Source organism: Bos mutus, chromosome 9 (assembly GCF_027580195.1).
Source record: "Bos mutus isolate GX-2022 chromosome 9, NWIPB_WYAK_1.1, whole genome shotgun sequence".
Taxonomy (NCBI): Eukaryota; Metazoa; Chordata; class Mammalia; order Artiodactyla; family Bovidae; genus Bos; species Bos mutus.
Genome location: NC_091625.1, coordinates 25,300,089 through 25,421,984, shown reverse-complemented (window position 1 = coordinate 25,421,984; position 121,896 = coordinate 25,300,089). Strand labels below are relative to the sequence as shown.

Below are 121,896 nucleotides of genomic sequence, written 5' to 3'. Positions count from 1 at the left end.
CAACCCTCAGCGACCCAATGGATTGCAGCCTACCAGGCTCCTCCATCCATGGGATTTTCCAGGCAGGAGTACTGGAGTGGGGTGCCATTGCCTTCTCCGCTTGTTTTCCTCTGAAGACACCCAAAACATCATGTTATGGAGTTATGCCAGGCCATGCCCTTTTCCAAGGCCTTCATACTATGGCCTGTAAATGCACTGATGATGTCCACTTTGTGTGAGAGTGTCCTGTATGGTTTATAGGGATAAGAGGGATATTATCTATAATAGGACCAGGCTGGCTCACTCCTGAATCTGGAGAGCAAAAGGAATGATCTTAGCACAGGGCAGGGCTAGCCATAGGACAGGCAGCTCTACATGGAGGTTTAACTTATCATGAAGTAACACTGAGAAATTTCACCTGACTGTGGTTATGTGATGGAACTGATAGAACAAGCCTTAATGGGACCTAAGACCTTTCTTGTCTCTTCTTGTCTCTTTGGCTAATATAGTTCTTCATAATTGCCTGGCTTTTTGTTACTTTCTGGCAGAACAAGGCAGAGTGTGTTTGGTAACTAATACTTCCTGCTGTGCCCAGATCAATGCAACAGGACAGGTGGATGTTAATATTAAAGAAATACTCACCTGCAGAAAGGCTTCACAATTTTGGCAAGAGCAACACAATCTGTCTGGTCAACAGTTACAGGAGCCCTACTCCCAAAGTTAACTTGGTTCCTTCCATTTCTAGGCTCCTTAGTGGCCATTATTGCTCTTTTTGGCCCTTGTCTGGTTAATCTTTTGGTTAACTTTGTATCTTATAGGCTCCAGCAGTTTCAAGTAAGGCTCATTATGGCTCAAGGGTTTCAATCCATTCCAGCAGAGGGTGGCCCAGGTCCCTACATGTCCTTGAAACAGTCAGCAAGGGACTTCTACACAATGGCACCCCGCTCCAGTACTTTTGCCTAGAAAATCCCATGGATGGAGGAGCCTGGTAGGCTGCAGTCCATGGGGTGGCTAGAGTCGGACACGACTGAGTGACTTCACTTTCACTTTTCACTTTCATGCATTGGAGAAGGAAATGGCAACCCACTCCAGTGGTCTTGCCTGGAGAATCCCAGGGACGGGAAGCCTGGTGGGCTGCCGTCTATGGGGTCGCACAGAGTCAGACACTACTGAAGCGACTTAGCAGCAGCAGCAGCAGTGTAAGCTAGGGTCTGAGACCCCTGTCCAGCAGGAAGATGCTTCAGAAGAGGAAAACTTCAGCCCCTTAACCCTTAAAAACAAGGGGTGTGAAAGCTCACAGGGCGGGAATGAGAGAGACTGAGGACTTGGGACCCTTTGCTACAGTGTTTGCATGTGGACAAATGTCTCCTTGAGCAACAGAATATAAAGAAACTAAAGGACTAAAAATAACTGCTTGCAAGTTTTGAGCAAGCTCCAGGGAGTTGGTGATGGACTGGGAAGCCTGGCATGCTGCAGTCCATGGGGTCACAAAGAGTTGGACAGGACTGAGGGACTGAATTGAACTGAAGTAAAGCCTGAACAAATTATAAACAAGGTACAAAAAGACCAAAAACCCAACTGCTACTTCTGTGATGTCCTGAGCAGAAAGAGGGTATTACTCATGATCCCTGCACACAGCACCAAGGGGGTGGGGGGTGGGTGGGCATACCTCCTAAGCCACCCCTGCCAAAAGACCCCCAGATCTGCCCCCGCCCTCATCCCATTTAAGGGACCAACTCATGCGCCCCTCCCAACCCAGGGAACCAGCAAGGAATGTGTTACTCATTTTTCGCTCTTTCCCGAAGCACAACTCCCAAGAAAGCCTGAATTTCTTGTCAGTTTCTTAAAGTTTCTAGGTCAATTCCTCGTCAATTTCTATGAAGTTCTGGAATATGTCAGACTATAAACTACAGGATTCCGCATTTATCTGTGTATGAAGAATGAGATAAAGCCCACTATTTTGATCTAGCTGGTGCTGTCAATAATAACAACAAAAGGTAAAAACAGGTGTGAAGTTCTGTTTGATATTTTGAGCGTTATCACCTAAGATTATCATTATAGAAAATGGATACCCAAAGCATCAAAGCTCTAGAAATGTTCATTCTCGTAAAACCTACCAATTTTTTAAAACTTTTTTTTTTTTTTAAAGACATCATTATACACTCGAGGCACTTTATGTTGCTGGCTTCCGGGAGATGACGTTCAGAACGGTCAATAAGTGCCATTCGGCTCCCGGGTAGAGCGCAAACGTGATGTCATCGCGGCGTGGGGCGCGAGCCGGCGTTGTGGCGGAAGTCCTGAGTCGTTACCACCGAGACGCACGGGGATGGGCGACTGCCGCCGGTGGCGGCGGCTCTTCCGTGTCGCGTCCTTGCGCGCCCCCGCGTGGCAGTCAGCGTGAAGGCCAGCCTCTGGATTTTGCGGCTCCGCGGCGAGTCACCTTGCGGCTCCGGTCGCCCTGGATCCGCGCTGTGCCCAGCTCCCGGCCCGGCCCAGCGCCAGACGAGGGGCGACGCCTCGAGGTAAAATCTAGGAGGTGCAGGAGGCTAACTGCAAGAGGCCCTGTTGTCCCGGAGAGGTCTCTCAGCGGCGCAGAAGAGCGGGTGCGATGATGGAGGAGGAGGAATGCGGTTTAGGGAAGTCGTGTGCCCGCTCTGAGCCAGTGGCGGCTGCCCAACCCGCGGGGTCCCCAGGGGAGACCCCCGCGGTCGCCGCAGAGTCCCCGGAGCTCGCGAACTACAGTAGCAAGTGCGTGTTCTGCCGGATCGCGGCGCACCAGGATCCCGGCACCGAACTCCTGCACTGTGAGGTGGGCTGCGACGCGCGACCCGGCGCGGGTGGGATCCGGAACGCCCTAGGGGAGCTCCGCTTAGGGCGCCTCAGCTCAGGGGGGCCTCGCCGGCGTGGATCGGGTGGGGACGGTCCTGGGTAAATGGAGCTGGGGGAGGCTGGGTGTCCTAGTGATACAGACAGGCTTGTTTCTCTAGGCGCCGGGAGTGTCGCCAGCCTCGTTTACTGTTCTAATGGGAGAAAATGTAGATATAAAACCTCTCTCCGCAGCTGCCGAGGTGGTCGGTGGACAATAGTGACCTCTGATTTTATTAAAGGAACCTCCCCCTACCCCACCTCCCCCCACTTTTCTAGACACTGCCTTTACGTTCTGCAAATATACTAAAAACAAACTAGTAGATAATAGATGATGGTCACTGTGAAAAGCATCACAGTGACCCATTTGTTAGATTGAAAATAGGTTGGCAGAAGTGGTCCGTGGTCACACAATTAGTTAATGCATTCTGATTTCCACTAAAGAGTCCAGTTCCTTAGAAGTGTTATTATCAGTTGGGATATGTGGAAATTTTCAGAGCATTTAGACTTTGCTCAGATATTTAAAAACAGATATCGGGTAGGCACTTTCGTCTACCAGCTTGACTGGCCTTTAAAGAAATAGTCTTTTGAAAGAATCAGCTCCAAAGATTCTGGGCTTTGTTTTTGTTTTGTAGTAATCATTCATTGGTTAAAAGTAAATTGAATTCCTTCTAAGCACTGTTGGAGATTCAGTGGGGAGCAAGGTAAATAAAGGCTAGTAGTCCCTGTCTACATTTTATAATCTAAAGGGTGGAGTCAGTACCCACAGAAGAGGCAGCTGATAGTGCTCCGTGCTATGGTGAGATGGTTTTACTACCTGCAGTATTTTGCAAGGCCCGTGGGAGGGGCACCTGACCAGACTTGAAGGGTTAGGGAAGAGCTTCCAGAGGAAGTGAGACATGAAAAAATAAGTATGGTCAGGTGAGGAGGAGGAGAAAAGAATGTCTTCGGTAAAGAGAACCTTCCGCGGTTTGATCTCTGCCACAGGCGAATAGAAATTCAATCTAACTGGAGCACAGATAGAGTTTGAAAGGGTGAGTGGTAAAAGATGAGGGTGGAGAGGTAGGCGAGGGCCAAGTTATTAAGGCTGTTGTACTTCATGTTAAGCAGTTTGGGCTTTATTTAAAGAGTGAAAGGAAGGAAGCTCCACAGTTTATTGCTACTGTTGATGCTGGGTTGGAAGAAAATGGTTGAGGTCCATGAAAACGTTTGATCTTTGAAAGATCATCTGGTACCCTGGGGGAGAATGATTGGGAGAGGACCAGGCTGGAGGCATAGAGATTGGTTATGAAGCTGTTGAGGTAATCCAGCCTGATATAAAATGTAATAATGGGGATGAAGAAAAGCAGATCAATTTAGGAATAATTAGGGGTCTGACAATGCAGAGGTCTGCATTTCTAGCCCAGATGATAGGAACTGCCAGCTTATAGGTGGAAATTGAAAAGAGGGAAATTATCACCGCACGGATGAAGGAGCCTGGTAGGCTGCAGTCCATGGGGTCGCTGGGAGTCCTACAGGACTGAGCGACTTCACTTTCACTTTTCACTTTAATGCATTGGAGGGGGAAATGGCAGCCCACTCCAGTGTTCTTGCCTGGAGAATCCCAGGGACTGGGGAGCCTGGTGGGCTGCCGTCTATGGGGTCGCACAGAGTCGGACACGACTGAAGCGACTTAGCAGCAGCAGCAGCAGCAGCAGGACATATTTGTAGGGTAGTGAAGGGATCCCTGCACAGAACTCTAAAGAACCCTAACATCGTAAGAGACAGGTAGAGGATGAAGACCTGTAAAGGGGACAGAGAAACAAAGGGGAAAGTAGGAAAGCGAAGAGAAAGGAATATGTTGAGGAGATAGGAATTGGCAGCAGTATCTACCTTCCCTCATCCTCATATCTGGGTTGGATGACTCTCCAGTATGCATGCAGAGAGGCCAACTTAGATTAGAACTGGTTTTGTCCCCAGGGTGATGACCGCTGACCTTCAGGAGAACAACTGCAGTGCAGTGATGGGCCAGAGGGCAGATCGCTGATGAAAACCTCAAGATTCAACCTAAAACATTGAAGACAGCAAAGACAGACAACTTCTGAAGGAAGTTTGGCAGTCTTGGGGAGTAGGGAGAGATAGTGGTAACTACAGGAGGAGGTGGAGTTAAGAGAAAGTTTTATAAAACAGGGAAGTCTTTGGTGTGCTTAAATCCCAATGGGGAGGTGCCAATGGAGAAAGGTTTAAACTGGCCCCAAGAGGTAGAGCTTTGTCCCTGGGAAAGAGGAAATTCAGTCACCCGTCCATTACTCAGTATTTACATGAGTGCCTTCTGTGTGCCAGACACTGCTGGAGGCATTGGGATACAGCAACAAATAAAATGAGCAAAAATCCCCATCCTCGAGGCGCTTACATTCTACTCACAGGAAATAGACAATAAGCAACATAATAAATAAAATGCATAGTTTCTTAGATGGGGAACAACAAAAGAGAAAAGGGATGCAGTTTTAAAATTTTAGTAAGGAAATGCTTCACTAAGAAGGTGGCATTTGAGGACTTCCCTGGTAGTCCAGTGGTTCAGAATCCGCCTGCTAATGCAGGGGACACGGGTTTGATCCCTGGTCAGGGAACTAAGATCTCATGTGCCCTGGAACAACTGGGCCCGTGCACCACAACTGCTGAGCTGGAGCCCATGCCTGCATGCCTCAACGCAAGAGTCCGTATAACACAACAGAGATCCTGTGTGCCACAGCTAAGATCTGATGTAGCCAAAGAAATTTTAAAAAATTAAGAAAAGAGGGTGGCATTTGAATAAAGCTCTGAAGAAGGAGAAGGAGCAAAGTATATCATTTATAAAGTACAGCTATGTCATATAGAATATGACAGATATACAGTATATTTGTGATATTAAAATATCATGTGGTGTCATTGGAGATCAGCTTGTCAGTCACCTAAAGTTTAGATGAGCAGTATGGATACTGATCATTTCATGGCAAATAGATGGGGAAACAGTGGCAACAGTGTCAGACTTTATTTTTTGGGCTCCAAAATCACTGCAGATGGTGATTGCAGCCATGAAATTAAAAGATGATTGCTCCTTGGAAGAAAAGCTATGACCAACCTAGACAGCATATTAAAAAGCAGAGACATTACTTTGCCAACAAAGGTCCGTCTAGTCAAGGCTATGGTTTTCCAGTAGTCATGTATGGATGTGAGAGTTTGTGTAGAAAGCTGAGCACCAAAGAATTTATGCTTTTAAACGGTGGTATTGGAGAAAACTCTTGAGAGTCCCTTGGACTGCAAGGAGATCCAACCAGTCCATCCTAAAGGAGATCAGTCCTGAATATTCATTGGAAGGTCTGAGGCTGAAGCTGAAACTCCAGTACTTTGGCCACCTGATGTGAGGAACTGACTCATTTGAAAAGACCCTGATGCTGGAAAAGATTGAAGGCGGGAGGAGAAGGGGACTACAGAGGATGAGATGGTTGGATGGCATCACCGACTCAATGGACATGAGTTTGTGTAAACTTCAGGAGTTGCTAATGGACAGGGAGGCCTGGTGTGCTGCAGTCCATGGGGTCGCAAAGAGTCTGACACGACTGAGCAACCGAACTGAACTGATGGATACTGATAAGGAAGTTCATGATACATGTACAATTGCCTTTCGTCATTATTCTTGTTGAAATCAAGATTATTGGTATGCATATGAGGTCCTTGTCCCAGTTGAATTTTAGTTCTTGGAATGGAGAACTAATGAGCAACAGTGCATTCTGTCAGTGTTTTTGAGGGAAACTATGCTTAAGGCAATGGCACCCCACTCCAGTACTCTTGCCTGGAAAATCCCATGGACGGAGGAGCCTGGTGAGCTCAGGCCATGGGGTCGCTAAGAGTCGGACACAACTCAGGGACTTCCCTTTCACTTTTCACTTTCATGCGTTGGAGAAGGAAATGGCAACCCACTCCAGTGTTCTTGCCTGGAGAATCCCAGGGACCGGGGAGCCTGGTGGGCTGCCGTCTATGGGGTCGCACAGAGTCGGACACGACTGAAGCGACTTAGCAGCAGCAGCAGCATGCTTATTGATACTGATTTTAGTTTTTACTTAATTTTTAAGTAGGAGAAATTGAATAAGCTTATTTAGGGAATATAGATTTTTCTCTTGGAAAAGCTTGAAACTCAAATGTTAATAGATTGAAAGATTCACTGTTTTGTTTCCTTTTCTTTTTTCCTTACATTACTATGTAGAGTTTATAAAACAGAAAACTGATGCCATACAAAGCTTAGCACAATATACTGGAGTTTGTTTTCAATATTTTGAGTCTTTTTTAATGCTGTAAAGTGGCAAATAAAAAAAATTTTTGGAAAAAGTTTTAAAATGTAATCCCATGTAGATGCTAGATGATGCTATAATTGAAGAAAATGTGACTTTGGAAAAAAACTAAATTTAAAAAAGAATTTATCAAACTTGCTATGATTCTGTTGTCACACCTTTAAAAGTAGGCTCTTCCCCTCCGTGGGATTTTCTAGGCAAGAGTACTGGAGTGGGGTGCCATTGCCTTCTCCGAAAAGTACATATTAGGAGGAGAAAAACCTTAGGGTAGAGATGGAGAAATATATAATGAAAATTTTTTAAAATTTGGGATTATAGTAATGAATTTAATAGCTTCATTCATAATTTTTTCCTTGAAATTGACTTTAAAAAAGTCTTTTTCTTCTCTGGGATAAATGAGTGTCTCATGAAGGAAGCTAAAGCTTGTGTTTATGGACATAATGCATAATCACAAAATTGCCCAATGGAGATTAGTTGTAACGTAAGTACCATTTCCGTATCAGACTGAGATTTATGATGTCTGACACATGCCTCAACTGCATTAGGAAATTCTTTTTAAAAATTTAGTAACAAATGACACATTTTTTTTTTTTCCTTTAGAATGAAGACCTAGTTTGCTTCAAAGATATCAAGCCAGCAGCACCTCATCATTATCTTGTGGTACCAAAGAAGCATTTTGAAAACTGCAAATATCTAAAGAAAGATCAAATAGAACTCAGTAAGTGGATGGTGGTATTCTTCACGGTCATATCATCTTGAACTGGCATCAGTGATGGCAGTGACAATTGAAATAGTTGAGACAGGTATTGTGATAAAGGAGCATGTGGCTTTTTAAACTGTCACTATGAAAAATTTCCAATATATACAAAAGTAAAGAAAATATTTAGTATAACCTTTATGTCCTTATCATCAAACCTCAACATTTATTAACTCGTGGCCAGGCTCCATAGTTGTGGCACACAGGCCTAGCTCCTCTGTGGCACGTGGAATCTTCCTAGATCATGGATCGAACTTATTTCTCCTGCACTGGCAGGCAGACACTCTACCACTGAGCCATCAGGGAAGCCCTTTAAGTATTTACTTTTTTTTTTTTAAGAGGAAGAAATGTGTTTATGCTTGCTTTTCTTTTTCTAATATTTCTTCATGAAAGCTTTTATAACTGTTGCAAATCAAATGTTCCTAATTTTGAAGCAGCATAGTAGATGTTTTGGATTTCATTATATAATACTGTTTTTACTGATTTTGTGTATATTTGAATCTCTTCATAATAAACCTTTAAAAGTCAATGCAATTAATTTTTTTATGGTCTTTAAAGTTAGGAAAATAATAACCATATAGAAGAGCTTAGTAACAGTGTCAAGCCCTGTGACTATAATTAACATTAATAGAACTTCACCTAACTATAGAATACATATTTTGTTATGAGCACATGTTTACCAAGATATACTCTGGACAATAAAGTAAGTCTCAGTACATTTTCAAATGATCAAAATCTTATATGTTGTCTGATGACAATGGAATTACATTGAAGAAATAATAAAATCTAGAATAGTACTGAATATTTTTAAATTAACCCACTTTTAAGTAACTTCTAAATAGTTCAAAAAAGACAATATTTTGAATTGATTGGTAATAAAAATATATATCAAAGGATTATAGAATGTAGCTAAAGTATATAGAGTAAAATTTATAGCTTTAAGTGCTTATGTTAGACAGGGAGGTATAAAACCAATGATCTGTTTTCAGTTTAGGACACTAGAAAGAGGCAAGCAAAATCAGATAAAAATAAGAATAAAGAAGGAAATAATAGAGTAGATACCAATCAATGAAATAGGAATGAGACAATTGGTTTTGCTTAATGTAGTTTGGAGTTGATTTTAAGTGAATGCATAACATAATTGTCATGTCTTCTCAATGATCTATTTTTATCATTATAAAACATTCCTTAATCTCTGGAAATACTTCTTGTGTCTATTTTGTATGATATTAATTTAGATACCCCAACTTTCTTATTACTTGCTGTTTGCCTTGGGTATCTTTTTCTATCCTTGTGTTGTTGTTGTCATTAAGTTGTATCCAACTCTTTTGAGACCCCGTGGACTGTAGCTTGTCAGGCTTCTCTGTCCGTTGGATTTCCTAGGCAAGAATACTGGAGTGGGTTGCCATTTTCTTTTCCACGGGAGCTTTCCGACCCAGGGATGGAAGCTGTGTCCCCTGCACTGGCAGGAGGATTCTTTACCACTGAGCTGCCAGGGAAGCCCCTTCTATCCTTTACTTATAATAAATTGAATATGTATATTTAAAGACGTGAAGATAGCAATGTAATTGCATCTGGCATTTTAAAAAAACAATATAATGTGGAAATCTCCGTCTTTTAACCGGAGCATGTAGTTCAGAAACATTTAGTATAACTATTGGCATAGTTGGGTTTAGGTCCGCCGTCTTGCCATTTGTTTTCTATTTGTCCCACTTGCTTTTTGTTGTCCTGTTTCTTCTTTCCTGCCTTTCTGTGGTTGATCAAACATACTTTTTTTTTTTCAAACATACTTTTAATATTCCACTTTAATTTATCTCCTGTCATTTTAGCCAATTTTCTTTGTATTTTTTTAAACTAGTTGCTATAGCGAAATTAAAATACACATCCTACAATTATAACAGCCTACTTAGAATTAGCATTGTATCAATTCAAAATATGAGAAACTTTGCAACACTTTGTTACTGTTGTCATTTATATTTCATCTATATACTTTATAATGCCATGTTACTGTTAAAATGATTAAATAGTCATATGTCCTTTAAAGAAATTAAAAGAAAAAACAGTCTTTTTTATTTATTCAAATGTTTGGCATCTTGGGGGTATTTTTTTTTCTCATTTTATACTTTCGAGAATGGTTTTATGTTGAAAGCAAAAGCAAGTTGAATAATCACACAGGTCTCCATATTGAACCAGAAACCAGGCAACATTCATCTGAATATTTTCAGTTTAATTTGTCATCCAGTTAAGATCTCTGGACTAGATTTATGGTGCTGAAAGTCCTTCTCCATCTTGTTACATGGGCAGTAGCATGCTTCTACCATCTCTCTCTTAGTTTAAAATTTTTTCATTGAAGTATAGTTGATTTTCAATATCGTGTTAGTATCAGGTATACAGCATAGTGATTCAGTTATACATGTATGTATATATATTCTTTTTCAAATTCTTTTTCCTTACAGGTTATAACAAAATACTGAGTATAGTTCCCTGTGTTTTACAGTAGGTACCTGTTGGTTATCTGTTTTACATATAGCGGTGTATATATGATAATCCCAGCCTCCTAATTTAACCTTACCCCACCCCCTCAAATCTTGGGAGACTTTTGAAAGAAAGCAAGATACAGTTTGGCTTGAGCTTTTTTTTTTTTGACTGAGTGGTACTGACCTTGTCATGGAAGCCTTCCCACTCAAGCCTGACTTAAGAGAAGCAAACTGATAGCAATGATTTTAAACCTCTTATAAAACTATCCTCTGCAGATTCTCTCACTTCTTCTCTTTTTAAATGCTTGATTACACCATTCAGAAACAGAAGGGATCTGAAGTTTGGCACTGTGCTTGAAGATACCAGGTTGCCAAAAATGTTTTAATGGGGAAGCATATCCCATCTGAAGACCGTGAAACACTGAGACTAAGATGCTAAGGCAGATGAGAGTTTGGAAAACAAAACAAACATTTAGTCACAGCAGGGCTAGTGTATAGGGGGTGTCATATTCCTAATTTAAGTTCAAAGGCAAATTCAAAGTTTTCTTGTCTTCTTAACTCAGACAAGTTTTGTGTAGATACTTGGTTTCCTTATGATTAGAATTAGACCACAGCGGATCAGATGTCCTAAGTAGTATCACTTGATAATATCCCTCAAGAGCTGTTTAGAGTCAGCTCATGTGTGATAGTTTGTGATAGGTTGAACCTTCATTTCAGGTATTGATCAGCAAACGTCTCAGTAACAGAGCTGTTGAAGAAGTCTTTAAATGTGTATCTATTTGATATGACTTTTTACTAGGATCTAAAAGTTTGGGTTAATAACTTGGTAATGAACTTAATGTCTCCTAGAGCATAATGTAGTTCTTTCCTGTTTTACAGTTGAGAACATGGTAACTGTTGGAAAAGCCATTCTAGAAAGGAATAATTTCACTGACTTTGAAAATACAAGGTATGTCTACTTCCAGATAGAAACCAATACATACAGTTGGTTTTTCTCAAATGTTATTTCCTCGGGAAAATGAAAGGAGAGATGCAGAGTTCATGGTTTAAATGAAGTTTTCCTGAAAGTGAACATATTGTTCATTAGTAAATTTAATAAACAAAACTTTTCACATCTCAACATCTTCTAATAAGCACCACTTAGAGTTTAGACAGACAGGAATATTCAAGCAGTGGGCAGGTAAAACTAGTTACTTAGTCTTCTTTGTTCAGTATGTGCATTCCTATAAAATTGTGTATAAACTGAATTTCCTTAGGGAAAAAAATCTAACTTACTTTTAGTATTCAAGAAACTTAAAGTGATGAAAGTTTTTTTAGTGATGCTAAGGAAATGACCACTTTATTTAGGAGAAAGCATGCCATCTACTGGTCATGTCTTAGAAGTAAGGACTCCCTACTTCTACTCCCTGTCCAGTGACTCAGCATTTTTTAGGAAAATTAAAGATAATATGATAAGAACTGAAAGTGAAAGTGAAGTCGCTCAGTCGTGGCTGACTCTTTGCGATCCCATGGACTATAGCCTACCAGGCTCCTCTGTCCGTGGGATTTTCCAGGCAATAGCCCTGGAGTCGATCTTTGCGACCCCATGGACTATATAGCCTACCAGGCTCCTCTGTCCATGGGATTTTCCAGGCAATAGTCCTGGAGTGGATTGCCATTTCCTTCTCCAGGGGATCTTCCCAACCCAGGGATCGATCCCGGGTCTCCCACATTGTAGACAGATGCTTTACCGTCTGAGCCACCAGGGATAAGAACTGAAGTAAGATATAATGCCAGCTCAGAATTAATAAGAGTTATACAGTGCCATAATATTCTGTGAAAGCTTTTCTTGATGAGGACTTTATCTTACTGTGAACCTCAACATGAGAAAGAATGGTGTGAATACTCTGAAGTTCATGCAGAAAACCAGTGGAAGAGTTGTTTGAGTGGTCATCTGTCTACCTTAGGTAACCTGTTCTGGGTATCTTTAATACTTATGTGTTTTAACCTGAAAATATAGTTGTAAACTATTGTAGAACTAATCTGTCAGTTATCTCGTACTTTTCTGTTTCAGAATGGGTTTCCATGTGTCACCATTCTGTTCCATTGCCCACTTGCACCTTCATGTTCTGGCACCAGCTGATCAGCTGAGCTTCATGTCAAGATTGGTTTATAGAGTGAATTCCTATTGGTTTATCACAGTGAGTATTACTGTTATGCTAGCAGCATACAAAAATATTTGCCCTTTTGGTTGTAGTTTTTCTTTTCTTGGCAACAGTAGATACTTACTAGATTTGGTCATCTGTTTTAACATACTATTTGCACATATCCAAAATAATCTTTGTAATTTGGGGGACTTTCCAGGTCATCAGATCTGTAGGAAGAGACACCGTGGTCAAGTCTCTGAATTGTAAGCAGAGGATATGATATAGAAGTTCGTGGCATTAATAGTTCTGAATTCTGGCTCCATTAGTTATTCAAGTGACCATGTGCAAGTTACTTAAACTTTTTAAGGCCCAAGTTTTTTGTCTACTACTGACTTATAGGTAATAGTGCCTGCCTCTAGGGTTCAGAAGAGGATTGATGATTTAATTAACATGGTGCAGTGGTAAGGAGTCTGCCTGCCAATGCAGGAGGTGCAGGAGCCGAAGGTTCGATCCCTGGGTCAGGAAGATCCCATGGAGGAGGAAGTGGCAACCCGCTCCAGTATTCTCGCCTGGAAAATTCGGTTGAAAGAGGAGCTAGGTGGGCTATAGTCCATGGGGTTGCAAAGAGTTGGACACAACTGAGCGACTAAGCACAGACACACACAAACACACACATGTGCACAAAGTGCTTAAAACTGTACCTTGCAGATAGTAAGGGCTCAGTAAATGCAGCCTGTATCATCATTAGCCTCTTCGTAAAAACAGAGAGGCAAGTAGCATCAGCCACTAAACCTGAAGTTGAAGCTGTGAGTCTAAAAAATTGAAGAATTCTGCTTTGCTAGAGCAACAGTAGAATAGAATTCTACTGATTATAAGCTTGTAACCCGACAGTCAAGCTTTTAAATTATTAAATTTATTCAGTTTAAATTTAGTCAAGTTATTAAATGACTCTGTCTTTCCAGGGCCACTTGACTAGTAATTTACCAGTTTCTTATATGTCCGTGATGATAAGGTGACCTGTAGCAGCTATATCTGAAAAACCATCAAATTATAAATTAAGTAATTACCATTAGTTAATATGTATTGTTATTATAGTCATATTACAGAAGAAATGAAAAAACATTTCATTTTTAGAAACTTCATATTTCAGACTTATTATCTCTTTCTTCAACTTGTCCAGATTATTTTATTTAATTAAAAATATATTTAAGATGTACATGTGTGCATGCTTAGTTGCTTCAGTCATGTATGACTCTGTGTGACCCCATGGACTGTAACCTGCCAGGCTCCTCTGTCCATGGAATTTTCCAGGCAGGAATACTGGAGTGGATAGCCATGCCCTTCTCCAGTGGATCTTCCTAACCTAGGAATGAACCCCTGTCTGTTACATTCCTGCATTGGCAGATGAATTCCTTACCACTAGTGCCACCTGGGAAGCCAAGATGTATGTGTACTTCACATTAAAAAATGGGACATTTTGTAGGAAGCTGGTGTGGTCTGTTTAAAAGATTGGTATGATAAAAAAGAGGTATTTTTTTTATCTGTATTTCTCATTTTCTATACTATGTTTTATAATAAAAAATAATTTAAATACATTTTTATAACTTCTAAACTGTATTCCTTAAAAGATTTTTTAGTTGGGAAAAAAATGAATGAACAAAGTTATGATATCTGTTAATGGTTCATCCTGGGAATCTGAACTCTTCTTAAATATAGATATTAAATATGTATTATGAGACTTTGAAAAAATCAAAATAAAGATATTAACATTTATTCTGAAATCTTATATAGTATTCCAGATATATAAGATGATTGAGTAAAAATATCTGAAATAATACAACTAGAAGACCTTAGTTTTTATTCTTTTTAAATAGATTTTTTTTTTTTTTAAAGAATTTTAGGTTCACAGCAAAATTGAATGGAAAGTTCAGAGAGTTCCCATATATCCTGTGTCCCCACGTACTCACAATCTCTCCCACTATCAACATCCTACACCACAGTGATACGTTTGTTATAATCCGTGAAACTACATTGATATATCCTTATCACTCAAAGTCCATAGTTTTTATTAGGGTTCATTCTTTGTGTAGTATATATACTGTGGCTTTGGACAAATGTATCATGACATATATCCAACACTGTAGTACCATGCAGAGTAGTTAAAGTGCCCTAAAAATCCTCTGTGCTCTGATACTCGTTTCTCCCTGCCCCTTAACCTCTGGTAACCACTGATTTTTTTTTTTTTTTTCAAGTCTCCAGTTTTGCCTTTTCCAGAACATCACATAGTTAGAATCATATTGTATGTAGCCTTTTCACTTCTTTCACTTGGTAAAATGCATTTCAAGTTCCTCCATATATAGTTTACTTCTTGATTTTTAAAAAATAATTCTTACTGAGCTTTGGCTGTGCTGGGTCTTGGTTGCTGCACGGGCTTTTCTCTAGTCTTGGCGAGTGGGAGCCACTCTCTGCTCATTGCGGTGGCCTCTCTTTGTGGAGCACAGCCTCTAGGGTGCACGGGCTTCAGCAGTTGTGGCACATGGGCCCGGGAATTGCAGCTCCTGGGTTCTGGAGAGCAGGCTCAGTGGTTGTGGTACACAGGCTCAGTTGCCCCACAGCCTGTGGGATCCTCCCTGGCCAGGGATTGAACCCTTGTCTCCTGCATGTGCAGGCGGGTTCTTTTACTGCTGAGCCACTAGGGAAGCCCCCCTAGTTTACTTTATAAAACTTTAGTGTTATATATTTCTTTTTCTTTTTGAAACTTTCTGACAAATAGGCAATGTGGATAAAAATCTGCCTATTTATATACAAAATATTAAATAAACACCTTTCAGTTCAGTTCAGTTCAGTTCAGTTCCTCGGTCATGTCCGACTCTTTGTGATCCCGTGAATTGCAGCACTCCAGGCCTCCCTGTCCATCACCAACTCCTGGAGTTCACTCAAACTCACGTCCATCAAGTCGGTGATGCCATCCAGCCATCTCATGCTCTGTCATCCCCTTCTCCTCCTGCCCCCAATCCCTCCCAGCATCAGAATCTTTTCCAGTGAGTCAACTCTTCACATGAGGTGGACAAAGTACTGGAGTCTCAGCTTCAGCATCATTCCTTCCAGAGAATACCCAGGACTGATCACCTTTAGAATGGACTGGTTGGATCTCCTTGCAGTCCAAGGGACTCTCAAGAGTCTTCTCCAACACCACAGTTCAAAAACATCAATTCTTCTGCACTCAGCTTTCTTCACAGTCCAACTCTCACATCCATACATGACCACTGGAAAAACCATACCCTTGACTAGACGGACCTTTGTTGGCAAAGTAATGTCTCTGCTTTTGAATATGCTATCTAGGTTGGTCATAACTTTCCTTCCAAGGAGTAAGCATCTTTTAATTTCATGGCTGCAGTCACCATCTGTAGTGATTTTAGACCCTCAAAAAATAAAGTCTGACACTGTTTCCACTGTTTCCCCATCTATTTCCCATGAAGTGATGGGACCAGATGCCATGATCTTAGTTTTCTGAATGTTGAACTTTAAGCCAACTTTTTCGCTCTCCTCTTTCACTTTCATCAAGAGGCTTTTTAGTTCCTCTTCACTTTCTGCCATAAGGGTGGTGTCATCTGCATATCTGAGGTTATTGATATTTCTCCCGGCAGTCTTGATTCCAGCTTGTGCTTCTTCCAGCCCAGAGTTTCTCATGATGTACTCTGCATAGAAGTTAAATAAGCAGGGTGACAATATACAGCCTTGACGTACTCCTTTTCCTATCTGGAACCAGTCTGTTGTTCCATGTCCAGTTCTAACTGTTGCTTCCTGACCTGCAGACAAATTTCTCAAGAGGCAGATCAGGTGGTCTGGTATTCCCATCTCTTTCAGAATTTTCCACAGTTTATTGTGATCCACACAGTCAAAGGCTTTGGCATAGTCAATAAAGCAGAAATAGATGTTTTTCTGGAACTCTCTTGCTTTTTCCATGATCCAGCGGATGTTGGCAATTTGATCTCTGGTTCCTCTGCCTTTTCTAAAACCAGCTTGAACATCTGGAAGTTCACAGTTCACGTATTGCTGAAGCCTGGCTTGGAGAATTTTGAGCATTACTTTACTAGCGTGTGAGATGAGTATAGTTTAAAAACAATTGAGAGTTTTTCGTAAGATTTTTAGGAAAAGAATATGTAGTATCCAGCTCTTCTGTTGTGGCTTATTATAATAGGAGTGCCAGTAAAATTATTTCATATAGGCTATGGTAATTAGAATAAAGATATGTTATTTTTTTAATTGCAGGCTGATTATTTGATTGAAAAACTAAGAACATGAAAATGTCAACAGTGGAAGATTTCCTAATCTTGGCTCAACATAGACTAATATTTTCATCTCTTTGAAGTCTAATTACAATTGTAAGGTTCACTGGGTTTTATGAGAAGCTATTACTGGGTAGCCTTAAATTGTTTCTTCATGTTTGTTTCCTGAAATGTGTGATATAATCATATAAATTCTTTGTCATTGACTTTGTTTTAATGGCTCCTGTCTAAGGTATAAGATACTCTAGATAAAATCCCATTAAAACAAATTCTGTTAATCAAGAAGGGCTCTGTATTTTTTTAAGAAATTAAAATATTTTTATTTCTCTGTAAGTAGTCAGTTATAATAGTGATTTATTTATGAAGAATAAACTGGTATAAAAGTACTTTGTTGGAACGTTTGTTATAGGAAGGAGAGAAAGAAATTACTTATTGATTGTTCTGTAATTTTACACGTAAAATTTCAAAATAAAGAGTACCATACTACACAGTGATCTCTGATCTTGATGGAAAGAATTGTATATGTGTCACTTTTTACTCAGACTTCAGATGCTGGTTTTCACTTCCTGAAACCTAGCATCTTTGTAATAAATTGATACTGAAAGCTATATAGTATATATATAAAATTAACTTTTCTCTAACAGTGAATTTGCTACAACAAATCAATTTGGTTATCCAAGAGAATTCATTGTAATGGAATTTTACCTGTAAGAATATAAATGGGGAAGACACATGAAGTGGTTTTATTAATATATTAAAAACTGGAGGAAGCTGCTGCTTGATAATTTGTTTACTATACCAAATGAAAATTAGAATTAAAAAGTGATTAGACCTGTGTTTTATCATGAACAAGCCCTGACTTGAAAGTAGAGATGGATAGGCGTGGATGAGAAAATGTACTTTCATAATACATTAATATTACTGATAAATCATTTCATGAGACATATTTGTTTAGGAATTTGGTGCTAATCTACACTAATAGTAGCGAATGTGAATGAAAAATAAGCACTGAAAGCTGATCTTACGTTGTGCCAGTGTATAATTGTACCATGCACATGAATATAAATGAACATAAGGATTAAAGTATTGATCGTGGAAATAATCTGAGAAGACTAGTTTTTTTTTTCTTCCTTTTTGGGGGGCATTATATTAAACATAGTTTTAAGTAATGAAATACTTATTACAATTACAATGTTTAGTTACAACCTCTAGAGTCAATATTGTCTAGTTCATTTATTCACTCAACAAACATTTGCTGAGCATTTAAGTTGTACCAGGCACTGCCAGGATCAGGAAATATAGAAGTGAGAAAGGACCATCTGCCTTTAATTGCCAATACAATGATCAGACAAACGCAGTGAGTACAAGTTGGTGTGTTAAGTATCAAAGTGTCCATAGCCGTGTCTATAGAGAGGGAAACACTGGAGACAGGTGGCAGAACTAAGTGCTCATGACTCAGTGTTAGGCAGGTGGATCGTGGACGTTAAGGCCGAGAGACGAACGTGCACTTTCCTTGGGTTTTGCCTCCATTATTATTTACTTTACAATTGAATATCCGGATTCCATTGTATTCACTGGAGGTGGAGAGAGGGGTTGCTACTGCTACTGCTAAGTCGCTTCGGTCGTGTCTGACTCTGTGCGACCCCATAGACGGCAGCCCACCAGGCTCCCCCGTCCCTGGGATTCTCCAGGCAGGAACACTGGAGTGGGTTTTCATTTCCTTCTCCAATGCATGAACGTGAAAAGTGAAAGTGAAGTCGCTCAGTCGTGTCCAACTCTTAGCGACCCCATGGACTGCAGCCCACCAGGCTCCTCCATCCATGGGATTTTCCAGGCAAGAGTACTGGAGTGGGGTGCCGTTGCCTTCTCCGGAGAGAGGGGTTATGGGCTCTCAAAATCATATTTACGAGTTTGTCAGCACTACTGTATTAAGTAGCTTGCTGAGCACCTACGCAGATTCGCAGTCACACGTTCCTATAAATCAGTTCAGCCGTGACCAGCTTCTTCAGGAAAGGAGTTTTCAACATGTGCAACGTGTCGTGCTTTGTGACCTTGTGGTGACATAATGGACAGTATATGATAGTAACATGTAAGCTTTTTAAGGAATTCTCAGAATTCTCAGATGCCCTATGGGCTTCACAAAAAATGTTGATTAGCCATTTGATTTAATCTGTATGGGGTTGTACCCTCTCATAGTAAGCTTTTTTCCTTTGCTGGAAAACCCTTGGAGCCTTAAATTTTTAGTGGCACTTCTCCTGTCAAGGTTAATAATTGAATTATGACAACTGAAATTCACTCAGCTTTTGCAGTAATTTAATTATTAGGTTTATTTAAGTATACAGTTTAATTATTAGTTTATTTATTTAATTATTAATATCTGGTAACGCTTAGCTGCTACAGTTATAACATTAGCTCAGTAAAAATGCTAATTCATAACCTGTCTTAAAAATGTTTAAAGTAGTATCAAGAGCGTTATTAATGCATGTTGTGATACTATTTTTGGTAACTGCAGAATTTTAAAATTCTTAATAATGAACTGTTTCAAATTGTTTACTTAGCTAAATTTCTGCTAAATAAATATGGAAAAATATTGTGTGAAATTTTGTCTCTCTGGACTTTAAAAAATTTTTTTGTTTTTAAAAGATTGTGCTTTTTTAGAGTAGTTTTAGCTTCATGGCGGAATTAGGAGAAAGGTACGTAGATTTCTTATACTTCCTGTCCCTACACATGCAAGGCCTCTCCCATTATCAAGGTTCCCCACCAGAGTGGTGCATTTGTTATTAATACAACTGATTAACTTACATTGACACATCAAAATCACCCCAGAGTTGATAGTTTATCTTCAAGTTTACCCTTGGTGTGGTACATTCTGTGGGTTTGGACAAATAGATAATGAATGACATGTAGGGGTTTCCCAGGTGCCCAGCGGGTAAAGAATCCACCTGCAATACAAGAGATCCGTTTAATCCCTGGGTCAGGAAGATCCCCTGGACGGCACAGCGACCCAGACCAGTATTCTCGCCTGGAGAATCTCATGGACAGAAGAGTCTGGTGGGCTACAGTCCATTAGGGTTGCAGAGTCAGACACAACTGACACGACCGAGCACACGCGGATGCTCCCTAACGACCTGTATCATTATGGTATCATAAGACTGTGTATTGAAGGAAGCTAAAACAAAAATCAGTTCATTCCTGTAAGTGCCCAAAGTCGCTGCCTTTCCAGACACTCATCCTCTCTTGCCTTGAATGTTACTAGAATCTGTCGACTGGGCTTTCTGCTTCCGTTATTGGTTCCGTTCTAACACAGCCTCCATCAGAGTCCATTCTAAATTACTGACCCGATTATGCAATTTTCTTTCTTATGAAAACGTCCATTTACCATCAAGATTATTCAGCAACCTTTTCAGCTTTATCTCCTGTTCTCATAGTCCACATGCCAGATGTTTTTTACTATTTCAACTAAACTGAGCACACCTCTGAAAATCTGTTCACTTTTAAAGGCCAGGTTAAAACGTTGCCTCCTTAGGGAAGTCATGTCTGATACTTCCCATCCCCAACCACAGCATTATTAAATGTACCATCAGCTGTGGTCCATGACATTTTATTTTCCTAGCATAGACCTTACACAGTCTAGCCAGGAAATATGGTGTATTTCTTGCCATTGGATTTAAAACTCTTAGTTGGATGATTTTTTTATCCTTGTATTCCCACTGCCTTAACCCGGTGACTGATGCATAATACCACTCAGGAAATATTGTATTTTAATTTCTGCGTCTCTTAAAACATTACCATAACAAACCAAAATCTGGTCAAGCACCATGATTTAACGATTTCAGGCAGCTTTCAATCCCAAAATCAAGAGTACAACCTAGATGTTAGGACCTTCCTGGCATTACAGCAGTGTCCATGACCAAGATAACTCAGGTTTGAAACCTCAGAGATTCCAAAGAATCCACCCACATGAAGCATTTCCTGCAGCTAACAACCGTACCTTTGCAGGGCAAGAGGAAAGCGTTATCTAGCTCCTGCCATCTTGTTGACTCACTTTTCCTCTACTTCTTCTCTCCTTGCCTTGGGGACACATTTATCTCACTTTCACTCTGGAATTTAAAAACTTGCTCTGAAGCCTCAGTTCTAATCACCATGCCTGGGCCACAAGAACTCACCTACCTTAGGAGGTTATACTGGAAAATCACCATGGACGGGGGAGCCTGGTGGGCTACAGTCTGTAGGGTCACAAAGAGCTGGACACAACTGAAGTGACCTAGCACAGGAGGCTATATTAGGTATTTTCTCAGCTAAGGAGATTTATCTTTGATTCTCATTCTGGCTAGTAAGAGAGGAATATTTTCTTGTTATATTTTCTGAGAAAATATTTGCAGTGTTTTGCAAATTTATCACATAAATTCTCCTCCCAAAGGTGGGTGCGAAGAAGGCAAAACATGCTATTATCTCTGGTACCTGGGACTCAAAGCCCATCCATCATCCATGCCCCTGTCTCCTCGGCAGTGATTCTCAAACCTCATTGTGCATTCAAATCACCTTGTGGGCTCACTGAAAACAGACTACTGGGCCCTACACTGGAGTGTCTGATGTAGGGTGGGACAGGATTTTGCATTTCTGAGTGGTTCCCAGGTGATATGCTGGTGGCTGCACAGTAAATAAAAACTGAGGAGTTTTTAAAAAATAACTGTGTTCAGGCCACATACCAGGCAAATTATAGAGTCTCTGGAGATAGATTCCAGGCTTTGTAGTTTTAAAAAGTCTTCAGGTAATTCCAGTGTGCAGTTAAACTGGAGAACCTGTGTCCTATGGGATTGAATAAACTTCTCTGGGCCCTATTACAGTAGATGTTCAAGAAAATCTTTCTCTGGGACCTGAAGCTAACTATATATGATTATTTTCCTACTCGTGGGAAGCAGCTAGGATCAAGAGATGGTGATTATTGGGAATTGTACCTAAATAAAAATCTGTGTGTGTTTTTTTTCCCCTAGGAAAGCTGCACACCTACTTAATATCTGCAAACAAATGGTGGCCCTAGTGGTAAAGAACCTGCCTTCTACTGCAGGAGATACAAGAGACAAGAGTTTGATCCCTGAGTTGGGAAGATCCTCTGGAGCAGGGCATGGCAACCCACTCCAGTATTCTTGCCTGGAGAATCCCACGGACAAAGGAGCCTGGTGGGCTACATTCCACAGGGTTGCAAAGGGTCAGACACAACTGAAGCAATTCAGCATGTACACTTGTCAAAAGCCTTTATTTAGATATCATATTTTGCTTCTTATATTTTAGGAAGGAAAGAAGGAAGCAAGAGAAGGAAAACGAGGAGGAAGAAAAAGACGAAAGATCTGGCTCAGATAAAACACATGCACTGTGAACTTACGCCTAGTACACAAGTTCTGCCCAAGAGAAGTAGTAAATGGCATTATATGGCAATAAATGGCATAATAAATGTACATAAATGTACAAAGATGTGCAGAGCCACCTGAGCTACAAAGCTGAAGCCTGGAGCAGTGCAGATGATACCCAGGTCTTGCATGGCCTTGTATTTGAAGTGGAGTAAAAGACTGAAACCATTTTTTCATATCTTGCAATCGATCTCATTGCAAACAAAAGAAATTAAGGACAGGCCCTAAGACGAAAGGCATCCCTAATTTTGGCAGCAGCCCCTAGGTCAGGCTCCTTTTGGAAAAATTGTTTTGATTTCATGCAGTTGCTCAGTTGGGGAGAGTTGGCTTCCAGCCTAACTCAATCACATCTGCCTGGAAGTATATGGCCCTTGATTATTTGAAAGTGGCAGGATGACCAAGAGAGAAGGCTGAATCTCCAGCCTGTTTCCCTTCACACTTTTTTCTATGCACAGATTGTGCTTCACAGGAAGCAAATTAGTTGGTCTAGTTTGCAACTGGGACTTCAGGTTTGTTCTGGGGAGTCTTTCGACCAGAAGATGGAATCTACTTTTATCCTCATCTAGAGATCTTGCTTGTTGGAAATTTAGCCTCCAGGAGCTGAGTTTGAACTCAGAGTCCCACTTTGTTCCGTTTTGTTTCCTGAAAGCAGCCAGTTTTTTTTTTCTCTTTTCTTCCTGAATTATCTTCATTAAGACTGACAATGCCGAGTATTCTTTTGAAATCCTGTGAAACAGAACTCCCTCAGGAATGCTTCATATAGTGAAGTTTTCACTTCTTATATGACTTGTTACAACAAATACGTACTTTTTGAACTGCTCAGAATCCCCTTGCTTTTAATTTGTTGCAAAAATCTAGCCTTAATACATACTTTTCTCCCTCTAATTGATTCACAATCCCTGTGGTTCTTTGCGACACCTAAACACTTTTCAAGTGTTAGATGTTCAGTTAGATGTATGGTCCCACTTCTGCTGCTGGGCCTGTTAACTCTCCTTTCCTAGCTTCACTATGTCCTACTAGTCTCAACACTGTAGTGACCTATTATAACCTGAACTCAAAATTCTCCTCTCCTGACTTCCCGGGAATACCTCTGGGTTTTTAATATGAGCAGCCTATCCCAGAAGCTCCAATCTCACAAGAGGAGCCGGGTCTCTAAGAGATCTGTCTGGATAGATGAAACAAAAATGGAGCTTTGGATCAGCTCCCAGAAGACAGAATTTGAACCTCTTAACTCCTTCCAGTACTTTTTTTTTTTTAGTTGGAGATGCAAACTATGATATATAGAATGAATAAACAGCAAGGTCCTACTGAATAACACAGGGAACTACATTCAATATCTGATAATAAACCATGGAAAAGGATATGAAAAAGAATATATATATGTAGAACTGAATCACTTTGCTGTACACAAGAAACTAACACAATACTGTAAATGAACTATACTTCAACAAAATGATTTTTTTTTTAAATTGTAAGTCTCTAGATGCTAGTTTGAACACCAAATTCCCAAATCCATACCTTCCTGCTGCTCCTTAACTACTCTAGAAAGCCCCAAAATGTTGAACAGTTCTAGCTGTGATTCCTCCAAAGGCAGTTTAATTGATCTCAGAGTAGTTTCACACTAACCTTAATGGCCTATGCAGGGTTAATTTCTATCTCCCCGGACCATGTAGCCAACGCTTTGAGATTCATGATGCAGATGCTCTCCTGCTCATTTCTGGAGTGAAGAATTAGTGGTGATTTAGTTATGAACCTTAGCTTAAAGGATCTCAACGTGAAAAATCTGTGAAACTTGAATTCATCTGGGTTCTCCTAGGGCCAGTATTCTCACTTGGTATTTCATCACAGCACCAAATCAACCCAGCCATGAAAACCAGCATTTCTTTAAAACTTAAAAAGCTGTTCCATCAAAATCTCATGTATAGTATTTAATCATTCTGAGAAGCTCGGGGGATAGGGGTTTATCAAGCACTGCACATCCTTGCCCTAACATTTCATTGGGTCTGTGCCTACCTTGGCCTCTTTTCTTAAAGGAGTCAACATCTCCCTTTTCACATCTAGTAGTTTTATTCCTCTCTGAAGCCTTGGCCAAGAGACGTTCAGAAGCTCACTTACTTCAAGTGGGCTTATCAAGACATTTTACCTAAAAAAAAAAGTAGATGGCTTGTTAAGAGGAATTCTCATACAGTTTTTTTTACGAGAAGAAAAATATCCTTTTTTTTTTTTTTTGCCCTACATGTACTAAGTTGCTTCAGTCATGTCCAACTCTTTGCAACTCTATGGACAGTAGCTCGTCAGGCTTCTCTGTCCGTGAGATTCTTCAGGCAAGAATACTGGAGTGGGTTGCTATGCCCTTTCCCCAACCCAGAGATCGAACCCACTTCTCTTACGTCTCCTGTATTGGCAGGTGGGTTCTTTACCACTAGCACCACCTGGAAAGCCCCTTTGCCCCATACAATTTATTAAACTCTTTATGTAAATTATCTCAATCAGAACAATCCCTTAAGCGAGGCAGTATTATTCCATTTCTGATAAAACAGCGTAAAAGAGGCAAAGAAATTTGCTTAAGAGCATATAGATGGTAAACAGTGGAACTGAAGTTTGAACCTAAGACTGACAACAGCCTATGCTCTTAATCAATTCCACTAAGCATCAGCTATGATCTTGGCACTTGATGGTGGGGATATGCAGAATACCAACCCTTCTGTACTTTGCACGATATTATGTACAATGTAAAACAGGTCTCAAAAGCACAAAAGACTCAGTACCCTCAAAAGCAACAACATACACATAGAATATGTAAATTATTAGAACTTATGAACTATCTGCTATCAAATCTGTGCCAGTGTGAATAGTTAGAAGCAACTTACATCATTGTTTTAATATACAATTGGCTGTGGACTTGTCACGTGAGCCTAACACCACAACTCAGGTACAGTTGATCCTTCAACAAAACCGTGTGGGTGGGGTCTTGGGGAAGGATTAGGGGTATTCAGCCCCTGCAAAATTGAAAATCTGTGTAAAAATTTATAGTTGGCCCTTCAACCTCTAATCTTGTAGTACTTTAGTACTCAGTGGAAAAACAACCACCACCACATATAACTGGACCCCAAGCAGTACAAATCCATCTTGTTCAACGATCAGCCGTACTTACTTTGAGGAGGGCTTTCCTGGTGGCTCAGACAGTAAAGCGTCTGCCTACAATGCGAGAGACCCAGGTTCTAATCCCTGGGTCGGGAAGATCTCCTGGAGAAGGAAATGGTAACCTACTCCAGTATTCTTACCTGGAAAATCCCATGGACGAAGAAGCCTGGTAGGCTACAGTCCATGAGGTCCCAAAGACTCAGACAGGAGTGAGCTACTTCACTTTCACTTTGTTTTCTGTGAGGTACAGAATGGATTGTTGAGATGACCTCCGTCCTCAAGAGCTGAGTCTAATTGGCTTACAAGGCAAGTATCTTTGAAAGTTACCGAAAATATAAAAAGGATACTAAATCTTGAGTGGGCCAGCTAAGTCAGTCCCCAAGCCTAAAGTGGTTGGAGAAGTCTGCACTGAAGTAAGTGAAATTTCAGTTCAGTTAGAACTCGGATTTGAAGAGTTGTAGGAGAAGGCAATGGCACCCCACTCCAGTACTTTTGCCTAGAAAATCCCGTGGATGGAGGAGCCTGAGTGGGCTGCAGTCCATGGGGTCGCTAAGAGTCGGACATGACTGAGCGACTTCACTTTCACTTTCCACTTTCATGCACTGGAGAAGGAAATGAAAACCCACTCCAGTGTTCTTGCCTGGAGAATCCCATGGACGGAGAAGCCTGGTAGGCTGCAGTCTATGGGGTCGCACAGAGTCGGACACGACTGAGCGACTTCACTTTCACTTTTTACTTTCATGCATTGGAGAAGGAAATGGCAACACACTCCAGTGTTCTTGCCTGGAGAATCCCAGGGACGGGGGAGCCTGGTGGGCTGCCGTCTATGGGGTCACACAGAGTCGGACACGACTTAAGTGACTTAGCAGTAGCAGCAGGGAAAGTTAAAAGTACATTTCAGGTGGAGGATCACTGGGAACTACACTGTCTCATCGCAACCTGCTCTGGAACACAACGCAGCATCCCACACAAGCTCCTAGTACAAGGTGGCCTCAACCAGCGCGCACCTAGTACCAGAGGAAGCCTCCCCTGGAGCCGCAGGGTTCAAATTCCAACAGCTGGGAAACACGGGACAGTGCCCCGCTCGCCTTACTCCCGCTTCCGGCTCAGACTCCGCCCCCAGCGGAAGTGGTGTGTGGGGGAAGAAAGCGATGAGACACTCTGGACCGCGCAGGCGTGTTGTGGGTTGCTGCGATGGCGCCGCCGGGTATCTTGAACAGGTATCTTCTGCTCATGGCACAGGAGCACCTGGAGTTCCGCCTTCCGGTGAGCCCGCAGTACCGTCCACTGCTTCTGGCTGGAGACGACGGCGCGGTGGGGATTGATGTGCGGGTGGAGGCGACCCGCGCACTCTGAGCCCGCGGGGATTGGGGGTCTGTGCTTGTCGGGGAGATGACTCGTCCCCTCCAATCCTTCGGCCCCTGGGACAGGTCTGAGCTCCGCGGAGGATGTGAGAGAGAAGTCCGAAACAGCTTCACATCCTCGCTAAGCATATTTATTTATTCTTCTGTCCTTGTGCCAGTTAACCGGAGTTAGGTGAAATGGCAACCTACCCCAGTATTCTTGCCTAGAGAATCCCGTGGACAGAGGAGCCTGGTGGGCTGCTGTCCATAGGGTCGCACAGAGTCGGACACGACTGAAGCGACTTAGCATGTATGCATGCACTGGAGAAGGAAATGGCACCCCACTCCAGTACTCTTGCCTGGAAAATCCCATGGACGGAGGAACCTGGTAGGCTGCAGTCCATGAGGTCGCGAAGAGTCGGATACGACTGAATGACTTCACTTTGACTTTTCACTTTCATGCATTGGAGAAGGAAATGGCAACCCACTCCAGTGTTTTTGCCTGGAGAATCCCAGGGACGGGGGAGCCTGGTGGGCTGCCGTCCAAGGGGTCGCACAGAGTCGGACACGACTGAAGCGACTTAGCAGCAGCAGCAGCAGGTAGGTGAATACGACCGGTCCTCTTCCTGCTGGAGCTTTTCGTCTATGGGAAAATAGAGACAGCGGACAGAAATGCTTCGGGTAGTATTCTAAGTATCGAATATGCGGCTCAAATTTCATGGGGGTTGGAGTAGTGGTGGTGAATTTGGGTGCTAGGGTTGAATGATGAAAAGTTGGGGAAATTTTTTATTCATTCAAGAAAGATTTTCAGAATACATGTAATAGAATGTGCTGGACGCTGGGGATATAATGACGACAAGAGTTTCTGTCTTCACGGAGTTTACCGTTTAGGATAAAGGGTGACCAGATGCGTAAACAGAGCATTATGAAATAACTTTGGTAAGTGCAGTGATAGACACGCAGTGAAATACCAGCATATGGAAGGGAAATCTGAGGGGTGGGGGATGTTGGCCATTGAGATGGCTTTCAGGAGGGTATAACACTTGAGCTGTAACTTAAAAGATGAGTAGAAGTTAGCCAGGCCAGGGAGAGACACAAGTAAATTAGAATTACAAGCTATTCATTATTACTGAATTACCAAATATGTAGCAAAGAATGACAAGAGAGTGGGAGAGAAGGATTGTTGTTGTAGTGTCTTAAGTTGTGTCCAAGTGTTTAGCGACCCCATGGACTCTAGCCCACCAGGCTCCTCTGTCCTGGGATTTCCCAGGCTAGAATACTGGAGTGCGTAGCCATTTCCTTCTCCATGGGATCTTCCCAACCCAGGGGTTGAACCCGTGTCTCCTGCATTGGCAGGCGAATTCTTTACCTCTGCCTGGGAGAGAAGGGTCAGTTCAGTTCCCTCAGTAGTGTCCCAACTCTTTGCGATCCCATGGATTACAGCATACCAGGCGTCCCTCTCCATCACAAACTCCTGGAGCTTGCTCAGACTCACGTCCATCGCATCAGTGATGCCATCCAACCATCTCATCCTCTGTCATCCCCTTCTCCTGCCTTCAGTCTTTACCAGCATCAGGGTCTTTTCCAATGAGTCAGTTCTTCACATCAGGTGGCCAATATATTGGAGAGAAGGGTAGGGTTCATAAAATGCAAAGCCTTAAATACTCTGGAACTTGGAGATTTTATTGAAGAATTTTAAGTAAGGAAGTGACAAAATCAGATTTTTTAAAAATCACTTTGGAAGCAGTACGGAGGATGGATTTGAGGGTAATCAGGAGCTAGGAGTTGAGTCTGTTGGAATAGTCTTGTTAATAAATTAAGAAAGCCTTAATTAGGGCAAGGAATAAGATGACTGTATACATTGGGACAACATTTAGGTGATAAAATCATCAGGGCTTGATGATGAGGGTTGACGGTTAGATGATTGGTTGAAGGTGGGGGGAAGAGGGATCAATCAAGGATGAGTCCTGGGATGGATATCAAGGTGTTTCTGTTTAAAATAGCACGGGCAGAAGTAAGATTTAAATTTTGGTTATGCTGAATTTGATATGCTTGTGTAACACCAAACAGACATGACGAGGCAGTGAATATGAGTATGCATGGATCTTAATATAGCTGCATGAGCTGGTAACTAACATTTAGAAGTCTTTTGCATATGAACTCTAGGAGAGAGAACGAAATTATTCAGAGAAAGCATAGCATCAAAAAAAGCAGTAGGCCAAATACAGCACTGGAAGCATTGATGTTAAGGGGAAGTGGGAAAAGAAGGTCATGAGGAAAATAGGCAAGCGTCAGAATAGGAAGAGAGTTGTTCTTCTTGTTGTTCAGTCTCCAAGTTGTGTCCGACTCTTTGCGACCCCATTAACTGCAGCACGCTAGGCTTCTCTGTCCTTCACTCTTTCCTGGAATTTGCTCAGACTCATATCCATTAAGCCAGTGATGCCCTCCAACCATCTCATCCTCTGTCACCTCCTCCTCTTCTTGCCTTCAACTTTTGCAGTCTCAGGGTCTTTTCCAGTGAGTCGACTCTTCATATCAGGTGGCCAAAGTATTGGAGCTTCAGCATCAGTCCTTCTAGTGAATATTTAGGGTTGATTTCCTTTAGGATTGACTGGATTGCTCTTCTTGCAGTCCAGGGCACTCTCAAGAGTCTTCTCCAGCACCGAAGTTCAAAAGCATCAATTCTTCAGCACTTAGCCTTTGTGGTCCAACTCTTACATCCATAAATGACTACTGGAAAAACCATAGCTCTGACTGTATGGACATCTGTCGGCGAATTGATGTCTCTGTTTTTTAATGTGAGACCAAAGAAATCAAGAGGATAAAGCTTTAGGGTTTTTCTAGAGTGGTTGTATAGTTTTAGGAAGAAATAGATTACTTGGTTTAGTGATCACTAGAAAATGAGAAAGCAGAGATAGACTGCTCTTAACACAAGAATGGAAAGTAAGAGATTGGTTAACAGTTTGAGGGAGACCTAGAGTTGAGGGAGAATCCCTTTCCCTGTTGGAGAAATTGCTGTGTTTGACGGCTGGAGGGAAGGGGAAAGTGGGTATAAGGACACAGCTGGAGGTGTTGGCCTTTCCACAGGAGGGAGCTTGGGCAGAGGAGACTTAGAGCAGGTGAGGGTAGTTGCCTGAAGGGCTATTTTCTAGGTAATGAATGAGTCAAGGTACTTTCTTGAAAGATAGAGGACCAAGCAGTTGAATGGAGAAATTGAGAAAACTTTGAAACAATCTTGAGAGCAAAGAGGGAACTGATGAGCTAAACTATTGGGTAGAGAGGGACTCGCGTGTTAGAGTGATGTGGAAAACTCAGCTGGGGTGAAGAGCACATATTTGTAATTGTGCCAGGATTCTGTGATTCTCTTCAGTTGTGTTCAGTCCACTGGCCTTACGAGTTTCCAAGGAAGACTGCTGCATTCATTCAGGACTAATGTGTGGCTGAGCAGGTGCACCGGCGAGATGAGGTGCAAGGGCATAGAGTCTCATGGAGGAAGTAATATTTTAGTTAGATCTTAATTGATGAGGAAGATACTCTGGGGATGAAGAGGACTCAAGAGCCCACTTCACTGAGAAAAGAAAGCAAGTGTAGAGGCCCGGAGGGGTGGTTGTTTATGGTGGTTTGGGTGTGGGTTGTATGGGGAAGGAGGATGAAGTAATGGACAGTGAGGCTAGAGAGGTGGCAAGGATCCAGATTCTGAAGTGTTTTGAAACTGTTGGAAGTAATTTGGATTTTATTTTAGATCATGGAGAACCACTGGCTTTTTTTTTTTAATTTCCTTTTTAAGCCAAGAAGTAACAAACTTTTTTCCTTTTTAAATCATGAAGTGACTAGCAGTCATTTGTGTTTTAAAAAGTAACTCTGGAGTCCCAGAGAAGGGATACCACTTAGAATCCTCTAGGATTCTAATCCACCAGGGTGGAAACTAGAGAGCAGCCAAGGAGGGTGAGTGCCTGTAGTCAGGTAATGCAGGGAGAATGGCGTGGTTAGGCTGCAGTCTTAAAAACAGCATCCCTAGTAGTTGCTGATTGTTTACCTGTTTCTTCTTTCTTAAGTTCTTCTTAGTATCTTTCCTTTGTGCCAGTTCCATCTCCCCAGAACTCAATCTTTTTTCTGTCTCCATTGTCCTAAGGCTGAAACTCTAGTCTGGTGTTTAAAGCCTGCCATTGCATGATTTTCTTCTCTGCGTCCTCCCACGACCTCTGCCACAAACAGCGCAGCCAGATACCCTTCCCTGTCATTCCCACCATCTTGTTTGGGTCTTTCCTGTACCACTCTTCAGTCTATTGATTTTATATAGTCAGTGTTCATTTAGATTTGCCCACATACTTGTTTATTTTAGATTTCATGATTTTTTTTTACTTGATTCTTTTTCAGATATGCAGTTTCTTTTTTTTTAATCCTCTGCCCAAATTCTTAATTTTGTCTTTTATCTTCTTCAATATAGAAAGCACTGCTGTGTTAAAATATGTAATTGATAAAAGGGGTCCTATGGATCAGTTTCTTTCATGTATTGTTTCTCTTGCTGCTTTTTCATATGTGTGCTGGGTGTTTTTAAAATACATGCCAGATATATTTGAAAATTTATTTAAAAAAAGAAATGAATACTGGGATGATGCAAATGCTCTGGAAGATAGGAGCATTAAAACTCCATTAAACACTCCATTAAAGCGATCCATCAAGGATCGCTTGAACTCGTTTTCAGGCCTCGAGTTCTGTCTCTGCTCTGATTTGCACGCACTTGATAATATGCATAGGTTTGGGGGATTCCAGTCTGAACTGAGTGGTTTTATCAAACTTTCTTTCCTTCCCATTGTTGGCCCTGTGCTCTTTTTTGTTCTTCTGGCTCCATTAAGCTGTCCACCTTCACCGCTACTCTTGGATTTGATTTATTTCCCAGGGAAAGAGTGACTGTACCTTGAGATATCTGTCCTGTCCTGGATCTTGATTTGGTAATTCTTGTAATCTCTCATGCCTTCAAGTAGAGGTCATTTTTTTTTTTTTAATTCTTCTCAACGGGAGGCTTAATCTGAGTTACCTGAATTAGATTTGAATTGAATTGCCATCACTCAAAGTTCTCTTTCTGTATAGATTCTCCCTGTGTTTCAGGGCTTAAAGTGAGTTTCCATTGAAAGTTTTCTTCTAAAACTGAAGCAATCTTTTCTTCCTTTGTACTCTAGTATATTATTATTGTGTTTTGTCTTTTTTTTTTTTTGCTTCTTTAAGGGCCTTTACTGTTGTACACCTCACATTTCAGTTACTATTAAATATTAGTTCTACTAGACCCTAGCTCCCTCAGGGTCTTTACACAGCTCAGTGAATCTTTACACAGCTCAATGCCTTGCATATATTAGTCATTTAATAAATATTGAATTGAGTGAAATAGGATCTCTTTGGGGAAGGCAATCAAGCACGCTTTTGGACCCATCTCCTATGTTAGAGGGCTTCCCAGATGGCATCGTGGTAAAGAACCTGCCCGCAATGCAGGAGGCACAAGAGATGTGAGTTTGATCCCTGGATGGCAAAGATCCCCTGGAGAAGGCAGTGGCTACCCACTCAAGTATTCTTGTCTGAAGAATTCTATGGACAGAGGAGCCTGGCGGGCTACAGTCCATGGGGTGGCAAAGAGTTGGGTTTGACTGAGTGTGCATGCGTGCGTGCACACACACACATTATTAGAACTGCTAGACAGGAAAGCTGTAATGAGTAGCAGCCTATGTGATTTAAAGTGAAAGATTAAGAGTGCAAATATGGTTCTGGTTTTACCTCTGTGCAGTTAATCAGGGCTAGTTTTAGTTGGCAGCTGCCTTATTGTACTAAAAGTAAAGTTTAGGCACCTGGATTTTACTGCTGGTTCTGAAGCAAACTAAATGGATGAAAAAGTGAGTGGCTACAAGAACTGCAAAGCTCGTGTGAATTAATGCATCAGGTATGCCCCAGATCATGCCATATTTTTGTTCCTGATGTAAAAAGATTAACTGAAAAGTAAATTTGCCATGTGATGAATAAAAATTTTGTTTTGCTTTTTCCAAGTAGATTGATGTGGTAGTTTTAATACGTGTTTTGCTTTTCAGTTCGAAACATGGATTATCACGTTTACTCTGACTTTTAAATCATTTCTTAGATTTTGGGTAATGGTGCTAATCCTATGCCATAAAATTTTGAATGATCCTCACTTTTTTTTTATGCTTAGAACCTTTGTGCTTTAACCTGTTGTTCATTTCTAACTGTATTCCAAGAGCAGCAAACTTTCATGTTTTGAAAGTATGTTATGAATGTGTGAATTCATATTCATAATATGCTTCAATAAGGAGTGAACAATTATCATTCTTGCCAAGAAACAGTCTATAACTTCATTTTTCTTTTAAGTAGTATAATTGTCAGTCTTGCTTGCTTTCTTGACCCACTGAACTTCAAGGACAGTGTTGTGGTGATCACTATCTTGATTCATTCAGTTACAGCCTAGGTTCTTTGCTCTTTTCATTACAGATCTCCTTAACCTTTTGAGGTAGCTGATTCCTGTTTCATTGATGAGGGAACTGGGAGTCGAGGGAGTTAAGATTCTTGTATAAAATCACATAGCTGCCATTTGGAAGAACTGGAAACCAAATTGTGGCTGGCCTCCAAGGTCGAATGATGCCTCCTGTTTACATTTGTGTCACCTATGTTGCAAAATAACTGTTGGACTACCTTGAGTGATTTCCTGATAGTCTGTGCTAGTTCTTGGTCTGTCCATATGATTCCGGTGAATGCAGCACCTTCTAGTACCTGGGATTAAAAAAAAAGATTCGTTGCACAGACAAAAGGAAAAACAGATAAGGCGCTAGCTGTGCAAACCTCCCATTCTTCTTGGTCTGGAGGTGGAGGGCTTTCACAATCTGGGTGTACTTTCTCCCAGGGTGACCAGGGCTCGTGGACTCGGTGTTAATTCTTCCTTCCCGTGCCTGAGAGGAAAGGGGATTGTAGGCACCCTCTCATTGGGTTTCATCCTGTGTAAGACCTCCCCAGCGGAGTGGGAGTCTGCCTGCTTTATGTTATTTGAGGAAGGTAAAATTTGTTAGCAGCACGAATTAGAAAGTTTGTATTCTCATCTTGTGTTTACCAGTACAAAGTATTTGCTTCATAGGCCATATGAACTATCTGAACAGATTTCAACTTTGCATACTTGATGTTTTTAAAGTACCTGTTGTATTCTCTTTCTAGTTCTGTAATTTTATCCAGAAAGGATAAAAAGTACCATAACTTGTACTTATTCAATTAATCTATAGTTATGCTCCCTAATAATCACTTTTCTTTTTTTTTTAATTCAACATATATTTATTCATCTAATTAACTGGACAAGACAGTGAACTTAGTCTGTAAAGTATTCTCTTCTGACATTTGGTAAAATTCTATTATTGGTCTTCATTAATCATAAATTAATACATAACTAATGATTTTATTTTCTAGAGAAAGAATGGTTCCAAATACAGCTTGTAAACATACATTAAAAATAATTTTCTATCCAAGTAGTCAAAAAATTAAAACTTTAACAAAAGTGCTATTTTTCATATATTTAATGAATTAAAAGCAGTACAGCATCCAGTTGAACAGTAGTGAAGGCAAATTGATACTCTCACTTTATAACTTAGAACAATTCTTTAAGAAAGTATTATGACCATACGTACTTTAAGAAGCCATACAACTTTCCACATCTCTGGGTGTAATATCGTTGTTTATTGCATCTCTATCTTAAAGAAACAATCTAAAATTTGGAAAAAGCCAGATATTTATGAAAATGAGTATTTAGCCTTTTAAACTGATAAAATTTAGAAAACACCTAAGTGTTCAACATATAGTATATTGTTTCCTACTGAAAAACTTGTAATCCTAATGCCAAGGAGAAAAATGTTTATGAAATTAATATTTAAAGGGAAGAAGAGTCCTAAACCTCATTACAAACATGTTATTTCCTTTCTGAACATCCTCAAATCATCTAATGGTTTTATTTTTATTGATCCATTGTCAGATACCATTTTTTGCAATCTGCTTTTTCCTTTTCAGAAATCAGGGCATTTTCTCAGAATCTTTTGACAACTTTTTTTTTTCCTGAAATTTCTCAGAAATTGCTTCCCATGGTTGTGACTGTAAAATATTTTCAGAACCCAGAGTTATAATTTGTCTGGTATTGACATTTTAGCCCTTTAGGTAGATAATCAACCCCCTCTCTCTTTTTTCTTAATTGTGTTAATAAATGTGTTTTATTATACTTCTAAGTTCCATGTGTTCAAATGTATTCTCTAATATTTTCAATATAGGAGATAAAGTCTTTGCTTTCACTTTTTGGAGGTCAATTCATCAGTAGTCAGGAAACTTATGGAAAGGTAAGTTGAATTTATATTTTTTATTAGACCTATATATATAGTATCCTTAGAAATCTTAAATTTATATAGTTACTTGTGTCTGTTTTTAAGGGCAGTTGAATAAAAAGGATATTTTGGGGAAATTTTTGTTTTGGAAAGTTAGATTTATCTCCAATTTTCACTTTATTAGTTTTTAAATTTTACTTTGGTAGTCTACCATAATTTTTATCTGTCCCTTTATTGAAAAGAGGTCTGTCCTCTGTTGATGAGGTATAATTAGAATTTAGCTGCTTTCAGACTTATTTTTGGTACTCATTTTATAATTTTAAATTAATTATGCATATGTGAAATTGTGAGTTTATGAGCCATATGTTTGGGTTTGACAGTTTATCAGTGTATTGGGGAAGTTTAAAAAACAAAAAAAATCATTTACAGTTCTTCTTTGACGTGACTTATAATTTGGCGAGACTGCCTTCTAGTCTTTTGATATATGTTTTCCCCCTTCGTTGTAATACTAGCAATGAACTTCTGGATCTCTTTTTCATTTGATAGCATTAATATAGTCACATATAATATAATCACATATATAATATAGTCACATATAATATAGTCACTCTGCTTAGCATTGATTACTAACAGGACTGTGTATTTTTCCATCAGTTAACTCAACCATAATTTATCTAATGATTTCACTTAATTCAGCTTGCTTTAAAATTTTTCCTAATAAAAATAATACTAAGGTTACTGTCTTTTCCCTGTTTGAGTTATTTTGAATTTTTTTGTAGGATAGTATAAAAATTGGAATCAAGACTGGGTCTGGCAGGGAGGTCTTCTCATAAAAAGTGAGAGAACTTAAATTGAAAGTTCTCTGGTATTGGACTTTTACACCTGAAGTGAAGTAAAGTCGCTCAGTCGTGTCCGACTCTTTGCAACCCCATGGACTGTAGCCTACCAGGGTCCTCCCATGGGATTTTCCAGGCAAGAGTACTGGAGTGGGTTGCCATTTCCTTCTCCAGAGGATCTTCCCCACCCAGGGATCGAACCCGGGTCTCCTGCATTGTAGGCAGACGCTTTACCGTCCGAGCCACCAGGGAAGTGAACTTCAATTATTGATGGAGGAGGAAAGGAGAGAGCGTGTGGATATAATTGGGTGAGGGGGATGAACTGAGGTTGGGGTCCTGCTACATATTGCTGCATTCTGGCAAGTGGTTATCTGGGGGGAGCACAAAGATGCCTATAATCTTGGGTATTAAAACCCCTGATGCACTTGGAACTTTTTTCCTTGGATAAAATAATAAATGATAATTGAATAATATACTCTATATAATTTTTCATCATAGTTATTGCAGAGACCCCACCCTCTTAGGTGGCCAAAGCTAGCTAGAAAAAAAAAAAAAGATGATTCAGACATATATTACTTAGTAATTCAAAACAAAATAGCTGTATTATAAGAAAATTTTAGCAACAATAAAAAATATTCTGAGATTATACTTAAGGGTAAAATGTGCATTAATTCTTGGTCATAATACATATGAGCAAACATGAAATTAACCTTAAGTTTAAATAACCTTAAATTTCCGGTAAAAAATGTTTTCATTTATATGATCATTTTAAAAAGAATTCTGATTTTGTACTGTATTATCCTAACAGGTTACCTATTAATTAATTTTTTTTCCACTATTGGAGCAGTTTTTATTTTGGTTAGTGTCAGATTAGATATTGTCACATAAAAGTAGCAAATAGGAATTTCTTCTTACTGACTTCTTAAATAAGGTCATAAAACCACTTAGAAGTAAGTTGTATATTATTATTTCTTTCAGTCTCCTTTTTGGATTCTTAGCATTCCCTCTGAGGATATTGCCAGAAACTTAATGAAACGGACAGTGTGTGCCAAGTAAGAAAAACTTATTATGTTCTCCTGCATGAGTGTAAGCTGGACTTCTCGTAACTACTCTGTTCTTTCACTATATTGGCAGAAAGTAGAAGGGGTTGATTGTTGTGAGCCCAGTTTAGCTTGTAGTTATGTGTATTTGCCACTGGATGGTGGTAAGAGAACAGAGGAGAGTTACCTACTGAAACTGTGGATGAGAGAATCTCAGATGATGAAATGCAGAAACACGTGCTTTAGAATAATTTTTTTAAACTTCTATATTAAGCAAGCATATGGTTTAAGATGTAAATGCTATGTTATTACATAGGAAAAATGCCACATTTAATTATAACCAAAGTATTGAAAGCCTAAAAATCTTTTTCTTATATATGCTTTTTAATTAGATGAACAGATCGGTGAAGTGTAAGATGACAAAAAATGAAGCCTACCATAAAATATGTTTTACTGTTTTATTTGTTAGTGTAGTTCTGATTATAATATCTTGATGTGAATTAATATAATGATGTCATTCTTGTTTATCCTGCCTGAGTGTTTTCTGGCTTTCATCATTAGTATCTATTCTTCCTTCCTTCTTGTTTCGTTGTTGGAAAAATCTGTCTTTGGGTTTGGAAATTAAACTGCATTTTCAATTAGCATTTTAAAATTGAAAAACTTATGCTATCCTTGCTTTTTTTTTTTTAACACTCCTCTTCAACTCCCTGAAGATTTTGACAGATTTCTGAGAAATTCCTTCTTTTTGCTTGGAAATTATACTTAATAATGCAGTGCAAATAAGAATTTACATATATCTAGTTTTGTTAATATGGTTGGCAATGCTTTATTATTGAGTAGATTACAACCCCCATATAATTGAGGGCAGGAGGAGAAGGGGGCAACAGAGGATGAGGTGGTTGGATGGCATCACCAAGTCAATGGACACGAGTTTGAGCAAACTCCAGGAGATGGACAGGAAAGCCTGGCATGCTGCAGTCCATGGGGTCCCAAAGAGTAGGACATGACTTGGTGACTTAACAACAATTGAAAACTAGCTGCATTGCTCAGTCTAATCTCATAAATTGAAGCTTGTTAATGAGTTTTACTTAGTCAATAAAAATGACCAGAAAATGGAAACAGAACTAAAAAACATGTCATTTGAGTAATTATCACTGTATGTTAGCATATTAAAATTTATGGCTCTGAGAGATGTTTGAATTCCAAAGATAAATCTTATAGGCTTAAAATAGCTTACTGAGAACCAGATTTATATGCTTCCTTCATAGCTCATATCTTTGATGAATGCATTTGAGTAATGGTACAGTAAATAGTTGTGTAATACTTGTGTAACTTTATGAAATAATATCCCTGGCCGCTTTTTCAGTTCAGTTCAGTTGCTCAGTCGTGTCTGACTGTGACCCCATGGACTATAGCACGCTGGGCTTCCCTGTCCATCACCAACTCTCGGAGGTTGCTCAGACTCATGTGCATTGAGTCAGTGATGCCGTCCAACCATCTCATCCTCTGTCATCTCCTTCTCCTCCTGCCTTCAGTCTTTCCCAGCATCAGGGTCTTTTTTAGAGAGTCGGTTCTTCGCATCAGGTGGCCGAAATATCAGAGCTTCAGCTTCAGCATCAGTCCTTCCAATAAATATTCAGGACTGATATAGGATGGACTGGTTGAATTTCCTTGCAGTCCAAGGGACTCTCAAGTCTTCTCCACCACAGTTCAAAAGCATCAGTTCTTTGGTGCTTAGCTTTCTTTATGGTCCAACTCTCACATCCATACTTGATTACTGGAAAAACCATAGCTTTAACTATATGGACCTTTGTTGGCAAAGTAATGTCTTTGCTTTTCAGTATGCTGTCTAGGCTGGTCATAGCTTTTCTTCCATGGAGTAAGCGTCTTTTAATTTCATGGCTGCAGTCACCATCTACAGTGATAATGAAGCCCAAGAAAAGAAAGTCTCTCACTGTTTCCATTGTTTCACCATCTATTTGCCATGAAGTGATGGGACTGGATACCATGATCTTAGTTTTTTGAGTTTTAAGCCAGCTTTTTCACTTTCCTCTTTCACTTCATTAAGAGGCTTTTTAGTTCCTCTTCACTTTTCTGCCATAAGGGTGGTATCATCAGCATATCTGAGGTTATTGATATTTCTCCCAGCAATCTTGATTCCAGCTTCAGCTTCATCCAACCTGGCATTTCTCATGATGTACTCTGCATATAAGTTAAATAAGCAGGGTGACAGTATACAGCCTTGACATACTCCTTTCCCAATTTTGAACCAGTATTGTTGCATGTCTGGTTCTAACTGTTCCTTCTTCACCTGCAAACAGATTTCTCAGGAGGCAGGTAAGGTGGTCCCGTATTCCTGTCTCTTGAAGAATTTTCCACAGTTGTTATCCACACGGTCAAAGGCTTTAGCATAGTCAGTGAAGCAGAAGTAGATGTTTTTCTGGTATTCTCTTGCTTTTTTGTTGCTCCAACAGATGTTGACAGTTTGATCTTTGGTTCCTCTGACTTTTCTAAATCCAGCTTAAACATCTGGAAGTTCTCAGTTCACATAGTGTTGAAGCCTAGCTTGGAGAATTTTGAGCATTACTTTGCTAGCGTGTGAGATGAGTGCAATTGTGCAGTACTTTGAACATTCTTTGGCATTGCCTTTCTTTGGGATTAGAATGAAAACTGACCTTTTTCAGTCCTTTGGTCAGTGTTGAGTTTTCCAAATTTTCTGGCATATTGGGTGCAGCACTTTCACAGCATCATCTTTTAGGATTTGAAATAGCTCAGCTGGAATTCTATCATCCCCACTAGCTTTGTTCATCATAGTGATACTTCGTAAGGCCCACTTGACTTCCCTTTTTAGTCTTTGTATATTTTTCATGGTTGAGGTTATACCTTAAGTGATAACTAAGTAAAAGTAGTATCACTGTGGAGGCCTTCTCCCTATAATTAATAGGTAAAGGGGAAGTCATTTTCAGAGGATAAAATTGACAATCCTAATTGTAGCATTAATTATTCTTGAATAACAGACATTAGAAGTGTGTATTCAAAACTCACTTAGATTCAGATTTTTTTGTGGTAGAATAGGGATTGAAAGTTGATTTTATTTGACTTATTTTTAACATGCACTGTTTTTTTTTTTAGCATATTACAGAGTGAAAAATATAACAAATGCCTAGGTACCTATCTTGTTAAATCTCAACATTTTGGGGTAATTTGCCACAATTTTTTAAAAAAATAAACCATTACAGAAATGATTGGTGCTCCCTGTGTACACTTCCCAGTTCTAACCCTCCTTCCTTCAAAGGATAGTTTCTTAAAGCATTATTTGTGAGAAAGGTTTCATTATTATTGCTATAATCAGTGAAATATTTTTGATCATACGGATATTAATAAGTTGACGCCATGCTTATTTATATAGCAGCCATGGGAAATGTAGCAATCCATTTAAGTTTTCTAATGTCTAAAATAGGAATCATAATAGTGCAGTCATATATATGGAAACAGTTTACTATGAAAATCTAAATCATAAAAGGTGTTACTCCAGTGTGCCAGTTATAATGGAAGCTTATGATGTTATATATTGAATATTTTTATTTTTCCATTTACATATAAATTTATTATATGTATATAAATTATATGTTATATAAATTCTTTCTGAAAGAGGATATGGAGTATTATTTTTACTGAATCTGGGTTGTCACTCCAAGCATTAGTTCCTTTATTATTACTGTATAATAGTTCATTAGGGATAATTATGAATTGTGGCATTGTCTGTGCCTTTCCTGAATGGCCTGGAGTTCTTGTCTTTTTGCATAGAGAAGTGATGTATGGATTCTGGAGTCAGATGGATTGGGGTTTGAATCCTACCTTACAAATTGCTATATGACTTGAGAGAGTCATTTAATCTTTTTGTACCTCAGTTTCCTCACTGGTTAAATGGATGATGATACTGAGGAATCCTGAGCTACCTCAGGATTCCTATTAGGAATACCTGAATTAATATTAAATGGCCTTAAAACAGTCCCTGGTACTTTGCGTTATATTAAGTGTTAGCTCTTACTTAGCTGAGTAAGAATAGTATAATTGTAGAGGCCCTGTTTCTATAAATTCAGTACAAGGGAAAGGAGGAATTCATTTTCAAAGGATAATATTTGCAGTCCTGAGAGCAGCATTTTTTCTAATCATAAAGTAGTTGATTTTAGATGCACAAAACTGTAATATATAGATCAAGTTTCATTACAACTGATTCTAAAAGTGGTTTCGTTGATTGCAATAAAATTTTGCTTAATTTTTTTTATTCCCTAAAATAGATATAAACTTGAGATTTTTTTCATAATAAGAATTTTTTATTTAAAAGTAACAATTACTAAGTGTTATCAAATATGGCTAGATATTAATGGTAACATTTTTATCCATTTTTCCTTTTATGTAGAAGACATTGGGAAAGATTGAATTTTCTGCACTTTATAACTGTTTCATTAAAAGAAGTGATTTTTATGGCATCATTTGTGTTCTAGTTTTAAAAAAAATGAAATGATAATGGTGAAGACTTCGAAAAAGATCTTGACTTACAAATTCTTCTTCTGTGTAAAGTTCAACTTGTGTTTGTAATTTAGACTTAAGCTATATTTGTTTTCAGGATACGTATTTCTCATTTAATAGCTTAGAAACATAGGCAGTGATTGTTTTGGTGGAGCTAGCATAAAGAACCAATGAAATAACTGTTACATATTACTGTATGAACTAACTTTTTTTACTGAGGTTAGTGCCAATCATTTATTTCCTAGGTCTATATTTGAACTGTGGGGTCATGGGAAGTGTCCAGAGGAGCTGTACAGTTCTCTTAAAAACTACCCTGCAGAGAAGATGGTACGTAGCAAATGTGGCTTTATATAAGTAGATCTGTAGATACTGTACTATCTACATGTGTACTATGTACAAAACTTAAAGGATTTATCTGCTCTTATTTTAGGTTCCATTTCTGCATTCAGATTCTACATATAAAATAAAGATTCACACATTTAATAAAACACTGACACAAGAAGAAAAAGTCAAACGGATAGATGTAAGTGAATTTAGCAAAAACCAAAACCTATGGTCGCAAAGAGTTGGACACAACTGAGCATGCAGGCAAAAGCAAAGCTAAAAGGACCTATGAGATTAATGTAAAATAGCCACCGTTGATGGATAAGAATCCCCAGTGTCTACTGAGTGCTTTTGTACCACATTGCTAAGCACTTTTCATGTTTTGTCTTATTTAATAGCTGATAACCAGACTTACAATATAGGAATTATTATATAAGCACTATTTTTCCTTTTAGATATTTATATTATTTAGAGTTACTTTTATTTTTTAGGCACTTGAATTTCTGCCATTTGAAGGGAAAGTAAATTTAAAGAAGCCACAACATGTATTCTCTATTTTGGAGGATTATGGTTTGGACCCAAACCACATCCCTGAAAATCCACATAATATTTATTTTGGTAGATGGGTAAGCAAGTGTTCTTTTTACCTATTTTAGTTTTCTTTAAAACCTAAATGTTAGTCCTTTGAATTGGACTCTATATGTAAAACTTGAAAGGAGCCGAAGAGTCAGAACTACTGTGTGAAGTAAAATCAGTGGAAAATATGTGGTTGTGTGTTTTTTTTTTCCCCCCCGAGATTCTGATGAAATGCAAGAGGATTATTATAAGGTGTTATAAGGTGTGGGGCCTAGGTAGGAGGTTGCGTACCTGGAAACCTTAACCCAAAACTTGCTGGAAAGCGTGAACTGCTTTTTAAATAAAAGTAGAGAAAAGGCAGAGTGCTGTGACAGCAGGAACCTCATTTGTGAAGCTCTGTGATTGAGGTTTCCATTCTTAAAGGAAATTACTGCAAAGCAGTTCTGCCCACTTCCCTGAGGCACTGAGAGGGCAAGTGGAATCTGTGGCTTATGCTACAAGATATTGCTATTTAGGAGAATAAAAGAGGTGGTTAGAGCTCCCTACCAGCTCCTGGAATAGTTGCATTCAAATTCAATTCATATTTGCTTTGAAAAGCAGAAGTAAATGGGAACACACTAAGAAATAACAAGTGTATGTCTGTAACTGCCTCAGTCACATTTTTATATGAAGCAGTGATTAAGTGGAAAGAAGTTATTGTCATCAAGATACTGTGGATTTAATGTGAATAATTATATTAAATCTGTTTTGTAGATTTATACTTATTGAAAAATATCTCTGATCTAGATTGCAGATGGGCAGAGAGAGCTTATTGAGTCATACAGTGTCAAAAAGAGACACTTTATTGGAAATACAAGCATGGATGCTGGCTTATCATTCATCATGGCCAACCATGGAAAAGTGAAAAAAAATGATATTGTATTTGATCCATTTGTTGGAACAGGTATTTTTATTTAATTGTTTTAAACTAATGTAGAAATGTTACTTGTTTATATTAATCAAGGTCATAGTATTATTTTTGCTAAAAGATTAAGTAGAATAATTTTTTATTTATCACTAAATAAGAGACAACCACATATTTGTATAATAGTATTTGACATTTTTGCTACTTCCAGAGATAACGCTGAAAGAAATTTTGTGGGCTCTGTTTTTATTTTTATTATGTTTTTAAGAATTTTGTGGGTTTTTTCCCCATAAGTAACGACTCAGGGGATCATACCATTCATTATAGAAATGTTGTAAAGCTTTACAGTTTCTTTATATAGGAAATTTCTTACTGTACTTGAATTAAAAAAACGGGAAAACACTTGAGGAAGAAAGACTTGAGTGACACAATTTTAAAAAGTATTCATCTTTTAAAATTGGCAGTTATATACTTACGTAAAAAATGATTAATGTGCCTTATCTTTGGGTTGTGGAGGTTCATGTGTGAAGTTTGAAAATAAGAAAAGTGACTAAGGATCAGTGGCCTAGAGCATGACTGCTGAGGCCGTTACCTGGGTTTTGTACGCCCTTGATTGGATGTCCTCGTAGTTAACTTTGTGTGAAAGCCCAAGGTTATTTCACCTGAGTGAAGACATTTTCCTGCTTCAACCCATTTTTCTTCCATCTTGCCTATGCATATGGAGTATTCACAATTAGATTCGCCTAAATTCACTATGTTCAGACTGTAAGAATAAATTATGTGCAGTTGGAATTTCTCACTGTAGTGGTCTTTCCCTGTCAGAAACTCCTCTGAAACTCCGTAAGCAGTGATGATGCGGGAGCTCCCATTTGTTGAATAGAAAACATGTCACGTACTAGCTGTGCATTCCAAGGTTACTGTCTGATTTAACTCTCTACAGCTACTGAGATTGAGATACTTTACAAAATCTTCCTGAGATTATGGCACAGAGATTAAGGGACTTGTGCAAACTTATGCATGGTAGACGTCTCATGGGTTTCACACTCAACCAGACTAACTCCAGGGCTCAGTGCCTGTTACTGTCATAGCACTGCCTCTCTCAGCATTAGGATTTGCCAGCCAGCTGCTGTTGCTAAGTCGCTTCAGTCGTGTCCAACTCTGTGGGATCCCATAGACGGCAGCCCACCAGGCTCCCCTGTCCCTGGGATTCTCCAAGCAAGAACACTGGAGTGGGCTGCCATTTCCTTCTCCAATGCATGAGAGTGAAAAGTGAAAGGGAAGTCGCTCAGTCGTGTCCGACTCTTAGAGACCCCATGGACTGCAGCCCACCAGGCTCCTCCATCCATGGGATTTTCCAGGCAAGAGTGCTGGAGTAGGTTGCCACAGCCAGCTACTGTACCATAAACTAACGTGAGGAAAACAGCACATTAGGAGCAAATAGAATCAAGGTCAAGAGATTTCTAAATGGTGGAATAATTTCCTGAGTTGTTAAATCAATCTTGGTGCGTCTCTCTGCTCCATTCCTCCATTGTCTCTGTATATCCTACCCCTGACATATTACCCATTCCTTTTTTTCCTATCCTAATCATCCTAAGTGCCTCCCCAACTTTTTGAACTTGACAGGAAATAAAACTTATGGAAATGTTACAATTATAAAAATAAGAGAAAGAAATCCTACATATCCCTGACCCAGAGTGGACTGTTGTTAAAATTTGGCATTATTTGCTTTATCACTTTCTCATTATGTTTTATATACACAGTATTTTTCTTTCTGTACCATTTGAAAGTAAGTTGCATCCATTATATCCCTTTACCTCTCAAACACTTTAATATGTATTTCTTGATGATAAGTATATTCTCTTACATCACCACAGTATAGTTTTCACTGTTAGTAAACATACTATTCAGATAGTACTTTAGAGTTGGTATTCCATTGTTGTTGGTTGACTCACGAATGTTTTTTATACCATCTTTTTTCTTCTTCATTCTAGCATCAGGTGTTGTATTTTGTTGTCAGCATTTCTTTGATCCCTTGATATGGAATATATCCAAAGTCTGTCTTTTTCTTTTAGGAAACTTGGAATATTATCCCTCCTCTCTTTATTTTTTATCCAGAATATTCCTTATTTTGGCTAATTTGATGTTTCCTTATGGTTAGATTAAGGGGTCTTACTTTCCTGGCTGGACCACTGCATCAATGATTTTGTGTCCTTCTTAGGGCGTCCACATAGTACCCATCTCTCCCCATTGGTAATGTTAATTTTGATCAACTGATTAAGATGGTGTTTGATTTTCCCCCCCCCCACTGTGTGATTACTATTTTTTTTCCATGCATTTAATAGGCAGTCTGTATGGTGACACACCAAGATCCTACATCTGAATCACCCCCACCCTGTGGTTGTCAGGTTTAGCACTGATTGTCGGTTCTTGCCTACACCTGTCTTGACTTTGGCTACAAAGGGATGATTTTCTGTCTTCAGCACTCCCTCCAGTGGACACCTTTCTTATTATAAGCAAAAGCTGTTTCTTTTCCTTTGTATTCATTTATCTATTGTTTATAAGAATTAGTGGATTTCCCCTCCTTTCCCCAAGTGGTCTTAATTCATTTTTTTCTTAATTATTTTATTGCTCAAATTGTCCCAGATTTGTCTTGTGCAGGCCCTTTCATACTGGATCTGTCTTGTGATATGTTCCTGTAGTCTTTTTTTTTTTAACACCTCCCTCTTCTTTCTGGCTCATTCAGACCCTGGAATCAGTCATGTCTCTTAGAAATTCTTATTTCTTTTAGTGGGGAATGGTATTAATATTAGAAACCAAGATCTAGGTGCTAGGTATTTTTGCTTCTACACCCTTTCAGCAGACAACTTGGAAATGCATGTGTGTGTGTGTGTGTGTGTGTGTGTATGTATATATAATCTGTATATAAATGTATATGCAAATATACATATTCATGCATACGTACTGTATGTACACATAACTAAACATATATGCATAGTTTAGAACTTGTGAGTTCTCACATATACTACAAATTCCACTCTAACCTTTTTTCACTTAACAATATTTCCTAGAAATCACTTTCTTTAGTTCATAGAGATTGTTTTCATCTATTTTACAGCATACTCCATGGGTTTGAAATGAAATGAAAGAGTCAGTTGTACCTGACTCTTTGTGACCCCATGGACTATATAGTCCATAGAATTCTCCAGGCCAGAATACTGGGTAGCCGTTCCCTTCTCCAGGGGATCTTCCCAACCTAGGGGTCAAACCCATCTCCTGCATTGCAAGCAGATTCTTATGTACTGTAATGTATTCAGATAGTCTCCTAAGCTTGGGTATAGGTAGTTTCCCATATTCACAGTTATAAATAGTGCTTGCAGTGAATAATCTTTATATATATACTTTTATAGTGTTGGAAATACAGCTCTAGGGTAAATTCCTAGAATTAGGAAATTAGGTTGAAGAGTTTGCGTAATTTTGTTAAATGTGGCGAAGTTACTCTCCATTATGCCATTTTGCTTTCTTGCCAGCAATATATAGGAGTCCCTGTTCCCCCACAGCCTCACCAGCAGAGTGTATTATCAGGCTGTTGAAATTTGCCAGTCCATTGGGTGAAAATGTTATCTCAGTGTAATCTTAATTTGTATTTTTCTTATGAGTGAAGTCTAATAACTTTCTATTTTAAGGACTAGCAGTGTAACTTTTTTGGAATTTTCTTAAAGTCATTTCCCTATTTTTCTGTAGATATTTTGGTTTCCCCCCTTATTTTTAAAAATACTTTGTATTTTAGTCCCCCTCTTTTTTTCCTGTTTTAATGTATATAAATATATAAAATATTTTCTCTCAGTTTGCTGTTTTTCTTTTGATTTTGCGTGTAACTTTTTTTTTTTTTTAACCAGGCAATAGCTTTCCCTACATCCAAGTTATAGAGGAATTCAGCTATGGTTTCTTCAGTAGTTTTGATTTTTTCCTTTTAGATCTCTCATGCATTTGGAGTTTATTTTTTATGTGCTGTGAGGAATAAATCTAATTTGTCTTTTTCCAAATGCTAACCCTCTATTGCCGGGGTCCTGCCCCGGCTGATCCAGGGTATTCGAAGGAGAGACGGCGTAGGCGAAGATCAGGAAACAATTGCTTAATTAAATGTTAATTAAGGATATAAAGAGTAATAGAATGAGGATAGCTCAGTAGGAAAATTCAGTGGAGAAAAGAGGCTGAGTAGCTTGGTTTACGCGGGAGACCAATAAAACTTCAAGACAAGAAGTTTGCACCACTTACGTAGGCCGCAGGCGTCCTTCCGTTCTCCCGAAGGAGAGGAGACACTGAGGCCTCCCCGGTCGGATCTTAGAAGCCCAGGCGTAATTAGTAAGCATGGTGGGTTCTGCGCTCCAGATGGAGACTCAGCCAGAGTGAAAGAGAGAGCGACATGGGGAGACCAGTATTTCGAGAAACTGATCCCAATTCTTTATTTTCCAGAGTCTGTTTTTATACACTGAGATGTTATACAAAAGTCACGTGGGGACAGCAGTCCTGACTTTTATTAAAGTCAGGTGCTTCACACAAATGTATACAGAGGTCTTAGGGGTGTTACATCATCTTCTGGCCAGGGGGGCCTGCTGACAATTTACGACCCTCTCCTTGTGACAGCGGTCAGTCAGTCAGGACACTTATTTCTCCAGGGCTGATTATTCTCAAAACAGACGCCACCCAAATAAAGTTACATTCCTACAGGGTGAGGGTGTAGTGGGTTTTAGTTAAGGAAAGAATTTACTTAGCCTAAGGTCTAATGTGATTAATATCAAAGGTTAATACTTATTTCTTCTATATATTCATTAATGTGTGTAAGGGCAGGGGATGTGGAGACATAGCAACAAACATTGGCTCAACAAATGAAAAACCCTTCACCAACACAATTTCTAATCAGCCCACTATACTTATAGTTTTCTAACTTCTCTAAAGAACCTGTTTTTAGAGGGTTTAAAGCATCTCGTGCCTCTCACGGTTGGGAGGCTGTGAGCAATCGCATGTGGCCGGACGAGCCTGTCAGGCAGGCTAGAGAACCTTCAGAGGAGTTTGTAGGTTAAAACATTCTTATCACGCCCAGGAATTATTATTAACTGGAGCTCTAGGTTAACTCCTTCTCCAAAAGAGGTGGTGGGGGACAGCCCCCTGTAAAGTCAGAGGTGTAGGTGAGAGCACAAAGTAGTAAAGTAGGCAGGCTCTGGTTATGGGGGTAGATGCTCGAGGAGTTCCAGGGGGACTCCTGAGGCTCGATCCCGCCTTTGCGTATGTCGAGCCTCCTTCCTCATGACCTTTGTCACGGGCGGAGTACCTCACTCTGGCCCCCAACACTCTATTAATTATCTTGTTCTTGGATTTCTAAAACTTTTTTCTGGGGAGTGATTTTTTATGAGATACATACATGTACGTGTTTAATATGCACACACACACACACACACACACACACACACACATAGGCAAGATCATAAAGATTAAAAATAGTTACTGGTATGGGTAAAATTTTCTTCCCTTGACATGGATGAGGCTGGGCATGTTATGAAATGCTAACTTCCATAGCAGTCAAGATGTTGACTACCTTTAGTGTGGGAAGAGGTGAGAGATCTGCCCCTAATGTGCTTTAGGGCAGCTCTTTAGAGTGAGGGGCATATCTTGGTCATTTAAGTGTTTGTATAGGACAGTTACAGAGGATAAGATGATGGGATGGCATCACCGATTCAATGGACATGAACTTGGGCAAACTCCAGGAAATGGTGAGGGACAGGGAACAGGGAAGCCTGGTGTGTTGCAGTCTATGGGTTTTCGAAGAGTCAAATACGATTTGGCGACTGATTGATAACAACATAAGGACAATTAATGGAGAAATTAATTGCACTATGCAGGACAGTTAATGAAAAATTGCAGGAGGAAGATCTTTGCAAAGACGTTGCTAAAATACATTTCATAATTTGTGCTTGTTGTTTAAGCATAGCTTTAAGACTTTAGCTGTTAGTGCTTTTGTTTTAAAACTGGTGCTCAGTTGGTCCTACTCTTCGCAACCCCATGGACTGTAGCCCACCAGGCTCCTCTGTCCATGGAATTTTCCAGGCAAGAATACTGGAGTGGGTTGCAATTTCCTTCTCCAGGGAATCTTCCCCACCCAGGGGTCAAACTCACATCTCCTGCATTGGCAGGTGGATTTTTCACCACTGGCTCCACCTTTAGAACTGATAATGGCCAGTAATTGTGAACAGGCAACAGTTTTTAAGCAGTTTGTCCTCTTGCTTGGGCCTTTTCTCTCTGATGGGTAGTACCTTCTGAAGGATTGGAGAAATAAGCAGCCCTGTGCTTTCCTCCATGGTCATAGTTTTTCACACACTATTAGTTATTTTTGTCCTTTTTCCTTTTTAGTTTTTGTTTGTTTATAAATGTAAGTGTCTGCAATCCCTTTTCTGTTTTAAAAGTATAAAATTGATATTTATTAGTTTCCTAAGTGCTTTACCCACAGACTACTTATGACTTTTGATATTCTCAAGGTTATAGAGTAGGTTAGAGAACTTCTGGGAAGTTGAAAGGAGAGATATAATCTTTTGCTACCTAAATACCTTTTTCTTTTGGACAGTCTGCTGTCTTGTCTAGAATGACATTATAAGCTGCAGAAGCACACTTTTCATTTCTGTTTTAGCAAATACATTGATTCTCATTGTAGTAAGTTTTTTTTTTTTTTTTTAAGTTTTGCATCTCCATTTTTCTAAGGGAGAAGATACATATCCTGGATCAGCTCTCAGTAATTAGAAAATACTGCTATTCTAATATGAACATCACTAAAGGAGTGATGAGGATGCATCAGTTGAATACCTATAATGTCACAGGCAGACCTGTGATGTGATATAAGACTTGTGAATGGTACACAACTCTTAACTGAGTGTATAGTCTTACTTAATCTGTTTAATAACAAATTTTTACTTTTGTGTATTTAAGTAGTAGCCTAATAAATATTTACTTCAGTTGCTGCTGATCTAGAGGAGGTTGTCTGATTATAGACCACTGTAACAGCAAAGAGAGTGAGTTTTAAATCCTTACTCTTACCAGTTACTATGTGACTTTGAGCAAAATTGTTAACTTGTTTGGGCCTCCATTTCATCATTTGTAAAACTGTAATAAGTAATATATTGTGAGGGTAAATGAGGTAATATATGTATATGAATTCATTAGGAAATTGTGTGATGCATGGTAGACAGTGAACTGTACTGTTTATCATTTTTAAATTATTTTGTTAAGCACTGAGATCCTTTTTGGTGAAAGATGTTAGATATAGCCAATATTGAATTGTTAGCATGAACAATTTGGCCATGAATTCATTTTCTAGTTCCTTCTTTGGCTGATTTCCAAGATATTCATAATTTGCAGTTATTTGCAAATTATGGCAGTGGGAAAAGTAATTGAGGGTTAAAATTATAAACTTCTGTTTCTTTGTTTATAATGAAAATAATTGGCATGAATTGTCTGCCAGTGTCTGCAGATGCAGTGACATAGCTCTGCAGCCATAGCTCAGATTCCTTTTCCCTTTCTCCTTTCTCAAATGAATCAACTCCTTTAGTGGAGAATATACCCAGGAGACTGGTTGTGTATTCCTTGGCTTCTTCTACCTTCAAATGGCCCATAGGTGTAAGGAAAAGAGTGAAATTTTATCTTTGCAAAATGATAGAGCAAGGTGTTGAGATACCCACTGTCCTAGCTCTGAAAAGAGACTATGAAGAGGAGGAGAGGAAGTTAGGAGAGAGATAATGGATCTCTATAGGTCTTTCTAATAATTTCTGCTTCCGTTTTATTCACCACTCTGTAGTCCCATTTTCCTGAGTCTCATAGTTTGGTAGACTTTCTGTTTTCTGGCAGTATCCTGCATATGCTGCCAGTTTATTAGAGTTCTGTGTATTTTGTTTTCTTCTTTTAGGGTAACATAGGTAAAGTAGTATCACAATTTTTCCTCCTTTTCTTTCAGCAAAACTAAAGCCCAGTTCTGACTTTCACATTTTGTATAGCTTTCTGCTTAAATCTCTATAGATGGAAATCATAAATTAGTTTCTCCATTATAAAGTTCAGTTATTGTGTCCGTTTGCCTACCAAGTTATTGCCCAAACCTTAAACTGGTTACTGTTTAAGTAATAAGAAATTAAAACACTGGTTTACTAGTGTGGATCACACTGTGGTACTTTTACACTTGATAGCATAATGAGAAATTGGGTGAATTGCATTATCTGCCCCCTCAACACTTCACCCCTCCTTTTTTATTACCCCTTCTTCCACCAAAAAGCTTCCAAGAAAACTCCATCTGAGATATATAACTAAATGCAAAACTGCTTCAATTTAGAAATAAAATGAGATGATTAACAATGATAACCCAGTGACCAGAGAAGCTAATTTATAGTGATTTTATTTAAAACTTGAAAACCTTTAAAGAGTACAAAGTTAACTAACAGATGTAGTCTAACAGATTATTCATCTCCTTTCAGCAGTGTACTCTAAATTGGGTCTTCTCAAAGCTCACTCTAACCAAATGGATAAGGTTCTGTTTAAGGAAGCACAGGAAAGCTTTTCTGTTCCCCTTGACAACTAGTTCTTCTAGGTGAGTATCTGCCTTAATTGGCAGAATTGCAGTAATGCTTCATAATTTGGATGAAGTGATTTTTTTTATGATTATTTCAAGTCATTACATACAGTATCTTTCCTAAATTTTGACTGTTCCATTTATAGGCTAAGAATTAGGAGGTCTTACTTTACCTCCTCAAACAAATGCTTTTTGTAGTTTGTATGGGGGAACCTAGTTTTTGATTTCTGCTATGCTATTAGTCTTCCATCTCTCTTACTCGTGGCTCCACTAGGAAGTAGTCAGTTGTTTTTCATTGAGCAAAGTATTTTTAAGTACATGTTACCAAACTATGTTTTAAATGACTATGGAAGGAACACGATTTATAGATTTATAGATCTATATCTATATAGATATATAGATCTATATCTATCTATAAATCTCAAAACAAGATTTATGGATCTTGACCCTCTGGAGGCACTACCCATCTTAATTTTAGAGATTACATTTCAAAAGGATAGAATGGAAAGAGCCCTAGTTATTTCCCCGTATCCAAGTTTGTGCATCGTCTAAGTATATGTTTCTGTATATTTCTGATTTCATATTGACTGGCAGATCTTTCTGCAGTAAAGCTATTAGGATTTACCCAGTCACTAAGAACATTTTTAGTTTGGGTATTTTATAAAGTGAAGTTCACTGAAAAGAACAGCTATTAACTTTGTGAATTTTTGTTCTTAAACAATTTTAAAATATTTCATTTTTCATTAAGGGTTTCATTTTTAATTTCTATTAGGATTCTTTTTCATATTAAACTGGTCATACCTACCAAGTTACTTAGTCCCCTCAGATTGTATTAGGACATTTGTGTTTTCTTTGTTTATAACACTAGGTAAAAAGATTTGTTGTATTAACTGTTTTTGTTTATGTCTGATAACAGTTATTCAGAAATTTGTATTTACAGTTTTTTTTTAATAGCTTTATTCAGACATAATTGCCCTACCATAGATATTTACAGTTTAAAATGAGATAACTACCTCACTGATTATAGGAGTAACTGTTACTTGTCCTCATATTTTAATTTTTGTAAGAATTAATCTCTTATATATTAATTATGCCCTCTTTAAGTTATCTGAAACTCTGACTTCAGTGAGAATTAAGTTCAATTGTTAGAACTTACTTATTGCCAGCTCTTTGTGTAACAGCCTTATATGTTTATTTGTAAGAAGGGAGCAAGATGCTTTTATATAGACTTCTCAAAAATAAAAGGAAAATGTCTAAACACCTTATTTTCACCCCAAAATGGATAATTTTCCCAAAGTAGTGCTGGGAATTTTTAAGTAGTAATGCCAGGACATATATTAATTCCTTGCTTTTGAACCAGGGTGATGAGCACAGGTTAGGAGTTTGTTTTTTCATCCTGAAGCCTGTTAAATATGGCCAGAACCAAGGTCATTCCAGGGTACATTCCAGGTCATTCCAGGTACCTGTCTGCCTACAGGTAGTCTGTAAGAATCTGGATCAGATTAAATAGAGGAAGAAATAACAGTCTGGAACTTTCTGGTTAACAAATCACAACTGTGTGATTTTTTTCAGGTGGCCTTCTGATAGCTTCTGCTCATTTTGGTGCATACGTATATGGGACAGATATAGACTACAATACTGTTCATGGCTTGGGTGAGTAGTGGTTCTAGACAGTGTTACAGTCTTTCCTCTATAACAAGTGAGCAAATGAGTCTTTGCTCTTGTACCAAATGTACCTTTAAAATACTTAAATAGTTATGTATGGCATTATGCAGCTGCTTTTAATGTTAAAATATAGCACTGTGATATAGTTTTAGTTATTTTTACAACAATAAGACTTTTCATTGGGTATCTGCTTTTCATGAAGTTATCCAGTGAGCAAAATGATCTCCCAGGGGAACCAAAGATGAATAACAAAAAGCCCTTCTCTCAGAGCTATTTTTGGTCTTAGATTTTTAAAAAGTAGGCAGTCAATAAAGTTGTAAAACTTTATGGCTGGGAAAGAAGTAGGAGAGGGATGAACTAAGCCTTTTGTAGTTAGTGTATTCACCTAGTAAAACATAGTTTCTATAATTTAAAATAATTTAAAAATTACCACCATTCTTTTGTTTAGCAGTCATTTGTTATGTGTATACTTGATTAATTACTCTAGTCCTTGAGTACCATATATGTTTTTGATTTCATAATTAACCAAAACATCTTCAAAGCAGTTAAGGTGACAGTAACTCTAAAGATTCTGCATTAGACTGAGAGTAACTTGAAATAAGCATTGGCTTGGTTTTGAGGCAGTTCTGGAAAACACTTTTAAAATCTAGAAGCTACGCTAATGAAATGTGATTGCATGAAATTGAATCAATCTAAAAATATTTATTTATAGCTGAATAGTGTTAAAAATGTAAAGTTTCTTTGATTTTGAAATTGTATTTATGTTATTGTTTCATCGTTGTAGTTAGAATCAGCCTGTAAAACATGCTTTTTATTTTTCTCACCCAGTGTAAATGACTATATAGGTGAGAATTTATTAGACTTTTTTTCTTGAAGTAATTTGATATATTGTATTTGATGAACTGCTTTTTTTTCTACCTTGACTTTAAGGAATTTAGTACTATAAGGAGAATGAATAACATTTTATAAAGTTCACCTAAATGGGCTAACTAGAAAAAGATAGTCTTTGTTTGCAGTATTTTAGCATAGACAGAGTGCTAAGAAGAATTATTCCTGTTTGCTTTTAGTAGAAACAGTCTGTTTGCTTTAAGGGTATTGTCCTGTGTGCTTCATTTTAATTTTTATTTATTAGAGTTACATGTAAAAGTTATATGCTAACCTCTCAGTCTGCTTGAGTAGAATTCTGATTGAGGTAGAATTTCCTCAGAGCTTATCCAAGGTGCTGTTAGATTTGCCCTCTGTTTCCTATGCTTCCCATCTCTTACTATACTCTCAAATACTTCCAAATTTCTTCTATTTTAAAAATGCAAAACTTTTTCTATCAACCCTATAGAGGCCCTCCTCCTAGCTACTACTTTGTTTTCCTCTTCTGTTTGCCAAAGTGCTACTTAAAAAGACTAGTATTTACTTGCTATTTCCTCTTTTTCATCTCTTAACTGTCTTCTGCCTGTTCTTTTCCAGCTTCCATGCTTACTGAAAACTCAGGCCACAGGTCTACAGTACTTGGCAGTGTTGACCTTCATAACGCCTCCCTTGGTTTCCTAGACAGTGACTTCATCTGGTGGTACTTTGATTTCTTTGTCTCTTTCTCAGTTTCCTGAAGGCCCTGTGGTTTTCTTCAGGGTCTGTTTACATGTTGCTTTTCTCCAGGCATCTTTGTTAGCCCCTTCTATCACATTACATACTCTGCAGAGTCATGTCATTCATCTTTTAATTTTTAGGTTTCGTTTTTATTGTGAAGTAGATCATAATACAGAGGAGTTTATAAAAATAGAGAAATTATAGAGCAAACATACAATTGCCACTTACGTTAATAAAAAATATCATTCATTCTTATACATTTAGCTTAAGTTTATTTACTGATATCTCCCAGTGTGTATATATATTCTGGCCTCTAACTCCCTGCTGAATATCTCTTTCTGAATCCTCTATAGATACCTCAAGGTATATCGAGATTGATGTATTGCAAATGAATTTCATCTTTTTTCCTAGGCTTGTTTTTCTTCTTGGTTTCTCAGATCTTAATTGACGATGTCATCATCTACTCATGTCTCCTAAACTAAAACTTTTGAACTTCCCTTGAGCCCCCACTTTAACTTTTCATATCTCGTGTCTCCCTTTTACTTTCTCTGTCTATGGTCACTGCTTCTGCATTTCCAAAGTTAGCTCTCTTCATTTCTGCTCCGTTTATCTCATTCATCAGTATTTCTTCATTGCTAGAAGAAAAGGACCATGTTCTGTTCAGCCCTATATCTATTTTTGTCATTTATTTATTTTAAATTGAAGGATAGTTGCTTTACAGTATTGTGTTGGTTTCTGCCAAACCAGCCCTGTATCTTTATTAGTGTGCTTTGAATGCATTAATTATTGAATGAGTGTTTTAAGACCATTTTACATGAAAGGATAATTAGACAGCACTACAATTTACTGTTCAGAATATGTTTTTATAATAAGTTAAAATAAAAATAATTGTTCATTTGTATAAATGAAATTAAACTTTTATAAACAAAAGCAGGTTCTATTTGAGTTAGGTTTGGATGAGCTAAATATTGCTTTTAGCTAAATGACAAGAGTTAAGAATGTTGTTTGTTAGTTCTGTCTTCATTTTTCTTTCCCTTTAGGAAAGGCTAGTAGGAAAAACCAGAAATGGAGAGGACCGGATGAAAACATTAGGGCAAATCTTCGTCAGTATGGTTTAGAGAAGTATTACCTTGATGTCCTGGTCTCAGACGCATCTAAACCTTCCTGGAGGAAGGGCACGTATTTTGATGCAATCATCACTGATCGTAAGTATGTTTTTATACAAAAGTAGGAATAGGATTGGAGAAGGCAATGGCACCCCACTCCAGTACTCTTGCCTGGAAAATCCCATGGACGGAGGAGCCTGGTGGGCTGCAGTCCATGGGGTCGCGAAGAGTCGGGCACAACTGAGCGACTTCACTTTCACTTTTCACTTTCAAGCATTGGAGAAGGAAATGGCAACCCACTCCAGTGTTCTTGCCTGGAGAATCCCAGGGAAGGGGAGCCTGGTGGGCTGCCGTCTATGGGGTCGCACAGAGTCAGACATGACTGAAGTGACTTAGAAGCAGCAGCAGGAGTAGGATTGAGTTCCTAAGGTCATTTATATTTCATGTACAAAATATATCAGTACAACAAAAAAGAACCAACTTGTACTAACGTTACCCCCACTCCTGACTTCTTTACATAGTGAGAAGGAAGAAGTTATGAATGTAGGGCAGGACATCAATTTAACTTCATGGTTTTGTTTTTCTAAACTATGTATATTAACTTGTCACCCCTTTTTTCTCTTCAGCTTATTTTCAAGACATAAATTTGTTTGTATATTTGTTTTATGTTTACCTGTAGTTGGTTATTAGCATACCAACTAGAGCCAAAATGTCATTTGCAATTATGGGATCAGATTTTGAAAAAGAGAGTTTCAGGTATCTCAGATTCTCTGTGTCTAACTTTTTGTGTTTGTTGTTGTTTTTATGCCCATTATAACTGGCATCTTCTTCCTAGAGTTATAAAAAATTTGGAGTTCTGTGAACCACTGGGATTGTGAACCCACTGAGCTTCAGGAATGTGCACAGGAACTTGTTTTCACTTGCCTCCTTAGCTCTTGGGCTTTTCAGGCATCCTGTCTAAGAATAGATCTGCCTTTTCTGTAGTCTTTGACTGTACATAATGGAAAGCTGTATCTCAGCCCTTCCATCTCAGACCTCTTCAGTTCTTTGGTAACTTAGGTGGTTTCATATATAACAAAAGGAAAATTATTAAGGCATTACAATGATAGTTCAGTTGGTTAAGAATCACCTGCAATGCAGGAGACCCCGGTTTGATTTCTGGGTTGGGAAGATCCACTGGAGAAGGAACAGTCTACTCGGTCCAGTATTCTTGGGCTTCCCTTATGGCTCAGCTGGTAAAGAATCCACCCACAATGCAGGAGACCTGGGTTTGATCCCTGGGTTGGGAAGATCCCCTGGACAAGGGAAAAGCTACCCCCTCCAGTATTCTGGCCTGGAGAACTCCATGGACTACAGTCCATGAGGTCTCAAAGAGTTGGATACGTTGTAAAGTTTCACTTTACAATGTCACTATGAATGTACTTATGGAAATTGGGTGGCTTTTTATTTATAACCTACTGTATTACTTGCTCTCACTCTATATGTATTTATAAAAATATGTAATTTTGTTCCTGATCAGTTGAGAGTAAGTTGTGTCCATCTTGGCCCTTTACCTTCCTACACTCCAGTGTGTATTTCCTAAGAATAGGGATAGGCTCTCAGATAGCCAGAGAGCATGCATGCTCAGTCCTGTCCAACCCTTTGCAATGCCATGAGCTGCAGCCCGCCGTGCTTCTCTGTCCATGGGATTATCCTAGTGAGAATAACTGGCTCAGTTTGCCATTTCCTCCTCTAGAGGACCTTCTCAACCCACAGATCAAACCTGTGCTCCTGCATTGGCAGGCAGATTCTTTACCACTGAGCCTGGGAAGCCCTAGATAGCCAGAGTACAGTTATCAATTTCAGTGAGTCCGTGCAGTACTTTAATCTGTAGTTTCTCATCCAGTTTTGTCGGTTGACCCAGTAATACTTCTTTATAGCATATTTTTCCCTGAAGTACAGTATCCAGTCTAATGTCAGGCATTGCTTTTAGTAATCATATCTTTAAGGCCTCCTTTAATTTGTAGCATTTCCACAACCTTCCTCTGTCTTTCATGACATTGACATTTTGAAGAACACAGTCACCTGCCTGCCTGCCCTCCCAGTGTTAACAAGATGTCCCTCTCGTTTGCATTCTCAGCTGGAATATTGCACAGGTGCTGTGTCCTCAGGATGTCACATCTGGAGGCACGTGGTGTCCATCTGCTTGGCAGTGGTGATGGGGTGACTTTTGACTGTCCTTATTCCCTGTGCTTTCTCTCTAGCTCCATATGGTATTAGAGAATCTACAAGAAGAACAGGTTCACAGAAGGAAATACCAAAGGGAATAGAAAAATGGTAAGTGAATATTAAATATGATATATTACTACCTTGGGAAGAAGCATATTGCTTCTTTTTAATTAACTGAGTTTAATAGTGTTAGTTTTCAGTGGTTTTTAAGTTTTTCACTGATTCTGAAATTTTGTTTTGTCTAGTCCAGAAAGCCACGTTCCTGTTTCCTTGAGTTATCATCTGAGTGATATGTTTTTTGACCTGTTAAACTTCTCAGCAGAGACCCTTGTATTAGGTGGAAGGCTCGTCTATTGGTTACCAGTATACACACCAGAGTACGTAATAATAATAATTTTACTTTTAATTTCATTTTTATTATGGTGTTTGTGTATCTAACATGCTTTTTTTCTGTCTCTAATCATATTCAGAGTGAGTATCTTCGTGTTTAATGTGTACATGTGAACAATAGCCTTTATTTACCAACATGTTGTATAAAACAGACCCCTTTCTCTTATTGATTGAATTGCTTTGAACTTTTTATTTTATATCAGGGGTTGGCAAATTACAGCCTATGAGCCTGATATGGTCTTTAGCCTTTTTTTTTTTTGTAAAGCAGTTAAGGCTGGTTTTTACCTTTTTAAAGGGCTGTTAGAAAGGAAAAAGGCAACGAAAAAGAATATGTGTCAGAAGCACACGTGGTCCATAAGGCTAAAATATTTACTGTCTGACCTGTAAGTGCAAAAGCTTGCCCTAGTGTTTATCACTCTTAGCTCAGGGTCTGTGTGTCAGCTGTTCATTAGCTCTTTTGCCAGGCCACAAACCTAGGTAATTTTTAACAACTTAGCTCAGTGATTCATCTATTTACTGCCTGTTAGCTTTAATATATGTTGGCTCTTGTGATTGTCTTAAAAAACTAAGAACAAAATAAGAGCTATGCATATAGTTAAAGCCCTGATTATGTTCAACATTAGTGGTTTGGGTTTTATTATTCAGTAATTATTAATTTTAAACAGAGCTATGTACATCAACAGTGAAAGACATGATATGTAATCTTTAGAGTTGAAAAGCAGTATTAAGCTCAAGATTTGGCTATTCAATCTGCTATAGAAATCTTTCTTAAAAATTATTTTAATTTCTATATTTACTGTATATAGTTATACAAAGAGCATTTTAGAACAGTCTTATCTCGTTTGTGTTTTTGTAGTGGTGGATGGTCTTTCAGCAGTTGGAAGCTATGCTTTTTTGTTTTTTTATAAATGTCACATTGGGAGCTACCATGCGCTAACTTTAGTCTTGCATTTTGTTTCTTGGCTAATAAAACTGTGTACATTTGTATCTGAACCCCTTAACACTGGGCTTCTGTTCTGTTAAGAAATTAATCGTTTCTTAATTTTAGAAATGTGAGAAGTTAATTCTAAGGAATGAAATGACTTGTCTAAAGTTTAAAGCTGACTAGTTCATTGGTTTCATTATTCCTTGTGCTGTGTTCACTTAATTCAGCATCCTGCAAAGATCTCAGGTACCTGGTATATGAAGTGATAGATGAGGTTTTATTAATATTTTCAGAAAAGAACATATTTGCTTATTTCTATGAAAAAGTGGTTTCTGCCTTAGACAAGCTAAATTCCAGCAGCAAGCTTCCTTGTGTTTTTGTTTTAATTCAAGTTTCAGGACTGAATTTTTTAAAAACTTATTTTGAAATAAATTTAAAAATTACAGAAAAGTTTCAAATACAGTACAAAAAGCTCTAATTTCTCCCCTCATCCAAATTTTCCAACTGTTCACATACACCTCCTCTGCCGTTGTTTGCTCACACATTACATTTATGCCCACTGTCATTAGTCTTTTTCGGAACTGTTTAAGAAGTTGCAGATATGATGTCCTATCACCCCTACGTATTTCATTGCATTTCTCAGTAGCAAGAGCATTCTTGTCAAATCCCCATCAAGCCCCAGAGTCTGGAAACAGCACTGACAATGCTTCTGCCCGATCCTGGACCTCTTCAGATTTTACTGATTATAGTCTCTCCAGGAAAACTGCCTTGATCCATCATGTCATTCTCCTCCAGTCTGGAACACTTCCTCAGTCTTTTCCTTATCTTTTGTGTCCTTAAGAGTTGTACGGTACATGGCTTATATTCTGAAGGTTGACCCTTAACCAGGTCCATCTGATGTTTCTTCCGTGATCAGACTCTGGTAATGCTCTTGGTAGGAATACCACAAAAATGATACTATGTTCTTAGTGCATTGCATTATGGGGCACACAGAAGCAGCCCCTCCTGGAGATCTTAATCATCTGGTCATGTTCTGTCAAGTGGAAAAACTTTATCATTTGTGATAAAGAAATATCAGAACTCTGATAAAGAAAGTGATTTATCATTTTCTTTTCAATATGTATGTTCCAGGGGACAGAAACCCAGGATACACCAATATCTCGTTTCATTGTTGACAACCACCATAATGATGAGTTTGCTATTCCATCATTCCTTCTGCATTTGTAAGTTGGCATTCTGCAAGGATTAGTTTCCCCTTCCCTCCCATTAATTTGTTGATTTATATTGGTATGGAGTCTTCCAATATTATTCATTGGGTTATAATTTAATTCTATCATGACTTTGTTACTCACATTGTCCTAGATTTGAACTATGAGAGTCCCTTTGAGGTAGCTGCTCTGTCATTTTGAAGTATCCTCGTTAGTTTTCGTGTTTCTTATTTTCTGGCATTTTTTTACTTTCCACTATTTTGTAGTTTATTATTTAATTATAATTGAAATTAAATGTGGCTATGAGTATGTTTTATAATTCTTTTATTGTTGTTAAGAAAAGTCAAATTGGAGGCACTTTCAACTATTTTACTATTTCTGAAGATCTTAAAAAATGGCTAGGATGTTTCTTCAGTGACGTCTCTTTTGATAGTTTTTGACAACGGGAAATTTCCAAGTCCATATAACCAAAGGGATTTTTTACAAGTAAAAAAGGAGGCAGGTTTTTAATCTTTTTTTTTTTTTTCGCTTTAGATGTTTTATCAAAGGGCAGATTTCATCCAGGCTAGGACACAAATAGGAAGACTTCTGTGGCATTTACTTCCCTGACTTACTTGTCTGAGAGTTATTTTCAGATTTTCTGATGTTCATTACTAGACTTCCATTGTGTCTTCTAACCCGAAGTGCTCTTATTAATGAACTTAATTTGTCATGAGTTTATATTAGGGAATGAACTGTTTTCACCTTTGCAGCAAACATAACCCCAAATCTTTACTGTTTCTATTAGATAAACTTAAAACTAAAGTCATCTGCGAAAGTTTGAAATATTGTTCTTGCTTTTGAATTAAACAATGTAGAATTAGTTTGGTTATGTTGTATTGTGGATATAGCTTCTTATTAGACTGGGAATAAAGAGTTCATTTTAAAACTGTGCCTTGGCACAGCTTAATTGGAAAGCTTTTGTATTTTTGGTATAGTGATGTTGGCTTTTAGTCCTGCTGTTGAATTCATTTACTCAACCAAATCCTGTTAATATGATTGAAGTTTAAAAGTAAGAATTGCACATTATAATCAAGTTAAGGTATTATTCATTAAACCCAGGACATTTTGAAAGTTGTAAGGCATCATAAAAACATCACAGCTTAGTTATTTGTGAAGAATTATCAAAACTGATGATTGAAAAAGGATTTTTTTCACTGTTTAACAATTTAAATTGTGGTGAAGAAACTACTGCTCAACAAATTCTGCTTCCTCTAGATCAGATTCTTCCTGCTCTAGTATATTGGGTTTGAGGCCTGCATCAAGACACTCTGTACTCTTTATATCCTTTTACCTTTTTATTTTGTCCCCTTTGCTTGATATACTCTTTCTTCTTTCTTCAGCTTTAAAATTCTGGTAATCTAAGGCCAGGCTTAATTGTCACGACCTCTGAGCCTCCCGGCCCTTCTCAGCAGAATACATCAGTCTAGCATCTGTGCTCTTCTAGTAGTTTACTCTTATTACTCATAGAAACTTAACCACATAAAGTTACTGTTGACTCTTGGTATATGTGAGTTTATTCACAATTTCAACTATTTGCAAATGAAACTGAAGATCTGTGTAACATTCATTTGGTCAGGCCATACATTCAACTTGTGTGTTTGATGTTACAGGAGTTGCTAAGCTGTTGAGTGACTGTAGCTTCTTGCCCAGGTTCCACATATCCATATGAAACGATTAGGAACTGTGTTTCTTTGTGAAAGATGTCCTTTCATAGAAATCCAACTGCTAAGCTTGTGAAAAAATAATGACAAAGTGAAGAAGTCTGATAAAGAACTCCAGAGTAGGATTTGGGGGTAAATTTTAATTGTGATAAAATGAATTTTGTGGTGGCTCAGAGCAGTGAACAGAACATATTTTTCATTTTTCATTTGGGAAACAGAAAAAAATGATTCTTTAAATTGTTTTTAGTAAGTGCTCTAATCAGCGCAAAATCTGTGTCTTGAATGGGAAGTACACCTCAAATGACATTTGGAAATGGTTAGTCTGAGGCGTGAAGATTCACAGGAAGATAAATGACTGTCAGAACTGATTGATGGAAAAGCTATGTATAAATATAGGGTTTTTTCCCCATTTTTTAAAAAAAGTTGAAATTTAATTTGTATACCATGAAAATCACAATTTTATCTTTAAATAAGATTGAATTTGTTATAATATTGTTTCTGTTTCATATTTTGGTTTTTTTGGCCACGAGGCATGTGGAATCAGAGTTCCCCTAACCAGAGATCGAACCCACACCCCCCTAACATTGGGAAGCAAAGTCTTAACCACTGGACTGCCAAGGAAGTCCAGAAAAATCACAGTTTTTAAGTGTGCAACCCCACAGTTTTTAGCCTTGCCACAAGGTTATTTAACCATGCTGCTAAGTCACTTCAGTCATGTCCGACTCTGCACGACCCCATAGACGGCAGCCCACCAGGCTCCTCCGTCCATGGGATTTTCCAGGCAAGAGTCCTGGAGTGGGGTGCCATTTCCTTCTCCAATGCATGAAAGTGAAAAGTGAAAGTGAAGTCGCTCAGTTCGTGTCCGACTTTTCGCAACCCCATGGACTGCAGCCTACCAGGCTCCTCCGTCCATGACATTCTGCAGGTCTAACTCCACAATGTTTTTATCATCCCCTAAATAAACCCCGTTCACGCAAACAATGTCTCTTGCTGTTTTCCCTGCCAACCACTTATCTATCTCTGTGGATTTACCTATTCTAGCTGACCATTAACTATTTAGATTTTTAAATAGTTGCTTGTATCATAGGGGGATGGTAATAAAAACAGAATTAAGATACCATTCCATCATCATAATCTGGGCATAGTACAGATTTATAGCTCCTACTTAACAGATGGCAAACAATCCATTGGTATGAAATATATTAATAAATATATAGTAGATGATTTTAAATGCTGTTTTTTAATTTTTTTTAGTATATTTTGGAAGTACATGATTAAATTGATTGGCTCATTCAAGAGTAGTAAGTTAAAAACAAGTTTGTTAATGATGATAACCTAAATGATGTCCTTTCATGCTCAAACTCAAAGATCAAGTCAAAAAATAATCTAGAACATGTAAATATGTTTTTCTGCTGTTAAGCCAAATGCCATGACTTAGTTTTACCAGTTTAATATTATTCATGTCATAAATAATTGTATTGGTTTTGTCCTTTGATTTCTAGATTTCTCTTGGGTTTTATAATTATACAGATTATATAAGCACGAGGAATTTATATTTGTATACATTTAAGAAGCATTTTAACAATAATACCTTATTACTTTGCTGGAAAATAAGATGCTTTTCTTTAAAAAAGGGTACATTACTAAATTTGACAGTTTCAGACATCTAGAAACCCTGCTGCTTGCGAGCCTAAGGTCAGAACTGTATTTTCTTTCTGTTATCATTATTTTAGTCTGTCAACTATGATATAGAATGTATTCTTTCATATCCTAAATGCTTTATATGAAGTCTCCAAATTTGACGTCAGCTGATGTTATAAGAGCACATTTTTGATTGTGTAGTTAGCATTAGAGAATTGTGGGGTGAAATGAAATCCAAAATGGTCATTACTTGTTGGAAAGCCCTGAGGAAGGAGTCAGAGAATGACTTCAAGAGAATTCCTTCCACTGATAATGAAGTGAGGTGCATTATGAATGTCGTTTGGTAAGTGGGTGGTGAAGGTTCTGAGCAAGTGGTCAAGGTAGTGAGGGAGAGCTTGTTGAAGGTCACAGGGACCTAGATAAATCAGTTAGAGGGGTGGGGGAGACAGTGTTGATGTATTACAATGGGCTAACCAAGATGGTGGGTGGTCCTTTACAGGAAGTGCTGATCAGCTCCTTTCCCACCTTGGATCAGAGCTTTAAAATTTCCCATATAAGAAATGTTTGCAGAAACTATGTATCTAGAAAGGTATGAAGATTTGCAAAGAAAAAAGAAAACAAAAACTGGCAATCCCTGTGTTCTTAAAGGTGCCCATACCTAGGTAGCCCTCTCTTCTACTGTTCTTCTGAATTCTGCTCCATAACTATTTCCCCCACATTTGTTACTTGCTTCTTCTACCAAGATCAATGCCAGAAGCCTATTGGATGTCAGGTTCTGAACTCCTGCAGCTGGACTGCTGTGCTTTCTTGGTGTCCTCATCTTCATTCACCGAGTACGCTACATGAGCTGCACAGCAGCGGGTACCACCGCTCTTCATCCTGACTCTGGTTTTATTTCATGGCAGAGGATTGATGTCCTCTGTAGTGTTCTAGCGGTAGTTTGTCTCAATTATCTTTACATAACAAAGTTATTAGAGTTCTCAAGATGTCATTAAAATTTTTCAGGGACATTTCATTTTAAAGGGGAAAACATATAGTGTAGTGGACTTTATACTTGGGGAATTTATAAAAATCCCTAGCTGAATCAGTCCGTCAAGAATGTCAGAGAGTTATTGTGGTCTGTATTTGTCTTTTTGTGCTCTTTCGGTATCCTTTAGGGTCGAATTGTCATTTTGTATTTTTGTGGTTTAAATGCTTGGCATTCTTCAATAAAACGTATCTGTATTCTCTCACATTATATAGGTAAAAAAATTAAACTGCTGCTTGATAAAAAGCAGATGGTTTATGGATTATGTGGACAGTTAGCATATGTGAAATAAAATGGTGCAGCCTATATGGGGACGAGGTCCCATTCCACACTGGATCAGCCCCCTTGATGATCCTGTGCAGGATGCACCTGTGAGTGTTCATAACCGTCAGTTCTTCTTTCTTCAGATACACCGAGGAGATGGTACCCTGGCACCCCTGCTTGAAACTCATCAGCAACTGCGAGCAGAAGCTTTCCAGTCACACATCAAGGCGCTTGATAACAATGGAAAAGGTGAAGGAATTTGAGGTAAATTATCCAAGTTTTTTTTTTCTTCAGATAAATTCTGGAAGAATTAAACGTAGATTTTTCTAATTTCCTCTAATGAAGTTTGGTTAATGTTAGTCCTTGATTTTTTTAAGTTTTTAATGCATTCAGGAGGAGGCAAAAGTTGAACAGGTTTGTGGCATTTGGTGGGGTAAGAATAGAATATAGAAACTGAAGAATAGAAAGAATGGTTGACCTTTATTTTTCAGGCTATGTTTGTTATCCTTAGGCTAACTTAGTTATAGAACAGAGCACTGTTAATTAAACAACCAAGGTGTAACTAGCAATGTACTAGTTACCCGTTTCTTCAAAAGCAGAACCTGCTTGACTGCAGACTTTACTGAAGAGAAAATGTCACTTTATATAAAGGAGAAGGACCCATCTGTTAGGGTCCAACATGTGTTACCTCTCTTTCGTTCTTTCTCTACCACACACAATTCATTTCAGGTTGAAAAGAAAGAACAAAACATCTGTTATTTCATACCAAGATCAGATTTGATATGAATAATGCCTCCTCATGGAGCTTAATTAAATCTGCAGAATTCATCTTGGTCTGTACAGATCTTGATTAACAACCAAAGCACTTCTACATTCACTAGAACTTGGGTAAGCCCCATGAGTGCTTTGGATCTGGAGGGCAAGCAGAAAAGAATAGTGTTACTGCCTGAGGATTTTGTCTTACTCATCCTTAACTCTGCATTTCATTTTTTTCATGTGCTTCACAGCTTATGGATTCTTTCACAATAATAAAGACTAATATTTATACAGTGTGTTTGCATATGTTGTTCTACAAATTTCTTGTTTTTTTTTTTTCCTTTTAATTTCTATTTCCTGTCTGTCGCTAATATAGGCCCTTGTTACCATATACCTGGTTTATGCTGATAAGCTCCTAAATTACCTCTCCTTCTACTTTTCACACCTCTAGCTCTTATATGTTAAATGTGCGTGTGTTCTAAGACTCTTTGGTTGTGTCCAACTCTGTCCGACCCCATGGACTGTAGCCTGCTAGGCCTTTTCTGTCCATGAGATTCTCCAGGCAAGAATACTAGAGTGGGTTGCCATGCCCTCCTCCAGGGGGATCTTCCCAACCCAGGGATGGAATCTGCATCTCTTAAATCTCCTGCATTGACAGGCAGCTTTGGTATCACCAGCGCCACCTGTGAAGCTCTATATGTTAAATAAATCTTCCTAAAACACTGCATTTGTTAGGTGACTTCTTTCTGCAGGAATTTTAGTGACCGATTTTTATTACAGAGTAAGGTTCAGAATCTTCAGTATGACATTTTTCTCAATAATTGGGCTTTAGTATCAGGGCATTTCTGAAAGCTAAGCTGTGTGTATATGCACACATATATATGTGTGTATCAGTTCAGTTCAGTCACTCAGTTGAATCCAACTCCTTGCGACCCCATGGACTGCAGCACGCCAGGCCTCCCTGTCCATCACCAACTCCTGGAGTTTACTCAAACTCATGTCCATTATTGAGTCAGTGATGCCATCCAACCATCTCTTCCTCTGTCGTCCCCTTCTCCTCCTGCCTTCAATCTTTTCCAGCATCAGCGTCTTTTCAAATGAGTCAGCTCTTCGCATCAGGTGGCCAAAGTATTGGAGTTTCAGCTTCAGCATCAGGACTGATCTCCTTTAGGATGGACTGGTTTGATGTCCCTGAAGTCCAAGGGACTCTCAAGAGTCTTCTCCAACACCACAGTTCAAAAGCATCAATTCTTTGGCGCTCAGCTTTCTTCACAGTCCAACTCTTCACATCCATACATGACTACTGGAAAAACCATAGCTTTGACTAGACATAACTTTGCTGGCAAAGTAATATCTCAGCTTTTGAATATGCTATCTAGGTTGGTCATAACTTTTCTTCCAAGGAACAAGTGTCTTTTTATTTCATAGCTGCAATCACCATCTGCAGTGATTCTGGAGCCCCCCAAAATAAAGTCTGTCACTGTTTCCACTGTTTCCCCATCTATTTGCCATGAAGTGATGGGACCAGATGCCATGATTTTAGTTTTCTGAATGTTGAGCTTTAAGCCAACTTTTTCACTCTCCCCTTTCACTTTTATCGAGAGGCTCTTTAGTTCTTCTTTGCTTTTTTTGCCGTAAGGGTGGTGTCATCTGCATTTCTGAGGTTATTGGTATTTCTCCCAGCAATCTTGATTCCAATTTGTGCTTCATCCAGCCCAGTGTTTCTCATGATGTACTCTGCATATAAGTTAAATAAGGGTGACAATATACAGCCTTGACATACTCCTGTCCTGATTTGGAACTGGTCTGTTCCATGTCCAGTTCTAACAGTTGCTTCTTGACCTGCATACAGATTTCTCAAGAGTCAGGTCAAGTGGTCTGGTGTTCCCATCTCTTTCAGAATTTTCCAGAGCTTGTTGTGGTCCACACAGTCAAAGGCTTTGGCGTAGTCAATAAAGCAGAAATAGATGTTTTTCTGGAACTCTCTTGCTTTTTCCATGATCCAGCGGATGTTGGCAATTTGATCTCTGGTTCCTCTACCTTTTCTAAATCCAGCTTGAACATCTGGAAGTTCACAGTTCATGTACTGCTGAAGCCTGGCTTGTAGAATTTTGAGCATTACTTTACTAGCGTGTGAGATGAGTGCAATTGTGTGGTAGTTTGAGCATTCTTTGACATTGCCTTTCTTTGGGATTGGAATGAAAACTGACCTTTTCCAGTCCTGTGGCCACTGCTGAGTTTTCCAAATTTGCTGGCATATTGATTGCAGTACTTTCCCAGCATCATCTTTTAGGATTTGAAATATCTCCACTGGAATTCCATCACCTCCACTAGCTTTGTTCATAGTGATACTTCCTAAGGCCCACTTGACTTCACACTCCAGGATGTCTGGCGCTAGGTTGAGTGATCACACCAACGTGATTATCTGTGTCATGAAAATCTTTTTTGTACAGTTCTGTGTATTCTTGCCACCTCTTCTTAATATCTTCTGTTTCTGTTAGGTTTGTACCATTTCCGTCCTTTATTGTGTGCATCTTTGCATATATGTATTACATCTTTATCCATTCATCCATCAGTGATAGATTACTTCTATATGTTGGCTATTGTAAATAATACTGCCTTGAATGTGGGGTTGTATATATCTTTTCTGATTAGTGTTTTCATTTTCTTAAGATAAATTCCTAGAAGTGGAATTGCTGGTTCCTGTGGTAGTTCTGTTTTTAATTTGCAGGATCTTCATACTGTTTTCCATTGGAGAAGGAAATGGCAACCTACTCCAGAACTCTTGCCTAGAGAATCCCGTGGACAGAGGAACCTGGTGGGCTGCTGTCCGTAGGGTTGCATAGAGTCAGACATGACTGAAGTGACTTAGCATGCATGCATGCATTGGAGAAGGCAATGGCAGCCCACTCCAGTGTTCTTGCCTGGAGAATCCCAGGGACAGGGGAGCTTCATGGTCTGCTGTCCGTGGGGTTGCACAGAATTGGACACAACTGAAGTGACTTAGCATGCATGCATGCATTGGAGAAGGCAGTGGCAGCCCACTCCAGTGTTCTTGCCTGGAGAATCCCAGGGACAGGGGAGCTTCATGGTCTGCTGTCCGTGGGGTTGCACAGAATTGGACACAACTGAAGTGACTTAGCATGCATGCATGCATTGGAGAAGGCAGTGGCAGCCCACTCCAGTGTTCTTGCCTGGAGAATCCCAGGGACAGAGGAGCCTCATGGGCTGCTGTCCGTGGGGTCGCACAGAGTCAGACATGACTGAAGTGACTTAGCACACATGCATGCATTGGAGAAGGCAGTGGCAGCCCACTCCAGTGTTCTTGCCTGGAGAATCCCAGGGACAGGGGAGCTTCATGGTCTGCTGTCCGTGGGGTTGCACAGAATTGGACACAACTGAAGTGACTTAGCATGCATGCATGCATTGGAGAAGGCAGTGGCAGCCCACTCCAGTGTTCTTGCCTGGAGAATCCCAGGGACAGGGGAGCTTCATGGTCTGCTGTCCGTGGGTTGCACAGAATGGACACAACTGAAGTGACTTAGCATGCATGCATGCATTGGAGAAGGCAGTGGCAGCCCACTCCAGTGTTCTTGCCTGGAGAATCCCAGGGACAGGGGAGCTTCATGGTCTGCTGTCCGTGGGGTTGCACAGAATTGGACACAACTGAAGTGACTTAGCATGCATGCATGCATTGGAGAAGGCAATGGCAGCCCACTCCAGTGTTCTTGCCTGGAGAATCCCAGGGATGGGGGAGCCTGGTGGGCTGCCGCCTGTGGGGTCACACAGAGTCGGACACGACTGAAGTGATTTAGCAGCAGGAGCAGACTGTTTTCCATAGTGGCTGCACAAGTTTACCTTCCTTCCAACAAAGCACACAGGTTCCCTTCTGTTTGTATCCTCACCAACACTTGTTATTTCCTTTGAAAAATGGCTATTCTAACAGGTGTGAGATGTTACCTGGTTGTGGTTTTGATTTGCATTTCCCTGATTAGTCATGTTGAGCATCTTTTCAGGTATCCATTGTCTATGTGTTGTCTTTCAGCTCTTTGGGTTTTTGGTTTTTTTTGGCAATTCCATACAAATTTTAGAATTGTTCCATTTCTTTGAAAAATACCGTTGGAATTTTGATAGGGATTGCACTGAACCTGTAGCATGGACGTTATAACAATATTAAAATTTCCAGTCCATGAGTATGGAATACCTTTCTATTTGTGTTCTCTTTAGTTTCTTTCATCAGTGTCATAGTTTTCAGATCTTTTACCTCCTTGGTTAAATTTATTCCTAGGTATTTTCTTCTTCTTGATGTAATTGTAAATGGGATTGTTCTCTTAATTTCTGTTTCTGATAGTTTGTTAGTATATAGAAATACAACTTATTTTTGTATATTGATTTGTGTATTCTGCAGCTTTACTGTATCTGAAACATCACAGTTTATTATCTCTAACAGTTTTTAGTGGAGCCTTTAGGGTTTTCTATATATATTATCACATCATCTACAAATAGTGACAGTTTTACTTTTTCCTTTCCATTTTGGATGCCTTTTATTTCTTGTTCTTGCCTAATTGCTTTGGTTAGCACTTTCAATACTGAATTGAATAAAATTGTCAAGAGTGGGCATCCTTGTCTTGATCTTAGAAGACAAGCTTTAAGCTTTTCTCTCTTGAGTGTAGGCTTATCATACCTGGCTTTTATTATGTTGAGGTACATTCCCTATATACCTGCTTTGTTGACAGGTTTTTTTTTTTTTATCATAAATGGATGTTGAATTTTGTCAGGTGCCTTTTCTGTATCTATTGAGATGATCATATGATTTTTATTCTTCCTTTTGTTAATGTGGTGTATCATGTTGATTGATCTGTATTAAACTGTTGCATCCCTGAAACTGTTGCATCAATCCCACGTGTTCATGGTATATGATTCTTTTAATGTATTGTTGAGTTTGGTTCAGTAATATTTTGTTAAGGAGTTGTGTATCTGTGTTCATGAAGGATATAGCCTGTAATTTCTTTTGCTGTGGTATCCTTGTCTGGTTACAGCTGGGCTTGTAGAATGAGTTTGGAATTGTTCCCTCATCTTCTATATTTTGAATAGTTTGAAAAAGTTGGTATTAATTCTTGTTTGAATGCTTGGTAGAAATCACCGAATGAAGCTCTCTGGTCCTCTGCTTTTGTATGTTGAGAAGCTTTTGATTACTAATGCAATCTCTATTGATTTCCCTGCTGGCTCAGATGGTAAAGAATCCTCTTGTAGTACAGAAGACCGGGGTTTGATCCCTGAGTAAGGAAGATCCCCTGGAGAAGGGGATGGCTGTGCTGTGCTATGCTTAGTTGCTCAGTTGTATCTGACTCTTTGCGACCCCATGGACTGTAGCCCGCCAGGCTTCTCTGTCCATGGGGATTCTCCAGGCAAGAATATTGGAGTGGTTTGCCATGCCTTCCTCCAGGGGAACTTCCCAACCCAGTGATCGAACCCAGGTCTCCCACATTGGAGGTGGATTCTTTACTGTCTGAGTCACCAGGGAAGCCCAGGGAATGGCTCCCCAGTCCAATATTCTTGCCAGGAGAATTCCATAGACAGAGGAGCCTGGTGGGCTGCAGTTTATGGGGTTGCAGAGTCAGACACGACTGAGCGACTAACACTTTGACTGTCACTTTTTCAGTCTCTATTAGTAATTGGTCTGTTCAGATTTTGTTTGTCCTCATGACTCAGTCTTAGAAGGAATTTCTAGGAATTTGTTAGAATTCTTTAGAAGTCTTTCTAAGAATTTATCCTATTTCTTCTAGATTGTATAATTTGTTGGCATGTAAATGTTAACAGTGGTCTCTTGTCCTTTCTTTTTCCCCTGTGGTGTCAGTTTCAAGTCTCTTCTTTCAATTCTGATTTTACTTATTTGAGCCTTTTTTATTTTTAATGAGTCTGGCTAAAGGCTTACCAGTTTTTATCTTTTCAAGGAACCGGCTCTTAATGTCATTTATCTTTTCTATTATCCTTTTAGTCTCTATTTCATTTATTTCTGCTCTGACCTGTATTTCCTTCTACTCTGGGCTTTGGTTCTCTTTTTCTAGTTTGTTGAGGTATAAAGTTAGGTTGTTTATTTAATGCTTATTTTAATATGTTTGAAAAATTAACATTACCAATAGATTTTTCAGTTTTAAGTCTTGATATTAGAAAGTACAGTGAATGACATCAGCAATTGTTACTTCGTGGCCTCTGTAAAAAGTACACCGTATGACAGTTATGAAGACTTGAAGCAGTGATTCTAAAGAACTGGAAGAACAGTCTAGAGAAAAGGCTTAAGAATTAATGGAGCTACATGATAAGCCAGTCATTTCTGTTTTAATGACAGAATTAAGACCCATTGTGGACCATTGCACGTTTGCTTTCCTCCGAGTTTAATTTGTTTAAGAAAGTCTGGTATTTTTTGGATAGATTTATATTTCCCCAAGCAAATTTGATACACAGAAGAGGAAATAGAGGATGATCTAAAGATGCTTCTGAGAATATTTCTGCTATCTAAAAATAAAGGCAGTCTCCTGAGATATTTTTAATATTTAATATTTTACTTTTGTCCTTTTAAATTAATTTATAAAGTAAGGAAATCCTGTTGCTCGAGTAATTTTTTGAAATGGCCTTCCCTTTATAAGATCAAATTTAATCAGTGAGTTTTAATTTGCATGGAGTTTATTATAACTGAAATTATTTTGTCATGTTGAATTAGTCATGTTTGGCTTTTAATTAATTGCTTCATTTCTACCTTCTGTTTGTATGGAGAGGAGTGTATATAATTGCAGCAAGATCCCAGTCCTTTATAATGAAAGTGATGACATAAAATTGTCAAACAGTTCTCATGTACATCTAACGAATTATTCTTGACCTTGTTCAGTGTTGTTGACTTTGGCAGTGGAAGACTATTAATTTTAGATTTTTACACTTTTGTATACTGTGTCTCTTCATTTTTGATTTGTCACTTGTTAGGATTAACTTCAGTATAACTCTTGGCCCAGCTGATATGTTGTTATAAAGTGTTCTCCCTCTCCCCCCATTTAAAATGTAAACATAAGTTATAAATGTAAAAAATATCTAAAGAGTATAGATAAGTCATAAAATTTTGTATCTTTATTGTATGGTTTTTTAGACTTACTGAACATTGGTAGTAAGGAAGAAAATTCTTGCTGACTGTTAAAATATGAAAATGCATGCTAAGAAAAGCCAGTTTTTGTCATTATTCCCTGTTGCTATAATCTGAAAGCTAAATGAATGACAAATAGCCCTTTTATAAGGCTTTATTTTTTGCAGCAGTTTCACATCAATTTGACCTTCTTATTGTTGCATATGGTTAGAGATGAGGAAGTGCCCAAGGCCCTAGCCCAGTCCGCTTAAGTAGGAAGTAGCCAGTTTGAGACCAAAACTCCTCCTTTGCACCTGAAATTCTATATCCTTTTTTCAGCATCATGTTGCCTCTTTACCAAAACACAATCCTGCCTTTAGAATATGCCAAGATTAAAAGGCAGACATTCTTGAGTGGCATGTTACAAGTTTCTTTTCTCATGCCTCATGTGGCTGTGGTAGAATGTGATTTGTTGTACTACATCTTATTTTTCCTGCTGATACAACGTGTAGTCAATGCTGCCATATGTAGTTGTGGTCACAGTGGTTACTTGTATAAAACATTTTTCTCATATAAAATTCATAGGAGAAAAATGCTGATCTCTAGAGTTATCCTGGAGAAGGCCAGGGCAACCCACTCCAGTACTCTTGCCTGGAAAATCCCATGGATGGAGGAGCCTGGTAGGCTGCAGTCCATGGGGTCGCGAAGAGTGGGACATGACTGAGCGACTTCACTTTCACTTTTCACTTTCATTCATTGAAGAAGGAAATGGCAACCCACTCCAGTGTTCTTGCCTGGAGAATCCCAGGGGTGGTGGAGCCTGGTGGGCTGCCGTCTATGGGGTCGCACAGAGTCGGACACGACTGAAGCGACTTAGCAGCAGCAGCAGCTAGAGTTATCCAGAAGACTATGAGTGCGGTAGTTTCTCTTTAGTGAAAATTACCCAAAATAATACTCTGTGTTCTATACCAGTGTACTTGGACAGACGAATGTGTACCCAAGGCAGCCATTTTCAAGATCTTGAAATTTTTTTTTAAACATTCATACAACTTTTACATGCTATAGAAGTACTTAATTAAATATAAGAAAATTATCTTAAATTGCCATTACACTAAATAGGCCTCATATGCCCTATTTTGGAGCAGGAAATGGCAACCTACTCCAGTATTCCTGCCTGGAAAATTCCATGGATGGAGGAGCCTGGTAGGCTATGGTCCATGGGGTCGCAAAGAGTCAGACACAACTGAGCGACTTCATTTTCTTTCTTTCTATAGTTCCTTTTCGAGAAGGAAATGGCAACCCACTCCAGTGTTCTTGCCTGGAGAATCCCATGGACAGAGGGGCCTGGTGGGCTACAGTCTATGGGGTTGTAAAGAGTTGGACACGACTAAGCAACTAACACACATGCCCTAGTTATTTGTGGCTTATTTACTTGACATCCTGCCTTACCCTGCTGGTGATTTGAAAAGCACTGAAATATGGGTAAATTAATCTTAGATATCACGGACATTAATTTAGACTAAAGTTATAGTGTGAGTCAGTTGTCATTTTTTTTTTTTTTTTTTTAGCTAGGCAGTATAGTTCACATGACTTAAAATAGAGAATATTGGGAGGTCATAGTGGCAGGTGATGAAAGTTAATGTAATTTTTTATTTTGGACCAAATGAAAGAGTCCCGTAACATGAAGCCTATGAATGCTTCATTAATCATAATGGAAGGTGGCCAAAACCGAAAGACTTGACTCAAGGACTGAAAGATGTTAAAGCTGTGGAGGGAGAAAAGAGCCATTAACATACCACTAACAACAACAGTGTTTTAAATGAGGAGGAGAGAGAGGAGAAACTGAGGTCACTTGTTTGAGAAGGTGACTTACGGATGGCTTGAAGTGGAAGAAGTTTGACTGTATAAGTAGTTGGCATATTAGAATGACAGTAGTGTCGCTAATCATAAACTCTGGCGTTCTGCTGACTTCATGCCTGCACCTGTTTCCACGATGCATTACCCTCTCCCAGGATCAGTGTTGTTAGCTGTTTTTCCTTAGGCAGCCATTTGAATTAAAGGTTGTCTCTTCCTGTTTCTGAAATACTTTGTTTTTTGCCTATCCCTTGCCAGGGTGATTGGGTATTTTCCTTTCGATCAGAGAGGAAAGATTAAAAATTAGGTATGAAGTATTTCGATCTTAAGCCTAGTGGGAAATAGATGCTACTTCGTTTATCAGTGACAAAAATAAGACAAAATGACGCTAAGAACGTGATGGTGGAATATGAACTCAGTCTGAGTCTTAGTACAATACAGTATTCATTAGCATCAAAATGTGTGTGTGTGTGTGAGAGAGAGAGAGAGAGAGAGGTCAAGGAACAGAGGTGGAGAGAGAATCTTCCAAATTATTTTGCATTAGAAATCAAAAGGAAGCTATTTGTATTAGTTTTAAATTATAGTTCAACTTGAGGTGTTTACAAAAGGCTTATAACCACACATAGAAGCCTGATGATGCTATATATCATATTGTATTAATTCAGCTTTAAGGATCATGACATCTACTTACAAAGTGAATTACTTTTGCTATTAATGGTAGTTTCCCTTGAATTTAAATTTTAGAGAGTCATCATTTGACTTTTTCTTTTATATTTCTGCAAACAAATGACTTTGCCAGACTGGATTTTCTGTTAAATTAATCCTATCACAATATTTTGAAATTACTGTTTCTGGTAAACCAGGTAAAAACAAAACTCTGTCCCCTACTACCTCCAAGAAGGAATCATTTAAGATATCTGGGTCTTTCTACTTAACGATGCTACTTGGATATAATTCTCTTATTTGCAGGAAAAAGCAGTTCTCTGATGGCAGAGGGAGCATTCGTCTTAATGTTCCAGCTCTAATGTTCATATTTTCAAACCATGACAGTAAAACAGTCTTTAATGTATTGCTCTTACAGAATCTTAGGCAGAGGTCATTTGCAAAATATAAAGTGTGATCTGGGAGTCCAAGGCATGAATGGTTTAGGGAAATGAGAAGTGTATGTTCAGAGTCAGCATAATCCTCTGGAGCTTTTTTTTTTATAATTCTCAAATGACACATTTTCTATTTTTTGTATTTTTATTTATCATATGGTTATTTAATTTATTATAATTCTCAAATGACACATTTTCTGTTTTTTGTATTTTTGTTTATCGTATGGTTATTTAATTTAGAATTGTCTTTTTAGTATTTTTCAAATTCAGACACAAACTTGTCTTCTCACCGTATGACCCACCAAGAACCTAACCCTGAAATTTAATATGTATTTTTTTGCCCAAATCCTAAGGGTACAGTTTAATGAATAATTATAAAGTAAACATTTCTGTAGCGACCACCAAGGTCAAAATTATGGAGTATTGGAGCACCCCACTTTTGTGGCTCTTTTTGGTCATAAACACCTCCTCCCACAGGTATAAGCACTAATCTGACTCTAACGGTAATCATTTCCTTGCTTTCTTTTGTAATATTATCGCTATCCAGTTCATTGCTAAGCAAAATAATTCTTTGTTTTTGATCTTTATATATATAAATGCACATGTATTTTTATTAATTTTCCTTTTAATGGGTTGTGATGGTTTTAAAAAGTCACCTAGGAGATGAGTGTCTCCACATTAAAACAGTTTGTATGTGCATGTCTGTGCATGCTTTGGTCTATGACTCATCCTTTGCTGCTTAAAATAAGTAAGATTCTTCTTAACTGTAATTAACTATTAGATAGAGTAACTAATAAGTTGTCATTAGATTTTTATCCTGTGCTTTGGCCTGTATTTTAATGTTTGGGGTTAAGTTTTGAATTTTATGAAGTTACAGGTTTTAGTGGTGAGCATATAGAATATACTCATAGTTCTGTATCATCATGATAGCACAGATATCCATGATGGGTTTTTTGGTGTTTTTTTACAGTTAGAAGTTATGTGTTGAGTGCCAGATGTCAAAGTTCAGTCATTGAATGTCACTCATTTTCAGAACTCTAGCTATAAAGAGTTTTTTAATATATTAAAATATTTTACCAGATTTTAGGTAACTTAATGCCGTACAGAGTAATTTTTTTTTTACAAGTATCGATTATATGTGAACACCTAATTTAGGGAGGAAGATTTCCAACCCTTACCTTGTTCCCATTAAGAGTAATGCTAGAAGTTTCCCTTAATAGTATTGGATGCCAGACTTTTGACCTGCTTGTCCTTGGTTTGGAAATGGCCTAGTGCTGTTTATAGTTGTATAACTTTAGCACAAGTGGTTTCTATAGCTACTGTCCAGTACCAGATGTAGAACAGTGGGAAGCTTTGATAAGGGGAGCAAGGATTTTTAAACAAAAGCCGGACATGGGTAATTACCCTGAAGCTGAACTGAGAGGTCCATTATATTCAGCACTATCATTTACTTTTCATTTCACTCTCTGCTCATTATAAGAAGGAAAATCTATTGACTCTTTTCTCTTCCATCTCTTTGCCTTCTTCCTCTCACCTTATTAAAGAATGTATATTATACCTTTAATCTGTTGCCTGAATCCAGAAGTTGGTCTTGACAAAATTAGGTGAGCATCACCAGTTTGGCTTTTATTATGATGACAGCATCATTGGTTTCCACTTATCAAAGAATAAGTTTCATAAGCCATTTGTATCAAGTGTTTGCAGTGAGACTGCTGTGTTATATAAACTGCTGCCACTTTGAGAATATAAATGACTTAAGGTTAATACTAGTGAGGTAGAAAAAATCATTATCTCATTATCAGGAATTGTCAGTTAAGTAAAAGGACAACTTAAACCTGACCTATAATTAAAATAGAAGGCATTTGGTTTTCTTCTAAATGGTTTTCAACTTCATCCCCAAAGTGATACCTTTCTAGGGGAAAGCTCTTGTTTTTAAACAGTAAATTAATTATAAATTGATGATTATCCTTAGGTGTATTATTGGGGGATTCTTTAAAAGTCACTCTTTGGCAGAAAAGGGATGCTGTGAGAGAATTTTGGCTTCAGTTAGAATGTGAGTAGGGAGTGGTGTGAGAGATGAGACTGTAGAATTAAGCAAGGGGATCCAGTTTGTAGTAGAGGGTGGGCTGCAGGCAAGGAGGTTGAGGAAATTCATACCTCCTGACTCCTCTTTTTTCTCTATAAAGGATATAAGTTTTTGTTGAGAGCGAATGGAAAAAGTACTATGCAAAATGAGAAAGAAAGCTGTCTTTTACTGATTTTTACATTCAGATAGTTTTGTTGTGTTTTCTTTTTCTGACTTGATTGTGTGCTCCCTGAGGGGAAAGCCATGGCTTTCATCACTCAGCATGTGTTTATAGAACCACTTCTGTCATCTGCTGAGATAGAACAAGACTAATGAAACATCGTCCTTACCCTTAGAGAACTTGGTGTGAGAGAAAGTTTGGTTCTGTAGTGATCTGTGCAAGTTGCTCTGTGAACACCAGTGGGCACCTCCCTGAGGAGATGGTGCTAGAGTCAAGAGGCCAGCATTCTCAGCAAAGCTACAGAGATACGAGAGGGGTGCATTCAGGGAATTAGACATTGAAGCGTGACTGAAAGTATTTGGGGAGAGGTGGTTGGAGATAAAGTGGAAAACCAGAGGCCTGCCTAGTGTTGAAGGTCTTTACCAATAAAGAGTTTCAAGTTTATCCTATTGGCGATGGCAAATCCTGAGGGATGTGAGTTAGGAGAGTAACAGAGGTTCTTGTTTAGGAAGGTCACCCAGACTTTAATATGCAGGCAAGTTTTTGTGGTAGAAAGATGTCTGTGACACCAGCCTGGAGGCTTCTGGCATGATCTTGTGAAGACAATGAGGCTGTCAACTAAGAAAGATAGAATATAGAGATTGTGATATATTTCCAGTTTTTTAAGGAATCTCCACACTGTTCTCCATAGTGGCTGTACTAGTTTGCATTTCCACCAACAGTGTAAGAGGGTTCCCTTTTCTCCACACCCTCTCCAGCATTTATTATTTGTAGACTTTTGGATCACAGCCATTCTGACTGGTGTGAAATGGTACCTCATAGTGGTTTTGATTTGCATTTCTCTGATAATGAGTGATGTTGAGCATCTTTTCATGTGTTTGTTAGCCATCTGTATGTCTTCTTTGGAGAAATGTCTATTTAGTTCTTTGGCCCTGATCCAGCAATCCCACTGCTGGGCATACACACTGAGGAAACCAGAAGGGAAAGAGACACGTGTACCCCAATGTTCATCGCAGCACTGTTTATAATAGCCAGGACATGGAAGCAACCTAGATGTCCATCAGCAGATGAATGGATAAGAAAGCTATGGTACATATACACAATGGAGTATTACTCAGCCATTAAAAAGAAATCATTTGAATCAGTTCTAATGAGGTGGATGAAACTGGAGCCTATTATACAGAGTGAAGTAAGCCAGAAGGAAAAACATCAATACAGTATACTAACGCATATATATGGAATTTAGAAAGATGGTAACAATAACCCAGTGTACGAGACAGCAAAAGAGACACTGATGTATAGAACAGTCTTATGGACTCTGTGGGAGAGGGAGAGGGTGGGAAGATTTAGGAGAATGACATTGAAACATGTAAAATATGTAAGAAATGAGTTGCCAGTCCAGGTTCAATGCACGATACTGGATGCTTGGGGCTAGTGCACTGGGATGACCCAGAGGGATGGTATGGGGAGGGAGGAGGGAGGAGGGTTCAGGATGGGGAACACATGTATACCTGTGGTGGATTCATTTTGATATTTGGCAAAACTAATACAATTATGTAAAGTTTAAAAATAAAATTAAAAAAAAAGAATGCTTAAAAAAAAAAAAGAATATAGAGATTGTGATATATATAGGGAGAGACAGTGATATTGAGAGTTTCCGGGTAGGTATATGCAGCAGGACCTGAAGACTGATTGAATGATTGGGGAAGGGAGACAGGTTGAAGGCTGACTTGGAAATCTGGGCTGAGTAGGTTGCAGGTGTTGTTACCCTTGCCCCTCCATCCCAAAGGACAGGGCGCAGCGCTGCTCCCCTGGGCTACTGCAGGAGGCTTCCCCCTGGTTTCCCTGCTTCTGCAGCTTCTCCTCCCATCACATAGAGTGGAAGTAGATAATCAAACTCCCCTGTTTAAAATTCATCAATAACTTGCTATGAAATTTAGACCAAAATTCAGAATCCATCACATAACCTTCAGGGCCAGCCTGAACTACTTCTAGCCGGTCTCTCCAATTTGATTTTGAGCCACCTTTCCGTTCATTCTTCAAGCCTGAGCCACACTGGCCCGCTTTCACTCCCCAGAATGTATTTAGCTGTTTCTAATCTGAATCTTTTCACATTGTGTTTCCTCACTCATTGTGTTCCTAGAATGCTTTCTTCCTGTCTCTTTTTACAAGTAAATTTGATTCATCCTTTATGTCTCAGGTAAATGTCACTTCCTTTGGGAAGCCTTTCTTATTCATTTTCTTCTCTCCCATCTAACTAGGTGTCTCCTTATATTTTTATGGTACCCTTTTCTTCCTAGTATTTCATCACAGTTTGTAAGTATATGTTAGGGTGTATATTGTTTAATGTCTGTAACTCTGAATTAATGGAGTTTGACTGTTTTGCTCACTACTCAGTAAATACTTATGAAATAAATAGTAACTGTTCGGTGATTGTTTGGGGCCCTTCTAGAATAAAAGCAGTTAAATGTATTTAAATCATCCATTTGAAGGAAGAGTAATACACTGAATTTTGTCATTACCCTGATGTCACTCCTGAAAAGTCAGTGATTTAGAAATAGTTTAATCCTATGATATCTAGGCCTTATTTGTTATGAGAAGCAAACAAAAAAACAGGTGGATCAGTATACTGTGGAAATCAGAACACCTTCCTTCTAATTAAGGCAGAAATAACAAAGAATGGTAGATCTCTGGGAGAAGACAGTAGTTAGAAGGATAGTTTTATGTAAGTGCAGTTCTCAGCTTTATTTTCTTAAAAGTGAGCGGTTTTATGACATTCAGTTTGAGGACACTCTTGCAAATATGTATTCTCCCAGATTAATCCAGTGTGTCATTAGTTCCATTTAAAGTTGCAGCTTCAGATGTTACTATAAAACATAGTTTGTTTTTTTTCTTGAGGATTTGTTCCCCTTTAAGTTAACATTTATTAAATTATAAGCAGCCAAAGTACTTCCCTTTTAAAGTCTCTTTTTTTCTTTTTGACGCTGTACTTTTTTCCCAGATGGTTCAGTGGTAAAGAATCTGCCTGCCAATGCAGAAGATGCAGGTTCGATCTCTGGGTAGGGAAGATCCCCTGGAGGAGGAAATGGCAACCCACTCCAGTATTCTTGCCTGGGAGATCTCATGGACAGAGGAGCCCGGCAGGCTGAAGTCCATGGGGTTGCCAAGGAGTCGGACACAACTGAGCAACTAAACAACTTTTGATGTAGAATTAGTTGTAAAAATAAAGGTTAACTTGAATAAGGCGTGGTTTATGTACTTTTTCTTTATTTTTGTAGAGAATAATTTGCAGTTCTAGATTGGACATAAATGACAATGATAAAACACTTTAGAATCACTAAGGTAAATACGTATTGGTATATTTCCACCTCATTCTTCTAAGGATGAAATGATGTGAATACATGCCAGTGCTCTCTGAAGGAAAACGGCTGTCCTGTTGATGTTCTGTGGCTCTAGATGTTTACAGCAACAAGGATTCAGACAGAGAGGGAAGTGGAGTGCTCCTGACTGTCCGATGCATCGTGGTCAGCTGGGCTTCAAATGCGCTTTACCCACATCAGGAAATACTGTAAGAATTTATCTGCGCCAGCCAGCAGGGGGCACTGTACACATTAAAAAGTACATGGCCAATTGTAAAGCTTCCTTTGATTTTTTTTTTTTCCCTTGGCAATTGTGTTAAAATTCCTCCAGAAGTTTATGTTTAGAATTAGTAGTGATAGGACCGGAAATTGGCTGGGTGGGACAGTGGTTAAAGGGGTTCTGTCTAAAAGTTTAGAGACGAAATATGTACTACCATAATGTTGCTGTTCAGTGAAAAACAGCCTCAAAATGTCACACTCCATTTTGAACAACCCACTAATCTACCATGCAGGAAGTTAACTCTTTAACCACTGTTTTGATGTAATGTCTGTTAAAAAAAATGTGTGACAGAAAAAAGTATGCGCTTTAAAGCCTGATCTAGTCTACAATTCTGGCATTACTTGATAGCTATGTGACTTGTGTCAGATTATTTAAACTTTTGAAGTCTCCGTTTGTGGAAAATTTAGATAATAATCTGCTGTGAAAAGATGCAGAAAATTAAATAATTCACTTCTGTCAAACACATAGCTATAAATGTATATCAATTGCTTTCTTAAATCAGAATTTATATGTTTCTTGTCATAATTGCTATTTGTCTTACAAAGTTAAGCGATAGATCTGAAAACTGTGTATTCCCATTATGTAACCAGAATTTTCCTACAGAAATTCTTGATTTCTAGTTATAAAAATGATAAACAGTAGACAGTATAATCAACAATCTTAATATTTTATTCCTGTTTCCTCAAGTACTGACATGTGCCAAAATTTAACCAGTAGTCATATTTAGGTAAGGTGGTCTGTAATCTTTCATTGCCATAGTTTTTTTTATTGGCATTTCCTAATTGTTTGTGTATGTTTATTTTCCATGCAGTATATCTTGCTTACTAAAAACTGGCAGAACTCAGGTTTTATGATACACAGATGATATCATGACTGATAGTGATAGACAGATTGGGAAGTGTCAGAGAAACCAGAAATCAAACACCGGGGCAAGCTGGAGTTAGTGAGGGACTTCAAGGGTCGTGTTGCTTGAGGATCCTCTTCTCCCTTTTAAGTAAACCCTTGGCCTTTGAGATACTGAGTTGAAAAAAAAAAAAAACCTGCAGATATTCTTGGTTGAGATGGGCAGGGAATGTGAATAGAGAAGAGTTATCAAAAGGTGATGAAAAATATGTGGAGTTGAATATCATCATCTCAAGTGTGATCCCTGGTAAACTGAACTAAAGATAGGTTGAAAGAGAGAAATAAGAAAAAAAACATTGACTTTGCTATTTTATTCAGCGTCAAGGTAACAGAAGTTCTGAATGCTGCAAATGGTATTTTTCATAACGGACCAGAGTGTACTGTTCATAGGTGTGATATTTACATATATCTATGTGGACCATAAACGTACTGAACTTATTATGTGAAACATTTTGTGAACCATGTCTTTTCCACTTAGATGAAAATGGTAGTCAAAGTCCTGGAGTGTCTGGCTTGCCCTGAAGCAGACTTATGCTGTTAGTAATAGAACAGCGCTTGCCAGATCCCTGGCTGAACAAGGGATTTGGAGCTTTGGGGTTCTCCAGGAGTTTTTGTTATGAATGTCTGATTTTGCAATCAGGGGGCAATCAATCATTGCATAAGGAGGTGTTCCAGTATAGGACTCACATTAATTCTTCTCTACTCCCTGGGAGATGAATAGGATCCCCTCTCCACCCAAGGCTTCCCTGGTGGCTCAGCTGGTAAAGAATCCGCCTGCAATGTGGGAGACCTGGGTTCAATCCCTGGGTTGAGAAGATCCCCTGGAGAAGGGAACGGCTACCCACTCCAGTATTCTGGCCTGGACAATTCCATGAACTATTATTACATGGGGTCGCAGAGTTGGACATGACTGAGTGACTTTCACTTCACCACCACCATACCCCCCCCACCCCCGAAGAGGTTGCATTTCTAATAATAGTCTTTCCCCACTTTTCCAGTAGCATGTATTTCTCTGTCACTGCGTCTCTGTAGCACTGAGCATATGATCTGTTAAGAGGCTTAGTTTGCTTTTACTGTATTTTGAGTAAATCTTGAGGTCTAAACTAGTCAGATAAAGAATGCCATAGCTAGTACATGTTTTCTTGGTAATCATTCATTGGTATAGGTTATAATCATCACTTTGAGTTTTCCAGGCTTCTGCTGTTCATTCCTAGTCTCTGCCTCTGGTCTTTATAGTCTTGTCTTTATTTATCATCAGTTTGTCCTGTGTATATCCTTGAAATCAAAGGCAAGCTATCTTGTTAAGCTCTCAGTTTGTCTTCTGAGGACACCTGTCTTCCATTGTGCTCTGACTCTCTCCTGCTTCCCCTCATGAGCTGCATAGTTGGCAGTTGAGGTAGGTTACGTGCAGGACCAACTGAGCCCCAGTCAGTTCCTGGCCCTTCCTGGTCTTCAGCTGTCTTACCACACCTCTACCTTTTAAGCTAGCACACTCGCATCACACATTTCTGTCCTGTCATACCCCTGTAGCCCTGGAACATTCGCTAAACTAGTCTGCAGTGCATTTTGGTATAGAGGTGATTTGCGTGGCTTAGAGGAGTCACAGGGAGAAGAAAGGACAGAAAGCAGAACCGAAGGATCTCACTGCCTGATAGTGTTCTGATCCCTCTTGTTCAGAAGGGGAAAGTGAGAGGACGTTCAGCAAACTGATGTGAAATTGTATGTCACTCCCAAATGTTAAGAGAAAAGCCTCAGCACTGGGGAGAGTTTGGACTTGTTTGGATTCAACCAGAATGCTGGTGTAGTAGATTTGCACTTTAGTAAGTTGTATTTGATCCCACTGTAGAAAATAGACTAGAGAGGGAGCCGCAAAGGCAGAGCAACTGGCTGTTCAGGAAAAAAGCAAGGAGAGATGAGGAAGGCTTTAACTATAGTACTGGAGTTATAAATGAAGAGGAGGGGTGGATGTGAAATATTTAGGATGTAGAACCTAAGATTACACACACACTACACTAAGTCACTTCAGTCGTGTCCGACTCTGTGCGACCCCATAGACGGCAGCCCACTAGGCTCCCCCGTCCCTGGGATTCTCCAGGCAAGAACACTGGAGTGGGTTGCCAGTTCCTTCTCCAGTGCATGAAAGTGAAAAGTGAAAGTGAAGTCGTTCAGTCGTGTCCCACTCCTAGCGACCCCATGAACTGCAGCCTACCAGGCTCCTCCGCCCATGGGATTTTCCAGGCAAGAGTACTGGAGTGGGGTGCCATTGCCTTCTCCGACCTAATATTACAGGACTGATTTAAAGTGAGAAAGAAAGAGAGAGCACTTTGACCCAAAATCACTTTCTGATTTTGATGACTGGGTGGAGAATGACACAAAGAGCTGTGAGACGTAATAGCAGGAGAGATGTCACTTCTGGATATAGCTCTATTTATAACTAAGTAAAGGTATTTCTGGAGAAGACAATGGCACCCCACTCTAGTACTCTTGCCTGGAAAATCCCATGGATGGGGGAGCCTGGTGGGCTGCAGTCCATGGGGTCGTGAAGAGTCGGACACGACTGAGCGACTTCACTTCACTTTTCACTTTCATGCATTGGAGAAGGAAATGGCAACCCACTCCAGTGTTCTTGCCTGGAGAATCCCAGGGACAGGGGAGCCTGGTGGGCTGCCCTCTATGGGGTCACACAGAGTCGGACACGACTGAAGCCACTTAGCAGCAGTAGCAGCAAAGGTATTTCTGCCAGGATTAAACTCATGCAGTTCAGCAAGTAGACAAGTTTCCTAATGATCTTATTTGATATATTGACAGAATGCAGAATACCTGGAGGAATAGATGAAGGCGTGTCCCGTCCTTTCTTATGACTCCTCGGTCAGACGTTTGATTAGAGTTGGCATGTGCAGAGGCTGAATGCTGGACCATTGTTCTGTACTGCTGCTGCTCTCCCATGTCTGGTTCTGAGATGTGGACCTTGAGTCCTCCCTTCAAGTCAACTGTCCTCCTAGGGTTAGGGCATCTGTGGCTCCTTACATCTCCTAGTAGGAAGATTTTGTGTCATTGAAGTAATTCTTTTAGTTACTAGAACTAAGTTAATAGCATTTCTGATCCAGTTCTCTTCCTTTCTGGGAGGCCTTTGTTCATCACATGCTTTGTTCCCAGATATACTTCTGCTTCTCGAGTTGAGGAAAGAGTTAGCTCTTTGGGGGACCAAAAAAAAAAAAAAAAGCCTCATCATGTTACATTTAAAGAGTGTAATCCCTGGGTCTGATAGACCTGTGTTCAAATCCTAGCTGTGTCACTTACTAGCTGTATTATCTTGGGCCTGTACTCTTAAATAATTCATCTCTAGATGTGATAGTAGTGTGCTTATCTCTTAGAGCTGATGAGTTTATATTAGATAGTGCTTATGAAGCATTTGAGCTTCCCTGGTGGCTCAAATGGTAAAGAATCTGCCTGCAATGCAAGGCACCCAGGTTCCATCTCTGGGTTGGGAAGATACCCTGGAGGAGGGCATGGTAACCCACTCCAGTATTCTTGCCTGGAGAATCCAGTGGACAGAGGAGCTTGGGGGGGCTATAGTCCATGTGGTCGCAAAGAGTTGGACGCGACTAAGCAACTAACAATTCCACTTCTACGAAGCACTGAGGATGGTGTGTGTGTGTATATGTGTCTGACTCTTTGCTGCTCCTTGGTCTGTAGCCCACCAGGCTCCTCTGTCCATGGGATTTCCCAGGCAAGAATACTGGAGTGGGTTGTCTTTTTGGCCCATAATAAATACCACATAAACACTATCTTTCATTTGGTATTCTTTAATTTTTTTACCTGTAGATAGATAAAATTTATTTTTAATCTTTTGACGTTTATATAGCCTGAAGTTAGTAATCACCATCATGTTTTCATGTGCTTGCAAGAATTTGGAAGTATAGTATTCTTAGTGCCATAGAATTTAAGTAGCCACTTTTTTTTTTTTAATAAAATGAATCAGGAAATCTTGGCATGTTTAATAATTTGTTTCTTTTGTGTGTGATTTTTAAAAAAGCATTCTGGGGCAAAATAGTTTCGAATAAATGAATCAGCCAAAATAACTTTATTTTGGCTAAACCTGGGCTATTATTAATATTAGATATGAGGGAAAGAATGAAGATATTCATCTCATACAGGAATGAGGAAAAGTACAAGAATATTTTGAGGATTGTGATATTCCAGATATATTTGTAGATATTGTTTTATACTGAAACCAGAGTAATAAATTAGGCTTCATATTTTCTAATTGTATCTCCATGCCTGTTCTCCAAATCACATTAATCCTTGTGCAGTAGAATATGAACTTGCAGAAGGGGATGGGATATGAGGTTTTATTTCTGATTCGATTTTTTTCACATTTTGAGGCGACTAGTGAAATTGACCAAGAAGCTGATGTTTCAGTGTTTTCTGTCAGTCTTCTTATCCCTCAGTTTTCGAATCTGAAACATGACAGTCTATCCCAGTTTGGTATTTCTAGTTTCCTAAAGATCTGTCTGACCATTAGTCCTCACCTGTCTTTGAAGTCTCAGAGTGTGAAGACCACTTGTTTAGCCTGTATCTCATCTACTGAGGTTAAAGTTGCCAGGAGTGGTTGACGTCATTAACCAAACGTGGACGTATCCCCAGACAGTTTTACTGACCTGTAAGGTATCATGCAGATATAGTAATTTGTTGGAATAGAAGCTTCTTCGCTCAATAATTCTTATAGTCAAAGAAGGCTTCTCTTTGTGCTGAGTGAGGAATCGGAAGATGCTGATGGCTGTCCAGACTAAAGCTGGGGGAGATGGTTCTCCCTGCTTTCCCTCTCACCCAGTAAGAGTATGTGTCCTCTTTGTGCAGAGGACCGTTGGGTGGACCGGGTGAGGTGAAGTAGGTGAAAGTACTTTGGATACACAGGCATGACCCAGATATAAGATGGTGGTATATTTCCAATTCACATGTGATAAAGGAAAAACAACTGTGTACCAGAGAGTGAGATTTTGCTTAAAGTAACTGCTTTGCTTGCAGGCTAACAAAAGAAGTAACTCAAACATTTTTATTTTTTGTATTTTCCAACCAACCAGAACCGGGACCAGTATTCACATCTGCTGAGCGATCACTTTCTGCTGTACCAAGGTCATAATTCCTTCCGTGAGAAATATTTCAGTGGGGTAACAAAAAGAATTGCCAAGGAAGAAAAGTCTAGCCAGGAATGAAAATTTAAGATTTTTGACAAAGGGGAAAGAATAAGGATTTGATAGAAAAGACATCTGGATGTGAATTTTCATGTATAATACAGAAAATGTACTGTTTTAAATAGCTTTATATAATAAAATAAATTCTACAAAGTACAATTCTTTTAACGCTAGCTTTGTTTTACAGACTATTTTGTATGTGTCTTTTGAACTTTAATTTATATTTGTACTTTCAAGTATTATGGAAATTAAACAGTTATATTTTTGGTAATTAATTTATAAAGGGAACTAATCGTATTGAGTTTTTAAACATAATCTGCTGGATATGTTATAGGCAATTGATAGTGGTTGAGAACTTATCATTAGGTAGACTTATTTTGTTTTTGATTGTAATTGTTATACATTGTCATTGTCACTAATAAAGCTTACTGAGGATTTCTAAAATCATGTAGTATACAGAGGGGGTGTGATGATGGAAATGAACTTCTATTTATAAATCGCAGACAAATAAGTAGTAACAATGATCATGGTGATAATGAGAAAGGCTAGGACCTGACAACCTAAAAAGATTCCAAACTCCTTGAGGCCTGTTCACATTTGAAGTTCGTCTGTACCTTGGATTTGCTTCTGCATTCCTAAACCTTGACTGTCGGTCAAGTTAACTACCCACAATTTTTGGTTTAGAAAGTAACTGATAGTTAAAGCAGTAACAACAACACAAATCCTTGATGGTTCCCTAATGGTATTAAGTCTAATCAGAGCTCTTTGAAATAGAAGCTATATTTTTCTTGAAGTAGAAACTTTGCTGAGTCCACATTGTGTCCATCATGAAAATATCTTGTTTGGAAACCACTATACCCATTAATTCAGGATGCTAATAGCTTTCCTGTTTTCAGTGGCCAAAGTACCTCAGCAGGGCGGCAGTAAATGAATCCTCTCTCTCTAACCAGAGCCTATTTTTATTTATGCTGTTATTATTATTTTAGTGTTACTGCTGGCTTTTATGGACTCACAATTTGAATGTGCATAGCTTAAGACCTCCAGAAGACCGGTGCTGCCCAAGCAGAAAGGGAGCAGGCCGTCTGCTACATTCTCCCTCTTTTTCTTGTTCTGCAGCTCTGAATTTCAGCAGATCTCAAACAGTTCAGTGATTATTTTGTTTGGGTTTTTGGATGTGATTTGTGGTACACTGGGGAACATCTAAAAGTATTCAAGAATGATTTATTTTCAGTATTTCTGTTGTAAACCGTCTTATTTAAAATTTTTTGAGGTTGTATGGGGAGTGAGTTTGAAAGTTTGTAGCTGACTAAATTTGGAATATGAAATTTTAGCCTTGCCTCGTTTTTTGGTTTTCACAAAAATTAGTCCAAATTAGATCTGGAAAAGTTGCAATGTTAATTTTAATCACTTGTTCTAGAAAAATGACCCTACATTAAAAAAAAAAATTCAAATGATTTCGTATTACCTCTAGTGGAGGCCTTCTCCTCTTTAATTCTTCATCGTTGTGAGATTGTTTTCACTTGTTTTAAGGTCGGTACCCAAAAGTGAAAAAGAAACTAATCACTCTCAACCAATTTCGATTTTAGAGGTCACACATCCTCTTATTCTAGAAAGAACAACTTTATTTTCTGGCATCAGGATCTTACTACTTCCTGCATAAGTTGGAGAAGATCATTTCCAGGATTGCTTGAGTTTTATGTATATTCCTCATGCACTTTACTAGCAAGAATATCACCTAGCATAATGCCTGTATGTTAGGCAGTCCTGAGGTATGTATTTACAGTATAATCTGTGAGTGAACCTTAGGTGGTCTGTGGGCTGGCCTAGTTAATGTTCATAATATGACAGACTCTATAATTTCGCTTCTGGCATATATTAAAACATCTATAAAAGCCAGATGGTTTACCTTGGTGGTGTTTCATCATAAGTAACCTCCTTCCCATCCATTCTGGTGGATTTTTTTTTTTTTTTTTTCTTTTCTTCTGTGATAGCTGGGAGGGAATAGTGGAGTAGGTGGTCTTTGGGGTATTTAGACAAAGTGACCAGCAGATTAAAAATAAAAGTTTCAAATCTCCTATAAATTTCTAGCCGCTTCCTGCCCAGGGTAGCCCGGGTTTAGGCCTGTTCACCGCTAACGTCCTTATGACTAATTCTTTAAATACAGAGATTGAGCAATAAAGTATTTTCAAACTGTTTAAACTCTGGAAGGTAAGTCAGTGTTACAACTATTTCCTTATGGTGAAATTTCACTTAAAATTTGATATTGCCTATACATTTAAGGAGAATGATGATTACAACTAAAGAAATTTCAAGTTTGGTAGGGAAAGGAAGGTAGAGTATGAGTTAATGGACGAATTACAGTGAAGGTGTTTACATTATCGAGTGAAAGATGTGCTTTAAAAGTTTGGGACAGAAACAACTGTTTAGGTAATATGTTTTATTATACTCTTACAATCAGGGATGACTTTTTTTTAACATCAGGAAATTAGATGTTAAGGTGGTTATATAAGCAAATCTGACTCTTGAATCAAAGGCCTTAGTCATTTTGGATAAAAAGAAATAACCCATGCTGGAAGTATTATCAGGTATTGCTAATCTCAGGAGATATGTAATAAGGCATAATGTTTATGTTTTAAAGAGTGAAGGTGACATGTTTGGGGGAAAATGATCTTTCTACCGCATTCTAATCTCCCTTGTAAAAGCACTGTGGAACTAAGCTGATGTTAATAGTTCTAATAGGGGGGAAAAATCCATTGTAGATAAAGCAGGGCATAAATTAATTAATTAATATGGAGCATAGGGATAGAAATGGGAGGTAATTGTGGCTAAGAACATTGATTATCTTATTGTTGATATTTCTGTTTGACCAAAGGGAGTAAATTATACGAGAATAAGAACTTTGACAACTTACAAGAGCATGGTTTTTCTCCATTATAAAGTTATTTAGAAAACTAAACACTTGTAAGGATCTTTTTTTCTTAGAAGAATTGTACTCATAGAATAAGCAAAATCTACTTTTATTTCCAACTCACTCACTCCCATTTTTCTCAGATATTTATCAAGTAATGTGGTTTGTAGTCCAAACCAAAAAAAAAGTGCTTTAATCCAGAACATACACATGGACACAATAATACTAGACTGATGATGTTTGTACTTTACTAAAACCTTGAGAGCGTCTGTAAAAGAGTGGTTTGAGAGCATAAGGTCTAGAGTGTAAAGAATTGTAATGGAATGATAAACATATCTGTGACTCTGTCTAGCCATAGAATCATAGAGACAGCACATTCCTAGCAAAGCTCACTAGGGAACCTGACCCTTTTCCCTCAATAGAGGTCTGCCTCAGGATGTTCATATGTTTCACTAGGTGGGATAAGCAAGTTGACATTTAGGCATAACCAAGGCCAACCTGGAATTTGGCTCTTATCCCTTCCTTCATAAGCCATTGTAGACAGGCTTTTAGGGAGATGGAGGCTAAATTCTCATGGCAGTCTCCTAAGAAGCCTGGGTCACAGAACAAAATAGGCTTAAGAGATGAATGTTAAGATAAGCCCACTTCACTTTATGTAACTGCTAGCCCTATTTCTTGGGATATTAGGATGTTCTTAGTATATTTTTGTTATAGCATTTGAATGTTCTTACTAAGATAATTGTATCACAGTGATGCCAAATTGAATCACCCAAAAAGGAATCTGCTTTGACCTCTATGACTTTAAAATCTCTCCTTTAATCAAGCCTTCCCATCTCTCTCCTGAGGGCTTATCAGAAGAACTCTATTTTGTCTAACATCCAGCAGTGGAGATTAGCTGGGCTTATGTGTGAAGTTAGTCAAATTTTAAAAATGGCTGAGGAGAAAATTAAAATTGGAAGTGAAATGGTACTTGGGTTGGGCTTCGATGGTCTGCCTAAGTATTGTATCTAATATGTTGTACATTTGTGAAGTGAATCAGGATGGTCAGCGCTGGTATTGGTGAACCTTTAAAAATCTGTAAAACCTCTTTAAACACTTGTAAGAATCTTTTTTTCTTAGAAGGATTATATCCATAGAGTAAGTGAAGTCTACTTTGATATTGGTTTGTTTATAAATCATGGACTGGAGTATCTCACAAGTCTGAGTGCTTCCAGCACAAACAGCAAACTAATTTTTTTTTTTTTTTGCATTTTTCTACAGTTTTTACCTTGTTGGGAGACAATTCTTCATAGATGTCTTGCATTTCTATATATCTTACTAAGGAAGCAATGACTGCCTACATTCTAGACTCTTTTGGTAGATGTGTGAGCACCCTTGAAAGATAGAGATATAGTGTCTCCCCCCCTGCCTGCTCCCCCTTCTAAAAAACAGCAAACGACTCGGCTCTTGTCAAAACTGAACACCTGAGCCAACCAACCTGCTACTGCCAATGTGGAGTGAATCAAACAGACTCACCGCGATGAGAAGGGCCCAGCAAACCTCATTTGTCAGATGGAGTTGCTGTACTCAAGAATGCAGCCGGCATAGCCCTGCTTACATCTTGGATTTAGATGAAAAGGTGGCAGCTATCCGTTTGAGGAAAATTTTGTCCCCTATTCCACATTGCCTGAAACAAAGGGAGTGGCTCAATGGTCTCCTTGATTCTTAAAGGTTACATTTACGGTGGGTTAAAAATGCTTTTATGTTACAGTTAGGAGATTCCTCTAAGTGCCTTTTGCCTCTTTCACTGAAGGATTGGCCAGACTGAAACCCAGTAGTGCTCAATGGGCTGCTGTGGCCACTCCATTTTGGCACCAGGCACTCAGACCCGAAAATGGGTGTGGTTGGCCTGGTCCATGGGCAAATCTCAAAGCTGTTCTCATAGCTCCAGCCAGTACCCTCTTTGCTGAGACTTGTTATATTTTTACTGACTTTTAGGCTATTGCTGATGACCTATGGTTTGGCCCATCACTTGGGAAACTACAGATTGGTTGACTAAAGATACCCTTCCTTGGGGGCTACCAACAGCGGAAACAGACTTGCTGCTGACAGAGCTGTCTGGGTCATTCTCTGATGAAGCCAGCTAGAAGAAAGCTGTTGGCTGGGCCGACACCACCCAGATTGCCATCGTTGTGGCCTGGATCCATCGTTGTCCCACATGTGACCGCACACCCGCCAGTATGTAGACAGGACACAAAGTAAAGGGCTGTGTTTCTGACGCAAAGCTACTGTTCGGTGCCAGACTTATGACTCCTGCCGAAAAGTAGACCTGATTGCCTTGCGGTGAAGGAGGCCACGTTGCATGGAGTGTTGTCCAGCCTGCTCCTGGCAGATTGATTATTTCGGATCTTTGCCCCCACTCTCAGAGCTGTTGGTTGCGTGTCATTGCTGTTGGCACTTTCTTTGGTTACAGTGTTGCTGTTCCAGTCTGATCAGTTGACTCCAGCCACATCACTTTGGCCCTTGAAACTAAGTGGTGTCATATGTTTGGCTTACTGAACCATTGGTATGACAATGGTATTATACCTTTTATTGCAAAAGCCGCTCAACCATGGGCTGATAGTCAAGGTATTTGATAGACTTTCCATGCTCCCTACCATCCACAGGCATCTGGAATTTTTGAGCTTTGGAAATTTTCTCTGCATTGTTCTATGTTTTCTCTGGCAGTCGTTTACCAAGCCTTCTCAGAAAGGCTTAGTAATACATTGCTCTAGAGTTAGCTCTGAACAGTACAGTGTTTCGTCCTTTGTCAGACACCTAAGTGTTTTAATTGTTGGGTTTCAGCTCAGAGACAATTGTTGATTAACAGCTTGAGCCTCAGACTGGGAAGGTTTCCAGAACTAGACCCAGAGAGGGAGCTGTGACAATCTGGTCCAAAAGGAGCCCTCTACCTGGTATGCTTTATTGATGTTGAAGCTGGAAAATCAATATTTCAGCTGATTTATTATCTTTAATTTTTTTCTCTTTATATTTTCCTCTAGAGCCCAAAATATGTAAAAACATTCTTTTCTGTTTTATTTTAATGATAACTGTTTTGCCATGTACCAGTTACATGTGCTACTCTACTTTTCCTTTTTTTATTTTAAGGACTAATTTTATTTGTTGGCTGTGGTGGATCGTAGTTGCTGCATACAGGCTTTCTCTAGTTGCAGAGAGTGGGGCTACTCTTCCTTGTGGTACACGGGCTTCTCTTTGTGGTGGCTTCTCATGTTGCAGAGAACAGGCTTAGTTGCTCCACAGAATGTGGGATCTTTCTGGACCAGGGATCAAACTGGTATCCCTTGCATTGCAAGGTGGATTCTTAACCATTAAACCACCAGAGAAGCTCCCTGCTTTTCCTGTTATACGTGTTCTAAGGCTTGCTTGCTGCTGATTGGTTGATTAAAGGCATAAAAAGATGAAGGTGTGTAGGGGAACTGCATGTGGTTTGGAATCACTGAAGGGAGCAACAGAATGAGGCTAGAAATTATGGCAGGAGGGCTTTCTACCTTGCCTCCTGGGGGTGGAAGGCAAGCTACCTTGGGATTTTTGTGGGTGATATTTTCAGGCTTGGACTATCACCATCACTGCAGCAGTGGTTTGGAATGAAGGGAGATAGATTAGAAGCTGGAATGCTAGTCAGAGGGTTGCTTAGAGATGTGGGGATCTCAACCAGAGAGCAGTGACAGTAAAGATTGAATGGAGAATATTTAGAAGATGAAATGAGCAGGTCCTGCTGATTGACTGACTACACACAGAGATGAGTAATGGATGATGTCCAGAGTTCCAGTTGGGCGACTGGGTGGATGGCACAATGGAATAGAAAATAGAAAAGACTGTGTGTTTAGGTTTGGACAGATAGACATCCTGAATGTGAGAAGCCTATGGAACAGGCACAGAAAACTGCACAACAGACTGTTGAGTATTCAAGAGCAAATCTGGATAGTGGTTGCAAATTTGAGGAGCAGAAGATCCTTGCCTGAGACAAAGAGCCACTGAGTGAAGATACCCCCTACCGGTTCATTCTGTTGCATTGCCCCCTTGCATGATATGTATATTTAGTAAAGAGAATTGGCATGACCCAAGGCAATGGCACCCCACTCCAGTACTCTTGCCTGGAAAATCCCATGGATGCAGGAGCCTGGTAGGCTGAAGTCCATGGGATCGCTAAGAGTCGGACATGACTGAGTGACTTCACTTTTTTTCACTTTCATGCATTGGAGAAGGAAATGGCAACCCACTCCAGTACTCTTGCCTGGAAAATCCCATGGATGGAGTAGCCTGGTGGGCTGCAGTCCGTGGGGTTGCTGAGAGTCGGACACGGCTGAGTGACTTCACTTTCACTTTTCACTTTCATACACTGAAGAAGGAAATGGCAACCCACTCCAGTATTCTTGCCTGGAGAATCCCAGGGATGGGGGAGCCTGGTGGGCTGCCATCTATGGGGTCACACAGAGTCGGACACGACTGAAGCGACTTAGTAGCAGCAGCAGCAGCAACACCTGTCAGACTGAATGAGGTAGTTCCAAAATTATTATGAGAAATTTAATTTTAATTACAAATATAGTGAGATATAGTAAGGTGAAATTCATCCAGTGAGATGAAATTGCTGCATTGCACTGTTAGAAGCTGCAGAGAGCAATACCCCTGGCTTTGGGGTGATGAGCCCCTGTCCAAACTGAATGAATACATGCACCCCATTTATTGTATATGTTCATGAGCCTCATTATAGAACTTTAAAAACTGACAAGCTGTTAGTTGGCTCAAAGACAAACCTGCTAAAGAAACAGGCCACCATGGTTTGGACTCTGGATGTAGAAAAAGGAAAGGAAACCTCGAGTTTTTTCCTCTTCTCCTTTAAAAATATTTCCCCTTTCTCTTTTTTAAGTAACTCTTAATAGCTTTTGGGTAGCAACATAAAAATCACACAGGGTAGGTCAGAATGTGGGGAAATTTTTAATTAAGTTGAGGGTTTTGTTTGCCCCATTAATAAAAAATATTGGGCCAAAATCCCAATTTCCCTCCATCTCTTTTTTATATATACTTATGCTTTTGGCAGAGTCCATGACAAAACCTCTTCCCAGTTAAGGATGGGCCAAAAGCCTTTTCTGAAGCCCCTACTAATTTGGATTAAACTGATTGATTTGAAAGCTTCACACAGAAATTCTGCCAAGAAATGTCATAAGATTCCTTGACATTTAGTTCTACAAAGTCTTATCTTTTGAAGCAAAATAGATGAGTAAAATTTTATTTTTTGATTTTTGCCTTTGTTAGCTTGTTTTCTCAGTTTTGGAAAAACAGATCAAGAATCTGGAAACAACAGAACTTTGTTTTTGCCTTCAGTTTGGCTTTCTGAACCCAAAGAGAGGTCTTGCATGGTGCTAACTGGGTTCCTAAGGAAAAAAGGGCAACATAGTGCTGTGGAAGACACGGCATGTTTCCATGAGCTGCTGAGTGGTCCATGAGACCCGATCCTGCAGCGGGTGATCAACCCTCCATGAGACTCGATCCTGCAGTGGTCACCTAGTACACCCAAACAAGGGTTAGACCTCGAAGCCAATCAAGTGGATCTCTGTATACTTTGTTATCATTCTTGGCATTGAAAAAGATACAGCCGCCGTCCTCAATGAGCTTCAAGTCCAGGGGGCCAAAAGTGGTAGCAAATAAAGAGCTAAGTAGTCAGGTTTCCAGAGGGTAAGTCCATGGGAGCTTAAGAGGAGCAGTTAACCACTTTGAACAGTGTATAGTCTTTAATCATGTGTTTCTGATCCTTTGACATGACATGCAACGTCTTGCTCACCTTGGAGAGTCTGCTCCTTCCAGGGCCAGACAATTCTGAGAGGTAGTAAAGGATTCGCCTCTCATATATACACACACCTCAGAGCCTATAAACCCCTGCCTCTTTCAGGCTCTCATACTCTGGGCCCCTGTTCCCACGCCATAATCACTCAAAGGCCAGGCACAGACAATAGGGACAGACCCTACACCCCAGAGCCCACGGAAACGTCAGACTTGCCAATCCCAAGCCTCCTCACCCTGCTTCTCCGTTTGTTCCTACGGGAACTCCCATAAAGGAAACCTTTATTTATTTATAAATAAATAAATAAAAACCTTTATTTATAAAGGCTCTTACCCACCTTTTCCCCCTACCTCCCCTCTTGCCTCCTGACAAATCTGTGTGCACCGGCTTGGCAAGACTTGCCCTCTTTGGGGATCTTTGATGAACACTCTCTTTTCATTTGCAATGGTATTCTGACCTGTTGGTCTCAGCAAACCTGAATAATCAGGAAATCTACATTTTCAAACACAAACAGTGGGAGAGGATTGGGTCCAGGAAGACTTTTGAGAGAGGGTGACATCTAAGTTGTTTGTCAACAAAGTTGACATCTTTGTTGTTTGACAACAAAGGTCCGTCTAGTCAAGGCTATGGTTTTTCCAGTAGTCATATATGGATGTGAGAGTTGGATAGTGAAGAAAGCTGAGTGCAGAAGAATTGATGCTTTTGAACTGTGGTGTTGGAGAAGACTCTTGAGAGTCTCTTGGACTGCAAGGAGATCCAACCAGTCCATTCAAAAGGAGATCAGTCCTGGGTGTTCTTTGGAAGGAATGATGCTAAAGCTGAAACTCCAGTACTTTGGCCACCTCATGAGAAGAGTTGACTCATTGGAAAAGACTCTGATGCTGGGAGGGATCGGGGGCAGGAGGAGAAGGGGACGACAGAGGATGAGATGGCTGGATGGCATCACTGACTCGATGGACGTGAGTCTGAGTGAACTCCGGGAGTTGGTGATGGACAGGGAGGCCTGGCGTGCTGCAGTTCATGGGGTCACAAAGAGTCGGACACGACTGAGCGACTGAACTGAACTGAACTGACATCTAAGTAGGCTCCTGAAGAAGAAGCTGTGGAACTTGCCAGCTGACGTCAGGTTGTGTGAGGGCGGGCAGGGGATTCCAGGCATCTGGAAAAGCACACTTGGATAGCAGTTCAAGTAGCTTGGATACTTGGAGCTCAACTACAAGTGTTGGATGACTAGAAGAAATGAAGCTAGAGAGGAAACTAGGGCCAGATCATGAAGGACTTCCAACCCTTGCTACAAAGTCTAGGCTTGAGGCTTGAACTGAGAGAAGCTCCCTCCCCATGAAGATTGTTCCCTTATGCCATTGTCAAGGCTCTTTAGGAAGTTGTAGCTTCTTGCAAAATGGCTCCCTGTGGCTGAGATTCTTGACTTCCTTGACAAATGTCCCACGTGATGGAGTTTTGTGACTTTGCCATTGCACTAGGGTCTGTTGTTTTCTTGGTTCTGGATCTCAGTTAATGACCTCTGAGTAGGGCGAGCCTCACTGAGGCAAAGTGTTATCATCTGGGAGCCTCAGTTTCTTCCATTTAGGCTCCCTTCTCAGGCTCCCAGTTACTCTGTGTGAGAGATTTTTTGGCTGAATGCAGCAGAAACCTCCCTGACCTTGACTGACAGATCCTTGCTCCTGAGCCAAGAAACAGTCTTGAGTTGGCCTCCTGCGTTGAGGGAGGTGATTTTTTATTGGTTTCACTCTTCACACAGTGCTGACGGTGTAAGCTTGCAGAAGAGCAAGCTGACGAAAATAAAGACTCTGAGTTGCCAGCTCGTGTCTGTCCTTATTTTCAAGGACAAACACAAACCTTGTCTCCAGGAGCTGCATCTCTACTCCAGACAAATGAGCTGTTGAAGTGTCATAATTTTGAAATCCTAGCAAATAGATTTCAAAAGGATATTTTACTGATCAACCTCAAGAAAGCTGTTGTAAATAAAAAACGGTTTGTGATTCAAATACTGTTGCTTGTTTCAGAGACTTGCCTTGGGGTTCATTGTTCTTACATCTAAGAACCCTGAGCACTTCTTTAAGTAGGCTACCAATAACATCCAGTTTTGTGGTTTTTTTTTTTTGAATCATATTCTGATGACTTTTTAAAAGCCCATAAATAATGAGGATGAGAAGGAAGGCAGGATGAAATCCTCAGAGCCCTTGTTTATCATCCTTCTTTCCTCTCCAGCCCCCTCCATCATTCCCTTCTTGCTTCTCCTTCAGCATTTACTGCATACCCAATGTATACCAACCACCTTGGACAAAAAGATGATAAAAAGTGTGTTTATCTCAGGCTGAGAAGCTATATACATAGTCTTTGGTTAAGGTGATTTTTGTTAAACTATTAAAAATAATATTCCGAGTTTCAAAGTCAGGTACTTAAAAAAACAAGCAAAAATATCAGACAAAACATAGATTATGTCACTTTCAATATACTGCTCTTTTGCTGAGAGACTAGTGAGGTTGAGAATGGTGGAGAGGTAGGCTGGGGATATGGGTGTGTGTGCTAAGTCGCTTCAGTCATGCCCAACTCTTTGCAACCCCATGGACCATAGCCTGCCACGTTCCTCGTCCATGGAATTCTTCAGGCAAGAATACTGGAGTGGGTTCCATACCCTTCTCCAGAGGATCCTCCCAACCAAGGGGGTAGAACCTATGTCTCTTATGTCTCCTGCATTGGCAGCCGGGTTCTTTACCACTAGCGCCACCTGGGAAGTCCCCTTCAAACAAGCTGCTGCTGCTGCTGCTAAGTCGCTTCAGTCGTGTCCGACTCTGTGCGACCCCATAGACAGCAGCCCACCAGGCTCCCCCATCCCTAGAATTCTCAAGGCAAGAACACTGGCGCTAGGACAGTCTAAATGTGAGGCCATCATTGCATCACACACATGGGACAATCAATGGCGAGAACCAAGTGTGACTTGTCTGGCTCCAGGAAGGTTCTTCCAGCCGGATGGTGTTTGGGCCAATAGAATGAGACTCAGTTCCTAAAACCGAGGACAGTTTTAGTCTTTGATCAGAGAATGGAGAGGTGAGAGTTCACTCTGTGGCCCATGCCCTCCCTGACAAATTGTGCTCCCGGCTGCTTTATAGGGTCTTAATGGGGCGAGCGGGGAGCAGACCTCCCAAGGGTGGGCATGCCAGCAGGTGCAGCCAGGTTGGGGGGCTCCAGATCCCAGTGGGGCGTGAGGGAGGGCGTGGTCTCTGTACGCAGCCCACCGCCATCTTGAATTCTGCCAGCCCGCCACCATCTTGAATTCTGCCAGCCTCCCACCATCTTGAATTCTGCCCTGCTTCAAAGCTGAGGTGTTGGTCCAGCACATTCTTGCGAGGAACACCAGGGCAAGGCCTCTGCCTGCGGCATCTTGTGAGCAAGTGAAACCAGACTAAGCACAAAGGAAAAGGAAAAACGAAAGGTTAGGCTTTATTTTATTACCCAGATTCTATGTTTACTTCCCAGGAATTATTCATGGGCTTTGCTGGCAAGAAAAGGACCCGAAGTTATCCGGTCCGTCCCAGCCCCGTCAGGACAGCTCTGACTTCACCTGTGTCTGTTTCTCTCACTGTTAACTTAAAAATAATAACGTTTACTTCTCTATCTCCCTTGTAATGAAGGTATATTGAGATGATATGTATGAATGCGTTTGGAAAGGTTGTTCTGTAAGGAAGAGAAAACCCAGAGCCTAACGCTAAACCCATCAGGCTTGTTTGTCACAAGAAAGGGTCGAATCCTCCGGGCTGTCTTCCAAGAAAGTTTTCACGTGATTTCAAAACTTGCAAGGAAGAACTTGGAGTGGTTTGGGGGCTCAGTAGGGGAAGGTAAAGGATGGATTTATTTCCTGTCCATTTTCAGATCCTTTCTTGAGTCCTCCTGTGACCTAGTGGAGGCAGCGTCCTCTTCTGGGTGCGTGACTAAGCAAAGAATGCGATTCCTTTTTTTTTTTTTTTCCAGTTATATTTTTTTATTTTTAATTGATGATTGCTTTACAATATTGGTTTGATTTCTGTAGCCGCCTGATCTCCCGCCTTGGGGGTCAGCTGAGGCTTATTTCCTGAGATGCTTGATTCCTTTCTGACTTGTCAAGTGGTTTCCAACAAAGAAAAGATCTAGTCAAGGTTATGTGGAAAACCATGTGAGACTGGGAAACAAGACAGACTGCTGGAGGGCTGTGTCTTCAGGATGAACATCACCATCCTCCCTGAGGCCAAAGCGTGCCTATGTACTGCACTGGGGAGGAAGCTGTACTTTGAGAAGGAATGAGGACTGTCTGTGCAGTTGAATATGCATATGTGAAGAGGACCTGGCCTGATAGCTGAGAACTGGAGCCCTTGTTTATCGACTGGAGATAGATAGCAGGGAGGGAGATAAGGTGAGCTTTGACATGTGTATGCCTGCACCTGACCCCAGAAAGGCTGTGTCTAGGGCAGATAGCAGCTCTGGTCTGCGGTCCACTGAGTCTTGTGTGGTGACAAATAGAGAGCCCTCAGTTAAGCGCACAAGACCCGTGTCCTCTAGTCAGTGAACTCTGGCACAGTTTTATCAGACGAACCCTCATCTTATGCCCTTCCTAGACTTCTTCGTTTTTTTTTTTTTTTTTAAGAGACTGTTACAGACTCAATGAATGATAAACTTGATTTGAACATTCATTTTCCATTAGGAAGCAGCCTAAACAAAGTCCAGGTTGCCTGGGAGAATGTCTGAGGTTGCAAGTCTTTACTGCCTCCTCTCTCCTTCTTTCTCTTCTCCATTCCTCTGTGGCAGGAAATAAATGGTACTCCACAGGCAATTGTCTGGTGGTCTCAATGGTGTGTGTCTTGATTTTCTGATGCTGGGAGTTGAAGTCTTAAGTTTTCTTTGAAGTTACTGTAAATTATATGTCTGGCTGGAGACACTTTCTGTTCCTTACTCTATTAGGGGCTCCCTGGAGAAGTTGAGAGTCCCTACTGATTGGAAGGGATTGGTGGTCAGTATTGAATCAGAACTCTGAGCACTGTAATTCTAGGAGAAGTCATGGCCACCAAAGAATCAAATAGGCTTCGTTAAGCAAGTTGCTTAAAGGAGCTTTGTAATGGGTTTAATAATAATTAGAATAGTTAAAATGCTTCTATTCAGGCAGCAATTAGTCTTCAGGAAAAACACAATGTGTCATTTACTCTATTGTCTTCAGTCAGTCAAACCTACCATCTGTATCTGAGAGGGTTTTAGCTTTTTGACAGCAGTGGAACTCAAGACACATAGGTCAAGCCCTAGTGGCCTAAGAGATTACCCCCTTGTGGCTCTGGTTGTCTTCAAAGTCTCTACTAGAGCACCTTTGCTAAAAGGCAGGTGGGGACTGAGAGGCTTAGCAGCACAGTTCCATCTCCCCAATAGTATTTCAAAAGGATAAGGTCAATGCAGATGATGGAGCTGGATAGATTTTTGTCATTGGCACCTCAGACAGATATAGGAGCCTATGTTGGGTCTTGAGATTATTTCTTTATGTACCTCTGGAGGTACTGGATCCTTGTACCTCCGGGCTCTATCAGCCCCACTGTATCTCACTATTGGTGGCCAAAGATGTGGCAGGTAAAAGCTCCTCTATAAGTTGGATTAGTTAATAGATTTCTAAGTTTCTCTTCACTTCTAAGATTCTGGACCCAGAATGATCCCAGAGGTGGTATTAATCCAAGCCAATTGTATATCACACCATTCAGGATGTTCCTCCCTATTCTCTCAATGTATTTTGGACCAAAGATCATGTGGCTAAAACGAGGTCTTGTAAACAGACCCAAAACATGAGTAGTAGGAAAAACAATACGTAGAAGGCAGAGGATTGGCATGAGGAAATTCAGTGAGCTGCAGTACTGATGATAATTACTAGTATATACCAAATATTTAATAGGTGGACATTGTGATAAGTGCTTTTTATGGAATATTTCATCTTCATGGTCATTTTATGCCATTGGAATTATATCTGTTTTATGCATGAGGAAACTGAAATTCACAGAGACTAACTGAAGTGAGTGGTTTAATGGTGAATGATGTTAGAGGTGGGATTTGAACCTGCATCTGACTGATGAGGTCTGTACTTTTGACCATTGCAGTCTACCAATAGCTTGTCTCCTATAGACTGTAGGTTTCTCCAGGATAAGGCCTCTGGCCCATTTCTCTTGGATTTCTTAATACCTAATCATAGTGTGGTTATACAGAATTGTATCTTTTTCTCAAGGAAGTGTAAGGCCTCCATTGACAAAACTGCACATTGCCATGTCCAAAGACAGCTCTGGAAAGATATTCAAAAAATTCATTTGGAGGAAAGAAAGGAAAAAAGTCATGGTCAATGGAGATGTGGATGAGAACTGCTACTGTTGGCCATGATGTCTTCACAAGCCCTTTGCTTACCAGCATTCTAGTGAAAATGAATGGACAAAGACCATCAAGACCCAGAGAAAGATTATATAAATTCTGTTGATTTATTGAAAATGTATTGTCACTTTTACTCTTTGTGAGTAGGTTCTATTTTTAATTTCCTGTCCTCATGCTTTAGGACAAACCTAGACCTGGTTGCATGATTTTTTTTTAAATTATTATATTTCTTAAATTCAGAACCTTAGGTCAAGAACTCAAATTTAAAAATTAAGGAATTCTCTTCCCTTTAGGGTTAGCCACTCTTTTACCTACAAGCTCTAAAAATAATGCCTCGCCTCTGAACCTGACATCTGCCCTTTCTGTTCTACTTTTATCTTATCTCTGGCTCTCCAGCTCAAGCTGTCCACCAAGGGAAGTGAGCTGCCAGAGCGGGTGTGTGCGTGCCCTCACTCTCCTTCAGGCAAGGAAGGCCGAGTGTGCTACAAGAACACTGTTGACTCTGTCTCGACAGAGAGAATGGGCTATTCAGTTCATGTTCTGTCACTCAGTGGGTCTGTGACAAGGTGCAGATAAAAGCCCCTCACTGCATCCAGAGGGTCTGGGCTGGCCCTGCTCACAGGATGTGGCCAGTCACTGCCAGAGGTGAGGACGGGGCCTGGACTCTGTCCAGCAAGCACACAAGAGATTCATTTCAAAGTTGCCCTTTTTGTCTTTTGATGGAGAAATGAATCCCCCAACTCTGTTGACAGACAATGCCCCCATTTTAAGGGCTGGTGGTAAGTCAGTATATTAGATTTCTGGGTCGAGCAGCATTGTGAAAATGCAACATAAACCACTTGTGGTCTGCTTTTGGGTCAGAAGACAAAAGCACTGTGCAGTTTGTGCTTGTAGAAAGGGGATTATTTGGTGTCTTAGTCTGTTTGGGCTCCTGTAACAGAATACCATTGACTGGGGAACTTATAAACAACAGAAATTGATTTCTCACAGTTCAGGAGGGTGGGGAGTCCAAGATCAAAGTGCTGGCAGATTTGGTGTCTGGTGAGAGCCTGCTTCTTGGTTCTTGAGTAGTGATATTCTCACTGTAAACTCACATGGCAGAAGGGGCAAGGGAACTCTCTGGGGTCTCTCTTTTGTAAGGGCACTAATTCCATTTATGAGGCTCCATCCTCATGACCTAAGCACCTCCCAAGGGCCCCACCTCCTAATACTATCTCTTTGGGGGCTAGGATTTCAATGAATGAATTTGGGAGGGACACAGACATTCAGTCCATTGCACTTGTGTAAATGGAATCCATAAGACTCATGTTCATGGGTAGTTTCAATCTCCTTCTCCACCATAGCTTTCTAAAAGTTGCCAGAAGGTAAGTAGACTCTTGTGATCTAAAAGTGCTGGTGAATCATGCAGCCCCTGCATGAAGGACGATGGGATGTGAGAGGAGAATCATGGCCACAGGAGAGGCTCAGCTACCTGGTACTTTGCAGTTATCCGCCCCCAGAGCTTGTTAGAAAGTCAGGCCCCAAGTCAGACTTGCTGAACCAGAATCTGCATCTTAACAGTATCTCCCAAGTGATTTATATGGACATTAAAATTGGATAAGTACTCTCTGAACTCAAAACAAGTTCCAGTAATATCACATAAGTTAACAACTGTCGTCTAAGATCAGAGAAGAAAAATGACTAACGTCATTCACATAGTCCTTAAACTTTTGTTATCAAGGTTAATTATTTGTTTCTTTAAACTAAAATGGTTGACTCTCTCCAAAACCATTTATTGTGCATCGGTAAATCATAGCCTTCTTTTTTTTTTTCCCCTCCACATGCTTCACAATCCTCACAATAAACCAAGGGTCAGTCAGTTCTTTCAGCCACTGATGTCTGTAACCAGTTCAGTGTGATATTTGAATTTGTTGGTGTCTTTCTTTGCGACCAATAGCCAGTATATAGCCATCACACTGTGAGAAGATTACCGTGAATAACAGTATGAACAGCTGTTGGTCTTACCTGCCCAGGTGCCCATTTTCCCTTAATTTCATAATAGCATCTTCCTTATCAGAGACCTCTAGGTGGATGGGGCTGTCAAACAAGGTCCCCTCCCCTCTCCCCCCGTGGCCAGATGGGTTGGCAGTTACCTAAAGGGACCAATCAGACACCCTCTGATTGTGAGGCTGAAGCTCATTTATTCTAAGAGCTGAAAGGACCATTGCTGCCTACATTCCGGGGCTTCAGAATTATCATTCTGTCTGAGGCTGGCTGTTTCACTTTCTATTCTGTTGCTATTTCATGCTCTTATAATACAGTCCATTTTTATTTGCCCAAAATAGCCAGAGTTCCTTTCTGTTGATTCAAGTCAAATAACATCGGCTGAGCAAAGGAGTCTAAATATGGTTCACATTGTGAAAAACTTAATTTCATTTTTAATGAGGAGGTAAGGCTCTTACGAATCACAACTTTCTACTTTGTTTCGTTGACTGGATTGTGTTCTCTAGCCAGATGTCAAAGATTTTAAGGTTGTTCCAATGTTATTTATAACGTTTATCCTGTACCTTGTTGTAGTTTATTATATATTAGTATGTCCTTGCAAAGTCTAATACTGATAAATAATCACTAGGATACAGCTACTTGATACATTCATGGTGACTTCAACCTTAAGCACAATGTGGTTTTTAGTTTTCAGACTTTTTAAAAATTTTTATTTTTTTTTTATTGAAGGATAATTTCTTTAAAGAATTTTGTTGTTTTCTGTCAAACCTCAACATGAATCAGCCATAGGTATACATATATTCCCTCCCTTTTGAACCTCCCTCCCATCTCTTATATCTTTTGGTCTTCAGGTGCTCTAAGTGAGTTACATCTTAAATGAGTTAAAAATAACCCCAGGGAAAGGAAGAACACATGTTGAACTTATTAATCTATTGTATAGAAAATAATATTAGTACAGACCCATCCACTTAACGACCATCAAAGGATGTCAATTAGTGGACACATTTCAGTTTTATCTATTCATAGAGCTGCATAAAAATTCACACACTTTCCCCACATATGTATTCCTTTTTTAAAAAGGAAATAAAATTGATTAACAATGTTGTGATAGTTCCAGGTGTACAGTAAAGGGATTCAGCTATATATATATACATATATCTGTTCTTCAAATTCTTTTCCCATTTGAATTGTTACATGATATTGAGAGCCAGACATCCTGGAATGCGAAGTCAAGTGGGCCTTAGGAAGCATCACTATGAACAAAGCTAGTGGAGGTGATGGAATTCCAGTTTAGCTATTTCAAATCCAGAAGATGATGCTGTGAAAGTGCTGCACTCAATATGCCAGCAAATCTGGAAAACTCAGCAGTGGTCACAGGACTGGAAAAGGTCAGTTTTCATTCCAGTCTCAAAGAAAGGCAATGCCAAAGAATGCTCAAACTACCTTACAATTGTGCTCATCTCACAGGTTAGTAAAGTAATGCTCAAAATTCTCCAAGCCAGGCTTCAACAGTACATGAACTGTGAACTTCCAGATGTTCAAGCTGAATTTAGGAAAGGCAGAGGAATCAGAGATCAAATTGCCAATATCCACTGGATCATGGAAAAAGCAAGAGAGTTCCAGAAAAACATCTATTTCTGCTTTATTGACTATGCCAAAGCCTTTGACTGTGTGGACCACAACAAACTGTGGAAAATTCTGAAAGAGATAGGAATATCAGACCACCTGACCTGCCTCTTGAGAAATCTGTATGCAGGTCAGGAAGCAACAGTTAGCACTGGACATGGCACAAAGGATGGGTTCCAAATTGGGAAAGGAGTACGTCAAGGCTGTATATTGTCACCCTGCTTATTTAACTTATACGCAGAGTACATCATGAAAAATGCTGGGCTGGATGAAGCCCAAGCTGGAGTCAAAATTGCTGGGAGAAATATCAATAACCTCAGATATCCAGATGACACCACCCGTATGGCAGATAGCAAAGAAGAACTGAAGAGCCTCTTGATGAAAGTGAAGGAGGAGAGTGAAAAAGTTGGCTTAAAGCTCAACATTCAGTAAACTAAGATCGTGGCATCTGGTCCCATCACTTCATGGGAAATAGATGGGGAAACAGTGGAAACAGTGAGAGACTTAATTTTGGGGGGCTCCAAAATCACTGCAGATGGTGACTGCAGCCATGAAATTAAAACACTTACTCCTTGGAAGAAAAGTTATGACCAACCTAGACAGCATATTAAAAAGCAGAGACATTACTTTGCCAGCAAAGTTCTGTCTAGTCAAAGCTATGGTTTTTCCAGTAGTCAAGTATGGATGTGAGAGTTGGACTGTAAAGAAAGTTGAGCATCACAGAATTGATGCTTTTGAGCTGTGGTGTCGGAGAAGACTCTTGAGAGTCCCTTGGACTACAAGAAGATCAAAGCAGTCCATCTTAAAGGAAATCAGTCCTGAATATTCATTGGAAGGACTGATGCGGAAGCTGAAACTCCAATACTTTGGCCACCTGATGGGAAGAACTGACTCTTCAATTGACTGTGATGCTGCGAAGAATTGAAGGCGGGAGGAGAAGGGGACGACAGAGGGTGAGATGGTTGGATGGCACTGACTCAATGGACATGAGTTTGAGTAGCCTCTGGGAGTTGGTGATGGAGAGAGAGGCCTGCTGTGCTGCTGTCCATGGGGTTGCAAAGAGTTGGTCACAACTGAGCGACTGAACTGAACTGATACCTTGGAGCTGGGGCTTTCCAATCCTCCTGCAAATGCAGGTGATATGAGAAACATGAGTTTGATCCCTGGGTTGGGAGGATCCCCTGGAGGAGGGCGTAGCAACCCATGCCAGTATTCTTGCCTGGAGAATTCCATGGACAGAGAGGCTTGGCGGGCTATAGTCCATATGGTCACACAGACTCAGACATGACTGGAGTGACTTAGAATGCACATGTACCTTGGAGTTAAGGTGCTGGTTACACTGTATGCACGTTTTCAACTTTAACAGATTGTGTCAGATTATTTTCCCAAGTGGTTATATCAATTCACTTTCTCACTAGAAGTGATTAACAACTTAATTGTTCTGCATTCTCACCAGGACAATCCTTTTAATTTTAGTCATTTTGATAAGTATGTACTAATTGTGCTATATATTACTTTTCATAATAGTTTTGCTGAGACAGTATTCACATGCCACACAATTTACTCATTTCTTGAGTGAACAATTCAGTGGTTTTTAGAATATTCACAGAACTGTGTAACCATCACTTATTGTTTGTAATTTTTATTTTCCTGATTTCTAGTACTGTAGATGAGCACTTCTTCACATGTTTACAGGTCATTTGGATTTTAGCTGTGATGGGTCTAGATCTATGCCTCCTTTGAGGGGATTGTCCATCTTCTTTATTCACTTGTTCCGCTGGAGTTCTTAAAATATTCTATGTCTAAACTCTTCTTCAATTTGTGCTTTTTACTTGTTTAATATTGCTATCTCATAAACAGATGTTTTCAATTTTGTTGCATATAAATTCAAAAACTTTTTTGTTTATAGTGACAACTTACTGTGTCCTGTTTAAGAAATACTGAGTTTCCTAAGTCAAGTCACAGTTAGTCTTCTATATAATCTTCTAGAAAACCTATTGTTTTGCCTTTCACCTTTAGATCTATGATTCATTCACTCAGATGTAACTTTAGTGTATTGATGTGAGTTGAGAAAATTTTATTTTTATTCTGTTAAAATACCAGTTTTCTAGCACTGTTTCGGAGAAGGCAATGGCACCCCACTCCAGTACTCTTGCCTGGAAAATCCCATGGATGGAGGAGCCTGGTGGGCTGCAGTCCATGGGGTCGCTAAGAGTCCCACACGACTGAGCGACTTCACTTTTACTTCTCACTTTCATGCATTGGAGAAGGAAATGGCAACGGAGTGTTCTTGCCTGGAGAATCCCAGGGACGGGAGAGTCTGGTGGGCTACCGTCTATGGGGTCGCACAGAGTTGGACACGACTGAAGCAACTTAGCAGCAGCAGCAGCAGCAGCAGCACTGTTTATTCAAAGTGCTAGAATATTCATTATTATTATTATCATCCATTCCCCACTGCTCTGCAGACAACATTTGACATAAATGAAGTATTCATTTATGCACAGGTCTGTTTAGGGCTTTTTCTATTAAATATTCCATTGATAGGGTTGTACATGTTTGGGCCAATACCACCTTGTCTTAATCTCTGTAACTTTAGAATATGATTTGATGTTTTGATATCTAGAAAAGCCAAGTCATCATCTCTTTCCTTTTTTGCTTTTATTCAAAGGAGCATTTTGACTATTTCTTTTTTTGTGTGTGTAAATTAATATATTTATTTTAATTGGAGGCTAATTACTTTACAATATTGTAGTGGTTTTGCCTCTTTGTATTTTCTTATGAATTTAAAAATCATCTTGTCACATCCCACAAAAGTGTGTATTAGAATTTTGACCGGAAGACTTTCTTCATTCTCCTTTCCCACACCCCCATTTTTACAAAGTGTATCCCCTAAAAATTGTTTCCTCTCACTTTGTGAGTGACAATATTCTAGGCACTACAGCTATTAATATGATGGTCAAGACTGCGGTCTAGCACTGATTTCTATAGGAACCAACTTCCAGACCAGAAGCTGTGGAGTTATCCAGAGTCGAGAGCCATTGGAGTTCCTGACCAATGGCAAGGGACCGGACTCACTTAGGAGATGAGTCAGCCTATCTGGGGAGTCTTGGGCACCTGAGCAGGGGATCACAGGGAAAGAAAAGTCTGCCAGTTTGGAGAGGGAGAACTTGGAGTCCCTTTAAGTTAAGGTACGAAGGTATGGGCTTGAAAGCTGGTGAAATCCAATCATTCTGATTCCTTGATAACTGAAAGAGTGATCCATAAGCATAAAACAATGCCAAGTCACAGAAGATGTTTGGTAAATGGTTACCTTTCCTCCATTCTCTTCATCTGACCCAACTACCTGTAAGGTTGTGCTTGAATGAACACATGGCAGAGCTAGGCAGCTAGGCTGCAAGTGTTAGGCAGCAAGTGAAAGCAGCAGGAAACCCGTGGTTTGCTAGTTTGTGTCAGAGATAGGGGATTCCTTTGAGCAGATGTGTTGTCTGTGATGCCAAAGAGACAAAGCTGTGAGCAACCACTAAAATGCCAAATTGTTAGTGACTATACCTTTACTGTTTGTGGGAGAATTCTGAAAACATCCGTACAGCAAAAATTGTTTGGGTTTCTCTAATTTCTGCATAGTTTCTTTTTCTTAAAAGAAGCCAGCTTCTTAAGAAGCTAAGTCATATGCACTGCTTTTTGCGACCGCATGGACTACAGCCTGCCAGACCCATCTGTCCATGGGATTTCCCAGGCAAGAATACTGGAGTGGGTTGCCATTTCCTTCTCCAGGGGATCTTCCTGACTAAGAGATTGAACCCGTGTCTCCTGCATTGCAGGCGAATTCTTTACTGCTGAGCCACCAGGGAAGCCTACACTGTGCTTTACTGGCTAATTTGGTGAGAAACAGAAGGAAATACAGTGTCAGTGAGTTAATCTTTGTGGAGTTATGGAGCTTGAGTTAGTGAAGAATATGTGGGGGAAGTGAATGTCATTTATGGCCTTCTTATGCCATCAGTTCTGATCAGTTCTTTCCCTTCAGAACCAATTGTCATTCTCATCGCCAGTTGTGTTTGGAGTGTAGTAGTTTGCCCTTGATGGAGAAGGCAATGGCACCCCACTCCAGTACTCTTGCCTGGAAAATCCCATGGACAGAGGAGTCTGGTAGGCTGCAGTCCGTGGGGTCGCTAAGGGTCAGACACGACTGAGTGACTTCCCTTTCACTTTTCACTTTCATACATTGGAGGAGGAAATGGCAACCCACTCCAATGTTCTTGCCTGGAAAATCCCAGGGATGGGGGGATCTGGTGGGCTGCCGTCTATGCGGTCGCACAGAGTTGGACCTGACTGAAGCGACTTAACAGCAGCCACAGCAGCAGTAGTTGCCCTTGAAGGAAAGACTGGTTATCATTAATCACTGCATGCAGCTCTGTTTCTTTGGGGGGCTTCTTTTAGATACTGATAAATCTTTCTAATTAGCTGTAAAAGTCATGAAAAGTAGATGTCATGTTTTAATCATAAGCCAGTTGAGCCATTGCCATTCGTGTGATAGCTTGAATTCTTTTTTCTTTTACCAAATTGCTTTGAATTTATGACATTTTTAGTAGATCCTCTGTAAGTCCACAGAGCTCAGGATTGCAAAAGTAATTGCATTGTTTCCAGTAACTCAATCACAGAAAAGCAAAGCAAAAAAAAAAAAAAGAAAAAGGCAAAAGAAAGCATTGACACATTGTCAGTGGTTTATTTTCCCATATGTTGGTGGGATATTAAAGATCTTTGAGATCTTTGCAGATAATTCAGTGCAGGCCTGGTTCTAAGAATAAAACCTGGCATAGTGATCAGTGAGGGAGATTTTTCTTTTTTCTCAGAAGCTAAAATGAACTGTTCTAAGAGTTGGGGCAAGGAAGATGGGATTAGAAGTCACACTACAGTTGGCCTTTAGTGTTAAGATGTAACATCAGATCTAGTTCAGAACATCATGGCCACAGCTGGAAAAATCAAGTCTCAGCTCAGGTTTTCTCTGTGTCCTGGCATATCAGTGGTTCTCAAACTGCAGCATGTATCAGAATCATCTGGAGGGTTTGTCACAGCACAGATTGCCAGGCTCCAGGCCACAGTTTCTGACTCAGTAGGTCTTTGATGGGGCCTGAGATTTGCATGGCTGTCTTGTTCTCAGTTGATCCTGATGCTGCTGGGCACAGGTACCAAATTTCGAGGGTCTGATTTACAGTCCCAGCTCCATGCTATCCAGCTGTGTGATCTAAACACTTCTTAGTGTTCTGTGTCTTTTTTCTGGAATCACTTGCTCCTAGTCCACTGCAGGTTTAGCAATCACTTTAAGAATGACTGTGCTGTATGTAAAATAGATAGCCAGCAGGAGTTTGCTGTGTGGTTCAGGAAACTCAAACAGGTTCTCTGTATCAATCTAGAGGGGTGGGATGGGGAGGGAGATGGGCAGGAGGTTCAAAAGGAAGGGGATATATGTATATCTATGGCTGATTCATGTTGAGGTTTGACAGAAAACAGCAAAATTCTGTGAAGCAATTATCCTTCAGAAAAAAAATTAATTTTAAAATTAAAAAAATTTAAAAATGGTCCACATAAAAAAAATCTTTAAAAATAAAAAATCATATTAAAGAAAAAAAAAAGAATGACATGATATATCTAATAGCACCTGCTGGGATCCCAGCTGATAAAAATATTTATTTCACTGTTTTTGGGGAGTTCTGAGAATGAACTAATGACGCTCTTCAGTATAAGGTCAGGTAGCAATGTTGAACATAGAGAATAAAGCCTGATAATTAACCTTTCAGCACTGACATTCTGAAAAGAAAACAGTTATTTCTGAAAGGCACATACTTGTGATCTTGTCTTTGTGTATGCCACAGCACCTGAGAGAATCTCTTAAGTTTAGTAGGTGTTCAATAGATGCTTGTTGAGCTGAAACATTGAATTTTAAATTTAAACTTGGTTGCCAGTTCTGTAAAATTATAGTCTTTGAGTAGATAGAAATAATACAAATTTTGCACCCTTCATATGTGAATTAGAATTTATACATAATTGGGAGAAATTATCTGTTTTCCTCAGTTTTTTAAAAGTTGAAGGTAATGACTGAGCATTTGGGGCTCGGATCAGAGAGGGTCTTATTTGAGGAGTATTCATGTTGCCCTTACCAGGATTTCTAGGAGTAGCCTTCCAGCTCTATGTCTCTTTGGGAGGCTTTTCCCTTGTAGCCATCACTGATGGCTGGATTCTGAACATTGTTAAAAATACAGACTTGTATTGTAATAGAAATGCTGTGAGCCCTAGTTGAGTACCACACATAAGGAGATTTGCCCACTCTGAACTCGGGAGAATGAGCACTCTTCCTGAGTCTTTACTCATGAAGACTCAGCGAGCGGTTACTGAAACCACTCTCTTATAAAATACAGTCTTAATCACTGGACTTCACACACTAAGTACATGTGGATAATTCCATTTTCTATTTTTAATTGTAAGGGCAAGTTCATTTCTCTAGTTAATAAGTCAAGTCCTCTAATGATGTTGGCTTCCCAGGTGGCTCAGTGATAAAGAATTTGCTTGCTCATGCAAGGAGATGGAGGTTCAATCCCTGGGTTGGGAAGATCCCCTGGAGGAGGAAGTGGCAACCCATTCCAGTGTTCTTGCAGAGGAAATGCCATGGACAGAGGAGTATGGTGGGCCACAGTCCATGGGTCACAAAGAGTCAGACATGACTGAAATGGGTACGTGAATGACAAAGTTACAACATAAACCCACTTTGGAAATAGTTCCTTGCCTAGTACTCAAAAAATTCATGTGACATGAATATAAAATAGTTCTTCTTTTATTTTCCTGTACACAGGAAAATGGGCATCAAAAGTTGACTGGTTAGATAATAAACGAATACTTTATTAGTATATTACTACATTCTTTTTTAGTGTCTTAGGGAGATTTTTTTCTTGGATATAAATGTCAGTGTTTTTCCTGAACTGCTGGTTTCTTTTAAACAATGTGAAATTGTTACTAACTGAATTTCCATGCTCACAGTAGCTGTTAGACAGCTTGGACCCTATTTGTGACTAATCAGCTAATGTACAGGATATCGGTTTTTGCCTTCCTGTGTGTGTGTGTGTCCAATTCTTTTGTTATCTACTTTATAAAAAAGACTATAATTATAAAATTGTTCATGTTTATTTTAGACTAACTGGAAAACATAGAAAGGCAAAAACAACAAGCCCAGAATATTTTACAGTCTTTTTCTATGCACAGGTACATCTTTGTGTTTCAATAAATTGGCATATTAGTGTGTAACTGTGTCATAAGCCACTTTTTTTCTGTAAACAGCATGTCTCTCATCACTTACTCTTAATGTATGCTATCCTTCTGTGTTTATATTTCTTTTAAACTACCTAAAATCCTTTCAGAACAAGGAAGGATACATGTGAATTAGTCACACTTAAAAAAACAAATCAGTATCTGGTGAGTAGATACAGATTGATAAGGAATAATCCTGATCACATGAAAGGTGAAAAATACATTGAAATCCCCTGTAGTTTCCCTTAGCAGTGGTGTTTGTGATGGAGAATTGAATAGAGTATATACCCTTCATATAAGAATAGGCCACCCTTCTTATCAAAATAAATTGCCAACCTATCCTCAAGAAAACATGGTCTATAAGTGGTGTTTTCATGAAGGTGGCAGATTGGTACCACACTGAGGTTTTAACACAGCTGGGACAAAGGTTCACTCCACAGTTGGGGGTCCCACATTTGGGCACCAGTAGGAAGCTCACTGATCCACACCATGTGGAGCCCCAGTTTTGTTCATCTTAGGTGCTGCTACCCTGTGGAGCCAATCAGCTTAGCCTACAGGTCACCGCTTGCCCTCTGGCTGGCTCTCTTGGTGTTCCTGACAGTCCTTGCAGAGGTAACTGCCATATCTCAGCTTCCTGGGATCAATTTGCGGGCAATGCATTTTCAAACCGAGAATTCACGCAACATGCTGTGAATTGTCCTTCCAAGAGATAAGGCATAACTTACTTGGTCATAGAATCATGTCTTTTGAAAAGATGCCATGGTTGCAAATGGACTCCTGAATATTCCCAGGCTGATTACATTAATAAGTAAAACAAGCCAGTCCTTCTCCCTTGCTTTGCCTCTACACCTGTGCTCTTTGCCTGAAATATCCTAAATTTGCATTTTAACCAGGCTTATCCCTAAGGAGAAGCTGAGGAATCTGCTCTGCCAGAAAGTCTCGTCTACACTCCTGCTGCATGTATTCCTGTGCATATGGCTTACACAGCATTTAGCATTTCTTACACCATAATTTCTCCTTATCCTGTGCCCCCTGTGAGCTCTTTAAGTCCAGGGCACAGGCTTCTTTACTTATTATAGGCACATACTACTTGTTGAATGAATAAGTGATACGAAGGTTTTTCTCAGCAAAATGGATTTCTTGGGTTAGGGATAAGTATATATAAGCTAAATTAATTGAATAGTACCTATAGCTAAAATTAATGATCTAAAGGGCCATTACCAATTGGTACCAGTGTGGTACCAATCTGCCACCTTCAGGGAGAGAAAAGACATTAGAGCCTAGGAATTAATCACTTTTTTTTTTTTTTTTTTTGCTGTTGGATCCCTGGAACATTGTCTTTTTTTCTACACTGTTTTCTACACTGCATCCAACGTGACAACTTCTTAATTTCTTATTTCAATGAACCTAGATAAATAGGAAGTTAATTAGGCAGAATCCCTAATTAACTGGATCCTACCTGTACCAGACTTTAGGGAAAAATACAATACAAAGAGCAAGTAATTAAATAATTTATTTTCAAGATGTGCTGCCAGAAAAAAGTCTGAAGGTCAGCACTCATTTAATCCATTTCATCATTTATTGAAGTATATAAAGATAATCAATCTTCATTGTGATATTATATCATCAAAATTTTCTTAATTTTTGAAAAATAATGGCTGATAATGAGAATAATACATTTAAGAAAGATTCTCAATAAAAACTCAAAAGATTATTTAAATGTAAACTAACATGATATTTAGGAAATCAAGTTTCCTAAGTTAATTCCTAAATTCCAATAAAGTATTCTGTATAAAGAAAATACTGTCAATAAAATAATCATGGAGACACATGCAGGACACCTTAGAACAACTGCTTTTCACTCTCTTGTTAAAGGAAACTTTCAGAGATTCACAGACTTAGGGAACAAACTTATGGTCTCAAGTGGAATTTTTCTGTTTCATTTTTTCATATTTCTCTTGTCAGTCATGCCTTTAAAGTGAGTAATTAAAAGTGTCCATTTGATTTTGAGGGGAAGGGATAGTTAGGGAGTTCAGGATGGACATGCACACACTGCTATATTCAAAATGGATAACCAGCAAGGACCATTGTATAGCACATGAAACTTCGCTCAATGTTATGTGGCAGCCTGGATGGGAGGAGATCTGGGAGAGAATGGATGCGTGTATATGTATGGCTGAGTTCCTTCACTGTTCATCTGAGACTATCACAACATTGTTAATCGGCTATACCCTACTACAAAATTAAAAGTTTTTAAAAATAAAGGAAACTTTCAAATTTCCATTTTCTGTTGGACTCTGTGGGAGAGGGAGAGGGTGGGATGATTTGGGAGAATGGCATTGAAACATGTATAATATCATATATGAAATGAATCACCAGTCTAGGTTCAATGCATGATACAGGATGCTTGGGGCTGGTGCACTGGGATGACCCAGAGGGATGGTATGGGGAGGGAGGTGGGAGAGGGGTTCAGCATGGGGAACATGTGTATACCCGTGGCAGATTCATGCTGATGTATGGCAAAACCAATACAATATTGTAAAGTAATCAACCTCCAATTAAAATAAATTTATAATAATTAAAAAAAGAAGAAGACATAGAGTACCTGACTATGCAAGATCTATAAGTAAGGCTTTTTTTAAATGGTGCCTCTCATCTCTCTATTGCTGAAAAATATTAGTTAGATAATTAATGCTGGGTGCTGCTGCAACATACAAATTTCCAAACCTCGGTAACAATATAATAAAGTTTACGTTTTGCTCACATGGAATCCATGTGGGTAGGTGAATCCTTCTCCATCCGATAGCCATCCCACCTGGACCTCAGAGTCTCCAAGGTCATTCATGTGAAGAAGGAAGATGGAGGAGGCACGTGAGTCTTAGTTGTCCTGGCCTAGAAGTGACACGTGTCATCGTGGTTCAGAGTCTGTTTGGCAAGATCTAGTGGCAGTACTCCAGATAACTGCAGGGGAGGCTGAGACGTGCATGCGAGGATGTGGATGCTTGGTAAACATTAACTGCTTTAACCACAACATCCTTAGCAACTGGATTTCACTCATCCCCTTTTCTGCCTGGTAAATGTACTACGAGAATTGATGGGTTAGGAGTAGGAGGCGGGGAGAAGAGGACATAGGTTGTAGATATTTATTGTCTCCTCTGGTAGCAGAACTCCTGTTGCCTTATGAGAACCAGCTCTCTCCCAGTTTTGGTTCATGTAGTTCTGGCTTGACCTTTCTCGAGCTGGGCAAGCAGACATAGTATGAGACAGGAGGGGCCCTTCTTTAAGTCTCCCTATGTCTATAATGCCAGTAGGTGTTCTATGACATTGAGAGAACCCCTGGAAGAAGCAGTGCCAGTTCATGCCTTGACTTTACCTGTTATGTAAGCCATGTATTCCTTTAGTTTGAGCTAGGATGAGTTTGGTTTCTCTAAGTCATAACTAAAAAACTAGTAGTTATCACTCCACAAACTCCAAAATAGCACCTTTGTTCTTCTTTGTCTTTAAACCCAAACAACTTGCAGTTGCCTAAGAGAGTAACTAATAGTTGTAACCCATATATTTACATCACAGAATTGTTGCTTTTGTAATTTAGATATCATATAAATGGAGAGTAACAAATTGTCCTACATATGTTTTTTTTTTTTTCCTAATCCTAGTTTAACTGCTAGTAGTTTTATAATTACTAGTTGGCTGATTACTATGTGAGTCAAAATGGATTTACTTCTGCCAGTTAATAATTTCCACTTGTGACAAGTCAAATATTTAAATCAGCATCAAAAATATTAAGGGAGACAATCCCCTCCATCCCATCACCTCTACCAAAATGAGACTGTTTGGCAGATATCTGAAATAAATCTGAGTGATGTGTTCTCTGGCCATGGCAACGCGGAGCTATAGATCTCACAGCCGGAACCAAGCTTTGCAGAATGTGTCAGGGAATCTGGCCCAGTTGTCCTGTTCAACCCAACACTTCTGCTGAAAAGTCTGAAAGAAGATACGCTCTAACTTTCTGGTGACCCAAACTATTGTAACCTCAGTCTCTAAATCACATGACATTTGCTTACTTTCTTTCCAATAGGCTGATTAATTATTTGTCTTTATGTAGTGTTCTCAGTCAGGAGCCAAAAGAAGTTGAAGCAGCTGGGGCCAATTTTTAAATTTAAAACGAACAGAGCAATTTGGCTGTCTGACGTGGAACCGAAGAGTGACTTTCCTTTAACATTGTCATCACCACAGGGTCCAACCTGCTCTGCCCCAGATGTGGGCAGATGTGCAACATGTGGGCTTTGAAGAGTGTGACTAGGAAACCAGACAAGACGTGGACATATAAAATGAGACCAGAGGCTCTGACGTACCACTTTCCTTTCTTACGTAGTTTCTTTCATCTGATTCTGTGTAGGTTTGCTGGAAACCCCTACCTGGAAAACAGAATTCCTCCTCTTTCACAAGCCAGGCAGCAAAAGTAGAGAAAGTTTTATTGTCCAAGATAGTTAAATGAACTGAATAACATTCCACATGAAAATTCCCTTAAATCCCTCCCCATAGATTGTCCTCAGGTATTAAGGTTAATTAAACCCAAATCCTCCTACTGACTGGATAGAAAGTGTTACTGACTCTGGAAGGGTGGTGGGGGGTGGGCAGGAGTCAAGTGTCCTTTTAGAGCAGGGATCCTCAACCTCTGGGGTCTGATGATCTGAGGTGGAGCTGAGGTAATAATAATAGAAAGAAAGTACACAATAAATGTAATGCACTTGAATCACCCTGAAACCATCCCTCCAACCCTGGTCTGTGGAAAGATGGTCTTTCATGAAACCAGTCCCTGGTGCTAAAAAGGTTGGGGACCACTGTTAGAAGACCTCTCCTTTTTTCCCAAATTGGGACTGTTTTTCCTTTAACATGTATGTATATATGTGCATGTACTCAGTTATGTCCTACTCTTTGTGACCTCATGGACTGTAGCATGCCAGGCTCCCATGTCAATGGAATTTTCCAGACAGTACTAGAGTGGGTTGCCATTGCCTACTCCAAGGGATCTTCCCAACCCAGGAATCGAACCTGGATCTCCTGTGTCTCCTGCACTGGCAAGCAGATTCTTTACCACTGTGCCACCTGGGAAGCCCCTCAACATATATAAACTAAACATTATTTTTTTTCCCTATGTGAGAGTGGAGATTTAACAATTCAATTGACAACTTCAAATGAGAATAATTGATGTCTGGCATCTTTGACTAGGAAAGGCTAATATTAAGCTTTAAGTAGGATTCTCTGAGTAGGGCACAGCAATCCACTCCAGTATTCTTGCCTAGAGAATCCCATGGACAGAGGAGCCTGGTGAGTTACGGTCCATAGGGGCACAAAGAGTCAGACACGACTACAGCAACTTGGCACATCCGCACAGGATTCTCTAGGGATAGAGAGAGTATGGATTATTAGACTATTAGCTCGTTCTTCAGGATTCTGCTTATTATGTGGTTAACATAATCAGCTCATGTCTAAAAAATCCTGAAGTTACGTAAACCAAGTCTGGGTTGAAGCTAATTGTCTCAGTTGAGTATTAGCATGTATATGGATGTATGAGATGGAGAACACATCCTCCAAGTGTGTGTTGAGGATACTCATCATGCTCACATGGTACTAAGTAGATGGGGTCAGTGGCTCAAGTCTGCTCATAATGTAGTTGCTGAGATAATACTAGCATAGATTAAGCAGTAGTGTATAGTGCTAGTTGCTCAGTTGTGTCCGACTCTTTGTGACTCCATGGACTGTAGCCATTTCCTCCTCCAGGGGATCTTCCTGACCAGGGATCAAGCCCACACCTCTTGCATCTGCCGCATTGGCAGACTGGTTCTTTACCACTAGTGCCACCTGGGAAGTGGTTCCTAGCAAAAGGCAGCGTATAGCTAAAAGTATGTGATGTGATACAGACTGAAACTTCAGGAGCTCAAAAAACAGGCTGTGGCCTGTCAATGATACATTGACAGTGAGAGTGAAGGATTGTTCCAGGGATTTAAGAAAGGTTTAATTACAGACCATGCACCTCACCCATTATGTGTGCCTGAAAAATATACACTCTTTGTCACAAGATAGACTGGTTTGGGAATATGGGAAGTCTCAACGCTAATGCGTCATTTCCACTGCTGAGGAAACAGCATTTGTATCCTATTTATTGTGGCTTTGCTGAAATACATTTTACATTAATTGGAGAAAATATTTATCTATAATATATCCTATTCTTTTTTATTCTTATAAAAGGAATATTTGAAAGGTAAGATAGTCACTTTCCTGAGGGAAGTATAGAACTCAGTGATGGAGTGGGCACTTTGGGATTGGGTGAATTGCCTGTGAAATCAAATTTAAGTAAAAAGATAGCCCAGCAGCCATATGTAAATCATTCCCTCATGTAGAAACAATAGTGTGCACTGGATAATTCAATAGAAAACATTAGTCATTTATCATCCTTAATTATCAGTCATCTCTAACTGCATCTGGTTTGCATTTTTTATTAGAAAGTTTTTTTTTTTTTGAGTTGGATCAGGGTATTTTTTTTCTTCCGTTCATGATTTCATTTTGTTATTCTTTTAAAAATTCCATCACTAATTCCCATGATGTGAGGAGGTTTTTATTTCATAAGACACAATAAATCAAGCAACTCTTCTGTCATAAAGTCGTCCTTACAGTGCATTTGTCATAGGCCCTGGATCTCTGGGTTTACTTAAGGTTAGAGAGTCACGCTGCTTTGAGGACAAACTCAGCCAGCGCCGAGGGGTATGCACGTAGCCCCACTTGAGGAGCCAGAGGTATACAACTCCAGTCAGCTTGAGAGGGAACAGCTGCTTCAGACAAGACAAGTGGCAAAAGCTGACCCGGGGACACTGGGAAGTTTGTGTGCTCTTGTCCTGCTACTCTGGACAGCGTATAGTAGCTGAGGTGCACTTTTTCTGTAGAATCAATGTGTGATAGTCTTCTCGTATAAAATAATGATAACAGCTAATATTTTTCAAAAATTTTATATGTACTCTGCGTTATGCTATGTACTTTTATACATTATTGCATTTAACCTTTAGAACTACCCTTTGTGGGAGGTAAATATTATTTACATCTTTCAGACAAGTGAACTATGACCAGAAGGGCTTATTGCTTGTTAGTTTTTCAGCTGGGGAGTTCCTGGACCATAAATGTAGAATAAATCAGAACCTCAGACCCACATGAGGTAGCCAAAGAGAGAATTATTTTTACTGTGAAAATCCCAGGACAAGATCAATAAGATCCTTTTTTTCTTCCTACCCATGATAGGGAGTTTCTTTCCACTGCACTTGTAGACATCAGGGACATCACAATCATCAGAATGCGTTGGGCTGCAGAGATCTTTGGTGATGGCTAACTGATCATGGTGTCCCTAGGAATGAAATAGATGAGCAGTTTACTTGTATCAAGTATTGCTTGATCTGTATAAAAGAAAACCACAAGTTCGGCTAGCCAAAACCTGACTTGAGTTGCCACAATG

General features: G+C 39.5%; 2 protein-coding genes across 6 annotated transcripts; both read left to right on the top strand.

The window, feature by feature from the left end:
• Positions 1-2,315: 2,315 nt before the first annotated feature.
• HINT3 (histidine triad nucleotide binding protein 3) lies at positions 2,316-19,396 on the top strand. The gene is made up of 5 exons (XM_005890127.3): positions 2,316-2,788; positions 7,752-7,869; positions 11,265-11,334; positions 12,439-12,565; positions 16,784-19,396. Exons 1-5 carry the CDS (start codon positions 2,588-2,590, stop codon positions 16,814-16,816), a joined length of 549 nt encoding a protein of 182 aa, XP_005890189.1. The 5' UTR covers positions 2,316-2,587; the 3' UTR covers positions 16,817-19,396.
• Positions 19,397-26,494: 7,098 nt separating this feature from the next.
• Positions 26,495-89,707, top strand: TRMT11 (tRNA methyltransferase 11 homolog). Of its 5 annotated transcripts, XR_011465324.1 has the most exons (15): positions 26,495-26,618; positions 34,993-35,058; positions 36,858-36,931; positions 41,698-41,779; positions 41,883-41,975; positions 42,268-42,402; positions 43,139-43,295; positions 53,431-53,511; positions 56,145-56,309; positions 58,454-58,526; positions 58,664-58,795; positions 60,865-60,956; positions 65,720-65,840; positions 82,023-82,208; positions 88,267-88,401. XR_011465324.1 is itself a non-coding variant. In XM_005911945.3 (13 exons), exons 1-13 carry the CDS (start codon positions 26,547-26,549, stop codon positions 88,396-88,398), a joined length of 1,383 nt encoding a protein of 460 aa, XP_005912007.2. In that variant the 5' UTR covers positions 26,495-26,546; the 3' UTR covers positions 88,399-89,707. The 5 variants fall into 5 exon arrangements, 2 of the variants coding, with proteins under 2 accessions (XP_005912007.2, XP_070232389.1); XR_011465323.1 differs by lacking the exon at positions 82,023-82,208 and having other exon boundaries at positions 88,267-88,403; XR_011465322.1 differs by lacking the exon at positions 60,865-60,956.
• The last annotated feature ends 32,189 nt before the right edge of the window (positions 89,708-121,896 follow it).

Excerpts from the sequence above, each read along its gene's own strand:
- HINT3 (XM_005890127.3), top strand. The coding sequence starts at position 2,588 with ATGATGGAGGAGGAGGAATGCGGTTTAGGGAAGTCGTGTGCCCGCTCT. Across the intron at positions 11,335-12,438 it reads ACTGACTTTGAAAATACAAG|AATGGGTTTCCATGTGTCAC; the intron begins GTATGTCTACTT and ends TTTCTGTTTCAG. Across the intron at positions 12,566-16,783 it reads ATTCCTATTGGTTTATCACA|GCTGATTATTTGATTGAAAA; the intron begins GTGAGTATTACT and ends TTTTAATTGCAG.
- TRMT11 (XM_005911945.3), top strand. The coding sequence starts at position 26,547 with ATGGCGCCGCCGGGTATCTTGAACAGGTATCTTCTGCTCATGGCACAG. Across the intron at positions 53,512-56,144 it reads CAATACTGTTCATGGCTTGG|GAAAGGCTAGTAGGAAAAAC; the intron begins GTGAGTAGTGGT and ends CTTTCCCTTTAG. Across the intron at positions 65,841-88,266 it reads AAAAGGTGAAGGAATTTGAG|AACCGGGACCAGTATTCACA; the intron begins GTAAATTATCCA and ends CCAACCAACCAG.